Below are 144179 nucleotides of genomic sequence, written 5' to 3'. Positions count from 1 at the left end.
TTCGGGCATTCAAAACATATAGCACGTTGCTGTAAGCAAGCACATTCTCATTCAAAGTTGCAAGTTACTATGTAGGAACAAGTTAGTATAGGTATTTCAAAGATGCCCAGAACTGTGCTAAACTTGGTATGTGTCCAACTCCTAGAAATAACTTCATGCCCCATCTCGCTTACTTGCAGCTAGTAAGGATCACATACTTCCTAACAAAGTTTTGACACAGATTCCCAATTCGGGCATTCACAACATATACCACGTTGCTGTAAGCAAGCACATTCTCATTCAAAGTTGCAAGTTACTATGTAGGAACAAGTTTGTATAGGTATTTCAAAGATGCCCAGAACTGAGCTAAACGTTGTATGTGTCCAACCTCTAGAAAGAACTTCATGCCCCATTTCCCATACTTCCAGCTAGTAAGGATCACATACTTCCTAACAAAGTTTTGACACAGATTCCCAATTCGGGCATTCAGAACATATACCACGTTGCTGTAAGCAAGCACATTCTCATTCAAATTTGCAAGTTACTATGTAGGAACAAGTTTGTATAGGTATTTCAAAGATGCCCAGAACTGAGCTAAACGTTGTATGTGTCCACCTCTAGAAATAACTTCATGCCCCATCTCCCATACTTCCAGCTAGTAAGGATCACATAATTCCTAACAAATTTTGACACAGATTCCCAATTCGGGCATTCAGAACATATAGCACGTTGCTCTAAGCAAGCACATTCTCATTCAAAGTTGCAAGTTACTATGTAGGAACAAGTTTGTATAGGTATTTCAAAGATGCCCAGAACTGAGCTAAACTTGGTATGTGTCCAACTCCTAGAAATAACTTCATGCCCCAACTCCCTTACTTCCAGCTAGTAAGGATCACATAATTCCTAACAAAGATTTGACACAGATTCCCAATTCGGGCATTCAGAACATATAGCACGTTGCTGTAAGCAAGCACATTCTCATTCAAAGATGCAAGTTACTATGTGGGAACAAGTTTGAATAGGACTTTCAAAGATGCCCAGAACTGAGCTAAACTTGGTATGTGTCCAACTCTTAGAAATAACTTCATGCCCCATCTCCCTTACTTCCATCTAGTAAGGATCACATAATTCCTAACAAAGTTTTGACACAGATTCCCAATTCGGGCATTCAGAACATATAGCAAGTTGCTGTAAGCACGCACATTCTCATTCAAAGTTGCAAGTTACTATGTAGGAACAAGTTTGTATAGGTATTTCAAAGATGCCCAGAACTTTGCTAAACTTGGTATGTGTCCAACTCCTAGAAATACCTTCATGCCCCAACTCCCTTACTTCCAGCTAGTAAGGATCACATAATTCCTAACAAATTTTTGACACAGATTCCCAATTCGGGCATTCAGAACATATAGCACGTTGCTGTAAGCAAGCACATTCTCATTCAAAGTTGCAAGTTACTATGTAGGAACAAGTTTGAATAGGACTTTCAAAGATGCCCAGAACTGAGCTAAACGTTGTATGTGTCCAACTCCTAGAAATAACTTCATGCCCCATCTCCCTTACTTCCATCTAGTAAGGATCACATAATTCCTAACAACGTTTTGACACAGATTCCCAATTCGGGCATTCAGAACATTTAGCGCGTTGCTGCAAGCAAGCACATTCTCATTCAAAGTTGCAAGTTACTATGTAGGAACAAGTTTGTATAGGTATTTCAAAGATGCCCAGAACTGAGCTAAACTTGGTATGTGTCCAACTCCTAGAAATAACTTCATGCCCCATCTCCCTTACTTCCAGCTAGTAAGGATCACATAATTCCTGACAAAGTTTTGACACAGATTCCCAAATCGGGCATTCACAACATATAGCACGTTGCTGTAAGCAAGCACATTCTCATTCAAATTTGCAAGTTACTATGCAGGAACAAGTTTGTATAGGTATTTCAAAGATGCCCAGAACTGAGCTAAACGTTGTATGTCTCCAACTCCTAGAAATAACTTCATGCCACATCTCCCTTACTTGCATCTAGTAAGGATCACATAATTCCTAACAAAGTTTTGACACAGATTCCCAATTCGGGCATTCAGAACATATAGCACGTTGCTGTAAGCAAACACATTCTCATTCAAAGTTGCAAGTTACTATTCAGGAACAAGTTTGTATAGGTATTTCAAAGATGCCCAGAACTGAGCTAAACTTGGTATGTCTCCAACTCCTAGAAATAACTTCACGCCCCATCTCCCATACTTCCAGCTAGTAAGGATCACATATTTCCTAAAAAGGTTTTGACACAGATTCCCAATTCGGGCATTCAGAACATATAGCACGTTGCTATAAGCAAACACATTCTCATTCAAAGTTGCAAGTTACTATGTAGGAACAAGTTTGTATAGGTATTTCAAAGATGCCCAGAACTGAGCTAAACTTGGTATGTGTCCAACTCCTAGAAATAACTTCATGCCCCATCTCCCTTACTTCCAGCTAGTAAGGATCACATAATTCCTAACAAAGTTTTGACACAGATTCCCAATTCGGGCATTCAAAACATATAGCACGTTGCTGTAAGCAAGCACATTCTCATTCAAAGTTGCAAGTTACTATGTAGGAACAAGTTAGTATAGGTATTTCAAAGATGCCCAGAACTGTGCTAAACTTGGTATGTGTCCAACTCCTAGAAATAACTTCATGCCCCATCTCGCTTACTTGCAGCTAGTAAGGATCACATACTTCTTAACAAAGTTTTGACACAGATTCCCAATTCGGGCATTCACAACATATACCACGTTGCTGTAAGCAAGCACATTCTCATTCAAAGTTGCAAGTTACTATGTAGGAACAAGTTTGTATAGGTATTACAAAGATGCCCAGAACTGAGCTAAACGTTGTATGTGTCCAACCTCTAGAAAGAACTTCATGCCCCATTTCCCATACTTCCAGCTAGTAAGGATCACATACTTCCTAACAAAGTTTTGACACAGATTCCCAATTCGGGCATTCAGAACATATACCACGTTGCTGTAAGCAAGCACATTCTCATTCAAATTTGCAAGTTACTATGTAGGAACAAGTTTGTATAGGTATTTCAAAGATGCCCAGAACTGAGCTAAACGTTGTATGTGTCCACCTCTAGAAATAACTTCATGCCCCATCTCCCATACTTCCAGCTAGTAAGGATCACATAATTCCTAACAAATTTTGACACAGATTCCCAATTCGGGCATTCAGAACATATAGCACGTTGCTCTAAGCAAGCACATTCTCATTCAAAGTTGCAAGTTACTATGTAGGAACAAGTTTGTATAGGTATTTCAAAGATGCCCAGAACTGAGCTAAACTTGGTATGTGTCCAACTCCTAGAAATAACTTCATGCCCCAACTCCCTTACTTCCAGCTAGTAAGGATCACATAATTCCTAACAAAGATTTGACACAGATTCCCAATTCGGGCATTCAGAACATATAGCACGTTGCTGTAAGCAAGCACATTCTCATTCAAAGATGCAAGTTACTATGTGGGAACAAGTTTGAATAGGACTTTCAAAGATGCCCAGAACTGAGCTAAACTTGGTATGTGTCCAACTCTTAGAAATAACTTCATGCCCCATCTCCCTTACTTCCATCTAGTAAGGATCACATAATTCCTAACAAAGTTTTGACACAGATTCCCAATTCGGGCATTCAGAACATATAGCACGTTGCTGTAAGCACGCACATTCTCATTCAAAGTTGCAAGTTACTATGTAGGAACAAGTTTGTATAGGTATTTCAAAGATGCCCAGAACTTTGCTAAACTTGGTATGTGTCCAACTCCTAGAAATACCTTCATGCCCCAACTCCCTTACTTCCAGCTAGTAAGGATCACATAATTCCTAACAAATTTTTGACACAGATTCCCAATTCGGGCATTCAGAACATATAGCACGTTGCTGTAAGCAAGCACATTCTCATTCAAAGTTGCAAGTTACTATGTAGGAACAAGTTTGAATAGGACTTTCAAAGATGCCCAGAACTGAGCTAAACGTTGTATGTGTCCAACTCCTAGAAATAACTTCATGCCCCATCTCCCTTACTTCCATCTAGTAAGGATCACATAATTCCTAACAACGTTTTGACACAGATTCCCAATTCGGGCATTCAGAACATTTAGCGCGTTGCTGCAAGCAAGCACATTCTCATTCAAAGTTGCAAGTTACTATGTAGGAACAAGTTTGTATAGGTATTTCAAAGATGCCCAGAACTGAGCTAAACTTGGTATGTGTCCAACTCCTAGAAATAACTTCATGCCCCATCTCCCTTACTTCCAGCTAGTAAGGATCACATAATTCCTGACAAAGTTTTGACACAGATTCCCAAATCGGGCATTCACAACATATAGCACGTTGCTGTAAGCAAGCACATTCTCATTCAAATTTGCAAGTTACTATGCAGGAACAAGTTTTTATAGGTATTTCAAAGATGCCCAGAACTGAGCTAAACGTTGTATGTCTCCAACTCCTAGAAATAACTTCATGCCACATCTCCCTTACTTGCATCTAGTAAGGATCACATAATTCCTAACAAAGTTTTGACACAGATTCCCAATTCGGGCATTCAGAACATATAGCACGTTGCTGTAAGCAAACACATTCTCATTCAAAGTTGCAAGTTACTATTCAGGAACAAGTTTGTATAGGTATTTCAAAGATGCCCAGAACTGAGCTAAACTTGGTATGTGTCCAACTCCTAGAAATAACTTCATGCCCCAACTCCCTTACTTCCAGCTAGTAAGGATCACATAATTCCTAACAAAGTTTTGACACAGATTCCCAATTCGGGCATTCAGAACATATAGCACGTTGCTGTAAGCAAGCACATTCTCATTCAAAGTTGCAAGTTACTATGTAGGAACAAGTTTGAATAGGACTTTCAAAGATGCCCAGAACTGAGCTAAACTTGGTATGTGTCCAACTCCTAGAAATATTTTCATGCCCCATCTCCCTTACTTCCATCTAGTAAGGATCACATAATTCCTAACAAAGTTTTGACACAGATTCCCAATTCGGGCATTCAGAACATATAGCACGTTGCTCTAAGCAAGCACATTCTCATTCAAAGTTGCAAGTTAATATGTAGGAACAAGTTTGTATAGGTATTTTAAAGATGCCCAGAACTGAGCTAAACTTGGTATGTGTCCAACTCCTAGAAATAACTTCATGCCCCTTCTCCCATACTTCCAGCTAGTAAGGATCACATAATTCCTAACAAATTTTGACACAGATTCCCAATTCGGGCATTCAGAACATATAGCACGTTGCTCTAAGCAAGCACATTCTCATTCAAAGTTGCAAGATACTATGTAGGAACAAGTTTGTATAGGTATTTCAAAGATGCCCAGAACTGAGCTAAACTTGGTATGTGTCCAACTCCTAGAAATACCTACATGCCCCAACTCCCTTACTTCCAGCTAGTAAGGATCACATAATTCCTAACAAATTTTGACACAGATTCCCAATTCGGGCATTCAGAACATATAGCACGTTGCTCTAAGCAAGCACATTCTCATTCAAAGATGCAAGTTACTATGTAGGAACAAGTTTGTATAGGTATTTCAAAGATGCCCAGAACTGAGCTAATCTTGGTATGTGTCCAACTCCTAGAAATACTTCATGCCTCATCTCCCTTACTTCCAGCTAGTAAGGATCACATAATTCCTAACAAAGATTTGACACAGATTCTCAATTCGGGCATTCAGAACATATAGCACGTTGCTGTAAGCAAGCACATTCTCATTCAAAGATGCAAGTTACTATGTGGGAACAAGTTTGAATAGGACTTTCAAAGATGCCCAGAACTGAGCTAAACTTGGTATGTGTCCAACTCTTAGAAATAACTTCATGCCCCATCTCCCTTACTTCCATCTAGTAAGGATCACATATTTCCTAACAAAGTTTTGACACAGATTCCCAATTCGGGCATTCAGAACATATAGCACGTTGCTGTAAGCACGCACATTCTCATTCAAAGTTGCAAGTTACTATTCAGGAACAAGTTTGTATAGGTATTTCAAAGATGCCCAGAACTGAGCTAAACTTTGTATGTGTCCAACTCCTAGAAATAACTTCATGCCCCAACTCCCTTACTTCCAGCTAGTAAGGATCACATAATTCCTAACAAAGTTTTGACACAGATTCCCAATTCGGGCATTCAGAACATATGGCACGTTGCTGTAAGCAAGCACATTCTCATTCAAAGTTGCAAGTTACTATGTAGGAACAAGTTTGTATAGGTATTTCAAAGATGCCCAGAACTGAGCTAATCTTGGTATGTGTCCAACTCCAAGAAATAACTTCATGCCCCATCTCCCTTACTTCCATCTAGTAAGGATCACATAATTCCTAACAAAGTTTTGACACAGATTCCCAATTCGGGCATTCAGAACATATAGCACGTTGCTCTAAGCAAGCACATTCTCATTCAAAGTTGCAAGTTAATATGTAGGAACAAGTTTGTATAGGTATTTTAAAGATGCCCAGAACTGAGTGAATCTTGGTATGTGTCCAACTCCTAGAAATAACTTCATGCCCCATCTCCCTTACTTCCAGCTAGTAAGGATCACATAATTCCTAACAAAGTTTTGACACAGATTCCCAATTCGGGAATTCACAACATATAGCACGTTGCTGTAAGCAAGCCCATTCTCATTCAAAGTTGCAAGTTACTATGTAGGAACAATTTTGTATAGGTATTTCAACGATGCCCAGAACTGAGCTAAACTTGGTATGTGTCCAACTCCTAGAAATAACTTCATGCCCCAAATCCCTTACCCCCAGCTAGTAAGGATCACATAATTCCTAACAAAGTTTTGACACAGATTCCCAAATCGGGCATTCAGAACATATAGCACTTTGCTGTAAGCAAGCACATTCTCATTCAAAGTTGCAAGTTACTATGTGGGAACAAGTTTGAATAGGACTCTCAAAGATGCCCAGAACTGTGCAAAAATTGGTATGTGTCCAACTCCTAGAAATACCTTCATGCCCCAACTCCCTTACATCCAGCTAGTAAGGATCACATAATTCCTAACAAATTTTGACACAGATTCCCAATTCGGGCATTCAGAACATATAGCACGTTGCTCTAAGCAAGCACATTCTCATTCAAATTTGCAAGTTACTATGTAGGAACAAGTTTGTACAGGTATTTCAAAGATGCCCAGAACTGAGCTAAACTTGGTATGTGTCCAACTCCTAGAAATAACTTCATGCCCCAACTCCCTTACTTCCAGCTAGTAAGGATCACATAATTCCTAACAAAGTTTTGACACAGATTCCCAATTCGGGCATTCAGAACATATAGCACGTTGCTGTAAGCACGCACATTCTCATTCAAAGTTGCAAGTTACTATGTAGGAACAAGTTTGTATAGGTATTTCAAAGATGCCCAGAACTTTGCTAAACTTGGTATGTGTCCAACTCCTAGAAATACCTTCATGCCCCGACTCCCTTACTTCCAGCTAGTAAGGATCACATAATTCCTAACAAATTTTTGACACAGATTCCCAATTCGGGCATTCAGAACATATAGCACGTTGCTGTAAGCAAGCACATTCTCATTCAAAGTTGCAAGTTACTATGTAGGAACAAGTTTGTATAGGTATTTCAAAGATGCCCAGAACTGAGCTAAACGTTGTATGTCTCCAACTCCTAGAAATAACTTCATGCCACATCTCCCTTACTTGCATCTAGTAAGGATCACATAATTCCTAACAAAGTTTTGACACAGATTCCCAATTCGGGCATTCACAACATATAGCACGTTGCTGTAAGCAAACACATTCTCATTCAAAGTTGCAAGTTACTATTCAGGAACAAGTTTGTATAGGTATTTCAAAGATGCCCAGAACTGAGCTAAAGTTGGTATGTGTCCAACTCCTAGAAATAACTTCATGCCCCAACTCCCTTACTTCCAGCTAGTAAGGATCACATAATTCCTAACAAAGTTTTGACACAGATTCCCAATTCGGGCATTCAGAACATATAGCACGTTGCTGTAAGCAAGCACATTCTCATTCAAAGTTGCAAGTTACTATGTAGGAACAAGTTTGAATAGGACTTTCAAAGATGCCCAGAACTGAGCTAAACTTGGTATGTGTCCAACTCCAAGAAATAACTTCATGCCCCATCTCCCTTACTTCCATCTAGTAAGGATCACATAATTCCTAACAAAGTTTTGACACAGATTCCCAATTCGGGCATTCAGAACATATAGCACGTTGCTCTAAGCAAGCACATTCTCATTCAAAGTTGCAAGTTAATATGTAGGAACAAGTTTGTATAGGTATTTTAAAGATGCCCAGGACTGAGCTAAACTTGGTATGTGTCCAACTCCTAGAAATAACTTCATGCCCCAACTCCCTTACCTCCAGCTAGTAAGGATCACATAATTCCTAACAAAGTTTTGACACAGATTCCCAATTCGGGCATTCAGAACATATAGCACGTTGCTCTAAGCAAGCACATTCTCATTCAAAGTTGCAAGTTACTATGTAGGAACAAGTTTGTATAGGTATTTCAAAGATGCCCAGAACTGAGCTAAACTTGGTATGTGTCCAACTCCTAGAAATACCTTCATGCCCCAACTCACTTACTTCCAGCTAGTAAGGATCACATAATTCCTAACAGAGTTTTGACACAGATTCCCAATTCGGGCATTCAGAACATATAGCACTTTGCTGTAAGCAAGCACATTCTCATTCAAAGTTGCAAGTTACTATGTGGGAACAAATTTGAATAGGACTTTCAAAGATGCCCAGAACTGTGCAAAAATTGGTATGTGTCCAACTCCTAGAAATACCTTCATGCCCCAACTCCCTTACATCCAGCTAGTAAGGATCACATAATTCCTAACAAATTTTGACACAGATTCCCAATTAGGGCATTCAGAACATATAGCACGTTGCTCTAAGCAAGCACATTCTCATTCAAATTTGCAAGTTACTATGTAGGAACAAGTTTGTATAGGTATTTCAAAGATGCCCAGAACTGAGCTAAACTTGGTATGTGTCCAACTCCTAGAAATAACTTCATGCCCCAACTCCCTTACTTCCAGCTAGTAAGGATCACATGATTCCTAACAAAGTTTTGACACAGATTCCCAATTCGGGCATTCAGAACATATAGCACGTTGCTGTAAGCAAGCACATTCTCATTCAAAGTTGCAAGTTACTATGTAGGAACAAGTTTGTATAGGTATTTCAAAGATGCCCAGAACTGAGCTAAACTTGGTATGTGTCCAACTCCTAGAAATACCTTCATGCCCCAACTCCCTTACTTCCAGCTAGTAAGGTTCACATAATTCCTAACAAAGTTTTGACACAGATTCCCAATTCGGGCATTCAGAACATATAGCACGTTGCTGTAAGCAAGCACATTCTCATTCAAAGTTGCAAGTTACTATGTAGGAATAAGTTTGATTAGGACATTCAAAGATGCCCAGAACTGAGCTAAACTTGGTATGTGTCCAACTCCTAGAAATAACTACATGCCCCATCTCCCTTACTTCCATCTATTAAGGATCACATAATTCTTAACAAAGTTTTGACACAGATTCCCAATTCGGGAATTCAGAACATATAGCACGTTGCTGCAAGCAAGCACATTCTCATTCAAAGTTGCAAGTTACTATGTAGGAACAAGTTTGTATAGGTATTTCAAAGATGCCCAGAACTGAGCTAAACTTGGTATGTGTCCAACTCCTAGAAATAACATCATGCCCCATCTCCCTTACTTCCAGCTAGTAAGGATCACATAATTCTTAACAAAGTTTTGACACAGATTCCCTATTCGGGCATTCAGAACATATAGCACGTTGCTGTAAGCAAGCACATTCTCATTCAAAGTTGCAAGTTACTACGTAGGAACAAGTTTGTATAGGTATTTCAAAGATGCCCAGAACTGTGCTAAAATTGGTATGTGTCCAACTCCTAGAAATACCTTCATGCCCCAACTCCCTTACTTCCAGCTAGTAAGGATCACATAATTCCTAACAAATTTTGACACAGATTCCCAATTCGGGCATTCAGAACATATAGCACGTTGCTCTAAGCAAGCACATTCTCATTCAAAGTTGCAAGTTACTATGTGGGAACAAGTTTGAATAGGACTTTCAAAGATGCCCAGAACTGAGCTAAACTTGGTATGTGTCCAACTCCTAGAAATACCTTCATGCCCCAACTCCCTTACTTCCAGCTAGTAAGGTTCACATAATTCCTAACAAAGTTTTGACACAGATTCCCAATTCGGGCATTCAGAACATATAGCACGTTGCTGTAAGCAAGCACATTCTCATTCAAAGTTGCAAGTTACTATGTAGGAATAAGTTTGATTAGGACATTCAAAGATGCCCAGAACTGAGCTAAACGTTGTATGTTTCCAACTCCTAGAAATAACTTCATGCCACATCACGCTTACTTCCATCTAGAAAGGATCACATAATTCCTAACAAAGTTTTGACACAGATTCCCAATTCGGGCATTCAGAATATATAGCACGTTGCTGTAAGCAAGCACATTCTCATTCACAGTTGCATGTTACTATTTAGGAACAAGTTTGTATAGGTATTTCAAAGAAGCCCAGAACTGAGCTAAACTTGGTATGTGTCCAACTCCTAGAAATACCTTCATGCCCCAACTCCCTTACTTCCAGCTAGTAAGGATCACATAATTCCTAACAAAGTTTTGACACAGATTCCCAATTCGGGCATTCAGAACATATAGCACGTTGCTGTAAGCAAGCACATTCTCATTCAAAGTTGTAAGTTACTATGTAGGAACAAGTTTGTATAGGTATTTCAAAGATGCCCAGAACTGAGCTAAACTTGGTATGTGTCCAACTCCTAGATATACCTTCATGCCCCAACTCCCTTACTTCCAACTATTAAGGATCACATAATTCCTAACAAAGTTCTGACACAGATTCCCAATTCGGGCATTCAGAACATATAACACGTTGCTGTAAGCAAGCACATTCTCATTCAAAGTTGCAAGTTACTATGTAGGAACAAGTTTGAATAGGACTTTCAAAGATGCCCAGAACTGAGCTAAACTTTGTATGTGTCCAACTGCTAGAAATAACTTCATGCCCCAACTCCCTTACTTCCATCTAGTAAGGATCACATAATTCCTAACAAAGTTTTGACACAGATTCCCAATTCGGGCATTCAGAACATATAGCACGTTGCTGTAAGCAAGCACATTCTCATTCAAAGTTGCAAGTTACTATGTAGGAACAAGTTTGTATAGGTATTTCAAAGATGCCCAGAACTGAGCTAAATTTGGTATGTGTCCAACTCCTAGAAATACCTTCATGCCCCAACTCCCTTACATCCAGCTAGTAAGGATCACATAATTCCTAACAAATTTTGACACAGATTCCCAATTCGGGCATTCAGAACATATAACTCGTTGCTCTAAGCAAGCACATTCTCATTCAAAGTTGCAAGTTAATATGTAGGAACAAGTTTGTATAGGTATTTCAAAGATGCCCAGAACTGAGCTAAACTTGGTATGTGTCCAACTCCTAGAAATAACTTCATGCCCCAACTCCCTTACTTCCAGCTAGTAAGGATCACATGATTCCTAACAATGTTTTGACACAGATTCCCAATTCGAGCATTCAGAACATATAGCACGTTGCTGTAAGCAAGCACATTCTCATTCAAATTTGCAAGTTACTATGTAGGAACAAGTTTGTATAGGTATTTCAAAGATGCCCAGAACTGAGCTAAACTTGGTATGTGTCCAACTCCTAGAAATACCTTCATGCCCCAACTCCCTTACTTCCAGCTATTAAGGTTCACATAATTCCTAACAAAGTTTTGACACAGATTCCCATTTCGGGCATTCAGAACATATAGCACGTTGCTGCAAGCAAGCACATTCTCATTCAAAGTTGCAAGTTACTATGTAGGAACAAGTTTGTATAGGTATTTCAAAGATGCCCAGAACTGAAGTAAACTTGGCATGTGTCCAACTCCTAGAAATAACTTCATGCCCCATCTCCCTTACTTCCAGCTAGTAAGGATCACATAATTCCTAACAATGTTTTGACACAGATTCCGCATTCTGGCATTCAGAACATATAGCACGTTGCTGTAAGCAAGCACATTCTCATTCAAAGTTGCAAGTTACTATGTAGGAACAAGTTTGTATAGGTATTTCAAAGATGCCCAGAACTGAGCTAAACTTGGTATGTGTCCAACTCCTAGAAATACCTTCATGCCCCAACTCCCTTACTTCCAGCTATTAAGGTTCACATAATTCCTAACAAAGTTTTGACACAGATTCCCAATTCGGGCCTTCAGAACATATAGCACGTTGCTGCAAGCAAGCACATTCTCATTCAAAGTTGCAAGTTACTATGTAGGAACAAGTTTGTATAGGTATTTCAAAGATGCCCAGAACTGAGCTAAACTTGGCATGTGTCCAACTCCTAGAAATAACTTCATGCCCCATCTCCCTTACTTCCAGCTAGTAAGGATCACATAATTCCTAACAAAGTTTTGACACAGATTCCGCATTCTGGCATTCAGAACATATAGCACGTTGCTGTAAGCCAGCACATTCTCATTCAAAGTTGCAAGTTACTATGTAGGAACAAGTTTGTATAGGTATTTCAAAGATGCCCAGAACTGAGCTAAACTTGGTATGTGTCCAACTCCTAGAAATAACTTCATTCCGCATCTCCCTTACTTCCAGCTAGTAAGGATCACATAATTCCTAACAAAGTTTTGACACAGATTCCCTATTCGGGCATTCAGAATATATAGCACATTGCTGTAAGCAAGCACATTCTCATTCAAAGTTGCAAGTTACTATGTAGGAACAAGTTTGTATAGGTATTTCAAAGATGCCCAGAATTGTGCTAAAATTGGTATGTCTCCAACTCCTAGAAATAACTTCATGCCCCATCTCCCTTACTTCCATCTAGTAAGGATCACATAATTCCTAACAAATTTTGACACAGATTCCCAATTCGGGCATTCAGAACATATAGCACGTTGCTCTAAGCAAGCACATTCTCATTCAAAGTTGCAAGTTACTATGTAGGAACAAATTTGTATAGGTATTTCAAAGATGCCCAGAACTGAGCTAAACTTGGTATGTGTCCAACTCCTAGAAATAACTTCATGCCCCATCTCCATTACTTCCAGGTAGTAAGGATCACAAAATTCCTAACAATGTTTTGACACAGATTCCCAATTCTGGCATTCAGAACATATAGCACGTTGCTTTAAGCAAGCACATTCTCATTCAAAGTTGCAAGTTACTATGTAGGAACAAGTTTGTATAGGTATTTCAAAGATGCCCAGATCTGAGCTAAACTTGGTATGTGTCCAACTCCTAGAAATACTTTCATGCCCCAACTCCCTTACTTCCAGCTAGTAAGGATCACATAATTCCTAACAAAGTTTTGACACAGATTCCCAATTCGGGCATTCAGAACATATAGCACGTTGCTGTAAGCAAGCACATTCTCATTCAAAGTTGCATGTTACTATGTAGGAACAAGTTTGAATAGGACATTCAAAGATGCCCAGAACTGAGCTAAACTTGGTATGTGTCCAACTCCTAGAAATATCTTCATGCCCCATCTCCCTTATTTCCATCTAGTAAGGATCACATAATTCCTAACAAAGTTTTGACACAGATTCCCAATTCGGGCATTCAGAACATATAGCACGTTGCTGTAAGCAAGCACATTCTCATTCAAAGTTGCAAGTTACTAGGTAGGAACAAGTTTGAATAGGACTTTCAAAGATGCCCAGAACTGAGCTAAACTTGGTATGTGTCCAACTCCTAGAAATAACTTCATGCCCCATCTCCCTTACTTCCAGCTAGTAAGGATCACATAATTCCTAACAAAATTTTGACACACATTCCCTATTCGTGCATTCAGAACATATAGCACGTTGCTGTAAGCAAGCACATTCTCATTCAAAGTTGCAAGTTACTATGTAGGAACAAGTTTGTATAGGTATTTCAAAGATGCCCAGAACTGTGCTAAAATTGGTATGTGTCAAACTCCTAGAAATACCTTCATGCCCCAACTCCCTTACTTCCAGCTAGTAAGGATCACATAATTCCTAACAAATTTTGACACAGATTCCCAATTCGGGCATTCAGAACATATAGCACGTTGTTCTAAGCAAGCACATTCTCATTCAAAGTTGCAAGTTACTATGTCGGAACAAGTTTGTATAGGTATTTCAAAGATGCCCAGAAGTGAGCTAAACTTGGTATGACTCCAACTCCTAGAAATAACTTCATGCCCCATCTCCCTTACTTCCAGCTAGTAAGGATCACATAATTCCTAACAAAGTTTTGACACAGATTCCCAATTCGGGCATTCAGAACATATAGCACGTTGCTGTAAGCAAGCACATTCTCATTTAAGTTGCAAGTTACTAGGTAGGTACAAGTTTGTATAGGTATTTCAAAGATGCCCAGAACTGAGCTAAACTTGGTATGTGTCCAACTCCTAGATATAACTTCATGCCCCATCTCCCTTACTTCCAGCTAGTAAGGATCACATAATTCCTAACAAAGTTTTGACACAGATTCCCAATTCGGGCATTCAGAACCTATAGCACGTTGCTGTAAGCAAGCACATTCTCATTCAAAGATGCAGGTTACTATGTAGGAACAAGTTTGTATAGGTATTTCAAAGATGCCCAGAACTGAGCTAAACTTGGTATGTGTCCAACTCCTAGAAATACCTTAATGCCCCAACTCCCTTACTTCCAGCTAGTAAGGATCACATAATTCCTAACAAATTTTGACACAGATTCCCAATTCGGGCATTCACAACATATAGCACGTTGCTGTAAGCAAGCACATTCTCATTCAATGTTGCAAGTTACTATGTAGGAACAAGTTTGTATAGGTATTTCAAAGATGCCCAGAACTGAGCTAAACGTTGTATGTCTCCAACTCCTAGAAATAACTTCATGCCTCATCTCCCTTACTTCCATCTAGTAAGGATCACATAATTCCTAACAAAATTTTGACACAGATTCCCAATTCGGGCATTCAGAACATATAGCACGTTGCTGTAAGCAAGCACATTCTCATTCAAAGTTGCAAGTTACTATGTAGGAACAAGTTTGTATAGGTATTTCAAAGATGCCCAGAACTGAGCTAAATTTGGTATGTGTCCAACTCCTAGAAATAACTTCATGCCCCATCTCCCTTACTTCCAGCTAGTAAGGATCACATAATTCCTAACAAAATTTTGACACACATTCCCTATTCGTGCATTCAGAACATATAGCACGTTGCTGTAAGCAAGCACATTCTCATTCAAAGTTGCAAGTTACTATGTAGGAACAAGTTTGTATAGGTATTTCAAAGATGCCCAGAACTGTGCTAAAATTGGTATGTGTCAAACTCCTAGAAATACCTTCATGCCCCAACTCCCTTACTTCCAGCTAGTAAGGATCACATAATTCCTAACAAATTTTGACACAGATTCCCAATTCGGGCATTCAGAACATATAGCACGTTGTTCTAAGCAAGCACATTCTCATTCAAAGTTGCAAGTTACTATGTCGGAACAAGTTTGTATAGGTATTTCAATGATGCCCACAACTGAGCTAAACTTGGTATGTGTCCAACTCCTTGAAATAACTTCATGCCCCATCTCCCTTACTTCCAGCTAGTAAGGATCACATAATTCCTAACAAAGTTTTGACACAGATTCCCAATTCGGGCATTCAGAACATATAGCACGTTGCTGTAAGCAAGCACATTCTCATTCAAAGATGCAAGTTGCTATGTAGGAACAAGTTAGTATAGGTATTTCAAAGATGCCCAGAAGTGAGCTAAACTTGGTATGACTCCAACTCCTAGAAATAACTTCATGCCCCATCTCCCTTACTTCCAGCTAGTAAGGATCACATAATTCCTAACAAAGTTTTGACACAGATTCCCAATTCGGGCATTCAGAACATATAGCACGTTGCTGTAAGCAAGCACATTCTCATTTAAGTTGCAAGTTACTAGGTAGGTACAAGTTTGTATAGGTATTTCAAAGATGCCCAGAACTGAGCTAAACTTGGTATGTGTCCAACTCCTAGATATAACTTCATGCCCCATCTCCCTTACTTCCAGCTAGTAAGGATCACATAATTCCTAACAAAGTTTTGACACAGATTCCCAATTCGGGCATTCAGAACCTATAGCACGTTGCTGTAAGCAAGCACATTCTCATTCAAAGATGCAGGTTACTATGTAGGAACAAGTTTGTATAGGTATTTCAAAGATGCCCAGAACTGAGCTAAACTTGGTATGTGTCCAACTCCTAGAAATACCTTAATGCCCCAACTCCCTTACTTCCAGCTAGTAAGGATCACATAATTCCTAACAAATTTTGACACAGATTCCCAATTCGGGCATTCACAACATATAGCACGTTGCTGTAAGCAAGCACATTCTCATTCAATGTTGCAAGTTACTATGTAGGAACAAGTTTGTATAGGTATTTCAAAGATGCCCAGAACTGAGCTAAACGTTGTATGTCTCCAACTCCTAGAAATAACTTCATGCCTCATCTCCCTTACTTCCATCTAGTAAGGATCACATAATTCCTAACAAAATTTTGACACAGATTCCCAATTCGGGCATTCAGAACATATAGCACGTTGCTGTAAGCAAGCACATTCTCATTCAAAGTTGCAAGTTACTATGTAGGAACAAGTTTGTATAGGTATTTCAAAGATGCCCAGAACTGAGCTAAATTTGGTATGTGTCCAACTCCTAGAAATAACTTCATGCCCCATCTCCCTTACTTCCAGCTAGTAAGGATCACATAATTCCTAACAAACTTTTGAAACAGATTCCCAATACGGGCATTCAGAACATATAGCACGTTGCTGTAAGCAAGCACATTCTCATTCAAAGTTGCAAGTTACTATGTATGAACAAGTTTGTATAGGCATTTCAAAGATGCCCAGAACTGAGCTAAACTTGGTATGTCTCCAACTCCTAGAAATACCTTCATGCCCCAACTCCCTTACTTCCAGCTAGTAAGGATCACATAATTCCTAACAAAGTTTTGACACAGATTCCCAATTCGGGCATTCAGAACATATAGCACGTTGCTGTAAGCAAGCACATTCTCATTCAAAGTTGCAAGTTACTATGTAGGAACAAGTTTGAATAGAACTTTCAAAGATGCCCAGAACTGAGCTAAACTTGGTATGTGTCCAACTCCTAGAAATAACTTCATGCCCCATCTCCCTTACTTCCATCTAGTAAGGATCACATAATTCCTAACAAAGTTTTGACACAGATTCCCAATTCGGGCATTCAGAACATATAGCACGTTGCTGTAAGCAAGCACATACTCATTCAAAGTTGCAAGTTACTATGTAGGAACAAGTTTGTATAGGTATTTCAAAGATGCCCAGAACTGAGCTAAAATTGGTATGTGTCAAACTCCTAGAAATACCTTCATGCCCCAACTCCCTTACTTCCAGCTAGTAAGGAGCACATAATTCCTAACAAATTTTGACACAGATTCCAAATTCGGGCATTCAGAACATATAGCACGTTGTTCTAAGCAAGCACATTCTCATTCAAAGTTGCAAGTTACTATGTCGGAACAAGTTTGTATAGGTATTTCAAAGATGCCCAGAACTGAGCTAAACTTGGTATGTGTCCAAGTCCTAGAAATACTTTCATGCCCCAACTCCCTTACTTCCAGCTAGTAAGGATCACATAATTCCTAACAAAGTTTTGACACAGATTCCCATTTCGGGCATTCAGAACATGTAGCACGTTGCTGCAAGCAAGCACATTCTCATTCAAAGTTGCAAGTTACTATGTAGGAACAAGTTTGTATAGGTATTTCAAAGATGCCCAGAACTGAGCTAAACTTGGCATGTGTCCAACTCCTAGAAATAACTTCATGCCCCATCTCCCTTACTTCCAGCTAGTAAGGATCACATAATTCCTAACAATGTTTTGACACAGATTCCGCATTCTGGCATTCAGAACATATAGCACGTTGCTGTAAGCAAGCACATTCTCATTCAAAGTTGCAAGTTACTATGTAGGAACAAGTTTGTATAGGTATTTCAAAGATGCCCAGAACTGAGCTAAACTTGGTATGTGTCCAACTCCTAGAAATACCTTCATGCCCCAACTCCCTTACTTCCAGCTATTAAGGTTCACATAATTCCTAACAAAGTTTTGACACAGATTCCCAATTCGGGCCTTCAGAACATATAGCACGTTGCTGCAAGCAAGCACATTCTCATTCAAAGTTGCAAGTTACTATGTAGGAACAAGTTTGTATAGGTATTTCAAAGATGCCCAGAACTGAGCTAAACTTGGCATGTGTCCAACTCCTAGAAATAACTTCATGCCCCATCTCCCTTACTTCCAGCTAGTAAGGATCACATAATTCCTAACAAAGTTTTGACACAGATTCCGCATTCTGGCATTCAGAACATATAGCACGTTGCTGTAAGCCAGCACATTCTCATTCAAAGTTGCAAGTTACTATGTAGGAACAAGTTTGTATAGGTATTTCAAAGATGCCCAGAACTGAGCTAAACTTGGTATGTGTCCAACTCCTAGAAATAACTTCATTCCGCATCTCCCTTACTTCCAGCTAGTAAGGATCACATAATTCCTAACAAAGTTTTGACACAGATTCCCTATTCGGGCATTCAGAATATATAGCACATTGCTGTAAGCAAGCACATTCTCATTCAAAGTTGCAAGTTACTATGTAGGAACAAGTTTGTATAGGTATTTCAAAGATGCCCAGAATTGTGCTAAAATTGGTATGTCTCCAACTCCTAGAAATAACTTCATGCCCCATCTCCCTTACTTCCATCTAGTAAGGATCACATAATTCCTAACAAATTTTGACACAGATTCCCAATTCGGGCATTCAGAACATATAGCACGTTGCTCTAAGCAAGCACATTCTCATTCAAAGTTGCAAGTTACTATGTAGGAACAAATTTGTATAGGTATTTCAAAGATGCCCAGAACTGAGCTAAACTTGGTATGTGTCCAACTCCTAGAAATAACTTCATGCCCCATCTCCATTACTTCCAGGTAGTAAGGATCACAAAATTCCTAACAAAGTTTTGACACAGATTCCCAATTCTGGCATTCAGAACATATAGCACGTTGCTGTAAGCAAGCACATTCTCATTCAAAGTTGCAAGTTACTATGTAGGAACAAGTTTGTATAGGTATTTCAAAGATGCCCAGATCTGAGCTAAACTTGGTATGTGTCCAACTCCTAGAAATACTTTCATGCCCCAACTCCCTTACTTCCAGCTAGTAAGGATCACATAATTCCTAACAAAGTTTTGACACAGATTCCCAATTCGGGCATTCAGAACATATAGCACGTTGCTGTAAGCAAGCACATTCTCATTCAAAGTTGCATGTTACTATGTAGGAACAAGTTTGAATAGGACATTCAAAGATGCCCAGAACTGAGCTAAACTTGGTATGTGTCCAACTCCTAGAAATATCTTCATGCCCCATCTCCCTTATTTCCATCTAGTAAGGATCACATAATTCCTAACAAAGTTTTGACACAGATTCCCAATTCGGGCATTCAGAACATATAGCACGTTGCTGTAAGCAAGCACATTCTCATTCAAAGTTGCAAGTTACTAGGTAGGAACAAGTTTGAATAGGACTTTCAAAGATGCCCAGAACTGAGCTAAACTTGGTATGTGTCCAACTCCTAGAAATAACTTCATGCCCCATCTCCCTTACTTCCAGCTAGTAAGGATCACATAATTCCTAACAAAATTTTGACACACATTCCCTATTCGTGCATTCAGAACATATAGCACGTTGCTGTAAGCAAGCACATTCTCATTCAAAGTTGCAAGTTACTATGTAGGAACAAGTTTGTATAGGTATTTCAAAGATGCCCAGAACTGTGCTAAAATTGGTATGTGTCAAACTCCTAGAAATACCTTCATGCCCCAACTCCCTTACTTCCAGCTAGTAAGGATCACATAATTCCTAACAAATTTTGACACAGATTCCCAATTCGGGCATTCAGAACATATAGCACGTTGTTCTAAGCAAGCACATTCTCATTCAAAGTTGCAAGTTACTATGTCGGAACAAGTTTGTATAGGTATTTCAAAGATGCCCAGAAGTGAGCTAAACTTGGTATGACTCCAACTCCTAGAAATAACTTCATGCCCCATCTCCCTTACTTCCAGCTAGTAAGGATCACATAATTCCTAACAAAGTTTTGACACAGATTCCCAATTCGGGCATTCAGAACATATAGCACGTTGCTGTAAGCAAGCACATTCTCATTTAAGTTGCAAGTTACTAGGTAGGTACAAGTTTGTATAGGTATTTCAAAGATGCCCAGAACTGAGCTAAACTTGGTATGTGTCCAACTCCTAGATATAACTTCATGCCCCATCTCCCTTACTTCCAGCTAGTAAGGATCACATAATTCCTAACAAAGTTTTGACACAGATTCCCAATTCGGGCATTCAGAACCTATAGCACGTTGCTGTAAGCAAGCACATTCTCATTCAAAGATGCAGGTTACTATGTAGGAACAAGTTTGTATAGGTATTTCAAAGATGCCCAGAACTGAGCTAAACTTGGTATGTGTCCAACTCCTAGAAATACCTTAATGCCCCAACTCCCTTACTTCCAGCTAGTAAGGATCACATAATTCCTAACAAATTTTGACACAGATTCCCAATTCGGGCATTCACAACATATAGCACGTTGCTGTAAGCAAGCACATTCTCATTCAATGTTGCAAGTTACTATGTAGGAACAAGTTTGTATAGGTATTTCAAAGATGCCCAGAACTGAGCTAAACGTTGTATGTCTCCAACTCCTAGAAATAACTTCATGCCTCATCTCCCTTACTTCCATCTAGTAAGGATCACATAATTCCTAACAAAATTTTGACACAGATTCCCAATTCGGGCATTCAGAACATATAGCACGTTGCTGTAAGCAAGCACATTCTCATTCAAAGTTGCAAGTTACTATGTAGGAACAAGTTTGTATAGGTATTTCAAAGATGCCCAGAACTGAGCTAAATTTGGTATGTGTCCAACTCCTAGAAATAACTTCATGCCCCATCTCCCTTACTTCCAGCTAGTAAGGATCACATAATTCCTAACAAACTTTTGAAACAGATTCCCAATTCGGGCATTCAGAACATATAGCACGTTGCTGTAAGCAAGCACATTCTCATTCAAAGTTGCAAGTTACTATGTATGAACAAGTTTGTATAGGCATTTCAAAGATGCCCAGAACTGAGCTAAACTTGGTATGTCTCCAACTCCTAGAAATACCTTCATGCCCCAACTCCCTTACTTCCAGCTAGTAAGGATCACATAATTCCTAACAAAGTTTTGACACAGATTCCCAATTCGGGCATTCAGAACATATAGCACGTTGCTGTAAGCAAGCACATTCTCATTCAAAGTTGCAAGTTACTATGTAGGAACAAGTTTGAATAGAACTTTCAAAGATGCCCAGAACTGAGCTAAACTTGGTATGTGTCCAACTCCTAGAAATAACTTCATGCCCCATCTCCCTTACTTCCATCTAGTAAGGATCACATAATTCCTAACAAAGTTTTGACACAGATTCCCAATTCGGGCATTCAGAACATATAGCACGTTGCTGTAAGCAAGCACATACTCATTCAAAGTTGCAAGTTACTATGTAGGAACAAGTTTGTATAGGTATTTCAAAGATGCCCAGAACTGAGCTAAAATTGGTATGTGTCAAACTCCTAGAAATACCTTCATGCCCCAACTCCCTTACTTCCAGCTAGTAAGGAGCACATAATTCCTAACAAATTTTGACACAGATTCCAAATTCGGGCATTCAGAACATATAGCACGTTGTTCTAAGCAAGCACATTCTCATTCAAAGTTGCAAGTTACTATGTCGGAACAAGTTTGTATAGGTATTTCAATGATGCCCACAACTGAGCTAAACTTGGTATGTGTCCAACTCCTTGAAATAACTTCATGCCCCATCTCCCTTACTTCCAGCTAGTAAGGATCACATAATTCCTAACAAAGTTTTGACACAGATTCCCAATTCGGGCATTCAGAACATATAGCACGTTGCTGTAAGCAAGCACATTCTCATTCAAAGATGCAAGTTGCTATGTAGGAACAAGTTAGTATAGGTATTTCAAAGATGCCCAGAAGTGAGCTAAACTTGGTATGACTCCAACTCCTAGAAATAACTTCATGCCCCATCTCCCTTACTTCCAGCTAGTAAGGATCACATAATTCCTAACAAAGTTTTGACACAGATTCCCAATTCGGGCATTCAGAACATATAGCACGTTGCTGTAAGCAAGCACATTCTCATTTAAGTTGCAAGTTACTATGTACGTACAAGTTTGTATAGGTATTTCAAAGATGCCCAGAACTGAGCTAAACTTGGTATGTGTCCAACTCCTAGATATAACTTCATGCCCCATCTCCCTTACTTCCAGCTAGTAAGGATCACATAATTCCTAACAAAGTTTTGACACAGATTCCCTATTCGGGCATTCAGAACATATAGCACGTTGCTGTAAGCAAGCACATTCTCATTCAAAGTTGCAAGTTACTATGTGGGAACAAGTTTGAATAGGACTTTCAAAGATGCCCAGAACTGAGCTAAACTTGGTATGTGTCCAACTCCTAGAAATAACTTCATGCCCCATCTCCCTTACTTCCAGCTAGTAAGGATCACATAATTCCTAACAAATTTTTGACACAGATTCCCAATTCGGGCATTCACAACATATAGCACGTTGCTGTAAGCAAGCACATTCTCATTCAAAGTTGCAAGTTACTATGTAGGAACAAGTTTGTATAGGTATTTCAAAGATGCCCAGAACTGAGCTAAACTTGGTATGTGTCCAACTCCTAGAAATACCTTCATGCCCCAACTCCCTTACATCCAGCTAGTAAGGATCACATAATTCCTAACAAATTTTGACACAGATTCCCAATTCGGGCATTCAGAACATATAACTCGTTGCTCTAAGCAAGCACATTCTCATTCAAAGTTGCAAGTTAATATGTAGGAACAAGTTTGTATAGGTATTTCAAAGATGCCCAGAATTGAGCTAAACTTGGTATGTGTCCAACTCCTAGAAATAACTTCATGCCCCAACTCCCTTACTTCCAGCTAGTAAGGATCACATGATTCCTAACAAAGTTTTGACACAGATTCCCAATTCGGGCATTCAGAACATATAGCACGTTGCTGTAAGCAAGCACATTCTCATTCAAATTTGCAAGTTACTATGTAGGAACAAGTTTGTATAGGTATTTCAAAGATGCCCAGAACTGAGCTAAACTTGGTATGTGTCCAACTCCTAGAAATACCTTCATGCCCAAACTCCCTTACTTCCAGCTATTAAGGTTCACATAATTCCTAACAAAGTTTTGACACAGATTCCCAATTCGGGCCTTCAGAACATATAGCACGTTGCTGCAAGCAAGCACATTCTCATTCAAAGTTGCAAGTTACTATGTAGGAACAAGTTTGTATAGGTATTTCAAAGATGCCCAGAACTGAGCTAAACTTGGCATGTGTCCAACTCCTAGAAATAACTTCATGCCCCATCTCCCTTACTTCCAGCTAGTAAGGATCACATAATTCCTAACAAAGTTTTGACACAGATTCCGCATTCTGGCATTCAGAACATATAGCACGTTGCTGTAAGCAAGCACATTCTCATTCAAAGTTGCAAGTTACTATGTAGGAACAAGTTTGTATAGGTATTTCAAAGATGCCCAGAATTGTGCTAAAATTGGTATGTCTCCAACTCCTAGAAATAACTTCATGCCCCATCTCCCTTACTTCCATCTAGTAAGGATCACATAATTCCTAACAAATTTTGACACAGATTCCCAATTCGGGCATTCAGAACATATAGCACGTTGCTCTAAGCAAGCACATTCTCATTCAAAGTTGCAAGTTACTATGTAGGAACAAATTTGTATAGGTATTTCAAAGATGCCCAGAACTGAGCTAAACTTGGTATGTGTCCAACTCCTAGAAATAACTTCATGCCCCATCTCCATTACTTCCAGCTAGTAAGGATCACAAAATTCCTAACAAAGTTTTGACACAGATTCCCAATTCTGGCATTCAGAACATATAGCACGTTGCTGTAAGCAAGCACATTCTCATTCAAAGTTGCAAGTTACTATGTAGGAACAAGTTTGTATAGGTATTTCAAAGATGCCCAGATCTGAGCTAAACTTGGTATGTGTCCAACTCCTAGAAATACTTTCATGCCCCAACTCCCTTACTTCCAGCTAGTAAGGATCACATAATTCCTAACAAAGTTTTGACACAGATTCCCAATTCGGGCATTCAGAACATATAGCACGTTGCTGTAAGCAAGCACATTCTCATTCAAAGTTGCATGTTACTATGTAGGAACAAGTTTGAATAGGACTTTCAAAGATGCCCAGAACTGAGCTAAACTTGGTATGTGTCCAACTCCTAGAAATATCTTCATGCCCCATCTCCCTTATTTCCATCTAGTAAGGATCACATAATTCCTAACAAAGTTTTGACACAGATTCCCAATTCGGGCATTCAGAACATATAGCACGTTGCTGTAAGCAAGCACATTCTCATTCAAAGTTGCAAGTTACTAGGTAGGAACAAGTTTGAATAGGACTTTCAAAGATGCCCAGAACTGAGCTAAACTTGGTATGTGTCCAACTCCTAGAAATAACTTCATGCCCCATCTCCCTTACTTCCAGCTAGTAAGGATCACATAATTCCTAACAAAATTTTGACACACATTCCCTATTCGTGCATTCAGAACATATAGCACGTTGCTGTAAGCAAGCACATTCTCATTCAAAGTTGCAAGTTACTATGTAGGAACAAGTTTGTATAGGTATTTCAAAGATGCCCAGAACTGTGCTAAAATTGGTATGTGTCAAACTCCTAGAAATACCTTCATGCCCCAACTCCCTTACTTCCAGCTAGTAAGGATCACATAATTCCTAACAAATTTTGACACAGATTCCCAATTCGGGCATTCAGAACATATAGCACGTTGTTCTAAGCAAGCACATTCTCATTCAAAGTTGCAAGTTACTATGTCGGAACAAGTTTGTATAGGTATTTCAATGATGCCCACAACTGAGCTAAACTTGGTATGTGTCCAACTCCTTGAAATAACTTCATGCCCCATCTCCCTTACTTCCAGCTAGTAAGGATCACATAATTCCTAACAAAGTTTTGACACAGATTCCCAATTCGGGCATTCAGAACATATAGCACGTTGCTGTAAGCAAGCACATTCTCATTCAAAGATGCAAGTTGCTATGTAGGAACAAGTTAGTATAGGTATTTCAAAGATGCCCAGAAGTGAGCTAAACTTGGTATGACTCCAACTCCTAGAAATAACTTCATGCCCCATCTCCCTTACTTCCAGCTAGTAAGGATCACATAATTCCTAACAAAGTTTTGACACAGATTCCCAATTCGGGCATTCAGAACATATAGCACGTTGCTGTAAGCAAGCACATTCTCATTCAAAGTTGCATGTTACTATGTAGGAACAAGTTTGAATAGGACTTTCAAAGATGCCCAGAACTGAGCTAAACTTGGTATGTGTCCAACTCCTAGAAATATCTTCATGCCCCATCTCCCTTATTTCCATCTAGTAAGGATCACATAATTCCTAACAAAGTTTTGACACAGATTCCCAATTCGGGCATTCAGAACATATAGCACGTTGCTGTAAGCAAGCACATTCTCATTCAAAGTTGCAAGTTACTAGGTAGGAACAAGTTTGAATAGGACTTTCAAAGATGCCCAGAACTGAGCTAAACTTGGTATGTGTCCAACTCCTAGAAATAACTTCATGCCCCATCTCCCTTACTTCCAGCTAGTAAGGATCACATAATTCCTAACAAAATTTTGACACACATTCCCTATTCGTGCATTCAGAACATATAGCACGTTGCTGTAAGCAAGCACATTCTCATTCAAAGTTGCAAGTTACTATGTAGGAACAAGTTTGTATAGGTATTTCAAAGATGCCCAGAACTGTGCTAAAATTGGTATGTGTCAAACTCCTAGAAATACCTTCATGCCCCAACTCCCTTACTTCCAGCTAGTAAGGATCACATAATTCCTAACAAATTTTGACACAGATTCCCAATTCGGGCATTCAGAACATATAGCACGTTGTTCTAAGCAAGCACATTCTCATTCAAAGTTGCAAGTTACTATGTCGGAACAAGTTTGTATAGGTATTTCAATGATGCCCACAACTGAGCTAAACTTGGTATGTGTCCAACTCCTTGAAATAACTTCATGCCCCATCTCCCTTACTTCCAGCTAGTAAGGATCACATAATTCCTAACAAAGTTTTGACACAGATTCCCAATTCGGGCATTCAGAACATATAGCACGTTGCTGTAAGCAAGCACATTCTCATTCAAAGATGCAAGTTGCTATGTAGGAACAAGTTAGTATAGGTATTTCAAAGATGCCCAGAAGTGAGCTAAACTTGGTATGACTCCAACTCCTAGAAATAACTTCATGCCCCATCTCCCTTACTTCCAGCTAGTAAGGATCACATAATTCCTAACAAAGTTTTGACACAGATTCCCAATTCGGGCATTCAGAACATATAGCACGTTGCTGTAAGCAAGCACATTCTCATTTAAGTTGCAAGTTACTAGGTAGGTACAAGTTTGTATAGGTATTTCAAAGATGCCCAGAACTGAGCTAAACTTGGTATGTGTCCAACTCCTAGATATAACTTCATGCCCCATCTCCCTTACTTCCAGCTAGTAAGGATCACATAATTCCTAACAAAGTTTTGACACAGATTCCCAATTCGGGCATTCAGAACCTATAGCACGTTGCTGTAAGCAAGCACATTCTCATTCAAAGATGCAGGTTACTATGTAGGAACAAGTTTGTATAGGTATTTCAAAGATGCCCAGAACTGAGCTAAACTTGGTATGTGTCCAACTCCTAGAAATACCTTAATGCCCCAACTCCCTTACTTCCAGCTAGTAAGGATCACATAATTCCTAACAAATTTTGACACAGATTCCCAATTCGGGCATTCACAACATATAGCACGTTGCTGTAAGCAAGCACATTCTCATTCAATGTTGCAAGTTACTATGTAGGAACAAGTTTGTATAGGTATTTCAAAGATGCCCAGAACTGAGCTAAACGTTGTATGTCTCCAACTCCTAGAAATAACTTCATGCCTCATCTCCCTTACTTCCATCTAGTAAGGATCACATAATTCCTAACAAAATTTTGACACAGATTCCCAATTCGGGCATTCAGAACATATAGCACGTTGCTGTAAGCAAGCACATTCTCATTCAAAGTTGCAAGTTACTATGTAGGAACAAGTTTGTATAGGTATTTCAAAGATGCCCAGAACTGAGCTAAATTTGGTATGTGTCCAACTCCTAGAAATAACTTCATGCCCCATCTCCCTTACTTCCAGCTAGTAAGGATCACATAATTCCTAACAAACTTTTGAAACAGATTCCCAATTCGGGCATTCAGAACATATAGCACGTTGCTGTATGCAAGCACATTCTCATTCAAAGTTGCAAGTTACTATGTATGAACAAGTTTGTATAGGCATTTCAAAGATGCCCAGAACTGAGCTAAACTTGGTATGTCTCCAACTCCTAGAAATACCTTCATGCCCCAACTCCCTTACTTCCAGCTAGTAAGGATCACATAATTCCTAACAAAGTTTTGACACAGATTCCCAATTCGGGCATTCAGAACATATAGCACGTTGCTGTAAGCAAGCACATTCTCATTCAAAGTTGCAAGTTACTATGTAGGAACAAGTTTGAATAGAACTTTCAAAGATGCCCAGAACTGAGCTAAACTTGGTATGTGTCCAACTCCTAGAAATAACTTCATGCCCCATCTCCCTTACTTCCATCTAGTAAGGATGACATAATTCCTAACAAAGTTTTGACACAGATTCCGAATTCGGGCATTCAGAACATATAGCACGTTGCTGTAAGCAAGCACATACTCATTCAAAGTTGCAAGTTACTATGTAGGAACAAGTTTGTATAGGTATTTCAAAGATGCCCAGAACTGAGCTAAAATTGGTATGTGTCAAACTCCTAGAAATACCTTCATGCCCCAACTCCCTTACTTCCAGCTAGTAAGGAGCACATAATTCCTAACAAATTTTGACACAGATTCCAAATTCGGGCATTCAGAACATATAGCACGTTGTTCTAAGCAAGCACATTCTCATTCAAAGTTGCAAGTTACTATGTCGGAACAAGTTTGTATAGGTATTTCAATGATGCCCACAACTGAGCTAAACTTGGTATGTGTCCAACTCCTTGAAATAACTTCATGCCCCATCTCCCTTACTTCCAGCTTGTAAGGATCACATAATTCCTAACAAAGTTTTGACACAGATTCCCAATTCGGGCATTCAGAACATATAGCACGTTGCTGTAAGCAAGCACATTCTCATTCAAAGATGCAAGTTGCTATGTAGGAACAAGTTAGTATAGGTATTTCAAAGATGCCCAGAAGTGAGCTAAACTTGGTATGACTCCAACTCCTAGAAATAACTTCATGCCCCATCTCCCTTACTTCCAGCTAGTAAGGATCACATAATTCCTAACAAAGTTTTGACACAGATTCCCAATTCGGGCATTCAGAACATATAGCACGTTGCTGTAAGCAAGCACATTCTCATTTAAGTTGCAAGTTACTATGTACGTACAAGTTTGTATAGGTATTTCAAAGATGCCCAGAACTGAGCTAAACTTGGTATGTGTCCAACTCCTAGATATAACTTCATGCCCCATCTCCCTTACTTCCAGCTAGTAAGGATCACATAATTCCTAACAAAGTTTTGACACAGATTCCCTATTCGGGCATTCAGAACATATAGCACGTTGCTGTAAGCAAGCACATTCTCATTCAAAGTTGCAAGTTACTATGTGGGAACAAGTTTGAATAGGACTTTCAAAGATGCCCAGAACTGAGCTAAACTTGGTATGTGTCCAACTCCTAGAAATAACTTCATGCCCCATCTCCCTTACTTCCAGCTAGTAAGGATCACATAATTCCTAACAAATTTTTGACACAGATTCCCAATTCGGGCATTCACAACATATAGCACGTTGCTGTAAGCAAGCACATTCTCATTCAAAGTTGCAAGTTACTATGTAGGAACAAGTTTGTATAGGTATTTCAAAGATGCCCAGAACTGAGCTAAACTTGGTATGTGTCCAACTCCTAGAAATACCTTCATGCCCCAACTCCCTTACATCCAGCTAGTAAGGATCACATAATTCCTAACAAATTTTGACACAGATTCCCAATTCGGGCATTCAGAACATATAACTCGTTGCTCTAAGCAAGCACATTCTCATTCAAAGTTGCAAGTTAATATGTAGGAACAAGTTTGTATAGGTATTTCAAAGATGCCCAGAACTGAGCTAAACTTGGTATGTGTCCAACTCCTAGAAATAACTTCATGCCCCAACTCCCTTACTTCCAGCTAGTAAGGATCACATGATTCCTAACAATGTTTTGACACAGATTCCCAATTCGGGCATTCAGAACATATAGCACGTTGCTGTAAGCAAGCACATTCTCATTCAAATTTGCAAGTTACTATGTAGGAACAAGTTTGTATAGGTATTTCAAAGATGCCCAGAACTGAGCTAAACTTGGTATGTGTCCAACTCCTAGAAATACCTTCATGCCCCAACTCCCTTACTTCCAGCTATTAAGGTTCACATAATTCCTAACAAAGTTTTGACACAGATTCCCAATTCGGGCATTCAGAACATATAGCACGTTGCTGCAAGCAAGCACATTCTCATTCAAAGTTGCAAGTTACTATGTAGGAACAAGTTTGTATAGGTATTTCAAAGATGCCCAGAACTGAGCTAAACTTGGCATGTGTCCAACTCCTAGAAATAACTTCATGCCCCATCTCCCTTACTACCAGCTAGTAAGGATCACATAATTCCTAACAAAGTTTGGACACAGATTCCGCATTCTGGCATTCAGAACATATAGCACGTTGCTGTAAGCAAGAACATTCTCATTCAAAGTTGCAAGTTACTATGTAGGAACAAGTTTGTATAGGAATTTCAAAGATGCCCAGAACTGAGCTAAACTTGGAATGTGTCCAACTCCTAGAAATAACTTCATGCCCCAACTCCCTTACATCCAGCTAGTAAGGATCACATAATTCCTAAAAAAGTTTTGACACAGATTCCCAATTTGGGCATTCAGAACATATAGCACGTTGCTGTAAGCATGCACATTCTCATTCAAAGATGCAAGTTACTATGTAGAAACAAGTTTGTATAGGTATTTCAAAGATGCCCAGAACTGAGCTAAACTTGGTATTTGTCCAACACCTAGAAATAACTTCATGCCCCATCTCCCTTACTTCCAGCTAGTAAGGATCACATAATTCCTAACAAAGTTTTGACACAGATTCCCAATTCGGGCATTCAGAACATATAGCACGATGCTGTAAGCAAGCACATTCTTATTCAAAGTTGCAAGTTACTATGTAGGAAGAAGTTAGTATAGGTATTTCAAAGATTTCCAGAAGTGAGCTAAACTTGGTATGACTCCAACTCCTAGAAATAACTTCATGCCCCATCTCCCTTACTTCCAGCTAGTAAGGATCACATAATTCCTAACAAAGTTTTGACACAGATTCCCAATTCGGGCATTCAGAACATATAGCACGTTGCTGTAAGCAAGCACATTCTCATTTAAGTTGCAAGTTACTAGGTAGGTACAAGTTTGTATAGGTATTTCAAAGATGCCCAGAACTGAGCTAAACTTGGTATGTGTCCAACTCCTAGATATAACTTCATGCCCCATCTCCCTTACTTCCAGCTAGTAAGGATCACATAATTCCTAACAAAGTTTTGACACAGATTCCCAATTCGGGCATTCAGAACCTATAGCACGTTGCTGTAAGCAAGCACATTCTCATTCAAAGATGCAGGTTACTATGTAGGAACAAGTTTGTATAGGTATTTCAAAGATGCCCAGAACTCAGCTAAACTTGGTATGTGTCCAACTCCTAGAAATACCTTAATGCCCCAACTCCCTTACTTCCAGCTAGTAAGGATCACATAATTCCTAACAAATTTTGACACAGATTCCCAATTCGGGCATTCACAACATATAGCACGTTGCTGTAAGCAAGCACATTCTCATTCAATGTTGCAAGTTACTATGTAGGAACAAGTTTGTATAGGTATTTCAAAGATGCCCAGAACTGAGCTAAACGTTGTATGTCTCCAACTCCTAGAAATAACTTCATGCCTCATCTCCCTTACTTCCATCTAGTAAGGATCACATAATTCCTAACAAAATTTTGACACAGATTCCCAATTCGGGCATTCAGAACATATAGCACGTTGCTGTAAGCAAGCACATTCTCATTCAAAGTTGCAAGTTACTATGTAGGAACAAGTTTGTATAGGTATTTCAAAGATGCCCAGAACTGAGCTAAATTTGGTATGTGTCCAACTCCTAGAAATAACTTCATGCCCCATCTCCCTTACTTCCATCTAGTAAGGATCACATAATTCCTAACAAACTTTTGAAACAGATTCCCAATTCGGGCATTCAGAACATATAGCACGTTGCTGTAAGCAAGCACATTCTCATTCAAAGTTGCAAGTTACTATGTATGAACAAGTTTGTATAGGCATTTCAAAGATGCCCAGAACTGAGCTAAACTTGGTATGTCTCCAACTCCTAGAAATACCTTCATGCCCCAACTCCCTTACTTCCAGCTAGTAAGGATCACATAATTCCTAACAAAGTTTTGACACAGATTCCCAATTCGGGCATTCAGAACATATAGCACGTTGCTGTAAGCAAGCACATTCTCATTCAAAGTTGCAAGTTACTATGTAGGAACAAGTTTGAATAGAACTTTCAAAGATGCCCAGAACTCAGCTAAACTTGGTATGTGTCCAACTCCTAGAAATAACTTCATGCCCCATCTCCCTTACTTCCATCTAGTAAGGATCACATAATTCCTAACAAAGTTTTGACACAGATTCCCAATTCGGGCATTCAGAACATATAGCACGTTGCTGTAAGCAAGCACATACTCATTCAAAGTTGCAAGTTACTATGTAGGAACAAGTTTGTATAGGTATTTCAAAGATGCCCAGAACTGAGCTAAAATTGGTATGTGTCAAACTCCTAGAAATACCTTCATGCCCCAACTCCCTTACTTCCAGCTAGTAAGGATCACATAATTCCTAACAAATTTTGACACAGATTCCAAATTCGGGCATTCAGAACATATAGCACGTTGTTCTAAGCAAGCACATTCTCATTCAAAGTTGCAAGTTACTATGTCGGAACAAGTTTGTATAGGTATTTCAATGATGCCCACAACTGAGCTAAACTTGGTATGTGTCCAACTCCTTGAAATAACTTCATGCCCCATCTCCCTTACTTCCAGCTAGTAAGGATCACATAATTCCTAACAAAGTTTTGACACAGATTCCCAATTCGGGCATTCAGAACATATAGCACGTTGCTGTAAGCAAGCACATTCTCATTCATAGATGCAAGTTGCTATGTAGGAACAAGTTAGTATAGGTATTTCAAAGATGCCCAGAAGTGAGCTAAACTTGGTATGACTCCAACTCCTAGAAATAACTTCATGCCCCATCTCCCTTACTTCCAGCTAGTAAGGATCACATAATTCCTAACAAAGTTTTGACACAGATTCCCAATTCGGGCATTCAGAACATATAGCACGTTGCTGTAAGCAAGCACATTCTCATTTAAGTTGCAAGTTACTATGTACGTACAAGTTTGTATAGGTATTTCAAAGATGCCCAGAACTGAGCTAAACTTGGTATGTGTCCAACTCCTAGATATAACTTCATGCCCCATCTCCCTTACTTCCAGCTAGTAAGGATCACATAATTCCTAACAAAGTTTTGACACAGATTCCCTATTCGGGCATTCAGAACATATAGCACGTTGCTGTAAGCAAGCACATTCTCATTCAAAGTTGCAAGTTACTATGTGGGAACAAGTTTGAATAGGACTTTCAAAGATGCCCAGAACTGAGCTAAACTTGGTATGTGTCCAACTCCTAGAAATAACTTCATGCCCCATCTCCCTTACTTCCAGCTAGTAAGGATCACATAATTCCTAACAAATTTTTGACACAGATTCCCAATTCGGGCATTCACAACATATAGCACGTTGCTGTAAGCAAGCACATTCTCATTCAAAGTTGCAAGTTACTATGTAGGAACAAGTTTGTATAGGTATTTCAAAGATGCCCAGAACTGAGCTAAACTTGGTATGTGTCCAACTCCTAGAAATACCTTCATGCCCCAACTCCCTTACATCCAGCTAGTAAGGATCACATAATTCCTAACAAATTTTGACACAGATTCCCAATTCGGGCATTCAGAACATATAACTCGTTGCTCTAAGCAAGCACATTCTCATTCAAAGTTGCAAGTTAATATGTAGGAACAAGTTTGTATAGGTATTTCAAAGATGCCCAGAACTGAGCTAAACTTGGTATGTGTCCAACTCCTAGAAATAACTTCATGCCCCAACTCCCTTACTTCCAGCTAGTAAGGATCACATGATTCCTAACAATGTTTTGACACAGATTCCCAATTCGGGCATTCAGAACATATAGCACGTTGCTGTAAGCAAGCACATTCTCATTCAAATTTGCAAGTTACTATGTAGGAACAAGTTTGTATAGGTATTTCAAAGATGCCCAGAACTGAGCTAAACTTGGTATGTGTCCAACTCCTAGAAATACCTTCATGCCCCAACTCCCTTACTTCCAGCTATTAAGGTTCACATAATTCCTAACAAAGTTTTGACACAGATTCCCAATTCGGGCATTCAGAACATATAGCACGTTGCTGCAAGCAAGCACATTCTCATTCAAAGTTGCAAGTTACTATGTAGGAACAAGTTTGTATAGGTATTTCAAAGATGCCCAGAACTGAGCTAAACTTGGCATGTGTCCAACTCCTAGAAATAACTTCATGCCCCATCTCCCTTAATACCAGCTAGTAAGGATCACATAATTCCTAACAAAGTTTGGACACAGATTCCGCATTCTGGCATTCAGAACATATAGCACGTTGCTGTAAGCAAGAACATTCTCATTCAAAGTTGCAAGTTACTATGTAGGAACAAGTTTGTATAGGAATTTCAAAGATGCCCAGAACTGAGCTAAACTTGGAATGTGTCCAACTCCTAGAAATAACTTCATGCCCCAACTCCCTTACATCCAGCTAGTAAGGATCACATAATTCCTAAAAAAGTTTTGACACAGATTCCCAATTTGGGCATTCAGAACATATAGCACGTTGCTGTAAGCATGCACATTCTCATTCAAAGATGCAAGTTACTATGTAGAAACAAGTTTGTATAGGTATTTCAAAGATGCCCAGAACTGAGCTAAACTTGGTATTTGTCCAACACCTAGAAATAACTTCATGCCCCATCTCCCTTACTTCCAGCTAGTAAGGATCACATAATTCCTAACAAAGTTTTGACACAGATTCCCAATTCGGGCATTCAGAACATATAGCACGATGCTGTAAGCAAGCACATTCTTATTCAAAGTTGCAAGTTACTATGTAGGAAGAAGTTTGTATAGGTATTTCAAAGATGCCCAGAACTGAGCTAAACTTGGTATGTGTCCAACTCCTAGAAATAACTTCATGCCCCAACTCCATTACTTCCAGCTAGTAAGGATCACATAATTCCTAACAAAGATTTGACACAGATTCCCAATTCGGGCATTCAGAACATATAGCACGTTGCTGTAAGCAAGCACATTCTCATTCAAAGTTGCAAGTTACTATGTAGGAACAAGTTTGTATAGGTATTTCAAAGATGCCCAGAACTGAGCTAAACGTTGTATGTCTCCAACTCCTAGAAATAACTTCATTCCCCATCTCCATCACTTCCATCTAGTAAGGATCACATAATTCCTAACAAATTTTTGACACAGATTCCCAATTCGGGCATTCAGAACATATAGCACGTTGCAATAAGTAAGCACATTCTCATTCAAAGTTGCAAGTTACTATGAAGGAACAAGTTTGTATAGGTATTTCAAAGATGCCCAGAACTGAGCTAAACTTGGTATGTATCCAACTCCTAGAAATACCTTCATGCCCCAACTCCCTTACTTCCAGCTAGTAAGGTTCACATAATTCCTAACAAAGTTTTGACACAGATTCCCATTTCGGGCATTCAGATCATATAGCACGTTGCTGTAAGCAAGCACATTCTCATTAAAAGTTGCAAGTTACTATGTAGGAACAAGTTTGAATAGGACTTTCAAAGATGCCCAGAACTGAGCTAAACTTGGTATGTGTCCAACTCCTAGAAATAACTTCATGCCCCATCTCCCTTACTTCCATCTAGTAAGGATCACATAATTCCTAACAAAGCTTTGACACAGATTCCCAATTCGGGCATTCAGAACATATAGCACGTTGCTGCAAGCAAGCACATTCTCATTCAAAGTTGCAAGTTACTATGTAGGAACAAGTTTGTGTAGGTATTTCAAAGATGCCCAGAACTGAGCTAAACTTGGTATGTGTCCAACTCCTAGAAATAACATCATGCCTCATCTCCCTTACTTCCAGCTAGTAAGGATCACATAATTCCTAACAAAGTTTTGACACAGATTCCCTATTCGGGCATTCAGAACATATAGCACGTTGCTGTAAGCAAGCACATTCTCATTCAAAGTTGCAACTTACTATGTAGGAACAAGTTTGTATAGGTATTTCAAAGATGCCCAGAACTGTGCTAAAATTGGTATGTGTCCAACTCCTAGAAATACCTTCATGCCCCAACTCCCTTACATCCAGCTAGTAAGGATCACATAATTCCTAACAAATTTTGACACAGATTCCCAATTCGGCCATTCAGAACATATAGCACGTTGCTCTAAGCAAGCACATTCTCATTCAAAGTTGCAAGTTACTATGTAGGAACAAGTTTGTATAGGTATTTCAAAGATGCCCAGAACTGAGCTTAACGTTGTATGTGTCCAACTCCTAGAAATAACTTCATGCCCCATCTCCCTTACTTCCAGCTAGTAAGGATCACATAATTCCTAACAAAGTTTTGACACAGATTCCCAATTCGGGCATTCAGAACATATAGCACGTTGCTGTAAGCAAGCACATTCTCATTCAAAGTTGCAAGTTACTATGTAGGAACAAGTTTGAATAGGACTTTCAAAGATGCCCAGAACTGTGCTAAACTTGGTATGTGTCCAACTCCTAGAAATAACTTCATGCCCCAACTCCCTTACTTCCAGCTAGTAAAGATCACATAATTCCTAACAAATTTTGACACAGATTCCCAATTCGGGCATTCAGAACATATAGCACGTTGCTCTAAGCAAGCACATTCTCATTCAAAGATGCAAGTTACTATGTAGGAACAAGTTTGTATAGGTATTTCAAAGATGCCCAGAACTGAGCTTAACGTTGTATGTGTCCAACTCCTAGAAATAACTTCATGCCCCATCTCCCTTACTTCCAGCTAGTAAGGATCACATAATTCCTAACAAAGTTTTGACACAGATTCCCAATTCGGGCATTCACAAAATATAGCACGTTGCTGTAAGCAAGCACATTCTCATTCAAAGATGCAAGTTACTATGTAGGAACAAGTTTGTATAGGTATTTCAAAGATGCCCAGAACTGAGCTAAACGTTGTATGTCTCCAACTCCTAGAAATAACTTCATGCCCCATCTCCCTTACTTCCAGCTAGTAAGGATCACATAATTTCTAACAAAGTTTTGACACAGATTCCCAATTCGGGCATTCACAAGATATAGCACGTTGCTGTAAGCAAGCACATTCTCATTCAAAGTTGCAAGTTACTATGTAGGAACAAGTTTGTATAGGTATTTCAAAGATGCCCAGAACTGAGCTAAACTTGGAATGTGTCCAACTCCTAGAAATACCTTCATGCCCCAACTCCCTTACTTCCAGCTAGTAAGGATCACATAATTCCTAACAAAGTTTTGACACAGATTCCCAATTCGGGCATTCAGAACATATAGCACGTTGCTCTAAGCAAGCACATTCTCATTCAAAGTTGCAAGTTAATATGTAGGAACAAGTTTGTATAGGTATTTTAAAGATGCCCAGAACTTAGCTAAACTTGGTATGTGTCCAACTCCTAGAAATAACTTCATGCCCCATCTCCCTTACTTCCAGCTAGTAAGGATCACATAATTCCTAACAAAGTTTTGACACCGATTCCCAATTTGGGAATTGACAACATATAGCACGTTGCTGTAAGCAAGCACATTCTCATTCAAAGTTGCAGTTAATATGTAGGAACAAGTTTGTATAGGTATTTCAAAGATGCCCAGAACTGTGCTAAACTTGGTATGTGTCCAACTCCTAGAAATACCTTCATGCCCCAACTCCCTTACTTCCAGCTAGTAAGGATCACATAATTCCTAACAAAGTTTTGACACAAATTCACTATTCGGGCATTCAGAACATATTACACGTTGCTGAAAGCAAGCACATTTTCATTCAAAGTTGCAAGTTACTATGTAGGAACAAGTTTGTATAGGTATTTCAAAGATGCCCAGAACTGAGCTAAACGTTGTATGTCTCCAACTCCTAGAAATAGCTTCATGCCCCATCTCCCTTACTTCCATCTAGTAAGGATCACATAATTCCTAACAAAGTTTTGACACAGATTCCCAATTCGGGCATTCAGAACATATAGCACGTTGTTGTAAGCAAGCACATTCTCATTCAAAGTTGCAAGTTACTATGTAGGAACAAGTTTGTGTAGGTATTTCAAAGATGCCCAGAACTGAGCTAAACTTGGTATGTGTCCAACTCCTAGAAATAACTTCATGCCCCATCTCCCTTACTTCCAGCTAGTAAGGATCACATAATTCCTAACAAAGATTTGACACAATTTCCCAATTCGGGCATTCAGAACATATAGCACGTTGCTGTAAGCAAGCACATTCTCATTCAAAGTTGCAAGTTACTATGTAGGAACAAGTTTGTATAGGTATTTCAAAGATGCCCAGAACTGAGCTAAACTTGGTATGTGTCCAACTCCTAGAAATAACTTCATGCCCCATCTCCCTTACTTCCAGCTAGTAAGGATCACATAATTCCTAACAAAGTTTTGACACAGATTCCCTATTCGGGCATTCAGAACATATAGCAAGTTGCTGTAAGCAAGCACATTCTCATTCAAAGTTGCAAGTTACTATGTAGGAACAAGTTTGTATAGGTATTTCAAAGATGCCCAGAACTGTGCTAAAATTGGTATGTGTCCAACTCCTAGAAATACCTTCATGCCCCAACTCCCTTACTTCCATCTAGTAAGGATCACATAATTCCTAACAAATTTTGACACAGATTCCCAATTCGGGCATTCAGAACATATAGCACGTTGCTGTAAGCAAGCACATTCTCATTCAAAGTTGCAAGTTACTATGTAGGAACAAGTTTGTATAGGTATTTCAAAGATGCCCAGAACTGAGCTTAACGTTGTATGTGTCCAACTCCTAGAAATAACTTCATGCCCCATCTCCCTTACTTTCAGCTAGTAAGGATCACATAATTCCTAACAAAGATTTGACACAGATTCCCAATTCGGGCATTCAGAACATATAGCACGTTGCTGTAAGCAAGCACATTCTCATTCAAAGATGCAAGTTACTATGTAGGAACAAGTTTGTATAGGTATTTCAAAGATGCCCAGAACTGAGCTAAACTTGGTATGTTTCCAACTCCTAGAAATACCTTCATGCCCCATCTCCCTTACTTCCATCTAGTAAGGATCACATAATTCCTAACAAAGTTTTGACACAGATTCCCAATTCGGGCATTCAGAACATATAGCACGTTGCTGTAAGCAAGCACATTCTCATTCAAAGTTGCAAGTTACTATGTAGGAACAAGTTTGTATAGGTATTTCAAAGATGCCCAGAACTGAGCTAAACTTGGTATGTCTCCAACTCCTAGAAATAACTTCATGCCCCATCTCCCTTACTTCCAGCTAGTAAGGATCACATAATTTCTAACAAAGTTTTGACACAGATTCCCAATTCGGGCATTCACAAGATATAGCACCTTGCTGTAAGCAAGCACATTCTCATTCAAAGTTGCAAGTTACTATGTAGGAACAAGTTTGTATAGGTATTTCAAAGATGCCCAGAACTGAGCTAAACTTGGAATGTGTCCAACTCCTAGAAATACCTTCATGCCCCAACTCCCTTACTTCCAGCTAGTAAGGATCACATAATTCCTAACAAAGTTTTGACACAGATTCCCAATTCGGGCATTCAGAACATATAGCACGTTGCTGTAAGCAAGCACATTCTCATTCAAAGATGCAATTTACTATGTAGGAACAAGTTTGAATAGGACTTTCAAAGATGCCCAGAACTGAGCTAAACTTGGTATGTGTCCAACTCCTAGAAATAACTTCATGCCCCATCTCCCTTACTTCCATCTAGTAAGGATCACATAATTCCTAACAAAGTTTTGACACAGATTCCCAATTCGGGCATTCAGAACATATAGCACGTTGCTCTAAGCAAGCACATTCTCATTCAAAGTTGCAAGTTAATATGTAGGAACAAGTTTGTATAGGTATTTTAAAGATGCCCAGAACTTAGCTAAACTTGGTATGTGTCCAACTCCTAGAAATAACTTCATGCCCCATCTCCCTTACTTCCAGCTAGTAAGGATCACATAATTCCTAACAAAGTTTTGACACCGATTCCCAATTTGGGAATTGACAACATATAGCACGTTGCTGTAAGCAAGCACATTCTCATTCAAAGTTGCAGTTAATATGTAGGAACAAGTTTGTATAGGTATTTCAAAGATGCCCAGAACTGTGCTAAACTTGGTATGTGTCCAACTCCTAGAAATACCTTCATGCCCCAACTCCCTTAGTTCCAGCTAGTAAGGATCACATAATTCCTAACAAAGTTTTGACACAAATTCACAATTCGGGCATTCAGAACATATTACACGTTGCTGAAAGCAAGCACATTCTCATTCAAAGTTGCAAGTTACTATGTAGGAACAAGTTTGTATAGGTATTTCAAAGATGCCCAGAACTGAGCTAAACGTTGTATGTCTCCAACTCCTAGAAATAGCTTCATGCCCCATCTCCCTTACTTCCAGCTAGTAAGGATCACATAATTCCTAACAAAGTTTTGACACAGATTCCCAATTCGGGCATTCAGAACATATAGCACGTTGTTGTAAGCAAGCACATTCTCATTCAAAGTTGCAAGTTACTATGTAGGAACAAGTTTGTGTAGGTATTTCAAAGATGCCCAGAACTGAGCTAAACTTGGTATGTGTCCAACTCCTAGAAATAACTTCATGCCCCATCTCCCTTACTTCCAGCTAGTAAGGATCACATAATTCCTAACAAAGATTTGACACAATTTCCCAATTCGGGCATTCAGAACATATAGCACGTTGCTGTAAGCAAGCACATTCTCATTCAAAGTTGCAAGTTACTATGTAGGAACAAGTTTGTATAGGTATTTCAAAGATGCCCACACCTGAGCTAAACTTGGTATGTGTCCAACTCCTAGAAATAACTTCATGCCCCATCTCCCTTACTTCCAGCTAGTAAGGATCACATAATTCCTAACAAAGTTTTGACACAGATTCCCTATTCGGGCATTCAGAACATATAGCACGTTGCTGTAAGCAAGCACATTCTCATTCAAAGTTGCAAGTTACTATGTAGGAACAAGTTTGTATAGGTATTTCAAAGATGCCCAGAACTGTGCTAAAATTGGTATGTGTCCAACTCCTAGAAATACCTTCATGCCCCAACTCCCTTACTTCCATCTAGTAAGGATCACATAATTCCTAACAAATTTTGACACAGATTCCCAATTCGGGCATTCAGAACATATAGCACGTTGCTGTAAGCAAGCACATTCTCATTCAAAGTTGCAAGTTACTATGTAGGAACAAGTTTGTATAGGTATTTCAAAGATGCCCAGAACTGAGCTAAACTTTGTTTGTGTCCAACTCCTAGAAATAACTTCATGCCCCATCTCCATTACTTCCAGCTAGTAAGGATCACATGATTCCTAACAAAGTTTTGACACAGATTCCCAATTCGGGCATTCAGAACATATAGCACGTTGCTGTAAGCAAGCACATTCTCATTCAAAGATGCAAGTTACTATGTAGGAACAAGTTTGTATAGGTATTTCAAAGATGCCCAGAACTGAGCTAAACTTGGTATGTTTCCAACTCCTAGAAATACCTTCATGCCCCATCTCCCTTACTTCCATCTAGTAAGGATCACATAATTCCTAACAAAGTTTTGACACAGATTCCCAATTCGGGCATTCAGAACATATAGCACGTTGCTGTAAGCAAGCACATTCTCATTCAAAGTTGCAAGTTACTATGTAGGAACAAGTTTGTATAGGTATTTCAAAGATGCCCAGAACTGAGCTAAACTTGGTATGTCTCCAACTCCTAGAAATAACTTCATGCCCCATCTCCCTTACTTCCAGCTAGTAAGGATCACATAATTTCTAACAAAGTTTTGACACAGATTCCCAATTCGGGCATTCACAAGATATAGCACGTTGCTGTAAGCAAGCACATTCTCATTCAAAGTTGCAAGTTACTATGTAGGAACAAGTTTGTATAGGTATTTCAAAGATGCCCAGAACTGAGCTAAACTTGGTATGTGTCCAACTCCTAGAAATACCTTCATGCCCCAACTCCCTTACTTCCAGCTAGTAAGGATCACATAATTCCTAACAAAGTTTTGACACAGATTCCCAATTCGGGCATTCAGAACATATAGCACGTTGCTGTAAGCAAGCACATTCTCATTCAAAGATGCAAGTTACTATGTAGGAACAAGTTTGTATAGGTATTTTAAAGATGCCCAGAACTTAGCTAAACTTGGTATGTGTCCAACTCCTAGAAATAACTTCATGCCCCATCTCCCTTACTTCCAGCTAGTAAGGATCACATAATTCCTAACAAAGTTTTGACACAGATTCCCAATTCGGGCATTCAGAACATATAGCACGTTGCTGTAAGCAAGCACATTCTCATTCAAAGTTGCAAGTTACTATGTAGGAACAAGTTTGTATAGGTATTTCAAAGATGCCCAGAACTGTGCTAAAATTGGTATGTGTCCAACTCCTAGAAATACCTACATGCCCCAACTCCATTACTTCCAGCTAGTAAGGATCACATAATTCCTAACAAATTTTGACACAGATTCCCAATTCGGGCATTCAGAACATATAGCACGTTGCTCTAAGCAAGCACATTCTCATTCAAAGTTGCAAGTTACTATGTAGGAACAAGTTTGTATAGGTATTTCAAAGATGCCCAGAACTGAGCTTAACGTTGTATGTGTCCAACTCCTAGAAATAACTTCATGCCCCATCTCCCTTACTTCCAGCTAGTAAGGATCACATAATTCCTAACAAAGTTTTGACACAGATTCCCAATTCGGGCATTAAGAACATATAGCACGTTGCTGTAAGCAAGCACATTCTCATTCAAAGATGCAAGTTACTATGTAGGAACAAGTTTGTATAGGTATTTCAAAGATGCCCAGAACTGAGCTAAACTTGGTATGTTTCCAACTCCTAGAAATACCTTCATGCCCCATCTCCCTTACTTCCATCTAGTAAGGATCACATAATTCCTAACAAAGTTTTGACACAGATTCCCAATTCGGGCATTCAGAACATATAGCACGTTGCTGTAAGCAAACACATTCTCATTCAAAGTTGCAAGTTACTATGTAGGAACAAGTTTGTATAGTTATTTCAAAGATGCCCAGAACTGAGCTAAACTTGGTATGTCTCCAACTCCTAGAAATAACTTCATGCCCCATCTCCCTTACTTCCAGCTAGTAAGGATCACATAATTTCTAACAAAGTTTTGACACAGATTCCCAATTCGGGCATTCACAAGATATAGCACCTTGCTGTAAGCAAGCACATTCTCATTCAAAGTTACAAGTTACTATGTAGGAACAAGTTTGTATAGGTATTTCAAAGATGCCCAGAACTGAGCTAAACTTGGTATGTGTCCAACTCCTAGAAATACCTTCATGCCCCAACTCCCTTACTTCCAGCTAGTAAGGATCACATAATTCCTAACAAAGTTTTGACACAGATTCCCAATTCGGGCATTCAGAACATATAGCACGTTGCTGTAAGCAAGCACATTCTCATTCAAAGATGCAAGTTACTATGTAGGAACAAGTTTGAATAGGACTTTCAAAGATGCCCAGAACTGAGCTAAACTTGGTATGTGTCCAACTCCTAGAAATAACTTCATGCCCCATCTCCCTTACTTGCATCTAGTAAGGATCACATAATTCCTAACAAAGTTTTGACACAGATTCCCAATTCGGGCATTCAGAACATATAGCACGTTGCTCTAAGCAAGCACATTCTCATTCAAAGTTGCAAGTTAATATGTAGGAACAAGTTTGTATAGGTATTTTAAAGATGCCCAGAACTTAGCTAAACTTGGTATGTGTCCAACTCCTAGAAATAACTTCATGCCCCATCTCCCTTACTTCCAGCTAGTAAGGATCACATAATTCCTAACAAAGTTTTGACACCGATTCCCAATTTGGGAATTGACAACATATAGCACGTTGCTGTAAGCAAGCACATTCTCATTCAAAGTTGCAGTTAATATGCAGGAACAAGTTTGTATAGGTATTTCAAAGATGCCCAGAACTGTGCTAAACTTGGTATGTGTCCAACTCCTAGAAATAACTTCATGCCCCAACTCCCTTACTTCCAGCTAGTAAGGATCACATAATTCCTAACAAAGTTTTGACACAAATTCACTATTCGGGCATTCAGAACATATTACACGTTGCTGAAAGCAAGCACATTCTCATTCAAAGTTGCAAGTTACTATGTAGGAACAAGTTTGTATAGGTATTTCAAAGATGCCCAGAACTGAGCTAAACGTTGTATGTCTCCAACTCCTAGAAATAGCTTCATGCCCCATCTCCCTTACTTCCATCTAGTAAGGATCACATAATTCCTAACAAAGTTTTGACACAGATTCCCAATTCGGGCATTCAGAACATATAGCACGTTGCTCTAAGCAAGCACATTCTCATTCAAAGTTGCAAGTTACTATGTAGGAACAAGTTTGTGTAGGTATTTCAAAGATGCCCAGAACTGAGCTAAACTTGGTATGTGTCCAACTCCTAGAAATAACTTCATGCCCCATCTCCCTTACTTCCAGCTAGTAAGGATCACATAATTCCTAACAAAGATTTGACACAATTTCCCAATTCGGGCATTCAGAACATATAGCACGTTGCTGTAAGCAAGCACATTCTCATTCAAAGTTGCAAGTTACTATGTAGGAACAAGTTTGTATAGGTATTTCAAAGATGCCCAGAACTGAGCTAAACTTGGTATGTGTCCAACTCCTAGAAATAACTTCATGCCCCATCTCCCTTACTTCCAGCTAGTAAGGATCACATAATTCCTAACAAAGTTTTGACACAGATTCCCAATTCAGGCATTCAGAACATATAGCACGTTGCTGTAAGCAAGCACATTCTCATTCAAAGATGCAAGTTACTATGTAGGAACAAGTTTGTATAGGTATTTCAAAGATGCCCAGAACTGTGCTAAAATTGGTATGTGTCCAACTCCTAGAAATACCTTCATGCCCCAACTCCCTTACTTCCATCTAGTAAGGATCACATAATTCCTAACAAATTTTGACACAGATTCCCAATTCGGGCATTCAGAACATATAGCACGTTGCTGTAAGCAAGCACATTCTCATTCAAAGATGCAAGTTACTATGTAGGAACAAGTTTGTATAGGTATTTCAAAGATGCCCAGAACTGAGCTAATCTTGGTATGTTTCCAGCTCCTAGAAATACCTTCATGCCCCATCTCCCTTACTTCCATCTAGTAAGGATCACATAATTCCTAACAAAGTTTTGACACAGATTCCCAATTCGGGCATTCAGAACATATAGCACGTTGCTGTAAGCAAGCACATTCTCATTGAAAGTTGCAAGTTACTATGTAGGAACAAGTTTGTATAGGTATTTCAAAGATGCCCAGAACTGAGCTAAACTTGGTATGTCTCCAACTCCTAGAAATAACATCATGCCCCATCTCCCTTACTTCCAGCTAATAAGGATCACATAATTTCTAACAAAGTTTTGACACAGATTCCCAATTCGGGCATTCACAAGATATAGCACGTTGCTGTAAGCAAGCACATTCTCATTCAAAGTTGCAAGTTACTATGTAGGAACAAGTTTGTATAGGTATTTCAAAGATGCCCAGAACTGAGCTAAACTTGGTATGTGTCCAACTCCTAGAAATACCTTCATGCCCCAACTCACGTACTTCCAGCTAGTAAGGATCACATAATTCCTAACAAAGTTTTGACACAGATTCCCAATTCGGGCATTCAGAACATATAGCACGTTGCTGTAAGCAAGCACATTCTCATTCAAAGATGAAAGTTACTATGTAGGAACAAGTTTGAATAGGACTTTCAAAGATGCCCAGAACTGAGCTAAACTTGGTATGTGTCCAACTCCTAGAAATAACTTCATTCCCCATCTCCCTTACTTCCATCTAGTAAGGATCACATAATTCCTAACAAAGTTTTGACACAGATTCCCAATTCGGGCATTCAGAACATATAGCACGTTGCTCTAAGCAAGCACATTCTCATTCAAAGTTGTAAGTTAATATGTAGGAACAAGTTTGTATAGGTATTTTAAAGATGCCCAGAACTTAGCTAAACTTGGTATGTGTCCAACTCCTAGAAATAACTTCATGCCCCATCTCCCTTACTTCCAGCTAGTAAGGATCACATAATTCCTAACAAAGTTTTGACACCGTTTCCCAATTTGGGAATTGACAACATATAGCACGTTGCTGTAAGCAAGCACATTCTCATTCAAAGTTGCAAGATACTATGTAGGAACAAGTTTGTATAGGTATTTCAAAGATGCCCAGAACTGAGCTAAACTTGGTATGTGTCCAACTCCTAGAAATACCTTCATGCCCCAACTCACGTACTTCCAGCTAGTAAGGATCACATAATTCCTAACAAAGTTTTGACACAGATTCCCAATTCGGGCATTCAGAACATATAGCACGTTGCTGTAAGCAAGCACATTCTCATTCAAAGATGAAAGTTACTATGTAGGAACAAGTTTGAATAGGACTTTCAAAGATGCCCAGAACTGAGCTAAACTTGGTATGTGTCCAACTCCTAGAAATAACTTCATGCCCCATCTCCCTTACTTCCATCTAGTAAGGATCACATAATTCCTAACAAAATTTTGACACAGATTCCCAATTCGGGCATTCAGAACATATAGCACGTTGCTCTAAGCAAGCACATTCTCATTCAAAGTTGCAAGTTAATATGTAGGAACAAGTTTGTATAGGTATTTTAAAGATGCCCAGAACTTAGCTAAACTTGGTATGTGTCCAACTCCTAGAAATAACTTCATGCCCCATCTCCCTTACTTCCAGCTAGTAAGGATCACATAATTCCTAACAAAGTTTTGACACCGATTCCCAATTTGGGAATTGACAACATATAGCACGTTGCTGTAAGCAAGCACATTCTCATTCAAAGTTGCAGTTAATATGTAGGAACAAGTTTGTATAGGTATTTCAAAGATGCCCAGAACTGTGCTAAACTTGGTATGTGTCCAACTCCTAGAAATACCTTCATGCCCCAACTCCCTTACTTCCAGCTAGTAAGGATCACATAATTCCTAACAAAGTTTTGACACAAATTCACAATTCGGGCATTCAGAACATATTACACGTTGCTGAAAGCAAGCACATTCTCATTCAAAGTTGCAAGTTACTATGTAGGAACAAGTTTGTATAGGTATTTCAAAGATGCCCAGAACTGAGCTAAACGTTGTATGTCTCCAACTCCTAGAAATAGCTTCATGCCCCATCTCCCTTACTTCCATCTAGTAAGGATCACATATCTCCTAACAAAGTTTTGACACAGATTCCCAATTCGGGCATTCAGAACATATAGCACGTTGTTGTAAGCAAGCACATTCTCATTCAAAGTTGCAAGTTACTATGTAGGAACAAGTTTGTGTAGGTATTTCAAAGATGCCCAGAACTGAGCTAAACTTGGTATGTGTCCAACTCCTAGAAATAACTTCATGCCCCATCTCCCTTACTTCCAGCTAGTAAGGATCACATAATTCCTAACAAAGATTTGACACAATTTCCCAATTCGGGCATTCAGAACATATAGCACGTTGCTGTAAGCAAGCACATTCTCATTCAAAGTTGCAAGTTACTATGTAGGAACAAGTTTGTATAGGTATTTCAAAGATGCCCAGAATTGAGCTAAACTTGGTATGTGTCCAACTCCTAGAAATAACTTCATGCCCCATCTCCCTTACTTCCATCTATTAAGGATCACATAATTCCTAACAAAGTTTTGACACAGATTCCCTATTCGGGCATTCAGAACATATAGCACGTTGCTGTAAGCAAGCACATTCTCATTCAAAGTTGCAAGTTACTATGTAGGAACAAGTTTGTATAGGTATTTCAAAGATGCCCAGAACTGTGCTAAAATTGGTATGTGTCCAACTCCTAGAAATACCTTCATGCCCCAACTCCCTTACTTCCAGCTAGTAAGGATCACATAATTCCTAACAAATTTTGACACAGATTCCCAATTCGGGCATTCAGAACATATAGCACGTTGCTGTAAGCAAGCACATTCTCATTCAAAGTTGCAAGTTACTATGTAGGAACAAGTTTGTATAGGTATTTCAAAGATGCCCAGAACTGTGCTAAAATTGGTATGTGTCCAACTCCTAGAAATACCTTCATGCCCCAACTCCCTTACTTCCATCTAGTAAGGATCACATAATTCCTAACAAAGTTTTGACACAGATTACCAATTCGGGCATTCAGAACATATAGCACGTTGCTGTAAGCAAGCACATTCTCATTCAAAGATGCAAGTTACTATGTAGGAACAAGTTTGTATAGGTATTTCAAAGATGCCCAGAACTGAGCTAAACTTGGTATGTTTCCAGCTCCTAGAAATACCTTCATGCCCCATCTCCCTTACTTCCATCTAGTAAGGATCACATAATTCCTAACAAAGTTTTGACACAGATTCCCAATTCGGGCATTCAGAACATATAGCACGTTGCTGTAAGCAAGCACATTCTCATTCAAAGTTGCAAGTTACTATGTAGGAACAAGTTTGTATAGGTATTTCAAAGATGCCCAGAACTGAGCTAAACTTGGTATGTCTCCAACTCCTAGAAATAACTTCATGCCCCATCTCCCTTACTTCCAGCTAGTAAGGATCACATAATTTCTAACAAAGTTTTGACACAGATTCCCAATTCGGGCATTCACAAGATATAGCACGTTGCTGTAAGCAAGCACATTCTCATTCAAAGTTGCAAGTTACTATGTAGGAACAAGTTTGTATAGGTATTTCAAAGATGCCCAGAACTGAGCTAAACTTGGTATGTGTCCAACTCCTAGAAATACCTTCATGCCCCAACTCACGTACTTCCAGCTAGTAAGGATCACATAATTCCTAACAAAGTTTTGACACAGATTCCCAATTCGGGCATTCAGAACATATAGCACGTTGCTGTAAGCAAGCACATTCTCATTCAAAGATGAAAGTTACTATGTAGGAACAAGTTTGAATAGGACTTTCAAAGATGCCCAGAACTGAGCTAAACTTGGTATGTGTCCAACTCCTAGAAATAACTTCATTCCCCATCTCCCTTACTTCCATCTAGTAAGGGTCACATAATTCCTAACAAAGTTTTGACACAGATTCCCAATTCGGGCATTCAGAACATATAGCACGTTGCTCTAAGCAAGCACATTCTCATTCAAAGTTGCAAGTTAATATGTAGGAACAAGTTTGTATAGGTATTTTAAAGATGCCCAGAACTTAGCTAAACTTGGTATGTGTCCAACTCCTAGAAATAACTTCATGCCCCATCTCCCTTACTTCCAGCTAGTAAGGATCACATAATTCCTAACAAAGTTTTGACACCGTTTCCCAATTTGGGAATTGACAACATATAGCACGTTACTGTAAGCAAGCACATTCTCATTCAAAGTTGCAAGTTACTATGTAGGAACAAGTTTGTATAGGTATTTCAAAGATGCCCAGAACTGAGCTAAACTTGGTATGTGTCCAACTCCTAGAAATACCTTCATGCCCCAACTCACGTACTTCCAGCTAGTAAGGATCACATAATTCCTAACAAAGTTTTGACACAGATTCCCAATTCGGGCATTCAGAACATATAGCACGTTGCTGTAAGCAAGCACATTCTCATTCAAAGATGAAAGTTACTATGTAGGAACAAGTTTGAATAGGACTTTCAAAGATGCCCAGAACTGAGCTAAACTTGGTATGTGTCCAACTCCTAGAAATAACTTCATTCCCCATCTCCCTTACTTCCATCTAGTAAGGATCACATAATTCCTAACAAAGTTTTGACACAGATTCCCAATTCGGGCATTCAGAACATATAGCACGTTGCTCTAAGCAAGCACATTCTCATTCAAAGTTGCAAGTTAATATGTAGGAACAAGTTTGTATAGGTATTTTAAAGATGCCCAGAACTTATCTAAACTTGGTATGTGTCCAACTCCTAGAAATAACTTCATGCCCCATCTCCCTTACTTCCAGCTAGTAAGGATCACATAATTCCTAACAAAGTTTTGACACCGTTTCCCAATTTGGGAATTGACAACATATAGCACGTTGCTGTAAGCAAGCACATTCTCATTCAAAGTTGCAGTTAATATGTAGGAACAAGTTTGTATAGGTATTTCAAAGATGCCCAGAACTGTGCTAAACTTGGTATGTGTCCAACTCCTAGAAATACCTTCATGCCCCAACTCCCTTACTTCCAGCTAGTAAGGATCACATAATTCCTAACAAAGTTTTGACACAAATTCACTATTCGGGCATTCAGAACATATTACACGTTGCTGAAAGCAAGCACATTCTCATTCAAAGTTGCAAGTTACTATGTAGGAACAAGTTTGTATAGGTATTTCAAAGATGCCCAGAACTGAGCTAAACTTTGTATGTCTCCAACTCCTAGAAATAGCTTCATGCCCCATCTCCCTTACTTCCATCTAGTAAGGATCACATAATTCCTAACAAAGTTTTGACACAGATTCCCAATTCGGGCATTCAGAACATATAGCACGTTGTTGTAAGCAAGCACATTCTCATTCAAAGTTGCAAGTTACAATGTAGGAACAAGTTTGTGTAGGTATTTCAAAGATGCCCAGAACTGAGCTAAACTTGGTATGTGTCCAACTCCTAGAAATAACTTCATGCCCCATCTCCCTTACTTCCAGCTAGTAAGGATCACATAATTCCTAACAAAGATTTGACACAATTTCCCAATTCGGGCATTCAGAACATATAGCACGTTGCTGTAAGCAAGCACATTCTCATTCAAAGTTGCAAGTTACTATGTAGGAACAAGTTTGTATAGGTATTTCAAAGATGCCCAGAACTGAGCTAAACTTGGTATGTGTCCAACTCCTAGAAATAACTTCATGCCCCATCTCCCTTACTTCCAGCTAGTAAGGATCACATAATTCCTAACAAAGTTTTGACACAGATTCCCTATTCGGGCATTCAGAACATATAGCACGTTGCTGTAAGCAAGCACATTCTCATTCAAAGTTGCAAGTTACTATGTAGGAACAAGTTTGTATAGGTATTTCAAAGATGCCCAGAACTGTGCTAAAATTGGTATGTGTCCAACTCCTAGAAATACCTTCATGCCCCAACTCCCTTACTTCCATCTAGTAAGGATCACATAATTCCTAACAAATTTTGACACAGATTCCCAATTCGGGCATTCAGAACATATAGCACGTTGCTGTAAGCAAGCACATTCTCATTCAAAGTTGCAAGTTACTATGTAGGAACAAGTTTGTATAGGTATTTCAAAGATGCCCAGAACTGAGCTAAACTTTGTATGTGTCCAACTCCTAGAAATAACTTCATGCCCCATCTCCATTACTTCCAGCTAGTAAGGATCACATAATTCCTAACAAAGTTTTGACACAGATTCCCAATTCGGGCATTCAGAACATATAGCACGTTGCTGTAAGCAAGCACATTCTCATTCAAAGTTGCAAGTTACTATGTAGGAACAAGTTTGAATAGGACTTTCAAAGATGCCCAGAACTGAGCTAAACTTGGTATGTGTCCAACTCCTAGAAATAACTTCATGCCCCATCTCCCTTACTTCCATCTAGTAAGGATCACATAATTCCTAACAAAGTTTTGACACAGATTCCCAATTCGGGCATTCAGAACATATAGCACGTTGCTGTAAGCAAGCACATTCTCATTCAAAGTTGCAAGTTACTATGTAGAAACAAGTTTGTATAGGTATTTCAAAGATGCTCAGAACTGAGCTAAACTTCGTATGTGTCCAACTCCTAGAAGTAAATTTATGCCCCATCTCCCTTACTTCCCAGCTAGTAAGGATCACATATTTCCTAACAAAGTTTTGACACAGATTCCCAATTCGGGCATTCAGAACATATAGCACGTTGCTGTAAGCAAGCACATTCTCATTCAAAGTTGCAAGTTACTATGTAGGAACAAGTTTGTATAGGTATTTCAAAGATGCCCAGAACTGTGCTAAACTTGGTATGTGTCAAACTCCTAGAAATACCTTCATGCCCCAACTCCCTTACTTCCAGCTAGTAAGGATCATATAATTCCTAACAAATTTTGACACAGATTCCCAATTCGGGCATTCAGAACATATAGCACGTTGCTCTAAGCAAGCACATTCTCATTCAAAGTTGCAAGTTACTATGTCGGAACAAGTTTGTATAGGTATTTCAAAGATGCCCACAACTGAGCTAAACTTGGTATGTGTCCAACTCCTAGAAATAACTTCATGCCCCATCTCCATTACTTCCAGCTAGTAAGGATCACATAATTCCTAAAAAGGTTTGACACAGATTCCCAATTCGTGCATTCAGAACATATAGCACGTTGCTGTAAGCAAGCACATTCTCATTCAAAGTTACAAGTTACTATGTATGAACAAGTTTGTATAGGCATTTCAAAGATGCCCAGAACTGAGCTAAACTTGGTATGTGTCCAACTCCTAAAAATACCTTCATGCCACAACTCCCTTACTTCCAGCTAGTAAGGATCACATAATTCCTAACAAAGTTTTGACACAGATTCCCAATTCGGGCATTCAGAACATATAGCACGTTGCTGTAAGCAAGCACATTCTCATTCAAAGTTGCAAGTTACTATGTAGGAACAAGTTTGTATAGGTATTTCAAAGATGCCCAGAACTGTGCTAAACTTGGTATGTGTCCAACTCCTAGAAATACCTTCATGCCCCATCTCCCTTACTTCCAGCTAGTAAGGATCACATAATTCCTAACAAAGTTTTGACACAGATTCCCAATTCGGGCATTCAGAACATATAGCACGTTGCTGTAAGCAAGCACATTCTCATTCAAAGTTGCAAGTTACTATGTAGGAACAAGTTTGTATAGGTATTTCAAAATGCCCAGAACTGAGCTAAACGTTGTATGTCTCCAACTCCTGTAAATAACCTCATGTCCCATCTCCCTTACTTCCAGCTAGTAAGGATGACATAATTCCTAACAAAGTTTTGACACAGATTCCGAATTCGGGCATTCAGAACATATAGCACGTTGCTGTAAGCAAGCACATTCTCATTCAAAGTTGCAAGTTAATATGTAGGAACAAGTTTGTATAGGTATTTCAAAGATGCCCAGAACTGAGCTAAACTTGGTATGTGTCCAACTCCTAGAAATAACTTCATGCCCCATCTCCCTTACTTCCAGCTAGTAAGGATCACATAATTCCTAACAAAGTTTTGACACAGATTCCCAATTCGGGCATTCAGAACATATAGCACGTTGCTGTAAGCAAGCACATTCTCATTCAAAGATGCAAGTTACTATGTAGGAACAAGTTTGTATAGGTATTTCAAAGATGCCCAGAACTGAGCTAAACTTGGTATGTGTCCAACTCCTAGAAATAACTTCATGCCCCATCTCCCTTACTTCCAGCTAGTAAGGATCACATAATTCCTAACAAAGTTTTGACACAGATTTCCAATTCGGGCATTCAGAACATATAGCACGTTGCTGTAAGCAAGCACATTCTCATTCAAAGTTGCAAGTTACTATGTAGGAACAAGTTTGTATAGGTATTTCAAAGATGCCCAGAACTGAGCTAAACTTGGTATGTGTCCAACTCCTAGAAATAACTTCATGCCCCATCTCCCTTACTTCCAGCTAGTAAGGATCACATAATTCCTAACAAAGTTTTGACACAGATTCCCAATTCGGGCATTCAGAACATATAGCACGTTGCTGTAAGCAAGCACATTCTCATTCAAAGTTGCAAGTTACTATGTAGGAACAAGTTTGTATAGGTATTTCAAAGATACCCAGAACTGTGCTAAACTTGGTATGTGTCCAACTCCTAGAAATACCTTCATGCCCCATCTCCCTTACTTCCAGCTAGTAAGGATCACATAATTCCTAACAAAGTTTTGACACAGATTCCCAATTCGGGCATTAAGAACATATAGCACGTTGCTGTAAGCAAGCACATTCTCATTCAAAGTTGCAAGTTACTATGTGGGAACAAGTTTGTATAGGTATTTCAAAGATGCCCAGAACTGAGCTAAACGTTGTATGTCTCCAACTCCTGTAAATAACCTCATGTCCCATCTCCCTTACTTCCAGCTAGTAAGGATGACATAATTCCTAACAAAGTTTTGACACAGATTCCGAATTCGGGCATTCAGAACATATAGCACGTTGCTTTAAGCAAGCACATTCTCATTCAAATTTGCAAGTTAATATGTAGGAACAAGTTTGTATAGGTATTTCAAAGATGCCCAGAACTGAGCTAAACTTGGTATGTGTCCAACTCCTAGAAATACCTTCATGCCCCAACTCCCTTACTTCCAGCTAGTAAGGATCACATAATTCCTAACAAATTTTGACACAGATTCCCAATTCGGGCATTCAGAACATAGAGCACGTTGCTCTAAGTAAGCACATTCTCATTAAAGGTGCAAGTTAATATGTAGGAACAAGTTTGTATAAGTATTTCAATGATGCCCAGAACTGAGCTAAACTTGGTATGTGTCCAACTCCTAGAAATAACTTCATGCCCCATCTCCCTTACTTCCAGCTAGTAAGGATCACATAATTCCTAACAAAGTTTTGACACAGATTCCCAATACGGGCATTCAGAACATATAGCACGTTGCTGTAAGCAAGCACATTCTCATTCAAAGATGCAAGTTACTATGTAGGAACAAGTTTGTATAGGTATTTCAAAGATGTCCAGAACTGAGCTAAACTTGGTATGTGTCCAACTCCTAGAAATAACTTCCTGCCCCATCTCCCTTACTTCCAGCTAGTAAGGATCACATAATTCCTAACAAAGTTTTGACACAGATTCCCAATTCGGGCATTCAGAACATATAGCACGTTGCTGTAAGCAAGCACATTCTCATTCAAAGTTGCAAGTTACTATGTAGAAACAAGTTTGTATAGGTATTTCAAAGATGCTCAGAACTGAGCTAAACTTGGTATGTGTCCAACTCCTAGAAGTAAATTCATGCCCCATCTCCCTTACTTCCAGCTAGTAAGGATCACATAATTCCTAACAAAATTTTGACACAGATTCCCAATTCGGGCATTCAGAACATATAGCACGTTGCTGTAAGCAAGCACATTCTCATTCAAAGTTGCAAGTTACTATGTAGGAACAAGTTTGTATAGGTATTTCAAAGATGCCCAGAACTGTGCTAAACTTGGTATGTGTCAAACTCCTAGAAATACCTTCATGCCCCAACTCCCTTACTTCCAGCTAGTAAGGATCACATAATTCCTAACAAATTTTGACACAGATTCCCAATTCGGGCATTCAGAACATATAGCACGTTGATGTAAGCAAGCACATTCTCATTCAAAGATGCAAGTTGCTCTGTAGGAACAAGTTAGTATAGGTTTTTCAAAGATGCCCAGAAGTGAGCTAAACTTGGTATGACTCCAACTCCTAGAAATAACTTCATGCCCCATCTCCCTTACTTCCAGCTAGTAAGGATCACATAATTCCTAACACACTTTTGACACAGATTCCCAATTCGGGCATTCAGAACATATAGCACGTTGCTGTAAGCAAGCACATTCTCATTCAAAGTTGCAAGTTACTATGTAGGAACAAGTTTGTATAGGTATTTCAAAGATGCCCAGAACTGAGCTAAACTTGGTATGTCTCCAACTCCTAGAAATAACTTCATGCCCCATCTCCCTTACTTCCAGCTTGTAAGGATCACATAATTCCTAACAAAGTTTTGACACAGATTCCCAATTCGGGCATTCAGAACATATAGCACGTTGCTGTAAGCAAGCACATTCTCATTCAAAGTTGCAAGTTACTATGTATGAACAAGTTTGTATAGGCATTTCAAAGATGCCCAGAACTGAGCTAAACTTGGTATGTGTCCAACTCCTAGAAATACCTTCATGCTCCAACTCCCTTACTTCCAGCTAGTAAGGATCACATAATTCCTAACAAAGTTTTGACACAGATTCCCAATTCGGGCATTCAGAACATATAGCACGTTGCTGTAAGCAAGCACATTCTCATTCAAAGTTGCAAGTTACTATGTAGGAACAAGTTTGTATAGGTATTTCAAAGATGCCCAGAACTGAGCTAAACTTGGTATGTGTCCAACTCCTAGAAATAACTTCATGCCCCATCTCCCTTACTTCCAGCTAGTAAGGATCACATAATGCCTAACAAAGTTTTGACACAGATTCCCAATTCGGGCATTCAGAACATATAGCACGTTGCTGTAAGCAAGCACATTCTCATTCTAAGATGCAAGTTACTATGTAGGAACAAGTTTGTATAGGTATTTCAAAGATGTCCAGAACTGAGCTAAACTTGGTATGTGTCCAACTCCTAGAAATAACTTCCTGCCCCATCTCCCTTACTTCCAGCTAGTAAGGATCACATAATTCCTAACAAAGTTTTGACACAGATTCCCAATTCGGGCATTCAGAACATATAGCACGTTGCTGTAAGCAAGCACATTCTCATTCAAAGTTGCAAGTTACTATGTATGAACAAGTTTGTATAGGCATTTCAAAGATGCCCAGAACTGAGCTAAACTTGGTATGTGTCCAACACCTAGAAATACCTTCATGCCCCAACTCCCTTACTTCCAGCTAGTAAGGATCACATAATTCCTAACAAAGTTTTGACACAGATTCCCAATTCGGGCATTCAGAACATATAGCACGTTGCTGTAAGCAAGCACATTCTCATTCAAAGTTGCAAGATACTATGTAGGAACAAGTTTCAATAGAACTTTCAAAGATGCCCAGAACTGAGCTAAACTTGGTATGGGTCCAACTCCTACAAATAACTTCATGCCCCATCTCCCATACTTCCAGCTAGTAAGGATCACATAATTCCTAACAAAGTTTTGACACAGATTCCCAATTCGGGCATTCAGAACATATAGCACGTTGCTGTAAGCAAGCACATTCTCATTCAAAGTTGCAAGTTACTATGTAGGAACAAGTTTGTATAGGTATTTCAAAGATGCTCAGAACTGAGTCAAACTTGGTATGTGTCCAACTCCTAGAAGTAACTTCATGCCCCATTTCCCTTACTTCCAGCTAGTAAGGATCACATAATTCCTAACAAAGTTTTGACACAGATTCCCAATTCGGGCATTCAGAACATATAGCACGTTGCTGTAAGCAAGCACATTCTCATTCAAAGATGCAAGTTACTATGTAGAAACAAGTTTGTATAGGTATTTCAAAGATGCTCAGAACTGAGCTAAACTTGGTATGTGTCCAACTCCTAGAAGTAACTTCATGCCCCATCTCCCTTACTTCCAGCTAGTAAGGATCACATAATTCCTAACAAAGTTTTGACACAGATTCCCAATTCGGGCATTCAGAACATATAGCACGTTGCTGTAAGCAAGCACATTCTCATTCAAAGATGCAAGTTACTATGTAGGAACAAGTTTGTATACGTATTTCAAAGATGCCCAGAACTGAGCTAAAGTGGGTATGTCTGCAACTCCTAGAAATAACTTCATGCCCCATCTCCCTTACTTCCAGCTAGTAAGGATCACATAATTCCTAACAAAGTTTTGACACAGATTCCCAATTCGGGCATTCAGAACATATAGCACGTTGCTGTAAGCAAGCACATTCTCATTCAAAGTTGCAAGTTACTATGTAGGAACAAGTTTGTATAGGTATTTCAAAGATGCCCAGAACTGAGCTAAACTTGGTATGTCTACATCTCCTAGAAATATCTTCATGCCCCATCTCCCTTACTTCCAGCTAGTAAGGATCACATAATTCCTAACAAAGTTTTGACAGAGATTCCCAATTCGGGCATTCAGAACATATAGCACGTTGCTGTAAGCAAGCACATTCTCATTCAAAGTTGCAAGTTACTATGTAGGAACAAGTTTGTATAGGTATTTCAAAGATGCCCAGAACTGCGCTAAACTTGGTATGTGTCCAACTCCTAGAAATAACTTCATGCCCCATCTCCCTTACTTCCAGCTAGTAAGGATCACATAATTCCTAACAAAGTTTTGACACAGATTCCCAATTCGGGCATTCAGAACTTATAGCACGTTGCTGTAAGCAAGCACATTCTCATTCAAAGTTGCAAGTTACTATGTAGGAACAAGTTTGTATAGGTATTTCAAAGATGCCCAGAACTGAGCTAAACGTTGTATGTCTCCAACTCCTGGAAATAACTTAATGCCCCATCTCCCTTTCTTCCATCTAGTAAGATCCCATAATTCCTAACAAAGTTTTGACACAGATTCCCAATTCGGGCATTCAGAACATATAGCACGTTGCTTTAAGCAAGCACATTCTCATTCAAATTTGCAAGTTAATATGTAGGAACAAGTTTGTATAGGTATTTCAAAGATGCCCAGAACTGAGCTAAACTTGGTATGTGTCCAACTCCTAGAAATACCTTCATGCCCCAACTCCCTTACTTCCAGCTAGTAAGGATCACATAATTCCTAACAAATTTTGACACAGATTCCCAATTCGGGCATTCAGAACATAGAGCACGTTGCTCTAAGCAAGCACATTCTCATTAAAGGTGCAAGTTAATATGTCGGAACAAGTTTGTATAGGTATTTCAAAGATGCCCAGAACTGAGCTAAACTTGGTATGTGTCCAACTCCTGGAAATAACTTCATGCCCCATCTCCCTTACTTCCAGCTAGTAAGGATCACATAATTCCTAAAAAGGTTTGACACAGATTCCCAATTCGTGCATTCAGAACATATAGCACGTTGCTGTAAGCAAGCACATTCTCATTCAAAGTTACAAGTTACTATGTATGAACAAGTTTGTATAGGCATTTCAAAGATGCCCAGAACTGAGCTAAACTTGGTATGTGTCCAACTCCTAAAAATACCTTCATGCCACAACTCCCTTACTTCCAGCTAGTAAGGATCACATAATTCCTAACAAAGTTTTGACACAGATTCCCAATTCGGGCATTCAGAACATATAGCACGTTGCTGTAAGCAAGCACATTCTCATTCAAAGTTGCAAGTTACTATGTAGGAACAAGTTTGTATAGGTATTTCAAAGATGCCCAGAACTGTGCTAAACTTGGTATGTGTCCAACTCCTAGAAATACCTTCATGCCCCATCTCCCTTACTTCCAGCTAGTAAGGATCACATAATTCCTAACAAAGTTTTGACACAGATTCCCAATTCGGGCATTCAGAACATATAGCACGTTGCTGTAAGCAAGCACATTCTCATTCAAAGTTGCAAGTTACTATGTAGGAACAAGTTTGTATAGGTATTTCAAAATGCCCAGAACTGAGCTAAACGTTGTATGTCTCCAACTCCTGTAAATAACCTCATGTCCCATCTCCCTTACTTCCAGCTAGTAAGGATGACATAATTCCTAACAAAGTTTTGACACAGATTCCCAATTCGGGCATTCAGAACATATAGCACGTTGCTGTAAGCAAGCACATTCTCATTCAAAGATGCAAGTTACTATGTAGGAACAAGTTTGTATACGTATTTCAAAGATGCCCAGAACTGATCTAAACTTGGTATGTCTGCAACTCCTAGAAATAACTTCATGCCCCATCTCCCTTACTTCCAGCTAGTAAGGATCACATAATTCCTAACAAATTTTTGACACTGATTCCCAATTCGGGCATTCAGAACATATAGCACGTTGCTGTAAGCAAGCACATTCTCATTCAAAGTTGCAAGTTACTATGTAGGAACAAGTTTGTATAGGTATTTCAAAGATGCCCAGAACTGAGCTAAGCTTGGTATGTGTCCAACTCCTAGAAATAACTTCATGCCCCATCTCCCTTACTTCCAGCTAGTAAGGATCACATAATTCCTAACAAAGTTTTGACACAGATTCCCAATTCGGGCATTCAGAACATATAGCACGTTGCTGTAAGCAAGCACATTCTCATTCAAAGTTGCAAGTTACTATGTAGGAACAAGTTTGTATAGGTATTTCAAAGATGCCCAGAACTGTGCTAAACTTGGTATGTGTCCAAATCCTAGAAATACCTTCATGCCCCATCTCCCTTACTTCCAGCTATTAAGGATCACATAATTCCTAACAAAGTTTTGACACAGGTCCCAATTCGGGCATTCAGAACCTATAGCACGTTGCTGTAAGCAAGCACATTCTCATTCAAAGTTGCAAGTTAATATGTAGGAACAAGTTTGTATAGGTATTTCAAAGATGCCCAGAACTGAGCTAAACCTTGTTTGTCTCCAACTCCTGTAAATAACCTCATGTCCCATCTCCCTTACTTCCAGCTAGTAAGGATGACATAATTCCTAACAAAGTTTTGACACAGATTCCCAATTCGGGCATTCAGAACATATAGCACGTTGCTGTAAGCAAGCACATTCTCATTCAAAGTTGCAAGTTACTATGTAGGTACAAGTTTGTATAGGTATTTCAAAGATGCTCAGAACTGTGCTAAACTTGGTATGTCTCCAACTCCTAGAAATATCTTCATGCCCCAACTCCCTTACTTCCATCTAGTAAGGATCACATAATTCCTAACAAAGTTTTGACACAGATTCCCAATTCGGGCATTCACAACATATAGCACGTTGCTCTAAGCAAGCACATTCTCATTCAATGTTGCAAGTTAATATGTAGGAAGAAGTTTGTATAGGTATTTCAGAGATGCCCAGAACTGAGCTAAACGTTGTATGTCTCCAACTCCTAGAAATAACTTCATGCCCCATCTCCCTTACTTCCATCTAGTAAGGATCACATAATTCCTAACAAAGTTTTGACACAGATTCCCAATTCGGGCATTCAGAACATATAGCACGTTGCTGTAAGCAAGCACATTCTCATTCAAAGTTGCAAGTTACTATGTAGGAACAAGTTTGAATAGGACTTTCAAAGATGCCCAGAACTGAGCTAAACTTGGTATGTGTCCAACTCCTAGAAATAACTTCATGCCCCAACTCCCTTACTTCCAGCTAGTAAAGATCACATAATTCCTAACAAAGTTTTGACACAGATTCACAATTCGGGCATTCAGAACATAGAGCACGTTGCTCTAAGCAAGCACATTCTCATTAAAGGTGCAAGTTAATATGTAGGAACAAGTTTGTATAAGTATTTCAATGATGCCCAGAACTGAGCTAAACTTGGTATGTGTCCAACTCCTAGAAATAACTTCATGCCCCATCTCCCTTACTTCCAGCTAGTAAGGATCACATAATTCCTAACAAAGTTTTGACACAGATTCCCAATACGGGCATTCAGAACATATAGCACGTTGCTGTAAGCAAGCACATTCTCATTCAAAGATGCAAGTTACTATGTAGGAACAAGTTTGTATAGGTATTTCAAAGATGTCCAGAACTGAGCTAAACTTGGTATGTGTCCAACTCCTAGAAATAACTTCCTGCCCCATCTCCCTTACTTCCAGCTAGTAAGGATCACATAATTCCTAACAAAGTTTTGACACAGATTCCCAATTCGGGCATTCAGAACATATAGCACGTTGCTGTAAGCAAGCACATTCTCATTCAAAGTTGCAAGTTGCTATGTAGGAACAAGTTTGTATAGGTATTTCAATGATGCCCAGAACTGAGCTAAACTTGGTATGTGTCCAACTCCTAGAAATAACTTCATGCCCCATCTCCCTTACTTCCATCTAGTAAGGATCACATAATTCCTAACAAAGATTTGACACAGATTCCCAATTCGGGCATTCAGAACATATAGCACGTTGCTGTAAGCAAGCACATTCTCATTCAAAGATGCAAGTTACTATGTAGGAACAAGTTTGTATAGGTGTTTCAAAGATGCCCAGAACTGAGCTAAACTTGGTATGTGTCCAACTCCTAGAAATAACTTCATGCCCCATCTCCCTTACTTCCAGCTAGTAAGGATCACATAATGCCTAACAAAGTTTTGACACAGATTCCCAATTCGGGCATTCAGAACATATAGCACGTTGCTGTAAGCAAGCACATTCTCATTCAAAGATGCAAGTTACTATGTAGGAACAAGTTTGCATAGGTATTTCAAAGATGCCCAGAACTGAGCTAAACTTGGTATGTGTCCAACTCCTAGAAAAAACTTCCTGCCCCATCTCCCTTACTTCCAGCTAGTAAGGATCACATAATTCCTAACAAAGTTTTGACACAGATTCCCAATTCGGGCATTCAGAACATATAGCACGTTGCTGTAAGCAAGCACATTCTCATTCAAAGTTGCAAGTTACTATGTAGAAACAAGTTTGTATAGGTATTTCAAAGATGCTCAGAACTGAGCTAAACTTGGTATGTGTCCAACTCCTAGAAGTAAATTCATGCCCCATCTCCCTTACTTCCAGCTAGTAAGGATCACATAATTCCTAACAAAGTTTTGACACAGATTCCCAATTCGGGCATTCAGAACATATAGCACGTTGCTGTAAGCAAGCACATTCTCATTCAAAGTTGCAAGATACTATGTCGGAACAAGTTTGTATAGGTATTTCAAAGATGCCCACAACTGAGCTAAACTTGGTATGTGTCCAACTCCTAGAAGTAACTTCATGCCCCATCTCCCTTACTTCCAGCTAGTAAGGATCACATAATTCCTAACAAAGTTTTGACACAAATTCCAAATTCGGGCATTCAGAACATATAGCACGTTGCTGTAAGCAAGCACATTCTCATTCAAAGATGCAAGTTACTATGTAGGAACAAGTTTGTATAGGTATTTCAAAGATGCCCAGAACTGAGCTAAACTTGGTATGTGTCCAACTCCTAGAAATAACTTCATGCCCCATCTCCCTTACTTCCAGCTAGTAAGGATCACATAATGCCTAACAAAGTTTTGACACAGATTCCCAATTCGGGCATTCAGAACATATAGCACGTTGCTGTAAGCAAGCACATTCTCATTCAAAGATGCAAGTTACTATGTAGGAACAAGTTTGTATAGGTATTTCAAAGATGTCCAGAACTGAGCTAAACTTGGTATGTGTCCAACTCCTAGAAATAACTTCCTGCCCCATCTCCCTTACTTCCAGCTAGTAAGGATCACATAATTCCTAACAAAGTTTTGACACAGATTCCCAATTCGGGCATTCAGAACATATAGCACGTTGCTGTAAGCAAGCACATTCTCATTCAAAGTTGCAAGTTACTATGTATGAACAAGTTTGTATAGGCATTTCAAAGATGCCCAGAACTGAGCTAAACTTGGTATGTGTCCAACACCTAGAAATACCTTCATGCCCCAACTCCCTTACTTCCAGCTAGTAAGGATCACATAATTCCTAACAAAGTTTTGACACAGATTCCCAATTCGGGCATTCAGAACATATAGCACGTTGCTGTAAGCAAGCACATTCTCATTCAAAGTTGCAAGATACTATGTAGGAACAAGTTTCAATAGAACTTTCAAAGATGGCCAGAACTGAGCTAAACTTGGTATGGGTCCAACTCCTACAAATAACTTCATGCCCCATCTCCCATACTTCCAGCTAGTAAGGATCACATAATTCCTAACAAAGTTTTGACACAGATTCCCAATTCGGGCATTCAGAACATATAGCACGTTGCTGTAAGCAAGCACATTCTCATTCAAAGTTGCAAGTTACTATGTAGGAACAAGTTTGTATAGGTATTTCAAAGATGCTCAGAACTGAGTTAAACTTGGTATGTGTCCAACTCCTAGAAGTAACTTCATGCCCCATTTCCCTTATTTCCAGCTAGTAAGGATCACATAATTCCTAACAAAGTTTTGACACAGATTCCCAATTCGGGCATTCAGAACATATAGCACGTTGCTGTAAGCAAGCACATTCTCATTCAAAGATGCAAGTTACTATGTAGAAACAAGTTTGTATAGGTATTTCAAAGATGCTCAGAACTGAGCTAAACTTGGTATGTGTCCAACTCCTAGAAGTAACTTCATGCCCCATCTCCCTTACTTCCAGCTAGTAAGGATCACATAATTCCTAACAAAGTTTTGACACAGATTCCCAATTCCGGCATTCAGAACATATAGCACGTTGCTGTAAGCAAGCACATTCTCATTCAAAGATGCAAGTTACTATGTAGGAACAAGTTTGTATACGTATTTCAAAGATGCCCAGAACTGATCTAAACTTGGTATGTCTGCAACTCCTAGAAATAACTTCATGCCCCATCTCCCTTACTTCCAGCTAGTAAGGATCACATAATTCCTAACAAAGTTTTGACACAGATTCCCAATTCGGGCATTCAGAACATATAGCACGTTGCTGTAAGCAAGCACATTCTCATTCAAAGTTGCAAGTTACTATGTAGGAACAAGTTTGTTTAGGTATTTCAAAGATGCCCAGAACTGAGCTAAGCTTGGTATGTGTCCAACTCCTAGAAATAACTTCATGCCCCATCTCCCTTACTTCCAGCTAGTAAGGATCACATAATTCCTAACAAAGTTTTGACACAGATTCCCAATTCGGGCATTCAGAACATATAGCACGTTGCTGTAAGCAAGCACATTCTCATTCAAAGTTGCAAGTTACTATGTAGGAACAAGTTTGTATAGGTATTTCAAAGATGCCCAGAACTGTGCTAAACTTGGTATGTGTCCAAATCCTAGAAATACCTTCATGCCCCATCTCCCTTACTTCCAGCTATTAAGGATCACATAATTCCTAACAAAGTTTTGACACAGGTCCCAATTCGGGCATTCAGAACCTATAGCACGTTGCTGTAAGCAAGCACATTCTCATTCAAAGTTGCAAGTTAATATGTAGGAACAAGTTTGTATAGGTATTTCAAAGATGCCCAGAACTGAGCTAAACCTTGTTTGTCTCCAACTCCTGTAAATAACCTCATGTCCCATCTCCCTTACTTCCAGCTAGTAAGGATGACATAATTCCTAACAAAGTTTTGACACAGATTCCCAATTCGGGCATTCAGAACATATAGCACGTTGCTGTAAGCAAGCACATTCTCATTCAAAGTTGCAAGTTACTATGTAGGTACAAGTTTGTATAGGTATTTCAAAGATGCTCAGAACTGTGCTAAACTTGGTATGTCTCCAACTCCTAGAAATAACTTCATGCCCCAACTCCCTTACTTCCAACTAGTAAGGATCACATAATTCCTAACAAAGTTTTGACACAGATTCCCAATTCGGGCATTCACAACATATAGCACGTTGCTCTAAGCAAGCACATTCTCATTCAATGTTGCAAGTTAATATGTAGGAAGAAGTTTGTATAGGTATTTCAGAGATGCCCAGAACTGAGCTAAACGTTGTATGTCTCCAACTCCTAGAAATAACTTCATGCCCCATCTCCCTTACTTCCATCTAGTAAGGATCACATAATTCCTAACAAAGTTTTGACACAGATTCCCAATTCTGGCATTCAGAACATATAGCACGTTGCTGTAAGCAAGCACATTCTCATACAAAGTTGCAAGTTACTAAGTAGGAACAAGTTTGAATAGGACTTTCAAAGATGCCCAGAACTGAGCTAAACTTGGTATGTGTCCAACTCCTAGAAATAACTTCATGCCCCAACTCCCTTACTTCCAGCTAGTAAAGATCACATAATTCCTAACAAAGTTTTGACACAGATTCCCAATTCGGGCATTCAGAACATATAGCACGTTGCAGTAAGCAAGCACATTCTCATTAAAATATGCAAGTTACTATGTAGGAACATGTTTGTATAGGTATTTCAAAGATGCCCAGAACTGAGCTAAACATGGTTTGTCTCCAACTCCTAGAAATAACTTCATGCCCCAAACTCCCTTACTTCCAGCTAGTAAGGATCACATAATTCCTAACAAAGTTTTGACACAGATTCCCAATTCGGGCATTCAGAACATATAGCACGTTGCTGTAAGCAAGCTCATTCTCATTCAAAGTTGCAAGTTACTATGTAGGAACAAGTTTGAATAGGACTTTCAAAGATGCCCAGAACTGAGCTAAACGTTGTATGTCTCCAACTCCTAGAAATAACTTCATGCCCCAACTCCCTTACTTCCAGCTAGTAAAGATCACATAATTCCTATCAAAGTTTTGACACAGATTCCCAATTCGGGCATTCAGAACATATAGCACGTTGCTGTAAGCAAGCACATTCTCATTCAAAGATGCAAGATACTATGTAGGAACAAGTTTCAATAGAACTTTCAAAGATGGCCAGAACTGAGCTAAACTTGGTATGGGTCCAACTCCTACAAATAACTTCATGCCCCATCTCCCATACTTCCAGCTAGTAAGGATCACATAATTCCTAACAAAGTTTTGACACAGATTCCCAATTCGGGCATTCAGAACATATAGCACGTTGCTGTAAGCAAGCACATTCTCATTCAAAGTTGCAAGTTACTATGTAGGAACAAGTTTGTATAGGTATTTCAAAGATGCTCAGAACTGAGTTAAACTTGGTATGTGTCCAACTCCTAGAAGTAACTTCATGCCCCATTTCCCTTATTTCCAGCTAGTAAGGATCACATAATTCCTAACAAAGTTTTGACACAGATTCCCAATTCGGGCATTCAGAACATATAGCACGTTGCTGTAAGCAAGCACATTCTCATTCAAAGATGCAAGTTACTATGTAGAAACAAGTTTGTATAGGTATTTCAAAGATGCTCAGAACTGAGCTAAACTTGGTATGTGTCCAACTCCTAGAAGTAACTTCATGCCCCATCTCCCTTACTTCCAGCTAGTAAGGATCACATAATTCCTAACAAAGTTTTGACACAGATTCCCAATTCGGGCATTCAGAACATATAGCACGTTGCTGTAAGCAAGCACATTCTCATTCAAAGATGCAAGTTACTATGTAGGAACAAGTTTGTATACGTATTTCAAAGATGCCCAGAACTGATCTAAACTTGGTATGTCTGCAACTCCTAGAAATAACTTCATGCCCCATCTCCCTTACTTCCAGCTAGTAAGGATCACATAATTCCTAACAAAGTTTTGACACAGATTCCCAATTCGGGCATTCAGAACATATAGCACGTTGCTGTAAGCAAGCACATTCTCATTCAAAGTTGCAAGTTACTATGTAGGAACAAGTTTGTATAGGTATTTCAAAGATGCCCAGAACTGAGCTAAGCTTGGTATGTGTCCAACTCCTAGAAATAACTTCATGCCCCATCTCCCTTACTTCCAGCTAGTAAGGATCACATAATTCCTAACAAAGTTTTGACACAGATTCCCAATTCGGGCATTCAGAACATATAGCACGTTGCTGTAAGCAAGCACATTCTCATTCAAAGTTGCAAGTTACTATGTAGGAACAAGTTTGTATAGGTATTTCAAAGATGCCCAGAACTGTGCTAAACTTGGTATGTGTCCAAATCCTAGAAATACCTTCATGCCCCATCTCCCTTACTTCCAGCTATTAAGGATCACATAATTCCTAACAAAGTTTTGACACAGGTCCCAATTCGGGCATTCAGAACCTATAGCACGTTGCTGTAAGCAAGCACATTCTCATTCAAAGTTGCAAGTTAATATGTAGGAACAAGTTTGTATAGGTATTTCAAAGATGCCCAGAACTGAGCTAAACCTTGTTTGTCTCCAACTCCTGTAAATAACCTCATGTCCCATCTCCCTTACTTCCAGCTAGTAAGGATGACATAATTCCTAACAAAGTTTTGACACAGATTCCCAATTCGGGCATTCAGAACATATAGCACGTTGCTGTAAGCAAGCACATTCTCATTCAAAGTTGCAAGTTACTATGTAGGTACAGGTTTTTATAGGTATTTCAAAGATGCTCAGAACTGTGCTAAACTTGGTATGTCTCCAACTCCTAGAAATAACTTCATGCCCCAACTCCCTTACTTCCATCTAGTAAGGATCACATAATTCCTAACAAAGTTTTGACACAGATTCCCAATTCGGGCATTCACAACATATAGCACGTTGCTCTAAGCAAGCACATTCTCATTCAATGTTGCAAGTTAATATGTAGGAAGAAGTTTGTATAGGTATTTCAGAGATGCCCAGAACTGAGCTAAACGTTGTATGTCTCCAACTCCTAGAAATAACTTCATGCCCCATCTCCCTTACTTCCATCTAGTAAGGATCACATAATTCCTAACAAAGTTTTGACACAGATTCCCAATTCGGGCATTCAGAACATATAGCACGTTGCTGTAAGCAAGCACATTCTCATACAAAGTTGCAAGTTACTATGTAGGAACAAGTTTGAATAGGACTTTCAAAGATGCCCAGAACTGAGCTAAACTTGGTATGTGTCCAACTCCTAGAAATAACTTCATGCCCTAACTCCCTTACTTCCAGCTAGTAAAGATCACATAATTCCTAACAAATTTTTGACACAGATTCCCAATTCGGGCATTCAGAACATATAGCACGTTGCAGTAAGCAAGCACATTCTCATTAAAATATGCAAGTTACTATGTAGGAACAAGTTTGTATAGGTATTTCAAAGATGCCCAGAACTGAGCTAAACATGGTTTGTCTCCAACTCCTAGAAATAACTTCATGCCCCAAACTCCCTTACTTCCAGCTAGTAAGGATCACATAATTCCTAACAAAGTTTTGACACAGATTCCCAATTCGGGCATTCAGAACATATAGCACGTTGCTGTAAGCAAGCTCATTCTCATTCAAAGTTGCAAGTTACTATGTAGGAACAAGTTTGAACAGGACTTTCAAAGATGCCCAGAACTGAGCTAAACGTTGTATGTCTCCAACTCCTAGAAATAACTTCATGCCCCAACTCCCTTACTTCCAGCTAGTAAAGATCACATAATTCCTATCAAAGTTTTGACACAGATTCCCAATTCGGGCATTCAGAACATATAGCACGTTGCTGTAAGCAAGCACATTCTCATTCAAAGATGCAAGTTACTATGTAGGAACAAGTTTGTATACGTATTTCAAAGATGCCCAGAACTGATCTAATCTTGGTATGTCTGCAACTCCTAGAAATAACTTCATGCCCCATCTCCCTTACTTCCAGCTAGTAAGGATCACATAATTCCTAACAAAGTTTTGACACAGATTCCCAATTCGGGCATTCAGAACATATAGCACGTTGCTGTAAGCAAGCACATTCTCATTCAAAGATGCAAGTTACTATGTAGAAACAAGTTTGTATAGGTATTTCAAAGATGCTCAGAACTGAGCTAAACTTGGTATGTGTCCAACTCCTAGAAGTAACTTCATGCCCCATCTCCCTTACTTCCAGCTAGTAAGGATCACATAATTCCTAACAAAGTTTTGACACAGATTCCCAATTCCGGCATTCAGAACATATAGCACGTTGCTGTAAGCAAGCACATTCTCATTCAAAGATGCAAGTTACTATGTAGGAACAAGTTTGTATACGTATTTCAAAGATGCCCAGAACTGATCTAAACTTGGTATGTCTGCAACTCCTAGAAATAACTTCATGCCCCATCTCCCTTACTTCCAGCTAGTAAGGATCACATAATTCCTAACAAAGTTTTGACACAGATTCCCAATTCGGGCATTCAGAACATATAGCACGTTGCTGTAAGCAAGCACATTCTCATTCAAAGTTGCAAGTTACTATGTAGGAACAAGTTTGTTTAGGTATTTCAAAGATGCCCAGAACTGAGCTAAGCTTGGTATGTGTCCAACTCCTAGAAATAACTTCATGCCCCATCTCCCTTACTTCCAGCTAGTAAGGATCACATAATTCCTAACAAAGTTTTGACACAGATTCCCAATTCGGGCATTCAGAACATATAGCACGTTGCTGTAAGCAAGCACATTCTCATTCAAAGTTGCAAGTTACTATGTAGGAACAAGTTTGTATAGGTATTTCAAAGATGCCCAGAACTGTGCTAAACTTGGTATGTGTCCAAATCCTAGAAATACCTTCATGCCCCATCTCCCTTACTTCCAGCTATTAAGGATCACATAATTCCTAACAAAGTTTTGACACAGGTCCCAATTCGGGCATTCAGAACCTATAGCACGTTGCTGTAAGCAAGCACATTCTCATTCAAAGTTGCAAGTTAATATGTAGGAACAAGTTTGTATAGGTATTTCAAAGATGCCCAGAACTGAGCTAAACCTTGTTTGTCTCCAACTCCTGTAAATAACCTCATGTCCCATCTCCCTTACTTCCAGCTAGTAAGGATGACATAATTCCTAACAAAGTTTTGACACAGATTCCCAATTCGGGCATTCAGAACATATAGCACGTTGCTGTAAGCAAGCACATTCTCATTCAAAGTTGCAAGTTACTATGTAGGTACAAGTTTGTATAGGTATTTCAAAGATGCTCAGAACTGTGCTAAACTTGGTATGTCTCCAACTCCTAGAAATAACTTCATGCCCCAACTCCCTTACTTCCAACTAGTAAGGATCACATAATTCCTAACAAAGTTTTGACACAGATTCCCAATTCGGGCATTCACAACATATAGCACGTTGCTCTAAGCAAGCACATTCTCATTCAATGTTGCAAGTTAATATGTAGGAAGAAGTTTGTATAGGTATTTCAGAGATGCCCAGAACTGAGCTAAACGTTGTATGTCTCCAACTCCTAGAAATAACTTCATGCCCCATCTCCCTTACTTCCATCTAGTAAGGATCACATAATTCCTAACAAAGTTTTGACACAGATTCCCAATTCTGGCATTCAGAACATATAGCACGTTGCTGTAAGCAAGCACATTCTCATACAAAGTTGCAAGTTACTAAGTAGGAACAAGTTTGAATAGGACTTTCAAAGATGCCCAGAACTGAGCTAAACTTGGTATGTGTCCAACTCCTAGAAATAACTTCATGCCCCAACTCCCTTACTTCCAGCTAGTAAAGATCACATAATTCCTAACAAAGTTTTGACACAGATTCCCAATTCGGGCATTCAGAACATATAGCACGTTGCAGTAAGCAAGCACATTCTCATTAAAATATGCAAGTTACTATGTAGGAACATGTTTGTATAGGTATTTCAAAGATGCCCAGAACTGAGCTAAACATGGTTTGTCTCCAACTCCTAGAAATAACTTCATGCCCCAAACTCCCTTACTTCCAGCTAGTAAGGATCACATAATTCCTAACAAAGTTTTGACACAGATTCCCAATTCGGGCATTCAGAACATATAGCACGTTGCTGTAAGCAAGCTCATTCTCATTCAAAGTTGCAAGTTACTATGTAGGAACAAGTTTGAATAGGACTTTCAAAGATGCCCAGAACTGAGCTAAACGTTGTATGTCTCCAACTCCTAGAAATAACTTCATGCCCCAACTCCCTTACTTCCAGCTAGTAAAGATCACATAATTCCTATCAAAGTTTTGACACAGATTCCCAATTCGGGCATTCAGAACATATAGCACGTTGCTGTAAGCAAGCACATTCTCATTCAAAGATGCAAGATACTATGTAGGAACAAGTTTCAATAGAACTTTCAAAGATGGCCAGAACTGAGCTAAACTTGGTATGGGTCCAACTCCTACAAATAACTTCATGCCCCATCTCCCATACTTCCAGCTAGTAAGGATCACATAATTCCTAACAAAGTTTTGACACAGATTCCCAATTCGGGCATTCAGAACATATAGCACGTTGCTGTAAGCAAGCACATTCTCATTCAAAGTTGCAAGTTACTATGTAGGAACAAGTTTGTATAGGTATTTCAAAGATGCTCAGAACTGAGTTAAACTTGGTATGTGTCCAACTCCTAGAAGTAACTTCATGCCCCATTTCCCTTATTTCCAGCTAGTAAGGATCACATAATTCCTAACAAAGTTTTGACACAGATTCCCAATTCGGGCATTCAGAACATATAGCACGTTGCTGTAAGCAAGCACATTCTCATTCAAAGATGCAAGTTACTATGTAGAAACAAGTTTGTATAGGTATTTCAAAGATGCTCAGAACTGAGCTAAACTTGGTATGTGTCCAACTCCTAGAAGTAACTTCATGCCCCATCTCCCTTACTTCCAGCTAGTAAGGATCACATAATTCCTAACAAAGTTTTGACACAGATTCCCAATTCGGGCATTCAGAACATATAGCACGTTGCTGTAAGCAAGCACATTCTCATTCAAAGATGCAAGTTACTATGTAGGAACAAGTTTGTATACGTATTTCAAAGATGCCCAGAACTGATCTAAACTTGGTATGTCTGCAACTCCTAGAAATAACTTCATGCCCCATCTCCCTTACTTCCAGCTAGTAAGGATCACATAATTCCTAACAAAGTTTTGACACAGATTCCCAATTCGGGCATTCAGAACATATAGCACGTTGCTGTAAGCAAGCACATTCTCATTCAAAGTTGCAAGTTACTATGTAGGAACAAGTTTGTATAGGTATTTCAAAGATGCCCAGAACTGAGCTAAGCTTGGTATGTGTCCAACTCCTAGAAATAACTTCATGCCCCATCTCCCTTACTTCCAGCTAGTAAGGATCACATAATTCCTAACAAAGTTTTGACACAGATTCCCAATTCGGGCATTCAGAACATATAGCACGTTGCTGTAAGCAAGCACATTCTCATTCAAAGTTGCAAGTTACTATGTAGGAACAAGTTTGTATAGGTATTTCAAAGATGCCCAGAACTGTGCTAAACTTGGTATGTGTCCAAATCCTAGAAATACCTTCATGCCCCATCTCCCTTACTTCCAGCTATTAAGGATCACATAATTCCTAACAAAGTTTTGACACAGGTCCCAATTCGGGCATTCAGAACCTATAGCACGTTGCTGTAAGCAAGCACATTCTCATTCAAAGTTGCAAGTTAATATGTAGGAACAAGTTTGTATAGGTATTTCAAAGATGCCCAGAACTGAGCTAAACCTTGTTTGTCTCCAACTCCTGTAAATAACCTCATGTCCCATCTCCCTTACTTCCAGCTAGTAAGGATGACATAATTCCTAACAAAGTTTTGACACAGATTCCCAATTCGGGCATTCAGAACATATAGCACGTTGCTGTAAGCAAGCACATTCTCATTCAAAGTTGCAAGTTACTATGTAGGTACAGGTTTTTATAGGTATTTCAAAGATGCTCAGAACTGTGCTAAACTTGGTATGTCTCCAACTCCTAGAAATAACTTCATGCCCCAACTCCCTTACTTCCATCTAGTAAGGATCACATAATTCCTAACAAAGTTTTGACACAGATTCCCAATTCGGGCATTCACAACATATAGCACGTTGCTCTAAGCAAGCACATTCTCATTCAATGTTGCAAGTTAATATGTAGGAAGAAGTTTGTATAGGTATTTCAGAGATGCCCAGAACTGAGCTAAACGTTGTATGTCTCCAACTCCTAGAAATAACTTCATGCCCCATCTCCCTTACTTCCATCTAGTAAGGATCACATAATTCCTAACAAAGTTTTGACACAGATTCCCAATTCGGGCATTCAGAACATATAGCACGTTGCTGTAAGCAAGCACATTCTCATACAAAGTTGCAAGTTACTATGTAGGAACAAGTTTGAATAGGACTTTCAAAGATGCCCAGAACTGAGCTAAACTTGGTATGTGTCCAACTCCTAGAAATAACTTCATGCCCTAACTCCCTTACTTCCAGCTAGTAAAGATCACATAATTCCTAACAAAGTTTTGACACAGATTCCCAATTCGGGCATTCAGAACATATAGCACGTTGCAGTAAGCAAGCACATTCTCATTAAAATATGCAAGTTACTATGTAGGAACAAGTTTGTATAGGTATTTCAAAGATGCCCAGAACTGAGCTAAACATGGTTTGTCTCCAACTCCTAGAAATAACTTCATGCCCCAAACTCCCTTACTTCCAGCTAGTAAGGATCACATAATTCCTAACAAAGTTTTGACACAGATTCCCAATTCGGGCATTCAGAACATATAGCACGTTGCTGTAAGCAAGCTCATTCTCATTCAAAGTTGCAAGTTACTATGTAGGAACAAGTTTGAACAGGACTTTCAAAGATGCCCAGAACTGAGCTAAACGTTGTATGTCTCCAACTCCTAGAAATAACTTCATGCCCCAACTCCCTTACTTCCAGCTAGTAAAGATCACATAATTCCTATCAAAGTTTTGACACAGATTCCCAATTCGGGCATTCAGAACATATAGCACGTTGCTGTAAGCAAGCACATTCTCATTCAAAGATGCAAGTTACTATGTAGGAACAAGTTTGTATACGTATTTCAAAGATGCCCAGAACTGATCTAATCTTGGTATGTCTGCAACTCCTAGAAATAACTTCATGCCCCATCTCCCTTACTTCCAGCTAGTAAGGATCACATAATTCCTAACAAAGTTTTGACACAGATTCCCAATTCGGGCATTCAGAACATATAGCACGTTGCTGTAAGCAAGCACATTCTCATTCAAAGTTGCAAGTTACTATGTAGGAACAAGTTTGTATAGGTATTTCAAAGATGCCCAGAACTGAGCTAAGCTTGGTATGTGTCCAACTCCTAGAAATAACTTCATGCCCCATCTCCCTTACTTCCAGCTAGTAAGGATCACATAATTCCTAACAAAGTTTTGACACAGATTCCCAATTCGGGCATTCAGAACATATAGCACGTTGCTGTAAGCAAGCACATTCTCATTCAAAGTTGCAAGTTACTATGTAGGAACAAGTTTGTATAGGTATTTCAAAGATGCCCAGAACTGTGCTAAACTTGGTATGTGTCCAAATCCTAGAAATACCTTCATGCCCCATCTCCCTTACTTCCAGCTATTAAGGATCACATAATTCCTAACAAAGTTTTGACACAGGTCCCAATTCGGGCATTCAGAACATATAGCACGTTGCTGTAAGCAAGCACATTCTCATTCAAAGTTGCAAGTTAATATGTAGGAACAAGTTTGTATAGGTATTTCAAAGATGCCCAGAACTGAGCTAAACCTTGTTTGTCTCCAACTCCTGTAAATAACCTCATGTCCCATCTCCCTTACTTCCAGCTAGTAAGGATGACATAATTCCTAACAAAGTTTTGACACAGATTCCCAATTCGGGCATTCAGAACATATAGCACGTTGCTGTAAGCAAGCACATTCTCATTCAAAGTTGCAAGTTACTATGTAGGTACAAGTTTGTATAGGTATTTCAAAGATGCTCAGAACTGTGCTAAACTTGGTATGTCTCCAACTCCTAGAAATAACTTCATGCCCCAACTCCCTTACTTCCATCTAGTAAGGATCACATAATTCCTAACAAAGTTTTGACACAGATTCCCAATTCGGGCATTCACAACATATAGCACGTTGCTGTAAGCAAGCTCATTCTCATTCAAAGTTGCAAGTTACTATGTAGGAACAAGTTTGAATAGGACTTTCAAAGATGCCCAGAACTGAGCTAAACGTTGTATGTCTCCAACTCCTAGAAATAACTTCATGCCCCAACTCCCTTACTTCCAGCTAGTAAAGATCACATAATTCCTATCAAAGTTTTGACACAGATTCCCAATTCGGGCATTCAGAACATATAGCACGTTGCAGTAAGCAAGCACATTCTCATTCAAAGTTGCAAGTTACTATGTAGGAACAAGTTTCTATAGGTATTTCAAAGATGCCCAGAACTGAGCTAAACTTGGTGTGTGTCCAACTCCTAGAAATAACTTCATGCCCCAACTCCCTTTCTTCCATCTAGTAAGGATCACATAATTCCTAACAAAGTATTGACACAGATTCCCAATTCGGGCATTCAGAACATATAGCACGTTGCTGTAAGCAAGCACATTCTCATTCAAAGTTGCAAGTTACTATGTAGGAACAAGTTTGAATAGGACTTTCTCAGATGCCCAGAACTGAGCTAAACTTGGTATGTGTCCAACTCCTAGAAATAACTTCATGCCCCAACTCCCTTACTTCCAGCTAGTAAGGATCACATAATTCCTAACAAAGTTTTGACACAGATTCCCAATTCGGGCATTCAGAACATATAGCACGTTGCTGTAAGCAAGCACATTCTCATTCAAAGATGCAAGTTACTATGTAGGAACAAGTTTGTATACGTATTTCAAAGATGCCCAGAACTGAGCTAAACTTGGTATGTCTCAAACTCCTAGAAATAACTTCATGCCCCATCTCACTTACTTCCATCTAGTAAGGATCACATAATTCCTAACAAAGTTTTGACACAGATTCCCAATTCGGGCATTCAGAACATATAGCACGTTGCTGTAAGCAAGCACATTCTCATTCAAAGTTGCAAGTTACTATGAAGGAACAAGTTTGTATAGGTATTTCAAAGATGCCCAGAACAGAGCTAAACATGGTATGTGTCCAACTCCTGGAAATAACTTCATGCCCCAACTCGCTAACTTCCAGCTAGTAAGGATCACATAATTCCTAACAAAGTTTTGACACAGATTCCCAATTCGGGCATTCACAACATATAGCACGTTGCTGTAAGCAAGCACATTCTCATTCAAAGTTGCAAGTTACTATGTAGGAACAAGTTTGTATAGGTATTTCAAAGATGCCCAGAACTGAGCTAAACTTGGTATGTGTCCAACTCCTAGAAATATCTTCATGCCCCAACTCACTTACTTCCAGCTAGTAAGGATCACATAATTCCTAACAAAGTTTTGACACAGATTCCCAATTCGGGAATTCAGAACATATAGCACGTTGCTCTAAGCAAGCACATTCTCATTCAAAGTTGCAAGTTACTATGTAGGAACAAGTTTGTATAGGTATTTCAAAGATGCCCAGAACTGAGCTAAACTTGGTATGTGTCCAACTCCTAGAAATAACTTCATGCCCCATCTCCCTTACTTCCAGCTAGTAAGGATCACATAATTCCTAACAAAGTTTTGACACAGATTCCCAATTCGGGCATTCACAATTATAGCACGTTGCAGTTAGCAAGCACATTCTCATTCCAAGTTGCAAGTTACTATGTAGGAACAAGTTTGTATAGGTATTTCAAAGATGCTCAGAACTGTGCTAAACTTGGTATGTCTTCAACTCCTAGAAATAACTTCATGCCCCAACTCCCTTACTTCCATCTACTAAGGATCACATAATTCCTAACAAAGTTTTGACACAGATTCCCAATTCGGGCATTCAGAACATATAGCACGTTGCTCTATGCAAGCACATTCTCATTCAAAGTTGCAAGTTAATATGTAGGAACAAGTTAGTATAGGTATTTCAAAGATGCCCAGAACTGAGCTAAACGTTGTATGTCTCCAACTCCTAGAAATAACTTCATGTCCCATCTCCCTTACTTCCATCTAGTAAGGATCACATAATTCCTAACAAAGTTTTGACACAGATTCCCAATTCGGGCATTCAGAACATATAGCACGTTGCTGTAAGCAAGCACATTCTCATTCAAAGTTGCAAGTTACTATGTAGGAACTAGTTTGAATAGGACTTTCAAAGATGCCCAGAACTGAGCTAAACTTGGTATGTGTCCAACTCCGAGAAATAACTTCATGCCCCAACTCCCTTACTTCCAGCTAGTAAAGATCACATAATTCCTAACAAAGTTTTGACACAGATTCCCAATTCGGGCATTCAGAACATATAGCACGTTGCAGTAAGCAAGCACATTCTCATTAAAAGATGCAAGTTACTATGTAGGAACAAGTTTGTATAGGTATTTCAAAGATGCCCAGAACTGAGCTAAGCATGGTTTGTCTCCAACTCCTAGAAATAACTTCATGCCCCAAACTCCCTTACTTCCAGCTAGTAAGGATCACATAATTCCTAACAAAGTTTTGACACAGATTCCCAATTCGGGCATTCAGAACATATAGCACGTTGCTGTAAGCAAGCTCATTCTCATTCAAAGTTGCAAGTTACTATGTAGGAACAAGTTTGAATAGGCCTTTCAAAGATGCCCAGAACTGAGCTAAACGTGGTATGTGTCCAACTCCTAGAAATAACTTCATGCCACATCTCCCTTACTTCCAGCTAGTAAGGATCACATAATTCTTAACAAATTTTTGACACAGATTCCCAATTCGGGCATTCACAACATATAGCACGTTGCTGTAAGCAAGCTCATTCTCATTCAAAGTTGCAAGTTACTATGTAGGAACAAGTTTGTATAGGTTTTTCAAAGATGCCCAGAACTGAGCTAAACTTGGTATGTGTCCAACTCCTAGATATAACTTCATGCCCCAACTCCCTTACTTCCAGCTAGTAAGGATCACATAATTCCTAACAAAGTTTTGACACAGATTCCCAATTCGGGCATTCAGAAAATATAGCACGTTGCTGTAAGAAAGCACATTCTCATTCAAAGTTGCAAGTAACTATGTAGGAACAAGTTTGAATACGACTTTCAAAGATGCCCAGAACTGAGCTAAACTTGGTATGTCTCCAACTCCTAGAAATAACTTCATGCCCCAACTCACTTACTTCCAGCTAGTAAGGATCACATAATTCCTAACAAAGTTTTGACACAGATTCCCTATTCGGGCATTCAGAACATATAGCACTTTGCTGTAAGCAAGCACATTCTCATTCAAAGTTGCAAGTTACTATGTAGGAACAAGTTTGTATAGGTATTTCAAAGATGCCCAGAACTGAGCTAAACTTGGTATGTGTCCAACTCCTAGAAATAACTTCATGCCCCAATCCCCTTACTTCCAGCTAGTAAGGATCACATAATTCCTAACAAAGTTTTGACACAGATTCCCAATTCGGGCATTCAGAACATATAGCACGTTGCTGTAAGCAAGCACATTCTCATTCAAAGTTGCAAGTTACTATGTAGGAACAAGTTTGTATAGGTATTTCAAAGATGCCCAGAACTGAGCTAAACTTGGTATGTCTCCAACTCCTAGAAATAACTTCATGCCCCATCTCCCTTACTTCCAGCTAGTAAGGATCACATAATTCCTAACAAAGTATTGACACAGATTCCCAATTCGGGCATTCAGAACATATAGCACGTTGCTGTAAGCAAGCACATTCTCATTCAAAGTTGCAAGTTACTATGTAGGAACAAGATTGTATAGGTATTTCAAAGATGCCCAGAACTAAGCTAAACATGGTTTGTGTCCAACTCCAGTAATAACTTCATGCCCCAACTCCCTTACTTCCAGCTAGTAAGGATCACATAATTCCTAACAAAGTTTTGACACAGATTCCCAATTCGGGCATTCACAACATATAGCACGTTGCTGTAAGCAAGCACATTCTCATTCAAATTTGCAAGTTACTATGTAGGAACAAGTTTGTATAGGTATTTCAAAGATGCCCAGAACTGAGCTAAACTTGGTATGTGTCCAACTCCTAGAAATAACTTCATGCCCCATCTCCCTTACTTCCAGCTAGTAAGGATCACATAATTCCTAACAAAGTTTTGACACAGATTCCCAATTCGGGCATTCAGAACATATAGCACGTTGCTGTAAGCAAGCACATTCTCATTCAAAGATGCAAGTTACTATGTAGGAACAAGTTTGTATAGGTATTTCAAAGATGCCCAGAACTGAGCTAAACTTGGTATGTCTCCAACTCCTAGAAATAACTTCATGCCCCAACTCCCTTACTTCCATCGAGTAAGGATCACATAATTCCTAACAAAGTTTTGACACAGATTCCCAATTCGGGCATTCAGAACATATAGCACGTTGCTATAAGCAAGCACATTCTCATTCAAAGTTGCAAGTTACTATGTAGGAACAAGTTTGTATAGGTATTTCAAAGACGCCCAGAACTGAGCTAAACTTGGTATGTGTCCAACTCCTAGAAATAACTTCATGCCCCATCTCCCTTACTTCCAGCTAGTAAGGATCACATAATTCCTAACAAATTTTGACACAGATTGCCAATTCGGGCATTCACAACATATACCACGTTGCTGTAAGCAAGCACATTCTCATTCAAAGTTGCAAGTTACTATGTAGGAACAAGTTTGTATAGGTATTTCAAAGATGCCCAGAACTGAGCTATACGTTGTATGTCTCCAACTCCTAGAAATAACTTCATGCCCCATCTCCCTTACTTCCATCTAGTAAGGATCACATAATTCCTAACAAAGTTTTGACACAGATTCCCAATTCGGGCATTCAGAACATATAGCACGTTGCTGTAAGCAAGCACATTCTCATTCAAAGTTGCAAGTTACTATGTAGGAACAAGTTTGTATAGGTATTTCAAAGATGCCCAGAACTGAGCTAAACTTGGTATGTTCCAACTCCTAGAAATAACTTCATGCCCCATCTCCCTTACTTCCAGCTAGTAAGGATCACATAATTCCTAACAAAGTTTTGACACAGATTCCCAATTCGGGCATTCAGAACATATAGCACGTTGCTGTAAGCAAGCACATTCTCATTCAAATTTGCAAGTTACTATGTAGGAACAAGTTTGTATAGGACTTTCAAAGATGCCCAGAACTGTGCTAAACTTGGTATGTGTCCAACTCCTAGAAATAACTTCATTCCCCAACTCCCTTACTTCCAGCTAGTAAGGATCACATAATTCCTAACAAAGTTTTGACACAGATTCCCAATTCGGGCATTCAGAACATATAGCACGTTGCTGTAAGCAAGCACATTCTCATTCAAAGATGCAAGTTACTATGTAGGAACAAGTTTGTATAGGTATTTCAAAGATGCCCAGAACTGAGCTAAACTTGGTATGCCTCCAACTCCTAGAAATAACTTCATGCCCCATCTCACTTACTTCCAGCTTGTAAGGATCACATAATTCCTAACAAAGTTTTGACACAGATTCCCAATTCGGGCATTCAGAACATATAGCACGTTGCTGTAAGCAAGCACATTCTCATTCAAAATTGCAAGTTACTATGTAGGAACAAGTTTGTATAGGTATTTCAAAGATGCCCAGAACTGATCTAAACTTTGAATGTGTCCACCTCCTAGAAATACCTTCATGCCCCAACTCCCTTACTTCCATCTAGTAAGGATCACATAATTCCTAACAAATTTTGACACAGATTCCCAATTCGGGCATTCACAACATATAGCACGTTGCTCTAAGCAAGCACATTCTCATTCAAAGTTGCAAGTTAACATGTAGGAACAAGTTTGTATAGGTATTTCAAAGATACCCAGAACTGAGCTAAAGGTTGTATGTCTCCAACTCCTAGAAATAACTTCATGCCCCCTCTCCCTTACTACCATCTAGTAAGCATCACATAATTCCTAACAAAGTTTTGACACAGAATCCCAATTCGGGCATTCAGAACATATAGCACGTTGCTGTAAGCAAGCACATTCTCATTCAAAGTTGCAAGTTACTATGTAGGAACAAGTTTGTATAGGTATTTCAAAGATGCCCAGAACTGTGCTAAACTTGGTATGTGTCCACCTCCTAGAAATACCTTCATGTCCCATCTCCCTTAGTTCCAGCTAGTAAGGATCACATAATTCCTAACAAAGTTTTGACACAGATTCCCAATTCGGGCATTCAGAACATATAGCACGTTGCTGTAAGCAAGCACATTCTCATTCAAAGATGCAAGTTACTATGTAGGAACAAGTTTGTATAGGTATTTCAAAGATGCCCAGAACTGTGCTAAACTTGGTATGTGTCCACCTCCTAGAAATACCTTCAAGCCCCAACTCCCTTACTTCCATCTAGTAAGGATCACATAATTCCTAACAAATTTTGACACAGATTCCCAATTCGGGCATTCAGAACATATAGCACGTTGCTCTAAGCAAGCACATTCTCATTCAAAGTTGCAAGTTACTATGTAGGAACAAGTTTGTATAGGTATTTCAAAGATGCCCAGAACTGAGCTAAACTTGGTATGTGTCCAACTCCTAGAAATAACTTCATGCCCCATCTCCCTTACTTCCAGCTAGTAAGGATCACATAATTCCTAACAAAGTTTTGACACAGATTCCCAATTCGGGCATTCAGAACATATAGCACGTTGCTGTAAGCAAGCACATTCTCATTCAAAGATGCAAGTTACTATGTAGGAACAAGTTTGTATAGGTATTTCAAAGATGCCCAGAACTGAGCTAAACTTGGTATGTGTCCAACTCCTAGAAATAACTTCATGCCCCATCTCCCTTACTTCCAGCTAGTAAGGATCACATAATTCCTAACAAAGTTTTGACACAGATTCCCAATTCGGGCATTCAGAACATATAGCACGTTGCTGTAAGCAATCACATTCTCATTCAAAGTTGCAAGTTACTATGTAGGAACAAGTTTGTATAGGACTTTCAAAGATGCCCAGAACTGTGCTAAACTTGGTATGTGTCCAACTCCTAGAAATAACTTCATGCCCCAACTAGCTTACTTCCAGCTAGTAAGGATCACATAATTCCTAACAAAGTTTTGACACAGATTCCCAATTCGGGCATTCAGAACATATAGCACGTTGCTGTAAGCAAGCACATTCTCATTCAAAGATGCAAGTTACTATGTAGGAACAAGTTTGTATAGGTATTTCAAAGATGCCCAGAACTGAGGTAAACTTGGTATGTCTCCAACTCCTAGAAATAACTTCATGCCCCATCTCCCTTACTTCCAGCTAGTAAGGATCACATAATTCCTAACAAAGTTTTGACACAGATTCCCAATTCGGGCATTCAGAACATATAGCACGTTGCTGCAAGCAAGCACATTCTCATTCAAAGTTGCAAGTTACTATGTAGGAACAAGTTTGTATAGGACTTTCAAAGATGCCCAGAACTGTGCTAAACTTGGTATGTGTCCAACTCCTAGAAATAACTTCATGCCCCTACTCCCTTACTTCCAGCTAGTAAGGATCACATAATTCCTAACAAAGTTTTGACACAGATTCCCAATTCGGGCATTCAGAACATATAGCACGTTGCTGTAAGCAAGCATATTCTCATTCAAAGATGCAAGTTACTATGTAGGAACAAGTTTGTATAGGTATTTCAAAGATGCCCAGAACCGAGCTAAACTTGGTATGTGTCCAACTCCCAGAAATAACTTCATGCCCCATCTCCCTTACTTCCAGCTAGTAAGGATCACATAATTCCTAACAAAGTTTTGACACAGATTCCCAATTCGGGCATTCAGAACATATAGCACGTTGCTGTAAGCAAGCACATTCTCATTCAAAGTTGCAAGTTACTATGTAGGAACAAGTTTGTATAGGACTTTCAAAGATGCCCAGAACTGTGCTAAACTTGGTATGTGTCCAACTCCTAGAAATAACTTCATGCCCCAACTAGCTTACTTCCAGCTAGTAAGGATCACATAATTCCTAACAAAGTTTTGACACAGATTCCCAATTCGGGCATTCAGAACATATAGCACGTTGCTGTAAGCAAGCACATTCTCATTCAAAGATGCAAGTTACTATGTAGGAACAAGTTTGTATAGGTATTTCAAAGATGCCCAGAACTGAGGTAAACTTGGTATGTCTCCAACTCCTAGAAATAACTTCATGCCCCATCTCCCTTACTTCCAGCTAGTAAGGATCACATAATTCCTAACAAAGTTTTGACACAGATTCCCAATTCGGGCATTCAGAACATATAGCACGTTGCTGCAAGCAAGCACATTCTCATTCAAAGTTGCAAGTTACTATGTAGGAACAAGTTTGTATAGGACTTTCAAAGATGCCCAGAACTGTGCTAAACTTGGTATGTGTCCAACTCCTAGAAATAACTTCATGCCCCTACTCCCTTACTTCCAGCTAGTAAGGATCACATAATTCCTAACAAAGTTTTGACACAGATTCCCAATTCGGGCATTCAGAACATATAGCACGTTGCTGTAAGCAAGCATATTCTCATTCAAAGATGCAAGTTACTATGTAGGAACAAGTTTGTATAGGTATTTCAAAGATGCCCAGAACCGAGCTAAACTTGGTATGTGTCCAACTCCTAGAAATAACTTCATGCCTCATCTCCCTTACTTCCAGCTAGTAAGGATCACATAATTCCTAACAAAGTTTTGACACAGATTCCCAATTCGGGCATTCAGAACATATAGCACGTTGCTGTAAGCAAGCACATTCTCATTCAAAGTTGCAAGTTACTAAGTAGGAACAAGTTTGTATAGGACTTTCAAAGATGCCCAGAACTGTGCTAAACTTGGTATGTGTCCAACTCCTAGAAATACCTTCATGCCCCAACTCCCTTACTTCCAGCTAGTAAGGATCACATAATTCCTAACAAAGTTTTGACACAGATTCCCAATTCGGGCATTCAGAACATATAGCACGTTGCTGTAAGCAAGCACATTCTCATTCAAAGATGCAAGTTACTATGTAGGAACAAGTTTGTATAGGTATTTCAAAGATGCCCAGAACTGAGCTAAACTTGGTATGTCTCCAACTCCTAGAAATAACTTCATGCCCCAACTCCCTTACTTCCATCGAGTAAGGATCACATAATTCCTAACAAAGTTTTGACACAGATTCCCAATTCGGGCATTCAGACCATATAGCACGTTGCTGTAAGCAAGCACATTCTCATTCAAAGTTGCAAGTTACTATGTAGGAACAAGTTTGTATAGGTATTTCAAAGATGCCCGGAACTGAGCTAAACTTGGTATGTGTCCAACTCCTAGAAATAACTTCATGCCCCATCTCGCTTACTTCCAGCTAGTAAGGATCACATAATTCCTAACAAATTTTGACACAGATTCCCAATTCGGGCATTCACAACATATACCACGTTGCTCTAAGCAAGCACATTCTCATTCAAAGTTGCAAGTTAATATGTAGGAACAAGTTTGTATAGGTATTTCAAAGATGCCCAGAACTGAGCTAAACGTTGTATGTCTCCAACTCCTAGAAATAACTTCATGCCCCATCTCCCTTACTTCCATCTAGTAAGGATCACATAATTCCTAACAAAGTTTTGACACAGATTCCCAATTCGGTCATTCAGAACATATAGCACGTTGCTGTAAGCAAGCACATTCTCATTCAAAGTTGCAAGTTACTATGTAGGAACAAGTTTGTATAAGTATTTCAAAGATGCCCAGAACTGAGCTAAACTTGGTATGTGTCCAACTCCTAGAAATAACTTCATGCCCCATCTCCCTTACTTCCAGCTTGTAAGGATCACATAATTCCTAACAAAGTTTTGACACAGATTCCCAATTCGGGCATTCAGAACATATAGCACGTTGCTGTAAGCAAGCACATTCTCATTCAAAGTTGCAAGTTACTATGTAGGAACAAGTTTGTATAGGACTTTCAAAGATGCCCAGAACTGTGCTAAACTTGGTATGTGTCCAACTCCTAGAAATAACTTCATGCCCCAACTCCCTTACTTCCAGCTAGTAAGGATCACATAATTCCTAACAAAGTTTTGACACAGATTCCCAATTCGGGCATTCAGAACATATAGCACGTTGCTGTAAGCAAGCACATTCTCATTCAAAGATACAAGTTACTATGTAGGAACAAGTTTGTATAGGTATTTCAAAGATGCCCAGAACTGAGCTAAACTTGGTATGTCTCCAACTCCTAGAAATAACTTCATGCCCCATCTCCCTTACTTCCAGCTAGTAAGGATCACATAATTCCTAACAAAGTTTTGACACAGATTCCCAATTCGGGCATTCAGAACATATAGCACGTTGCTGCAAGCAAGCACATTCTCATTCAAAGTTGCAAGTTACTATGTAGGAACAAGTTTGTATAGGACTTTCAAAGATGCCCAGAACTGTGCTAAACTTGGTATGTGTCCAACTCCTAGAAATAACTTCATGCCCCTACTCCCTTACTTCCAGCTAGTAAGGATCACATAATTCCTAACAAAGTTTTGACACAGATTCCCAATTCGGGCATTCAGAACATATAGCACGTTGCTGTAAGCAAGCACATTCTCATTCAAAGATGCAAGTTACTATGTAGGAACAAGTTTGTATAGGTATTTCAAAGATGCCCAGAACTGAGCTAAACTTGGTATGTGTCCAACTCCTAGAAATAACTTCATGCCCCATCTCCCTTACTTCCAGCTAGTAAGGATCACATAATTCCTAACAAAGTTTTGACACAGATTCCCAATTCGGGCATTCAGAACATATAGCACGTTGCTGTAAGCAAGCACATTCTCATTCAAAGTTGCAAGTTACTATGTAGGAACAAGTTTGTATAGGTATTTCAAAGATGCCCAGAACTGATCTAAACTTAGAATGTGTCCAACTCCTAGAAATAACTTCATGCCCCAACTCCCTTACTTCCAGCTAGTAAGGATCACATAATTCCTAACAAAGTTTTGACACAGAATCCCAATTCGGGCATTCAGAACATATAGCACCTGCTGTAAGCAAGCACATTCTCATTCAAAGATGCAAGTTACTATGTAGGAACAAGTTTGTATAGGTATTTCAAAGATGCCCAGAACTGAGCTAACCTTGGTATGTCTCCAACTCCTAGAAATAACTTCATGCCCCATCTCGCTTACTTCCAGCTAGTAAGGATCACATAATTCCTAACAAATTTTGACACAGATTCCCAATTCGGGCATTCACAACATATACCACGTTGCTCTAAGCAAGCACATTCTCATTCAAAGTTGCAAGTTACTATGTAGGAACAAGTTTGTATAGGTATTTCAAAGATGCCCAGAACTGAGCTAAACGTTGTATGTCTCCAACTCCTAGAAATAACTTCATGCCCCATCTCCCTTACTTCCATCTAGTAAGGATCACATAATTCCTAACAAAGTTTTGACACAGATTCCCAATTCGGGCATTCAGAACATATAGCACGTTGCTGTAAGCAAGCACATTCTCATTCAAAGTTGCAAGTTACTATGTAGGAACAAGTTTGTATAGGTATTTCAAAGATGCCCAGAACTGAGCTAAACTTGGTATGTGTCCAACTCCTAGAAATAACTTCATGCCCCATCTCCCTTACTTCCAGCTAGTAAGGATCACATAATTCCTAACAAAGTTTTGACACAGATTCCCAATTCGGGCATTCAGAACATATAGCACGTTGCTGTAAGCAAGCACATTCTCATTCAAAGTTGCAAGTTACTATGTAGGAACAAGTTTGTATAGGACTTTCAAAGATGCCCAGAACTGTGCTAAACTTGGTATGTGTCCAACTCCTAGAAATAACTTCATGCCCCAACTCCCTTACTTCCAGCTAGTAAGGATCACATAATTCCTAACAAAGTTTTGACACAGATTCCCAATTCGGGCATTCAGAACATATAGCACGTTGCTGTAAGCAAGCACATTCTCATTCAAAGATGCAAGTTACTATGTAGGAACAAGTTTGTATAGGTATTTCAAAGATGCCCAGAACTGAGCTAAACTTGGTATGTCTCCAACTCCTAGAAATAACTTCATGCCCCATCTCCCTGACTTCCAGCTAGTAAGGATCACATAATTCCTAACAAAGTTTTGACACAGATTCCCAATTCGGGCATTCAGAACATATAGCACGTTGCTGCAAGCAAGCACATTCTCATTCAAAGTTGCAAGTTACTCTGTAGGAACAAGTTTGTATAGGTATTTCAAAGATGCCCAGAACTGAGCTAAACTTGGTATGTCTCCAACTCCTAGAAATAACTTCATGCCCCAACTCCCTTACTTCCAGCTAGTAAGGATCACATAATTCCTAACAAAATTTTGACACAGATTCCCAATTCGGGCATTCAGAACATATAGCACGTTGCTGTAAGCAAGCACATTCTCATTCAAAGTTGCAAGTTACTATGTAGGAACAAGTTTGTATAGGTATTTCAAAGATGCCCAGAACTGATCTAAACTTAGAATGTGTCCAACTCCTAGAAATATCTTCATGCCCCAACTCCCTTACTTCCAGCTAGTAAGGATCACATAATTCCTAACAAAGTTTTGACACAGAATCCCAATTCGGGCATTCAGAACGTATAGCACCTTGCTGTAAGCAAGCACATTCTCATTCAAAGATGCAAGTTACTATGTAGGAACAAGTTTGTATAGGTATTTCAAAGATGCCCAGAACTGAGTTAAACTTGGTATGTCTCCAACTCCTAGAAATAACTTCATGCCCCAACTCCCTTACTTCCATCGAGTAAGGATCACATAATTCCTAACAAAGTTTTGACACAGATTCCCAATTCGGGCATTCAGACCATATAGCACGTTGCTGTAAGCAAGCACATTCTCATTCCAAGTTGCAAGTTACTATGTAGGAACAAGTTTGTATAGGTATTTCAAAGATGCCCGGAACTGAGCTAAACTTGGTATGTGTCCAACTCCTAGAAATAACTTCATGCCCCATCTCGCTTACTTCCAGCTAGTAAGGATCACATAATTCCTAACAAATTTTGACACAGATTCTCAATTCGGGCATTCACAACATATACCACGTTGCTCTAAGCAAGCACATTCTCATTCAAAGTTGCAAGTTAATATGTAGGAACAAGTTTGTATAGGTATTTCAAAGATGCCCAGAACTGAGCTAAACGTTGTATGTCTCCAACTCCTAGAAATAACTTCATGCCCCATCTCCCTTACTTCCATCTAGTAAGGATCACATAATTCCTAACAAAGATTTGACACAGATTCCCAATTCGGTCATTCAGAACATATAGCACGTTGCTGTAAGCAAGCACATTCTCATTCAAAGTTGCAAGTTACTATGTAGGAACAAGTTTGTATAGGTATTTCAAAGATGCCCAGAACTGAGCTAAACTTGGTATGTGTCCAACTCCTAGAAATAACTTCATGCTCCATCTCCCTTACTTCCAGCTAGTAAGGATCACATAATTCCTAACAAAGTTTTGACACAGATTCCCAATTCGGGCATTCAGAACATATAGCACGTTGCTGTAAGCAAGCACATTCTCATTCAAAGTTGCAAGTTACTATGTAGGAACAAGTTTGTATAGGACTTTCAAAGATGCCCAGAACTGTGCTAAACTTGCTATGTGTCCAACTCCTAGAAATAACTTCATGCCCCAACTCCCTTACTTCCAGCTAGTAAGGATCACATAATTCCTAACAAAGTTTTGACACAGATTCCCAATTCGTGCATTCAGAACATACAGCACGTTGCTGTAAGCAAGCACATTCTCATTCAAAGATGCAAGTTACTATGTAGGAACAAGTTTGTATAGGTATTTCAAAGATGCCCAGAACTGAGCTAAACTTGGTATGTCTCCAACTCCTAGAAATAACTTCATGCCCCATCTCCCTTACTTCCAGCTAGTAAGGATCACATAATTCCTAACAAAGTTTTGACACAGATTCCCAATTCGGGCATTCAGAACATATAGCACGTTGCTGCAAGCAAGCACATTCTCATTCAAAGTTGCAAGTTACTATGTAGGAACAAGTTTGTATAGGACTTTCAAAGATGCCCAGAACTGTGCTAAACTTCTTATGTGTCCAACTCCTAGAAATAACTTCATGCCCCTACTCCCTTACTTCCAGCTAGTAAGGATCACATAATTCCTAACAAAGTTTTGACACAGATTCCCAATTCGGGCATTCAGAACATATAGCACGTTGCTGTAAGCAAGCACATTCTCATTCAAAGATGCAAGTTACTATGTAGGAATAAGTTTGTATAGGTATTTCAAAGATGCCCAGAACTGAGCTAAACTTGGTATGTCTCCAACTCCTAGAAATAACTTCATGCCCCATCTCCCTTACTTCCAGCTAGTAAGGATCACATAATTCCTAACAAAGTTTTGACACAGATTCCCTATTCGGGCATTCAGAACATATAGCACGTTACTGTAAGCAAGCACATTCTCATTCAAAGTTGCAAGTTACTATGTAGGAACAAGTTTGTATAGGTATTTCAAAGATGCCCAGAACTGTGCTAAAATTGGTATGTGTCCAACTCCTAGAAATACCTTCATGCCCCAACTCCCTTACTTCCATCTAGTAAGGATCATATCATTCCTAACAAATTTTGACACAGATTCCCAATTCGGGCATTCAGAACATATAGCACGTTGCTCTAAGCAAGCACATTCTCATTCAAAGTTGCAAGTTACTATGTAGGAACAAGTTTGTATAGGTATTTCAAAGATGCCCAGAACTGAGCTAAACTTGGTATGTGTCCAACTCCTAGAAATAACTTCATGCCCCATCTCCATTACTTCTAGCTAGTAAGGATCACATAATTCCGAACAAAGTTTTGACACAGATTCCCAATTCGGGCATTCAGAACATATAGCACGTTGATGTAAGCAAGCACATTCTCATTCAAAGTTGCAAGTTACTATGTAGGAACAAGTTTGTATAGGTATTTCAAAGATGCCCAGAACTGAGCTAAACTTGGTATGTCTCCAACTCCTAGAAATAACTTCATGCCCCATCTCCCTTACTTCCAGCAAGTAAGGATCACATAATTCCTAACAAAGTTTTGACACAGATTCCCAATTCGGGCATTCAGAACATATAGCACGTTGCTGTAAGCAAGCACATTCTCATTCAAAGTTGCAAGTTACTATGTAGGAACAAGTTTGTATAGGTATTTCAAAGATGCCCAGAACTGAGCTAAACTTGGTATGTGTCCAACTCCTAGAAATACTTTCATGCCACAACTCCCTTACTTCCAGCTAGTAAGGATCACATAATTCCTAACAAAGGTTTGACACAGATTCCCAATTCGGGCATTCAGAACATATAGCACGTTGCTGTAAGCAAGCACATTCTCATTCAATGTTGCAGGTTACTATGTAGGAACAAGCTTGAATAGGACTTTCAAAGATGCCCAGATCTGACCTAAACTTGGTATGTGTCCAACTCCTAGAAATAACTTCATGCCCCATCTCCCTTACTTCCATCTAGTAAGGATCACATAATTCCTAACAAAGTTTTGACACAGATTCCCAATACGGGCATTCAGAACATATAGCACGTTGCTGTAAGCAAGCACATTCTCATTCAAAGATGCAAGTTACTATGTAGGAACAAGTTTGTATAGGTATTTCAAAGATGCCCAGAACTGAGTTAAACTTGGTATGTGTCCAACTCCTAGAAATAACTTCATGCCCCATCTCCCTTACTTCCAGCTAGTAAGGATCACATAATTCCTAACAAAGATTTGACACAGATTCCCTATTCGTGCATTCAGAACATATAGCACGTTGCTGTAAGCAAGCACATTCTCATTCAAAGTTGCAAGTTACTATGTAGGAACAAGTTTGTATAGGTATTTCAAAGATGCCCAGAACTGTGCTAAACTTGGTATGTGTCCAACTCCTAGAAATTCCTTCATGCCCCATCTCCCTTACTTCCAGCTAGTAAGGATCACATAATTCCTAACAAATTTTGACACACATTCCCAATTCGGGCATTCAGAACATATAGCACGTTGCTCTAAGCAAGCACATTCTCATTCAAAGTTGCAAGTTAATATGTAGGAACAAGTTTGTATAGGTATTTCAAAGATGCTCAGAACTGAGCTAAACTTGGTATGTGTCTAACTCCTAGAAATAACTACATGCCCCAACTCCCTTACTTCCAGCTAGTAAGGATCACATAATTCCTAACAAAGTTTTCACACAGATTCCCTATTCGGGCATTCAGAACATATAGCACGTTGCTGTAAGCAAGCACATTCTCATTCAAAGTTGCAAGTTACTATGTGGGAACAAGTTTGTATAGGTATTTCAAAGATGCCCAGAACTGAGCTAATCTTGGTATGTGTCCAAGTCCTAGAAATACCTTCATGCCGCAACTCCCTTACTTCCAGCTAGTAAGGATCACATAATTCCTAACAAAGTTTTGACACAGATTCCCAATTCGGGCATTCAGAACATATAGCACGTTGCTGTAAGCAAGCACATTCTCATTCAAAGTTGCAAGTTACTATGTAGGAACAAGTTTGAATAGGAATTTCAAAGATGCCCAGAACTGAGCTAAACTTGGTATGTGTCCAACTCCTAGAAATAACTTCATGCCCCATCTCCCTTACTTCCATCTAGTAAGGATCACATAATTCCTAACAAAGTTTTGACACAGATTCCCAATTCGGGCATTCAGAACATATAGCACGTTGCTGTAAGCAAGCACATTCTCATTCAAAGTTGCAAGTTACTATGTAGAAACAAGTTTGTATAGGTATTTCAAAGATGCTCAGAACTGAGCTAAACTTGGTATGTGTCCATCTCCTAGAAGTAAATTCATGCCCCATCTCCCTTACTTCCAGCTAGTAAGGATCACATAATTCCTAACAAAGTTTTGACACAGATTCCCAATTCGGGCATTCAGAACATATAGCACGTTGCTGTAAGCAAGCACATTCTCATTCAAAGTGGCAAGTTACTATGTAGGAACAAGTTTGTATAGGTATTTCAAAGATGCCCAGAACTGTGCTAAAATTGGTATGTGTCAAACTCCTAGAAATACCTTCATGCACCAACTCCCTTACTTCCAGCTAGTAAGGATCACATAATTCCTAACAAATTTTGACACAGATTCCCAATTCGGGCATTCAGAACATATAGCACGTTGCTGTAAGCAAGCACATTCTCATTCAAAGTTGCAAGTTACTATGTCGGAACAAGTTTGTATAGGTATTTCAGCGATGCCCACAACTGAGCTAAACTTGGTATGTGTCCAACTCCTAGAAATAACTTCATGCCCCATCTCCCTTACTTCCAGCTAGTAAGGATCACATAATTCCTAACAAAGTTTTGACACAGATTCCCAATTCGGGCATTCAGAACAGATAGCACGTTGCTGTAAGCAAGCACATTCTCATTCAAAGATGCAAGTTGCTATGTAGGAACATGTTAGTATAGGTATTTCAAAGATGCCCAGAAGTGAGCTAAACTTGGTATGACTCCAACTCCTAGAAATAACTTCATGCCCCATCTCCCTTACTTCCAGCTAGTAAGGATCACATAATTCCTAACAAAGTTTTGACACAGATTCCCAATTCGGGCATTCAGAACATATAGCACGTTGCTGTAAGCAAGCACATTCTCATTCAAAGTTGTAAGTTACTATGTAGGAACAAGTTTGTATAGGTATTTCAAAGATGCCCAGAACTGAGCTAAACTTGGTATGTGTCCAACTCCTAGAAATAACTTCATGCCCCATCTCCCTTACTTCCAGCTAGTAAGGATCACATAATTCCTAACAAAGTTTTGACACAGATTCCCAATTCGGGCATTCAGAACATATAGCACGTTGCTGTAAGCAAGCACATTCTCATTCAAAGATGCAGGTTACTTTGTAGGAACAAGTTTGTATAGGTATTTCAAAGATGCCCAGAACTGAGCTAAACTTTGTATGTGTCCAACTCCTAGAAATACCTTCATGTCCCAACTCCCTTACTTCCAGCTAGTAAGGATCACATAATTCCTAACAAATTTTGACACAGATTCCCAATTCGGGCATTCACAATTATAGCACGTTGCTGTAAGCAAGCACATTCTCATTCAAAGTTGCAAGTTACTATGTAGGAACAAGTTTGTATAGGTATTTCAAAGATGCCCAGAACTGAGCTAAACTTGGTATGTGTCCAACTCCTAGAAATAACTTCATGCCCCATCTCCCTTACTTCCAGCTAGTAACGATCACATAATTCCTAACAAATTTTTGACACAGATTCCCAATTCGGGCATTCAGAACATATAGCACGTTGCTGTAAGCAAGCACATTCTCATTCAAAGATGCAAGTTACTATGTAGGAACAAGTTTGTATAGGTATTTCAAAGATGCCCAGAACTGAGCTAAACTTGGTATGTCTCCAACTCCTAGAAATAACTTCATGCCCCATCTCCCTTACTTCCAGCTAGTAAGGATCACATAATTCCTAACAAGGTTTTGACACAGATTCCCAATTCGGGCATTCAGAACATAGAGCACGTTGCTGTAAGCAAGCACATTCTCATTCAAAGTTGCAAGTTAATATGTAGGAACAAGTTTGTATAGGTATTTCAAAGATGCCCAGAACTGAGCTAAACTTGGTATGTGTCCAACTCCTAGAAATAACTTCATGCCCCATCTCCCTTACTTCCAGCTAGTAAGGATCACATAATTCCTAACAAAGTTTTGACACAGATTCCCAATTCGGGCATTCAGAACATATAGCACGTTGCTGTAAGCAAGCACATTCTCATTCAAAGTTGCAAGTTACTATGTAGGAACAAGTTTGTATAGGTATTTCAAAGATGCCCAGAACTGTGCTAAACTTGGTATGTGTCCAAGTCCTAGAAATACCTTCATGCCCCATCTCCCTTACTTCCAGCTAGTAAGGATCACATAATTCCTAACAAAGTTTTGACACAGATTCCCAATTCGGGCATTCAGAACATATAGCACGTTGCTGTAAGAAAGCACATTCTCATTCAAATTTGCAAGTTAATATGTAGGAACAAGTTTGTATAGGTATTTCAAAGATGCCCAGAACTGAGCTAAACTTGGTATGTGTCCAACTCCTAGAAATAACTTCATGCCCCATCTCCCTTACTTCCAGCTAGTAAGGATCACATAATTCCTAACAAAGTTTTGACACAGATTCCCAAATCGGGCATTCAGAACGTATAGCACGTTGCTGTAAGCAAGCACATTCTCATTCAAATTTGCAAGTTAATATGGAGGAACAAGTTTGTATAGGTATTTCAAAGATGCCCAGAACTGGGCTAAACTTGGTATGTGTCCAACTCCTAGAAATACCTTCATGCCCCAACTCCCTTACTTCCAGCTAGTAAGGATCACATAATTCCTAACAAAGTTTTGACACAGATTCCCAATTCGGGCATTCAGAACATATAGCACGTTGCTGTAAGCAAGCACATTCTCATTCAAAGTTGCAAGTTACTATGTAGGAACAAGTTTGTATAGGTATTTCAAAGATGCCCAGAACTGAGCTAAACTTGGTATGTGTCCAACTCCTAGAAATACTTTCATGCCACAACTCCCTTACTTCCAGCTAGTAAGGATCACATAATTCCTAACAAAGGTTTGACACAGATTCCCAATTCGGGCATTCAGAACATATAGCACGTTGCTGTAAGCAAGCACATTCTCATTCAATGTTGCAGGTTACTATGTAGGAACAAGCTTGAATAGGACTTTCAAAGATGCCCAGATCTGACCTAAACTTGGTATGTGTCCAACTCCTAGAAATAACTTCATGCCCCATCTCCCTTACTTCCATCTAGTAAGGATCACATAATTCCTAACAAAGTTTTGACACAGATTCCCAATACGGGCATTCAGAACATATAGCACGTTGCTGTAAGCAAGCACATTCTCATTCAAAGATGCAAGTTACTATGTAGGAACAAGTTTGTATAGGTATTTCAAAGATGCCCAGAACTGAGTTAAACTTGGTATGTGTCCAACTCCTAGAAATAACTTCATGCCCCATCTCCCTTACTTCCAGCTAGTAAGGATCACATAATTCCTAACAAAGATTTGACACAGATTCCCTATTCGTGCATTCAGAACATATAGCACGTTGCTGTAAGCAAGCACATTCTCATTCAAAGTTGCAAGTTACTATGTAGGAACAAGTTTGTATAGGTATTTCAAAGATGCCCAGAACTGTGCTAAACTTGGTATGTGTCCAACTCCTAGAAATTCCTTCATGCCCCATCTCCCTTACTTCCAGCTAGTAAGGATCACATAATTCCTAACAAATTTTGACACACATTCCCAATTCGGGCATTCAGAACATATAGCACGTTGCTCTAAGCAAGCACATTCTCATTCAAAGTTGCAAGTTAATATGTAGGAACAAGTTTGTATAGGTATTTCAAAGATGCTCAGAACTGAGCTAAACTTGGTATGTGTCTAACTCCTAGAAATAACTACATGCCCCAACTCCCTTACTTCCAGCTAGTAAGGATCACATAATTCCTAACAAAGTTTTCACACAGATTCCCTATTCGGGCATTCAGAACATATAGCACGTTGCTGTAAGCAAGCACATTCTCATTCAAAGTTGCAAGTTACTATGTGGGAACAAGTTTGTATAGGTATTTCAAAGATGCCCAGAACTGAGCTAATCTTGGTATGTGTCCAAGTCCTAGAAATACCTTCATGCCGCAACTCCCTTACTTCCAGCTAGTAAGGATCACATAATTCCTAACAAAGTTTTGACACAGATTCCCAATTCGGGCATTCAGAACATATAGCACGTTGCTGTAAGCAAGCACATTCTCATTCAAAGTTGCAAGTTACTATGTAGGAACAAGTTTGAATAGGAATTTCAAAGATGCCCAGAACTGAGCTAAACTTGGTATGTGTCCAACTCCTAGAAATAACTTCATGCCCCATCTCCCTTACTTCCATCTAGTAAGGATCACATAATTCCTAACAAAGTTTTGACACAGATTCCCAATTCGGGCATTCAGAACATATAGCACGTTGCTGTAAGCAAGCACATTCTCATTCAAAGTTGCAAGTTACTATGTAGAAACAAGTTTGTATAGGTATTTCAAAGATGCTCAGAACTGAGCTAAACTTGGTATGTGTCCATCTCCTAGAAGTAAATTCATGCCCCATCTCCCTTACTTCCAGCTAGTAAGGATCACATAATTCCTAACAAAATTTTGACACAGATTCCCAATTCGGGCATTCAGAACATATAGCACGTTGCTGTAAGCAAGCACATTCTCATTCAAAGTGGCAAGTTACTATGTAGGAACAAGTTTGTATAGGTATTTCAAAGATGCCCAGAACTGTGCTAAAATTGGTATGTGTCAAACTCCTAGAAATACCTTCATGCACCAACTCCCTTACTTCCAGCTAGTAAGGATCACATAATTCCTAACAAATTTTGACACAGATTCCCAATTCGGGCATTCAGAACATATAGCACGTTGCTGTAAGCAAGCACATTCTCATTCAAAGTTGCAAGTTACTATGTCGGAACAAGTTTGTATAGGTATTTCAGCGATGCCCACAACTGAGCTAAACTTGGTATGTGTCCAACTCCTAGAAATAACTTCATGCCCCATCTCCCTTACTTCCAGCTAGTAAGGATCACATAATTCCTAACAAAGTTTTGACACAGATTCCCAATTCGGGCATTCAGAACAGATAGCACGTTGCTGTAAGCAAGCACATTCTCATTCAAAGATGCAAGTTGCTATGTAGGAACATGTTAGTATAGGTATTTCAAAGATGCCCAGAAGTGAGCTAAACTTGGTATGACTCCAACTCCTAGAAATAACTTCATGCCCCATCTCCCTTACTTCCAGCTAGTAAGGATCACATAATTCCTAACAAAGTTTTGACACAGATTCCCAATTCGGGCATTCAGAACATATAGCACGTTGCTGTAAGCAAGCACATTCTCATTCAAAGTTGTAAGTTACTATGTAGGAACAAGTTTGTATAGGTATTTCAAAGATGCCCAGAACTGAGCTAAACTTGGTATGTGTCCAACTCCTAGAAATAACTTCATGCCCCATCTCCCTTACTTCCAGCTAGTAAGGATCACATAATTCCTAACAAAGTTTTGACACAGATTCCCAATTCGGGCATTCAGAACATATAGCACGTTGCTGTAAGCAAGCACATTCTCATTCAAAGATGCAGGTTACTTTGTAGGAACAAGTTTGTATAGGTATTTCAAAGATGCCCAGAACTGAGCTAAACTTTGTATGTGTCCAACTCCTAGAAATACCTTCATGTCCCAACTCCCTTACTTCCAGCTAGTAAGGATCACATAATTCCTAACAAATTTTGACACAGATTCCCAATTCGGGCATTCACAATTATAGCACGTTGCTGTAAGCAAGCACATTCTCATTCAAAGTTGCAAGTTACTATGTAGGAACAAGTTTGTATAGGTATTTCAAAGATGCCCAGAACTGAGCTAAACTTGGTATGTGTCCAACTCCTAGAAATAACTTCATGCCCCATCTCCCTTACTTCCAGCTAGTAACGATCACATAATTCCTAACAAATTTTTGACACAGATTCCCAATTCGGGCATTCAGAACATATAGCACGTTGCTGTAAGCAAGCACATTCTCATTCAAAGATGCAAGTTACTATGTAGGAACAAGTTTGTATAGGTATTTCAAAGATGCCCAGAACTGAGCTAAACTTGGTATGTCTCCAACTCCTAGAAATAACTTCATGCCCCATCTCCCTTACTTCCAGCTAGTAAGGATCACATAATTCCTAACAAGGTTTTGACACAGATTCCCAATTCGGGCATTCAGAACATAGAGCACGTTGCTGTAAGCAAGCACATTCTCATTCAAAGTTGCAAGTTAATATGTAGGAACAAGTTTGTATAGGTATTTCAAAGATGCCCAGAACTGAGCTAAACTTGGTATGTGTCCAACTCCTAGAAATAACTTCATGCCCCATCTCCCTTACTTCCAGCTAGTAAGGATCACATAATTCCTAACAAAGTTTTGACACAGATTCCCAATTCGGGCATTCAGAACATATAGCACGTTGCTGTAAGCAAGCACATTCTCATTCAAAGTTGCAAGTTACTATGTAGGAACAAGTTTGTATAGGTATTTCAAAGATGCCCAGAACTGTGCTAAACTTGGTATGTGTCCAAGTCCTAGAAATACCTTCATGCCCCATCTCCCTTACTTCCAGCTAGTAAGGATCACATAATTCCTAACAAAGTTTTGACACAGATTCCCAATTCGGGCATTCAGAACATATAGCACGTTGCTGTAAGAAAGCACATTCTCATTCAAATTTGCAAGTTAATATGTAGGAACAAGTTTGTATAGGTATTTCAAAGATGCCCAGAACTGAGCTAAACTTGGTATGTCTCCAACTCCTAGAAATAACTTCATGCCCCATCTCCCTTACTTCCAGCTAGTAAGGATCACATAATTCCTAACAAAGTTTTGACACAGATTCCCAAATCGGGCATTCAGAACGTATAGCACGTTGCTGTAAGCAAGCACATTCTCATTCAAATTTGCAAGTTAATATGGAGGAACAAGTTTGTATAGGTATTTCAAAGATGCCCAGAACTGGGCTAAACTTGGTATGTGTCCAACTCCTAGAAATACCTTCATGCCCCAACTCCCTTACTTCCAGCTAGTAAGGATCACATAATTCCTAACAAAGTTTTGACACAGATTCCCAATTCGGGCATTCAGAACATATAGCACGTTGCTGTAAGAAAGCACATTCTCAATCAAAGTTGCAAGTTACTATGTAGGAACAAGTTTGAATAGGACTTTCAAAGATGCCCAGAACTGAGCTAAACTTGGTATTTCTCCAACGCCTAGAAATAACTTCATGTCCCAACTCCCTTACTTCCAGCTAGTAAGGATCACATAATTCCTAACAAAGTTTTGACACAGATTCCCAATTCGGGCATTCAGAACATATAGCACGTTGCTGCAAGCAAGCACATTCTCATTCAAAGTTGCAAGTTACTATGTAGGAACAAGTTTGTATAGGTATTTCAAAGATGCCCAGAACTGAGCTAAACGTTGTATGTCTCCAACCTCTAGAAATAAATTCATGCGCCATCTCCCTTACTTCCAGCTAGTGAGGATCACATAATTCCTAACAAAGTTTTGACACAGATTCCCAATTCGGGCATTCAGAACATATAGCACGTTGCTGTAAGCAAGCACATTCTCATTCAAAGATGCAAGTTACTATGTAGGAACAAGTTTGTATAGGTATTTCAAAGATGCCCAGAACTGAGCTAAACTTGGTATGTGTCCAACTCCTAGAAATAACTACATGCCCCATCTCCCTTACTTCCAGCTAGTAAGGATCACATAATTCCTAACAAAGTTTTGACACAGGTTCCCTATTCGGGCATTCAGAATATAGCGCGTTGCTGTAAGTAAGCACATTCTCATTCAAAGTTGCAAGTTACTCTGTAGGAACAAGTTTGTATAGGTATTTCAAAGATGCCCAGAACTGAGCTAAACGTTGTATGTCTCCAACTCCTAGAAAAAACTGCATGCCCCATCTCCCTTACTTCCATCTAGTAAGGATCACATAATTCCTAACAAAGTTTTGACACAGATTCCCAATTCGGGCATTCAGAACATATAGCACGTTGCTGTAAGCAAGCACATTCTCATTCAAAGTTGCAAGTTGCTATGTAGGAACAAGTTTGTATAGGTATTTCAAAGATGCCCAGAACTGAGATAAACGTTGTATGTCTCCAACTCCTAGAAATAACTTCATGCCCCATCTCCCTTACTTCCATCTAGTAAGGATCACATAATTTCTAACAAAGTTTTGACACAGACTCCCAATTCGGGCATTCAGAACATATAGCACGTTGCTGTAAGCAAGCACATTCTCATTCAAAGTTGCAAGTTACTATGTAGGAACAAGTTTGTAAAGGTATTTCAAAGATGCCCAGAACTGAGCTAAACGTTGTATGTGTCCAACCTCTAGAAATAACTTCATGCCCCATCTCCCTTACTTCCAGCTAGTAAGGATCACATAATACCTAACAAAGTTTTGACACAGATTCCCAATTCGGGCATTCAGAACATATAGCACGTTGCTGTAAGCAAGCACATTCTCATTCAAAGATGCAAGTTACTATGTAGGAACAAGTTTGTATAGGTATTTCAAAGATGCCCAGAACTCAGCTAAACTTGGTATGTCTCCAACTCCTAGAAATAACTTCATGCCCCATCTCCCTTAATTCCAGCTAGTAAGGATCACATAATTCCTAACAAAGATTTGACACAGATTCCCAATTCGGGCATTCAGAACATATAGCACGTTGCTGCAAGCAAGCACATTCTCATTCAAAGTTGCAAGTTACTATGTAGGAACAAGTTTGTATAGGTATTTCAAAGATGCCCAGAACTGAGCTAAACTTGGTATGTGTCCAACTCCTAGAAATAACTTCATGCCCCATCTCCCTTACTTCTAGCTAGTAAGGATCACATAATTCCTAACAAAGTTTTGACACAGATTACCAATTCGGGCATTCAGAACATATAGCACGTTGCTGTAAGCAAGCACATTCTCATTCAAAGTTGCAAGTTACTATGTAGGAACAAGTTTGTATAGGTATTTCAAAGATGGCCAGAACAGAGCTAAACTTGGTATGTGTCCAACTCCTAGAAATAACTTCATGCCCCAACTCCCTTACTTCCAGCTAGTAAGGATCACATAATTCCTAACAAAGTTTTGACACAGATTCCCTATTCGGGCATTCAGAACATATAGCACGTTGCTGTAAGCAAGCACATTCTCATTCAAAGTTGCAAGTTACTATGTAGGAACAAGTTTGTATAGGTATTTCAAAGATGCCCAGAACTGAGCTAAACTTGGTATGTGTCCTACCTCTAATAACTTCATGCCCCAACTCCCTTACTTCCATCTAGTAAGGATCACATAATTCCTAACAAAGTTTTGACACAGATTCCCAATTCGGGCATTCAGAACATATAGCACGTTGCTGTAAGCAAGCACATTCTCATTCAAAGTTGCAAGTTGCTATGTAGGAACAAGTTTGTATAGGTATTTCAAAGATGCCCAGAACTGAGCTAAACGTTGTATGTCTCCAACTCCTAGAAATAACGTCATGCCCCATCTCCCTTACTTCCATCTAGTAAGGATCACATAATTTCTAACAAAGTTTTGACACAGATTCCCAATTCGGGCATTCAGAACATATAGCACGTTGCTGTAAGCAAGCACATTCTCATTCAAAGTTGCAAGTTACTATGTAGGAACAAGTTTGTAAAGGTATTTCAAAGATGCCCAGAACTGAGCTAAACGTTGTATGTGTCCAACATCTCGAAATAACTTCATGCCCCATCTCCCTTACTTCCAGCTTGTAAGGATCACATAATTCCTAACAAAGATTTGACACAGATTCCCAATTCGGGCATTCAGAACATATAGCACGTTGCTGTAAGCAAGCACATTCTCATTCAAAGATGCAAGTTACTATGTAGGAACAAGTTTGTATAGGTATTTCAAAGATGCCCAGAACTGAGCTAAACGTTGTATGTCTCCAACTCCTAGAAAAAACTTCATGCCCCATCTCCCTTACTTCCATCTAGTAAGGATCACATAATTCCTAACAAAGTTTTGACACAGATTCCCTATTCGGACATTCAGAACATAGCGCGTTGCTGTAAGTAAGCACATTCTCATTCAAAGATGCAAGTTACTATGTAGGAACAGGTTTGTATAGGTATTTCAAAGATGCCCAGAACTTAGCTAAACTTGGTATGTCTCCAACTCCTAGAAATACTGCATGCCCCATCTCCCTTACTTCCATCTAGTAAGGGTCACATAATTCCTAACAAAGTTTTGACACAGATTCCCAATTCGGGCATTCAGAACATATAGCACGTTGCTGTAAGCAAGCACATTCTCATTCAAAGTTGCAAGTTACTATGTAGGAACAAGTTTGTAAAGTTTTTTCAAAGATGACAAGAACTGAGCTAAACGTTGTATGTGTCCAACCTCTAGAAATAACTTCATGCCCCATCTCCCTTACTTCCAGCTAGTAAGGATCACATAATTCCTAACAAAGTTTTGACACAGATTCCCAATTCGGGCATTCAGAACATATAGCACGTTGCTGCAAGCAAGCACATTATCATTCAAAGTTGCATGTTACTATGTAGGAACAAGTTTGTATAGGTATTTCAAAGATGCCCAGAACTGATCTAAAAGTTGTATGTGTCCAACGTCTAGAAATAACTTCATGCGCCATCTCCCTTACTTCCAGCTAGTAAGGATCACATAATTCCTAACAAAGTTTTGACACAGATTCCCAATTCGGGCATTCAGAACATATAGCACGTTGCTGTAAGCAAGCACATTCTCATTCAAAGATGCAAGTTACTATGTAGGAACAAGTTTGTATAGGTATTTCAAAGATGCCCAGAACTGAGCTAAACGTTGTATGTCTCCAAATCCTAGAAAAAACTTCATGACCCATCTCCCTTACTTCAATCAAGTAAGGATCACATAATTCCTAACAAAGTTTTGACACAGAATCCCAATTCGGGCATTCAGAACATATAGCACGTTGCAGCAAGCAAGCACATTCTCATTCAAAGTTGCAAGTTACTATGTAGGAACAAGTTTGTATAGGTATTTCAAAGATGCCAAGAACAGAGCTAAACTTGGTATGTGTCCAACTCCTAGAAATAACTTCATGCCCCATCTCCCTTACTTCCAGCTAGTAAGGATCACATAATTCCTAACAAAGTTTTGACACAGATTCCCTATTCGGGCATTCAGAACATAGCGCGTTGCTGTAAGTAAGCACATTCTCATTCAAAGTTGCAAGTTACTATGTAGGAACAAGTTTGTATAGGTATTTCAAAGATGCCCAGAACTGAGCTAAACTTGGTATGTCTCCAACTCCTAGAAAAAACTGCATGCCCCATCTCCCTTACTTCCATCTAGTAAGGATCACATAATTCCTAACAAAGTTTTGACACAGATTCCCAATTCGGGCATTCAGAACATATAGCACGTTGCTGCAAGCAAGCACATTCTCATTCAAAGTTGCAAGTTACTATGTAGGAACAAGTTTGTATAGGTATTTCAAAGATGCCAAGAACAGAGCTAAACTTGGTATGTGTCCAACTCCTAGAAATAACTTCATGCCCCATCTCCCTTACTTCCAGCTAGTAAGGATCACATAATTCCTAACAAAGTTTTGACACAGATTCCCTATTCGGGCATTCAGAACATAGCGCGTTGCTGTAAGTAAGCACATTCTCATTCAAAGTTGCAAGTTACTCTGTAGGAACAAGTTTGTATAGGTATTTCAAAGATGCCCAGAACTGAGCTAAACTTGGTATGTCTCCAACTCCTAGAAAAAACTGCATGCCCCATCTCCCTTACTTCCATCTAGTAAGGATCACATAATTCCTAACAAAGTTTTGACACAGATTCCCAATTCGGGCATTCAGAACATATAGCACGTTGCTGTAAGCAAGCACATTCTCATTCAAAGTTGCAAGTTGCTATGTAGGAACAAGTTTGTATAGGTATTTCAAAGATGCCCAGAACTGAGGTAAACGTTGTATGTCTCCAACTCCTAGAAATAACTTCATGCCCCATCTCCCTTACTTCCATCTATTAAGGATCACATAATTTCTAACAAAGTTTTGACACAGATTCCCAATTCGGGCATTCAGAACATATAGCACGTTGCTGTAAGCAAGCACATTCTCATTCAAAGTTGCAAGTTACTATGTAGGAACAAGTTTGTAAAGGTATTTCAAAGATGCCCAGAACTGAGCTAAACGTTGTATGTGTCCAACCTCTAGAAATAACTTCATGCCCCATCTCCCTTACTTCCAGCTAGTAAGGATCACATAATTCCTAACAAAGTTTTGACACAGATTACCAATTCGGGCATTCATGACATATAGCACGTTGCTGTAAGCAAGCACATTCTCATTCAAAGTTGCAAGTTACTATGTAGGAACAAGTTTGTATAGGTATTTCAAAGATGCCCAGAACTGAGCTAAACTTGGTATGTGTCCTACCTCTAGAAATAACTTCATGCCCCAACTCCCTTACTTCCATCTAGTAAGGATCACATAATTCCTAACAAAGATTTGACACAGATTCCCAATTCGGGCATTCAGAACATATAGCACGTTGCTGTAAGCAAGCACATTCTCATTCAAAGTTGCAAGTTGCTATGTAGGAACAAGTTTGTATAGGTATTTCAAAGATGCCCAGAACTGAGCTAAACGTTGTATGTCTCCAACTCCTAGAAATAACGTCATGCCCCATCTCCCTTACTTCCATCTAGTAAGGATCACATAATTTCTAACAAAGTTTTGACACAGATTCCCAATTCGGGCATTCAGAACATATAGCACGTTGCTGTAAGCAAGCACATTCTCATTCAAAGTTGCAAGTTACTATGTAGGAACAAGTTTGTAAAGGTATTTCAAAGATGCCCAGAACTGAGCTAAACGTTGTATGTGTCCAACATCTCGAAATAACTTCATGCCCCATCTCCCTTACTTCCAGCTAGTAAGGATCACATAATTCCTAACAAAGATTTGACACAGATTCCCAATTCGGGCATTCAGAACATATAGCACGTTGCTGTAAGCAAGCACATTCTCATTCAAAGATGCAAGTTACTATGTAGGAACAAGTTTGTATAGGTATTTCAAAGATGCCCAGAACTGAGCTAAACGTTGTATGTCTCCAACTCCTAGAAAAAACTTCATGCCCCATCTCCCTTTCTTCCATCTAGTAAGGATCACATAATTCCTAACAAAGTTTTGACACAGATTCCCTATTCGGACATTCAGAACATAGCGCGTTGCTGTAAGTAAGCACATTCTCATTCAAAGATGCAAGTTACTATGTAGGAACAGGTTTGTATAGGTATTTCAAAGATGCCCAGAACTTAGCTAAACTTGGTATGTCTCCAACTCCTAGAAATACTGCATGCCCCATCTCCCTTACTTCCATCTAGTAAGGGTCACATAATTCCTAACAAAGTTTTGACACAGATTCCCAATTCGGGCATTCAGAACATATAGCACGTTGCTGTAAGCAAGCACATTCTCATTCAAAGTTGCAAGTTACTATGTAGGAACAAGTTTGTAAAGTTTTTTCAAAGATGACAAGAACTGAGCTAAACGTTGTATGTGTCCAACCTCTAGAAATAACTTCATGCCCCATCTCCCTTACTTCCAGCTAGTAAGGATCACATAATTCCTAACAAAGTTTTGACACAGATTCCCAATTCGGGCATTCAGAACATATAGCACGTTGCTGCAAGCAAGCACATTCTCATTCAAAGTTGCAAGTTACTATGTAGGAACAAGTTTGTATAGGTATTTCAAAGATGCCCAGAACAGTTCTAAAAGTTGTATGTGTCCAACGTCTAGAAATAACTTCATGCGCCATCTCCCTTACTTCCAGCTAGTAAGGATCACATAATTCCTAACAAAGTTTTGACACAGATTCCCAATTCAGGCATTCAGAACATATAGCACGTTGCTGTAAGCAAGCACATTCTCATTCAAAGATGCAAGTTACTATGTAGGAACAAGTTTGTATAGGTATTTCAAAGATGCCCAGAACTGAGCTAAACGATGTATGTCTCCAACTCCTAGAAAAAACTTCATGACCCATCTCCCTTACTTCAATCTAGTAAGGATCACATAATTCCTAACAAAGTTTTGACACAGATTCCCAATTCGGGCATTCAGAACATATAGCACGTTGCTGCAAGCAAGCACATTCTCATTCAAAGTTGCAAGTTACTATGTAGGAACAAGTTTGTATAGGTATTTCAAAGATGCCAAGAACAGAGCTAAACTTGGTATGTGTCCAACTCCTAGAAATAACTTCATGCCCCATCTCCCTTACTTCCAGCTAGTAAGGATCACATAATTCCTAACAAAGTTTTGACACAGATTCCCTATTCGGGCATTCAGAACATAGCGCGTTGCTGTAAGTAAGCACATTCTCATTCAAAGATGCAAGTTACTATGTAGGAACAAGTTTGTATAGGTATTTCAAAGATGCCCAGAACTGAGCTAAACTTGGTATGTCTCCAACTCCTAGAAAAAACTGCATGCCCCATCTCCCTTACTTCCATCTAGTAAGGATCACATAATTCCTAACAAAGTTTTGACACAGATTCCCAATTCGGGCATTCAGAACATATAGCACGTTGCTGTAAGCAAGCACATTCTCATTCAAAGTTGCAAGTTACTATGTAGGAACAAGTTTGTATAGGTATTTCAAAGATGCCTAGAACTGAGCTAAACTTGGTATGTGTCCTACCTCTAGAAATAACTTCATGCCCCAACTCCCTTACTTCCATCTAGTAAGGATCACATAATTCCTAACAAAGTTTTGACACAGATTCCCAATTCGGGCATTCAGAACATATAGCACGTGGCTGTAAGCAAGCACATTCTCATTCAAAGTTGCATGTTGCTATGTAGGAACAAGTTTGTATAGGTATTTCAAAGATGTCCAGAACTGAGCTAAACGTTGTATGTCTCCAACTCCTAGAAATAACGTCATGCCCCATCTCCCTTACTTCCATCTAGTAAGGATCACATAATTTCTAACAAAGATTTGACACAGATTCCCAATTCGGGCATTCAGAACATATAGCACGTTGCTATAAGCAAGCACATTCTCATTCAAAGTTGCAAGTTACTATGTAGGAACAAGTTTGTAAAGGTATTTCAAAGATGCCCAGAACTGAGCTAAACTTTGTATGTGTCCAACATCTCGAAATAACTTCATGCCCCATCTCCCTTACTTCCAGCTAGTAAGGATCACATAATTCCTAACAAAGATTTGACACAGATTCCCAATTCGGGCATTCAGAACATATAGCACGTTGCTGTAAGCAAGCACATTCTCATTCAAAGATGCAAGTTACTATGTAGGAACAAGTTTGTATAGGTATTTCAAAGATGCCCAGAACTGAGCTAAACGTTGTATGTCTCCAACTCCTAGAAAAAACTTCATGCCCCATCTCCCTTACTTCCATCTAGTAAGGATCACATAATTCCTAACAAAGTTTTGACACAGATTCCCTATTCGGACATTCAGAACATAGCGCGTTGCTGTAAGTAAGCACATTCTCATTCAATGATGCAAGTTACTATGTAGGAACAGGTTTGTATAGGTATTTCAAAGATGCCCAGAACTTAGCTAAACTTGGTATGTCTCCAACTCCTAGAAATACTGCATGCCCCGTCTCCCTTACTTCCATCTAGTAAGGGTCACATAATTCCTAACAAAGTTTTGACACAGATTCCCAATTCGGGCATTCAGAACATATAGCACGTTGCTGTAAGCAAGCACATTCTCATTCAAAGTTGCAAGTTACTATGTAGGAACAAGTTTGTAAAGTTTTTTCAAAGATGACAAGAACTGAGCTAAACGTTGTATGTGTCCAACCTCTAGAAATAACTTCATGCCCCATCTCCCTTACTTCCAGCTAGTAAGGATCACATAATTCCTAACAAAGTTTTGACACAGATTCCCAATTCGGGCATTCAGAACATATAGCACGTTGCTGCAAGAAAGCACATTCTCATTCAAAGTTGCAAGTTACTATGTAGGAACAAGTTTGTATAGGTATTTCAAAGATGCCCAGAACTGTGCTAAAATTGGTATGTGTCAAACTCCTAGAAATACCTTCATGCACCAACTCCCTTACTTCCAGCTAGTAAGGATCACATAATTCCTAACAAATTTTGACACAGATTCCCAATTCGGGCATTCAGAACATATAGCACGTTGCTGTAAGCAAGCACATTCTCATTCAAAGTTGCAAGTTACTATGTCGGAACAAGTTTGTATAGGTATTTCAGCGATGCCCAGAACTGAGCTAAACTTGGTATGTGTCCAACTCCTAGAAATAACTTCATGCCCCATCTCCCTTACTTCCAGCTAGTAAGGATCACATAATTCCTAACAAAGTTTTGACACAGATTCCCAATTCGGGCATTCAGAACATATAGCACGTTGCTGTAAGCAAGCACATTCTCATTCAAAGATGCAAGTTGCTATGTAGGAACAAGTTAGTATAGGTATTTCAAAGATGCCCAGAAGTGAGCTAAACTTGGTATGACTCCAACTCCTAGAAATAACTTCATGCCCCATCACCCTTACTTCCAGCTAGTAAGGATCACATAATTCCTAACAAAGTTTTGACACAGATTCCCAATTCGGGCATTCAGAACATATAGCACGTTGCTGTAAGCAAGCACATTCTCATTCAAAGTTGCAAGTTACTATGTAGGAACAAGTTTGTATAGGTATTTCAAAGATGCCCAGAACTGAGCTAAACTTGGTATGTGTCCAACTCCTAGAAATAACTTCATGCCCCATCTCCCTTACTTCCAGCTAGTAAGGATCACATAATTCCTAACAAAGTTTTGACACAGATTCCCAATTCGGGCATTCAGAACGTATAGCACGTTGCTGTAAGCAAGCACATTCTCATTCAAATTTGCAAGTTAATATGGAGGAACAAGTTTGTATAGGTATTTCAAAGATGCCCAGAACTCGGCTAAACTTGGTATGTGTCCAACTCCTAGAAATACCTTCATGCCCCAACTCCCTTACTTCCAGCAAGTAAGGATCACATAATTCCTAACAAAGTTTTGACACAGATTCCCTATTCGGGCATTCAGAACATATCGCACGTTGCTGCAAGCAAGCACATTCTCATTCAAAGTTGCAAGTTACTATGTAGGAACAAGTTTGTATAGGTATTTCAAAGATGCCCAGAACTGAGCTAAACTGGGTATGTGTCCAACTCCTAGAAATAACTTCATGCCCCAACTCCCTTTCTTCCAGCTAGTAAGGATCACATAATTCCTAACAAAGTTTTGACACAGATTCCCAATTCGGGCATTCAGAACATATAGCACGTTGCTGTAAGAAAGCACATTCTCATTCAAAGTTGCAAGTTACTATGCAGGAACAAGTTTGAATAGGACTTTCAAAGATGCCCAGAACTGAGCTAAACTTGGTATTTCTCCAACTCCTAGAAATAACTTCATGTCCCAACTCCCTTACTTCCAGCTAGTAAGGATCACATAATTCCTAACAAAGTTTTGACACAGATTCCCAATTCGGGCATTCAGAACATATAGCACGTTGCTGCAAGCAAGCACATTCTCATTCAAAGTTGCAAGTTACTATGTAGGAACAAGTTTGTATAGGTAATTCAAAGATGCCCAGAACTGAGCTAAACGTTGTATGTCTCCAACCTCTAGAAATAAATTCATGCGCCATCTCCCTTACTTCCAGCTAGTAAGGATCACATAATTCCTAACAAAGTTTTGACACAGATTCCCAATTCGGGCATTCAGAACATATAGCACGTTGCTGTAAGCAAGCACATTCTCATTCAAAGATGCAAGTTACTATGTAGGAACAAGTTTGTATAGGTATTTCAAAGATGCCCAGAACTGAGCTAAACTTGGTATGTGTCCAACTCCTAGAAATAACTTCATGCCCCATCTCCCTTACTTCCAGCTAGTAAGGATCACATAATTCCTAACAAAGTTTTGACACAGGTTCCCTATTCGGGCATTCAGAATATAGCGCGTTGCTGTAAGTAAGCACATTCTCATTCAAAGTTGCAAGTTACTCTGTAGGAACAAGTTTGTATAGGTATTTCAAAGATGCCCAGAACTGAGCTAAACGTTGTATGTCTCCAACTCCTAGAAAAAACTGCATGCCCCATCTCCCTTACTTCCATCTAGTAAGGATCACATAATTCCTAACAAAGTTTTGACACAGATTCCCTATTCGGACATTCAGAACATAGCGCGTTGCTGTAAGTAAGCACATTCTCATTCAAAGATGCAAGTTACTATGTAGGAACAGGTTTGTATAGGTATTTCAAAGATGCCCAGAACTTAGCTAAACTTGGTATGTCTCCAACTCCTAGAAATACTGCATGCCCCATCTCCCTTACTTCCATCTAGTAAGGGTCACATAATTCCTAACAAAGTTTTGACACAGATTCCCAATTCGGGCATTCAGAACATATAGCACGTTGCTGTAAGCAAGCACATTCTCATTCAAAGTTGCAAGTTACTATGTAGGAACAAGTTTGTAAAGTTTTTTCAAAGATGACAAGAACTGAGCTAAACGTTGTATGTGTCCAACCTCTAGAAATAACTTCATGCCCCATCTCCCTTACTTCCAGCTAGTAAGGATCACATAATTCCTAACAAAGTTTTGACACAGATTCCCAATTCGGGCATTCAGAACATATAGCACGTTGCTGCAAGCAAGCACATTCTCATTCAAAGTTGCAAGTTACTATGTAGGAACAAGTTTGTATAGGTATTTCAAAGATGCCCAGAACAGATCTAAAAGTTGTATGTGTCCAACGTCTAGAAATAACTTCATGCGCCATCTCCCTTACTTCCAGCTAGTAAGGATCACATAATTCCTAACAAAGTTTTGACACAGATTCCCAATTCAGGCATTCAGAACATATAGCACGTTGCTGTAAGCAAGCACATTCTCATTCAAAGATGCAAGTTACTATGTAGGAACAAGTTTGTATAGGTATTTCAAAGATGCCCAGAACTGAGCTAAACGATGTATGTCTCCAACTCCTAGAAAAAACTTCATGACCCATCTCCCTTACTTCAATCTAGTAAGGATCACATAATTCCTAACAAAGTTTTGACACAGATTCCCAATTCGGGCATTCAGAACATATAGCACGTTGCTGCAAGCAAGCACATTCTCATTCAAAGTTGCAAGTTACTATGTAGGAACAAGTTTGTATAGGTATTTCAAAGATGCCAAGAACAGAGCTAAACTTGGTATGTGTCCAACTCCTAGAAATAACTTCATGCCCCATCTCCCTTACTTCCAGCTAGTAAGGATCACATAATTCCTAACAAAGTTTTGACACAGATTCCCTATTCGGGCATTCAGAACATAGCGCGTTGCTGTAAGTAAGCACATTCTCATTCAAAGTTGCAAGTTACTATGTAGGAACAAGTTTGTATAGGTATTTCAAAGATGCCCAGAACTGAGCTAAACTTGGTATGTCTCCAACTCCTAGAAAAAACTGCATGCCCCATCTCCCTTACTTCCATCTAGTAAGGATCACATAATTCCTAACAAAGTTTTGACACAGATTCCCAATTCGGGCATTCAGAACATATAGCACGTTGCTGTAAGCAAACACATTCTCATTCAAAGTTGCAAGTTACTATGTAGGAACAAGTTTGTATAGGTATTTCAAAGATGCCTAGAACTGAGCTAAACTTGGTATGTGTCCTACCTCTAGAAATAACTTCATGCCCCAACTCCCTTACTGCCATCTAGTAAGGATCACATAATTCCTAACAAAGTTTTGACACAGATTCCCAATTCGGGCATTCAGAACATATAGCACGTTGCTGTAAGCAAGCACATTCTCATTCAAAGTTGCATGTTGCTATGTAGGAACAAGTTTGTATAGGTATTTCAAAGATGTCCAGAACTGAGCTAAACGTTGTATGTCTCCAACTCCTAGAAATAACGTCATGCCCCATCTCCCTTACTTCCATCTAGTAAGGATCACATAATTTCTAACAAAGATTTGACACAGATTCCCAATTCGGGCATTCAGAACATATAGCACGTTGCTGTAAGCAAGCACATTCTCATTCAAAGTTGCAAGTTACTATGTAGGAACAAGTTTGTAAAGGTATTTCAAAGATGCCCAGAACTGAGCTAAACTTTGTATGTGTCCAACTTCTCGAAATAACTTCATGCCCCATCTCCCTTACTTCCAGCTAGTAAGGATCACATAATTCCTAACAAAGATTTGACACAGATTCCCAATTCGGGCATTCAGAACATATAGCACGTTGCTGTAAGCAAGCACATTCTCATTCAAAGATGCAAGTTACTATGTAGGAACAAGTTTGTATAGGTATTTCAAAGATGCCCAGAACTGAGCTAAACGTTGTATGTCTCCAACTCCTAGAAAAAACTTCATGCCCCATCTCCCTTACTTCCATCTAGTAAGGATCACATAATTCCTAACAAAGTTTTGACACAGATTCCCTATTCGGACATTCAGAACATAGCGCGTTGCTGTAAGTAAGCACATTCTCATTCAAAGATGCAAGTTACTATGTAGGAACAGGTTTGTATAGGTATTTCAAAGATGCCCAGAACTTAGCTAAACTTGGTATGTCTCCAACTCCTAGAAATACTGCATGCCCCATCTCCCTTACTTCCATCTAGTAAGGGTCACATAATTCCTAACAAGTTTTTGACACAGATTCCCAATTCGGGCATTCAGAACATATAGCACGTTGCTGTAAGCAAGCACATTCTCATTCAAAGTTGCAAGTTACTATGTAGGAACAAGTTTGTAAAGTTTTTTCAAAGATGACAAGAACTGAGCTAAACGTTGTATGTGTCCAACCTCTAGAAATAACTTCATGCCCCATCTCCCTTACTTCCAGCTAGTAAGGATCACATAATTCCTAACAAAGTTTTGACACTGATTCCCAATTCGGGCATTCAGAACATATAGCACGTTGCTGCAAGCAAGCACATTCTCATTCAAAGTTGCAAGTTACTATGTAGGAACAAGTTTGTATAGGTATTTCAAAGATGCCCGGAACAGAGCTAAAGTTGGTATGTGTCCAATTCCTAGAAATAACTTCATGCCCCATCTCCCTTACTTCCAGCTAGTAAGGATCACATAATTCCTAACAATATTTTGACACAGATTCCCAATTCGGGCATTCAGAACATATGGAACGTTGCTATAAGCAAGCACATTCTCATTCAAAGTTGCAAGTTACTATGTAGGAACAAGTATGCATAGGTATTTCAAAGATGCCCAGAACTGAGCTAAACTTGGTATGTGTCCAACTCCTAGAAATAACTTCATGCCCAAACTTCCTTACTTCCAGCTAGTAAGGATCACATAATTCCTAACAAAGTTTTGACACAGATTCCCAATTCGGGCATTCAGAACATATAGCACGTTGCTGTAAGCAAGCACATTCTCATTCAAAGTTGTAAGTTACTATGTAGGAACAAGTTTGCATAGGTATTTCAAAGATGCCCAGAACTGAGCTAAACTTGGTATGTGTCCAACTCCTAGAAATAACTTCATGCCCCATCTCCCTTACTTCCAGCTAGTAAGGATCACATAATTCCTAACAAAGTTTTGACACAGATTCCCAATTCGGGCATTCAGAACTTATAGCACGTTGCTGTAAGCAAGCACATTCTCATTCAAAGTTGCAAGTTACTATGTAGGAACAAGTTTGCATAGGTATTTCAAAGATGCCCAGAACTGAGGTAAACTTGGTATGTGTCCAACTCCTAGAAATAACTTCATGCCCCATCTCCCTTACTTCCAGCTAGTAAGGATCACTTAATTCCTAACAAAGTTTTGACACAGATTCCCAATTCGGGCATTCAGAACATATAGCACGTTGCTGTAAGCAAGCACATTCTCATTCAAAGTTGCAAGTTACTATGTAGGAACAAGTTTGTATAGGTATTTCAAAGATGCCCAGAACTGAGCTAATCTTGGAATGTCTCCAACTCCTAGAAATAACTTCAAGCCCCAACTCCCTTACTTCCAGCTAGTAAGGATCACATAATTCCTAACAAAGTTTTGACACAGATTCCCAATTCGGGCATTCAGAACATATAGCACGTTGCTGTAAGCAAGCACATTCTCAGTCAAAGTTGCAAGTTACTATGTAGGACCAAGTTCGTATAGGTATTTCAAAGACGCCCAGAACTGAGCTAAACTTGGTATGTCTCCAAATCCTAGAAATAACTTCATGCCCCATCTCCCTTACTTCCAGCTGGTAAGGATCACATAATTCCTAACAAAGTTTTGACACAGATTCCCAATTCGGGCATTCAGAACATATAGCACGTTGCTGTAAGCAAGCACATTCTCATTCAAAGTTGTAAGTTACTATGTAGGAACAAGTTTGCATAGGTATTTCAAAGATGCCCAGAACTGAGGTAAACTTGTTATGTGTCCAACTCCTAGAAATAACTACATGCCCCATCTCCCTTACTTCCAGCTAGTAAGGATCACTTAATTCCTAAAAAAGTTTTGACACAGATTCCCAATTCGGGCATTCAGAACATATAGCACGTTGCTGTAAGCAAGCACATTCTCATTCAAAGTTGCAAGTTACTATGTAGGAACAAGTGTGTATAGGTATTTCAAAGATGCCCAGATCTGAGCTAAACTTGGTATGTGTCCAACTCCTAGAAATAACTTCGTGCCCCATCTCCCTTACTTCCAGCTAGTAAGGATCACATAATTCCTATCAAAGTTTTGACACAGATTCCCAATTCGGGCATTCAGAACATATAGCACGTTGCTGTAAGCAAGCACATTCTCATTCAAAGTTGTAAGTTACTATGTAGGAACAAGTTTGCATAGGTATTTCAAAGATGCCCAGAACTGAGCTAAACTTGGTATGTGTCCAACTCCTAGAAATAACTTCGTGCCCCATCTCCCTTACTTCCAGCTAGTAAGGATCACATAATTCCTAACAAAGTTTTGACACAGATTCCCAATTCGGGCATTCAGAACTTATAGCACGTTGCTGTAAGCAAGCACATTCTCATTCAAAGTTGCAAGTTACTATGTAGGAACAAGTTTGCATAGGTATTTCAAAGATGCCCAGAACTGAGGTAAACTTGGTATGTGTCCAACTCCTAGAAATAACTTCATGCCCCATCTCCCTTACTTCCAGCTAGTAAGGATCACTTAATTCCTAACAAAGTTTTGACACAGATTCCCAATTCGGGCATTCAGAACATATAGCACGTTGCTGTAAGCAAGCACATTCTCATTCAAAGTTGCAAGTTACTATGTAGGAACAAGTTTGTATAGGTATTTCAAAGATGCCCAGAACTGAGCTAAACTTGGTATGAGTCCAACTCCTAGAAATAACATCATGCCCCATCTCCCTTACTTCCATCTAGTAAGAATCACATAATTCCTTACAAAGTTTTGACACAGATTTCCAATTCGGGCATTCAGAACACATAGCACGTTGCTGTAAGCAAGCACATTCTCATTCAATGTTGCAAGTTACTATGTAGGAACAAGTTTCTATAGGTATTTCAAAGATGCCGAGAACTGAGCTAATCTTGGTACGTGTCCTACCTCTAGAAATAACTTCATGCCCCAACTCCCTTACTTCCAGCTAGTAAGGATCACATAACTCCTAACATAGTTTTGACACAGATTCCCAATTCGGGCATTCAGAACATAGAGCACGTTGCTGTAAGCAAGCACATTCTCATTCAAAGTTGCAAGTTGCTATGTAGGAACAAGTTTGTATAGGTATTTCAAAGATGCCCAGAACTGAGCTAAACGTTGTATGTCTCCAGCTCCTGGAAATAACTTCATGCTCCATCTCCCTTACTTCCATCTAGCAAGGATCACATAATTCCTAACAAAGTTTTGACACAGATTCCCAATTCTGGCATTCAGAACATATAGCACGTTGCTGTAAGCAAGCACATTCTCATTCAAAGATGCAAGTTACTATGTAGGAACAAGTTTGTATAGGTATTTCAAAGATGCCCAGAACTGAGCTAAACTTGTATGTGTCCAACTCCTAGAAATACCTTCATGCCCCAACTACCTTACTTCCAGCTAGTAAGGATCACATAATTCCTAACAAAGTTTTGACACAGATTCCCAATTCGGGCATTCAGAACATATAGCACGTTGCTGTAAGCAAGCACATTCTCATTCAAAGTTGCAAGTTACTATGTAGGAACAAGTTTGTATAGGTATTTCAAAGATGCCCAGAACTGAGCTAAACGTTGTATGTCTCCAACTCCTAGAAATAACTTCATGCCCCATCTCCCTTACTTCCAGCTACTAAGGATCACATAATTCCTATCAAAGTTTTGACACAGATTCCCAATTCGGGCATTCGGAACATATAGTACGTTGCTGTAAGCAAGCACATTCTCATTCAAAGCTGCAAGTTACTATGTAGGAACAAGTTTGTATAGGTATTTCAAAGATGCCCAGAACTGATGTAAACTTGGTATGTGTTCTACCTCTAGAAATAACATCATTCCCCAACTCCCTTACTTCCAGCTAGTAAGGATCACATAATTCCTAACAAAGTTTTGACACAGATTCCCAATTCGGGCATTCAGAACATATAGCACGTTGCTGCAAGCAAGCACATTCTCATTCAAAGTTGCAAGTTACTATGTAGGAACAAGTTTGTATAGGTATTTCATAGATGCCCAGAACTGTGCTAAACTTGGCATGTGTCCAACTCCTAGAAATACCTTCATGCCCCAACACCCTTACTTTCAGCTAGAAAGGTTCACATAATTCCTAACAAAGTTTTGACACAGATTCCCTATTCGGGCATTCAGAACATATAGCACGTTGCTGTAAGCAAGCACATTCTCATTCAAAGATGCAAGTTACTATGTAGGAACAAGTTTGTATAGGTATTTCAAAGATGCCCAGAACTGAGCTAAACTTGTATGTGTCCAACTCCTAGAAATACCTTCATGCCCCAACTACCTTACTTCCAGCTAGTAAGGATCACATAATTCCTAACAAAGTTTTGACACAGATTCCCAATTCGGGCATTCAGAACATATAGCACGTTGCTGTAAGCAAGCACATTCTCATTCAAAGTTGCAAGTTACTATGTAGGAACAAGTTTGTATAGGTATTTCAAAGATGCCCAGAACTGAGCTAAACTTTGTATGTCTCCAACTCCTAGCAATAACTTCATGCCCCATCTCCCTTACATCCAGCTAGTAAGGATCACAAAATTCCTATCAAAGTTTTGACACAGATACCCAATTCGGGCATTCAGAACATATAGCACGTTGCTGTAAGCAAGCACATTCTCATTCAAAGCTGCAAGTTACTATGTAGGAACAAGTTTGTATAGGTATTTCAAAGATGCCCAGAACTGAGGTAAACTTGGTATGTGTTCTACCTCTAGAAATAACATCATTCTCCAACTCCCTTACTTCCAGCTAGTAAGGATCACATAATTCCTAACAAAGTTTTGACACAGATTCCCAATTCGGGCATTCAGAACATATAGCACGTTGCTGCAAGCAAGCACATTCTCATTAAAAGTTGCAAGTTACTATGTAGGAACAAGTTTGTATAGGTATTTCAAAGATGCCCAGAACTGAGCTAAACTTGGTATGTCTCCAACTCCTAGAAATAACTTCATGCCACATCTCCCTTACTTCCATCTAGTAAGGATCACATAATTCCTAACAAAGTTTTGACACAGATTCCCAATTCGGGCATTCAGAACATATAGCACGTTGCTGTAAGCAAGCACATTCTCATTCAAAGTTGCAAGTTACTATGTAGGAACAAGTTTGTATAGGTATTTCAAAGATGCCCAGAACTGAGCTAAACTTGGTATGTGTCCAACACCTAGAAATAACTTCATGCCCCATCTCACTTACTTCCAGCTATTAAGGATCACATAATTCCTAACAAAGTTGTGACACAGATTCCCAATTCGGGCATTCAGAACATATAGCACTTTGCTGTAAGCAAGCACATTCTCATTCAAAGTTACAAGTTACTATGTAGGAACAAGTTTGTATAGGTATTTCAAAGATGCCCAGAACTGTGCTAAACTTGGTATGTGTCCAACTCCTAGAAATACCTTCATGCCCCAACTCCGTTAGTTCCAGCTAGTAAGGATCTCATAATTCCTAACAAATTTTGACACAGATTCCCAATTCGGGCATTCAGAACATATAGCACGATGCTCTAAGCAAGCACATTCTAATTCAAAGTTGCAAGTTACTATGTAGGAACAAGTTTGTATAGGTGTTTCAAAGATGCCCAGAACTGAGCTAAACTTGGTATGTGTCCAACTCCTAGAAATAACTTCATGCCCCATCTCCCTTACTTCCATTTGGTAGGGTCACATAATTCCTAACAAAGTTTTGACACAGATTCCCAATTCGGGCATTCAGAACATATAGCACGTTGCTGCAAGCAAGCACATTCTCATTCAAAGTTGCAAGTTACTATGTAGGAACAAGTTTGTATAGGTATTTCAAAGATGCCCAGAACTGTGCTAAACTTGGCATGTGTCCAACTCCTAGAAATACCTTCATGCCCCAACTCCCTTACTTCCAGCTAGTAAGGTTCACATAATTCCTAACAAAGTTTTGACACAGATTCCATATTCGGGCATTCAGAACATATAGCACGTTGCTGTAAGCAAGCACATTCTCATTCAAAGTTGCAAGTTACTATGTAGGAACAAGTTTGTATAGGTATTTCAAAGATGCCCAGAACTGAGCTAAACGTTGTATGTCTCAAACTCCTAGTAATAACTTCATGCCCCATCTCCCTTACTTCCAGCTAGTAAGGATCACATAATTCCTAACAAAGTTTTGACACAGATTCCTAATTCGGGCATTCAGAACATATAGCACGTTGCTGCAAGCAAGCACATTCTCATGCAAAGTTGCAAGTTACTATGTAGGAACAAGTTTGCATAGGTATTTCAAAGATGCCCAGAACTGAGCTAAACTTGGTATGTGTCCAACTCCTAGAAATAACTTCGTGCCCCATCTCCCTTACTTCCAGCTAGTAAGGATCACATAATTCCTAACAAAGTTTTGACACAGATTCCCAATTCGGGCATTCAGAACTTATAGCACGTTGCTGTAAGCAAGCACATTCTCATTCAAAGTTGCAAGTTACTATGTAGGAACAAGTTTGCATAGGTATTTCAAAGATGCCCAGAACTGAGGTAAACTTGGTATGTGTCCAACTCCTAGAAATAACTTCATGCCCCATCTCCCTTACTTCCAGCTAGTAAGGATCACTTAATTCCTAACAAAGTTTTGACACAGATTCCCAATTCGGGCATTCAGAACATATAGCACGTTGCTGTAAGCAAGCACATTCTCATTCAATGTTGCAAGTTACTATGGAGGAACAAGTTTCTATAGGTATTTCAAAGATGCCGAGAACTGAGCTAATCTTGGTACGTGTCCTACCTCTAGAAATGACTTCATGCCCCAACTCCCTTACTTCCAGCTAGTAAGGATCACATAATTCCTAACATAGTTTTGACACAGATTCCCAATTGGGGCATTCAGAACATAGAGCACGTTGCTGTAAGCAAGCACATTCTCATTCAAAGTTGCAAGTTGCTATGTAGGAACAAGTTTGTATAGGTATTTCAAAGATGCCCAGAACTGAGCTAAACGTTGTATGTCTCCAGCTCCTAGAAATAACTTCATGCCCCATCTCCCTTTCTTCCATCTAGTAAGGATCACATAATTCCTAACAAAGTTTTGACACAGATTCCCAATTCGGGCATTCAGAACATATAGCACGTTGCTGTAAGCAAGCAGATTCTCATTCAAAGATGCAAGTTACTATGTAGGAACAAGTTTGTATAGGTATTTCAAAGATGCCCAGAACTGAGCTAAACTTGGTATGTGTCCAACTCCTAGAAATAACTTCATGCCCCATCTCCCTTACTTCCAGCTAGTAAGGATCACTTAATTCCTAACAAATTTTTGACACAGATTCCCAATTCGGGCATTCAGAACATATAGCACGCTGCTGTAAGCAAGCACATTCTCATTCAAAGTTGCAAGTTACTATGTAGGAACAAGTTTGTATAGGTATTTCAAAGATGCCCAGAACTGAGCTAATCTTGGAATGTCTCCAACTCCTAGAAATAACTTCATGCCCCAACTCCCTTACTTCCAGCTAGTAAGGATCACATAATTCCTAACAAAGTTTTGACACAGATTCCCAATTCGGGCATTCAGAACATATAGCACGTTGCTGTAAGCAAGCACATTCTCATTCAAAGTTGCAAGCTACTATGTAGGAACAAGTTCGTATAGGTATTTCAAAGACGCCCAGAACTGAGCTAAACTTGGTATGTCTCCAACTCCTAGAAATAACTTCATGCCCCATCTCCCTTACTTCCAGCTAGTAAGGATCACATAATTCTTAACAAGGTTTTGACTCAGATTCCCAATTCGGGCATTCAGAATATATAGCACGTTGCTGTAAGCAAGCACATTCTCATTCAAAGTTGCAAGTTACTATGTAGGAACAAGTTTGTATAGGTATTTCAAAGATGCCCAGAACTGAGCTAAACTTGGTATGTGTCGTACCTCTAGAAATAACTTCATGCCCCAACTCCCTTACTTCCATCTAGTAAGGATGACATAATTCCTAACAAAGTTTCGACACAGATTCCCAATTCGGGCATTCAGAACATATAGCACGTTGCTGTAAGCAAGCACATTCTCATTCAAAGTTGCAAGTTGCTATGTAGGAACAAGTTTGTATAGGTATTTCAAGGATGCCCAGAACTGAGCTAAACGTTGTATTTCTCCAACTCCTAGAAATAACTTCATGCCCCATCTCCCTTACTTCCAGCTAGTAAGGATCACATAATTTCTAACAAAGTTTTGACACAGATTCCCAATTCGGGCATTCAGAACATATAGCACGTTGCTGTAAGCAAGCACATTCTCATTCAAAGTTGCAAGTTACTATGTAGGAACAAGTTTGTAAAGGTATTTCAAAGATGCCCAGAACTGAGCTAAACGTTGTATGTGTCCAACCTCTAGAAATAACTTCATGCCCCATCTCCCTTACTTCCAGCTAGTAAGGATCACATAATTCCTAACAAAGTTTTGACACAGAGTCCCAATTCGGGCATTCATAACATATAGCACGTTGCTGTAAGCAAGCACATTCTCATTCAAAGTTGCAAGTTACTATGTAGGAACAAGTTTGTAAAGGTATTTCAAAGATGCCCAGAACTGAGCTAAACGTTGTATGTCTCCAACTCCTAGAAATAACTTTATGCCCCATCTCCCTTACTTCCAGCTAGTAAGGATCACATAATTCCTAACAAAGTTTTGACACAGATTCCTAATTCGGGCATTCAGAACATATAGCACGTTGCTGCCAGCCAGCACATTCTCATGCAAAGTTGCAAGTTACTATGTAGGAACAAGTTTGCATAGGTATTTCAAAGATGCCCAGAACTGAGGTAAACTTGGTATGTGTCCAACTCCTAGAAATAACTTCATGCCCCATCTCCCTTACTTCCAGCTAGTAAGGATCACTTAATTCCTAACAAAGTTTTGACACAGATTCCCAATTTGGGCATTCAGAACATATAGCACATTGCTGTAAGCAAGCACATTCTCATTCAAAGTTGCAAGTTACTATGTAGGAACAAGTTTGTATAGGTATTTCAAAGATGCCCAGAACTGAGCTAAACTAGGTATGTGTCCAACTCCTAGAAATAACTTCGTGCCCCATCTCCCTTACTTCCAGCTAGTAAGGATCACATAATTCCTAACAAAGTTTGACACAGATTCCCAATTCGGGCATTCAGAACATATAGCACGTTGCTGTAAGCAAGCACATTGTCATTCAAAAATGCAAGTTACTATGTAGGAACAAGTTTGCATAGGTATTTCAAAGATGCCCAGAACTGAGGTAAACTTGGTATGTGTCCAACTCCTAGAAATAACTTCATGCCCCATCTCCCTTACTTCCAGCTAGTAAGGATCACTTAATTCCTAACAAAGTTTTGACACAGATTCCCAATTCGGGCATTCAGAACATATAGCACGTTGCTGTAAGCAAGCACATTCTCATTCAAAGTTGCAAGTTACTATGTAGGAACAAGTTTGTATAGGTATTTCAAAGATGCCCAGAACTGAGCTAATCTTGGAATGTCTCCAACTCCTAGAAATAACTTCATGCCCCAACTCCCTTACTTCCAGCTAGTAAGGATCACATAATTCCTAACAAAGTTTTGACACAGATTCCCAATTCGGGCATTCAGAACATATAGCACGTTGCTGAAAGAAAGCACATTCTCAGTCAAAGTTGCAAGTTACTTTGTAGGACCAAGTTCGTATAGGTATTTCAAAGACACCCAGAACTGAGCTAAACTTGGTATTTCTCCAAATCCTAGAAATAACTTCATGCCCCATCTCCCTTACTTTCAGCTAGTAAGGATCACATAATTCCTAACAAAGTTTTGACACAGATTCCCAATTCGGGCATTCAGAACATATAGCACGTTGCTGTAAGCAAGCACATTCTCATTCAAAGTTGTAAGTTACTATGTAGGAACAAGTTTGCATAGGTATTTCAAAGATGCCCAGAACTGAGCTAAACTTGGTATGTGTCCAACTCCTAGTAATAACTTCATGCCCCATCTCCCTTACTTCCAGCTAGTAAGGATCACATAATTCCTAACACAGTTTTGACACAGATTCCCAATTCGGGCATTCAGAACATATAGCACGTTGCTGTAAGCAAGCACATTCTCATTCAAAGTTGCAAGTTACTATGTAGGAACAAGTTTGCATAGGTATGTCAAAGATGCCCAGAACTGAGGTAAACTTGTTATGTGTCCAACTCCTAGAAATAACTTCATGCCCCATCTCCCTTACTTCCAGCTAGTAAGGATCACTTAATTCCTAAAAAAGTTTTGACACAGATTCCCAATTCGGGCATTCAGAACATATAGCACGTTGCTGTAAGCAAGCACATTCTCATTCAAAGTTGCAAGTTACTAGGTAGGAACAAGTGTGTATAGGTATTTCAAAGATGCCCAGAACTGAGCTAAACTTGGTATGTGTCCAACTCCTAGAAATAACTTCGTGCCCCATCTCCCTTACTTCCAGCTAGTAAGGATCACATAATTCCTATCAAAGTTTTGACACAGATTCCCAATTCGGGCATTCAGAACATATAGCACGTTGCTGTAAGCAAGCACATTCTCATTCAAAGTTGTAACTTACTATGTAGGAACAAGTTTGCATAGGTATTTCAAAGATGCCCAGAACTGAGCTAAACTTGGTATGTGTCCAACTCCTAGAAATAACTTCGTGCCCCATCTCCCTTACCTCCAGCTAGTAAGGATCACATAATTCCTAACAAAGTTTTGACACAAATTCCCAATTCGGGCATTCAGAACTTATAGCACGTTGCTGTAAGCAAGCACATTCTCATTCAAAGTTGCAAGTTACTATGTAGGAACAAGTTTGCATAGGTATTTCAAAGATGCCCAGAACTGAGGTAAACTTGGTATGTGTCCAACTCCTAGAAATAACTTCATGCCCCATCTCCCTTACTTCCAGCTAGTAAGGATCACTTAATTCCTAACAAAGTTTTGACACAGATTCCCAATTCGGGCATTCAGAACATATAGCACGTTGCTGTAAGCAAGCACATTCTCATTCAAAGTTGCAAGTTACTATGTAGGAACAAGTTTGTAAAGGTATTTCAAAGATGCCCAGAACTGAGCTAAACGTTGTATGTCTCCAACTCCTAGAAATAACTTCATGCCCCATCTCCCTTACTTCCAGCTAGTAAGGATCACATAATTCCTAACAAAGTTTTGACACAGATTCCTAATTCGGGCATTCAGAACATATAGCACGTTGCTGCAAGCAAGCACATTCTCATGCAAAGTTGCAAGTTACTATGTAGGAACAAGTTTGCATAGGTATTTCTAAGATGCCCAGAACTGAGGTAAACTTGGTATGTGTCCAACTCCTAGAAATAACTTCATGCCCCATCTCCCTTACTTCCAGCTAGCAAGGATCACTTAATTCCTAACAAAGTTTTGACACAGATTCCCAATTTGGGCATTCAGAACATATAGCACATTGCTGTAAGCAAGCACATTCTCATTCAAAGTTGCAAGTTACTATGTAGGAACAAGTTTGTATAGGTATTTCAAAGATGCCCAGAACTGAGCTAAACTAGGTATGTGTCCAACTCCTAGAAATAACTTCGTGCCCCATCTCCCTTACTTCCAGCTAGTCAGGATCACATAATTCCTAACAAAGTTTGACACAGATTCCCAATTCGGGCATTCAGAACATATAGCACGTTGCTGTAAGCAAGCACATTGTCATTCAAAGATGCAAGTTACTATGTAGGAACAAGTTTGCATAGGTATTTCAAAGATGCCCAGAACTGAGGTAAACTTGGTATGTGTCCAACTCCTAGAAATAACTTCATGCCCCATCTCCCTTACTTCCAGCTAGTAAGGATCACATAATTCCTAACACAGTTTTGACACAGATTCCCAATTCGGGCATTCAGAACATATAGCACGTTGCTGTAAGCAAGCACATTCTCATTCAAAGTTGTAAGTTACTATGTAGGAACAAGTTTGCATAGGTATTTCAAAGATGCCCAGAACTGAGCTAAACTTGGTATGTGTCCAACTCCTAGTAATAACTTCATGCCCCATCTCCCTTACTTCCAGCTAGTAAGGATCACATAATTCCTAACACAGTTTTGACACAGATTCCCAATTCGGGCATTCAGAACATATAGCACGTTGCTGTAAGCAAGCACATTCTCATTCAAAGTTGCAAGTTACTATGTAGGAACAAGTTTGCATAGGTATTTCAAAGATGCCCAGAACTGAGGTAAACTTGTTATGTGTCCAACTCCTAGAAATAACTTCATGCCCCATCTCCCTTACTTCCAGCTAGTAAGGATCACTTAATTCCTAAAAAAGTTTTGACACAGATTCCCAATTCGGGCATTCAGAACATATAGCACGTTGCTGTAAGCAAGCACATTCTCATTCAAAGTTGCAAGTTACTATGTAGGAACAAGTGTGTATAGGTATTTCAAAGATGCCCAGAACTGAGCTAAACTTGGTATGTGTCCAACTCCTAGAAATAACTTCGTGCCCCATCTCCCTTACTTCCAGCTAGTAAGGATCACATAATTCCTATCAAAGTTTTGACACAGATTCCCAATTCGGGCATTCAGAACATATAGCACGTTGCTGTAAGCAAGCACATTCTCATTCAAAGTTGTAACTTACTATGTAGGAACAAGTTTGCATAGGTATTTCAAAGATGCCCAGAACTGAGCTAAACTTGGTATGTGTCCAACTCCTAGAAATAACTTCGTGCCCCATCTCCCTTACTTCCAGCTAGTAAGGATCACATAATTCCTAACAAAGTTTTGACACAGATTCCCAATTCGGGCATTCAGAACTTATAGCACGTTGCTGTAAGCAAGCACATTCTCATTCAAAGTTGCAAGTTACTATGTAGGAACAAGTTTGCATAGGTATTTCAAAGATGCCCAGAACTGAGGTAAACTTGGTATGTGTCCAACTCCTAGAAATAACTTCATGCCCCATCTCCCTTACTTCAAGCTAGTAAGGATCACTTAATTCCTAACAAAGTTTTGACACAGATTCCCAATTCGGACATTCAGAACATATAGCACGTTGCTGTAAGCAAGCACATTCTCATTCAAAGTTGCAAGTTACTATGTAGGAACAAGTTTGTACAGGTATTTCAAAGATGCCCAGAACTGAGCTAAACTTGGTGTGTGTCCAACTCCTAGAAATAACATCATGCCCCATCTCCCTTACTTCCATCTAGTAAGAATCACATAATTCCTTACAAATTTTTGACACAGATTCCCAATTCGGGCATTCAGAACATACAGCACGTTGCTGTAAGCAAGCACATTCTCATTCAATGTTGCAAGTTACTATGTAGGAACAAGTTTCTATAGGTATTTCAAAGATGCCGAGAACTGAGCTAATCTTGGTACGTGTCCTACCTCTAGAAATAACTTCATGCCCCAACTCCCTTACTTCCAGCTAGTAAGGATCACATAATTCCTAACATAGTTTTGACACAGATTCCCAATTCGGGCATTCAGAACATAGAGCACGTTGCTGTAAGCAAGCACATTCTCATTCAAAGTTGCAAGTTGCTATGTAGGAACAAGTTTGTATAGGTATTTCAAAGATGCCCAGAACTGAGCTAAACGTTGTATGTCTCCAGCTCCTAGAAATAACTTCATGCCCCATCTCCCTTACTTCCATCTAGTAAGGATCACATAATTCCTAACAAAGTTTTGACACAGATTCCCAATTCGGGCATTCAGAACATATAGCACGTTGCTGTAAGCAAGCACATTCTCATTCAAAGATGCAAGTTACTATGTAGGAACAAGTTTTTATAGGTATTTCAAAGATGCCCAGAACTGAGCTAAACTTGTATGTGTCCAACTCCTAGAAATACCTTCATGCCCCAACTACCTTACTTCCAGCTAGTGAGGATCACATAATTCCTAACAAAGTTTTGACACAGATTCCCAATTCGGGCATTCAGAACATATAGCACGTTGCTGTAAGCAAGCACATTCTCATTCAAAGTTGCAAGTTACTATGTAGGAACAAGGTTGTATAGGTATTTCAAAGATGCCCAGAACTGAGCTAAACTAGGTATGTGTCCAACTCCTAGAAATAACTTCGTGCCCCATCTCCCTTACTTCCAGCTAGTAAGGATCACATAAATCCTAACAAAGTTTGACACAGATTCCCAATTCGGGCATTCAGAACATATAGCACGTTGCTGTAAGCAAGCACATTGTCATTCAAAGATGCAAGTTACTATGTAGGAACAAGTTTGCATAGGTATTTCAAAGATGCCCAGAACAGAGGTAAACTTGGTATGTGTCCAACTCCTAGAAATAACTTCATGCCCCATCTCCCTTACTTCCAGCTAGTAAGGATCACTTAATTCCTAACAAAGTTTTGACACAGATTCCCAATTCGGGCATTCAGAACATATAGCACGTTGCTGTAAGCAAGCACATTCTCATTCAAAGTTGCAAGTTACTATGTAGGAACAAGTTTGTATAGGTATTTCAAAGATGCCCAGAACTGAGCTAATATTGGAATGTCTCCAACTCCTAGAAATAACTTCATGCCCCAACTCCCTTACTTCCAGCTAGTAAGGATCACATAATTCCTAACAAAGTTTTGACACAGATTCCCAATTCGGGCATTCAGAACATATAGCACGTTGCTGTAAGCAAGCACATTCTCAGTCAAAGTTGCAAGTTACTATGTAGGACCAAGTTCGTATAGGTATTTCAAAGACGCTCAGAACTGAGCTAAACTTGGTATGTCTCCAAATCCTAGAAATAACTTCATGCCCCATCTCCCTTACTTCCAGCTAGTAAGGATCACATAATTCCTAACAAAGTTTTGACACAGATTCCCAATTCGGGCATTCAGAACATATAGCACGTTGCTGTAAGCAAGCACATTCCTATTCAAAGTTGTAAGTTACTATGTAGGAACAAGTTTGCATAGGTATTTCAAAGATGCCCACAACTGAGCTAAACTTGGTATGTGTCCAACTCCTAGTAATAACTTCATGCCCCATCTCCCTTACTTCCAGCTAGTAAGGATCACATAATTCCTAACACAGTTTTGACACAGATTCCCAATTCGGGCATTCAGAACATATAGCACGTTGCTGTAAGCAAGCACATTCTCATTCAAAGTTGCAAGTTACTATGTAGGAACAAGTTTGCATAGGTATTTCAAAGATGCCCAGAACTGAGGTAAACTTGTTATGTGTCCAACTCCTAGAAATAACTTCATGCCCCATCTCCCTTACTTCCAGCTAGTAAGGATCACTTAATTCCTAAAAAAGTTTTGACACAGATTCCCAATTCGGGCATTCAGAACATATAGCACGTTGCTGTAAGCAAGCACATTCTCATTCAAAGTTGCAAGTTACTATGTAGGAACAAGTGTGTATAGGTATTTCAAAGATGCCCAGAACTGAGCTAAACTTGGTATGTGTCCAACTCCTAGAAATAACTTCGTGCCCCATCTCCCTTACTTCCAGCTAGTAAGGATCACATAATTCCTATCAAAGTTTTGACACAGATTCCCAATTCTTGCATTCAGAACATACAGCACGTTGCTGTAAGCAAGCACATTCTCATTCAAAGTTGCAAGTTACTATGTAGGAACAAGTTTGTATAGGTATTTCAAAGATGCCCAGAACTGAGCTAAACTTGGTATGTGTCCAACTCCTAGAAATAACATCATGCCCCATCTCCCTTACTTCCATCTAGTAAGAATCACATAATTCCTTACAAAGTTTTGACACAGATTCCCAATTCGGGCATTCAGAACATATAGCACGTTGCTGTAAGCAAGCACATTCTCATTCAATGTTGCAAGTTACTATGTAGGAACAAGTTTCTATAGGTATTTCAAAGATGCCGAGAACTGAGCTAATCTTGGTACGTGTCCTACCTCTAGAAATAACTTCATGCCCCAACTCCCTTACTTCCAGCTAGTAAGGATCACATAATTCCTAACATAGTTTTGACACAGATTCCCAATTCGGGCATTCAGAACATAGAGCACGTTGCTGTAAGCAAGCACATTCTCATTCAAAGTTGCAAGTTGCTATGTAGGAACAAGTTTGTATAGGTATTTCAAAGATGCCCAGAACTGAGCTAAACGTTGTATGTCTCCAGCTCCTAGAAATAACTTCATGCCCCATCTCCCTTACTTCCATCTAGTAAGGATCACATAATTCCTAACAAAGTTTTGACACAGATTCCCAATTCGGGCATTCAGAACATATAGCACGTTGCTGTAAGCAAGCACATTCTCATTCAAAGATGCAAGTTACTATGTAGGAACAAGTTTTTATAGGTATTTCAAAGATGCCCAGAACTGAGCTAAACTTGTATGTGTCCAACTCCTAGAAATACCTTCATGCCCCAACTACCTTACTTCCAGCTAGTAAGGATCACATAATTCCTAACAAAGTTTTGACACAGATTCCCAATTCGGGCATTCAGAACATATAGCACGTTGCTGTAAGCAAGCACATTCTCATTCAAAGTTGCAAGTTACTATGTAGGAACAAGTTTGTATAGGTATTTCAAAGATGCCCAGAACTGAGCTAAACGTTGTATGTCTCCAACTCCTAGAAATAACTTCATGCCCCATCTCCCTTACTTCCAGCTACTAAGGATCACATAATTCCTATCAAAGTTTTGACACAGATTCCCAATTCGGGCATTCAGAACATATAGCACGTTGCTGTAAGCAAGCACATTCTCATTCAAAGCTGCAAGTTACTATGTAGGAACAAGTTTGTATAGGTATTTCAAAGATGCCCAGAACTGATGTAAACTTGGTATGTGTTCTACCTCTAGAAATAACATCATTCCCCAACTCCCTTACTTCCAGCTAGTAAGGATCACATAATTCCTAACAAAGTTTTGACACAGATTCCCAATTCGGGCATTCAGAACATATAGCACGTTGCTGTAAGCAAGCACATTCTCATTCAAAGTTGCAAGTTACTATGTAGGAACAAGTTTGTATAGGTATTTCAAAGATGCCGAGAACTGAGCTAAACTTGGTATGTCTCCAACTCCTAGAAATAACTTCATGCCACATCTCCCTTACTTCCATCTAGTAAGGATCACATAATTCCTAACAAAGTTTTGACACAGATTCCCAATTCGGGCATTCAGAACATATAGCACGTTGCTGTAAGCAAGCACATTCTCATTCAAAGTTGCAAGTTACTATGTAGGAACAAGTTTGTATAGGTATTTCAAAGATGCCCAGAACTGAGCTAAACTTGGTATGTGTCCAACACCTAGAAATAACTTCATGCCCCATCTCACTTACTTCCAGCTATTAAGGATCACATAATTCCTAACAAAGTTTTGACACAGATTCCCAATTCGGGCATTCAGAACATATAGCACGTTGCTGTAAGCAAGCACATTCTCATTCAAAGTTGCAAGTTACTATGTAGGAACAAGTTTGTATAGGTATTTCAAAGATGCCCAGAACTGTGCTAAAATTGGTATGTGTCAAACTCCTAGAAATACCTTCATGCCCCAACTCCCTTAGTTCCAGCTAGTAAGGATCTCATAATTCCTAACAAATTTTGACACAGATTCCCAATTCGGGCATTCAGCACATATAGCACGATGCTCTAAGCAAGCACATTCTAATTCAAAGTTGCAAGTTACTATGTAGGAACAAGTTTGTATAGGTGTTTCAAAGATGCCCAGAACTGAGCTAAACTTGGTATGTGTCCAACTCCTAGAAATAACTTCATGCCCCATCTCCCTTACTTCCATCTAGTAAGGATCACATAATTCCTAACAATGTTTTGACACAGATTCCCAATTCGGGCATTCAGAACATATAGCACGTTGCTGCAAGCAAGCACATTCTCATTCAAAGTTGCAAGTTACTATGTAGGAACAAGTTTGTATAGGTATTTCAAAGATGCCCAGAACTGTGCTAAACTTGGCATGTGTCCAACTCCTAGAAATACCTTCATGCCCCAACTCCCTTACTTCCAGCTAGTAAGGTTCACATAATTCCTAACAAAGTTTTGACACAGATTCCCTATTCGGGCATTCAGAACATATAGCACGTTGCTGTAAGCAAGCACATTCTCATTCAAAGTTGCAAGTTACTATGTAGGAACAAGTTTGTATAGGTATTTCAAAGATGCCCAGAACTGAGCTAAACGTTGTATGTCTCCAACTCCTAGAAACAACTTCATGCCCCATCTCCCTTACTTCCAGCTAGTAAGGATCACATAATTCCTAACAAAGTTTTGACACAGATTCCCAATTCGGGCATTCAGAACATATAGCACGTTGCTGCAAGCAAGCACATTCTCATGCAAAGTTGCAAGTTACTATGTAGGAACAAGTTTGTATAGGTATTTCAAAGATGCCCAGAACTGAGCGAAACTTGGTATGTGTCCAACTCCTAGAAATAACTTCATCCCCCATCTCCCTTACTTCCAGCTAGTAAGGATCACATAATTCCTAACAAAGTTTTGACACAGATTCCCAATTCGGGCATTCAGAACATATAGCACGTTGCTGTAAGCAAGCACATTCTCATTCAAAGTTGTAAGTTACTATGTAGGAACAAGTTTGTATAGGTATTTCAAAGATGCCCAGAACTGAGCTAAACTTGGTATGTGTCCAACTCCTAGAAATAACTTCATGCCCCATCTCCCTTACTTCCAGCTAGTAATGATCACATAATTCCTAACAAAGTTTTGACACAGATTCCCAATTCGGGCATTCAGAACATATAGCACGTTGCTGTAAGCAAGCACATTGTCATTCAAAGATGCAAGTTACTATGTAGGAACAAGTTTGCATAGGTATTTCAAAGATGCCCAGAACTGAGGTAAACTTGGTATGTGTCCAACTCCTAGAAATAACTTCATGCCCGATCTCCCTTACTTCCAGCTAGTAAGGATCACTTAATTCCTAACAAAGTTTTGACACAGATTCCCAATTCGGGCATTCAGAACATATAGCACGTTGCTGTAAGCAAGCACATTCTCATTCAAAGTTGCAAGTTACTATGTAGGAACAAGTTTGTATAGGTATTTCAAAGATGCCCAGAACTGAGCTAAACTTGGTATGTGTCGTACCTCTAGAAATAACTTCATGCCCCAACTCCCTTACTTCCATCTAGTAAGGATCACATAATTCCTAACAAAGTTTCGACACAGATTCCCAATTCGGGCATTCAGAACATATAGCACGTTGCTGTAAGCAAGCACATTCTCATTCAAAGTTGCAAGTTGCTATGTAGGAACAAGTTTGTATAGGTATTTCAAAGATGCCCAGAACTGAGCTAAACGTTGTATTTCTCCAACTCCTAGAAATAACTTCATGCCCCATCTCCCTTACTTCCATCTAGTAAGGATCACATAATTTCTAACAAAGATTTGACACAGATTCCCAATTCGGGCATTCAGAACATATAGCACGTTGCTGTAAGCAAGCACATTCTCATTCAAAGTTGCAAGTTACTAGGTAGGAACAAGTTTGTAAAGGTATTTCAAAGATGCCCAGAACTGAGCTAAACGTTGTATGTGTCCAACCTCTAGAAATAACTTCATGCCCCATCTCCCTTACTTCCAGCTAGTAAGGATCACATAATTCCTAACAAAGTTTTGACACAGATTCCCAATTCGGGCATTCATAACATATAGCACGTTGCTGTAAGCAAGCACATTCTCATTCAAAGATGCTAGTTACTATGTAGGGACAAGTTTGTATAGGTATTTCAAAGATGCCCAGAACTGAGCTAAACTTGATATGTCTCCAACTCCTAGAAATAACTTCATGCCCCATCTCCCTTACTTCCAGTTAGTAAGGATCACATAATTCCTAACAAAGTTTTGACACAGATTCCCAATTCGGGCATTCAGAACATATAGCACGTTGCTGCAAGCAAGCACATTCTCATGCAAAGTTGCAAGTTACTATGTAGGAACAAGTTTGTATAGGTATTTCAAAGATGCCCAGAACTGAGCTAAACTTGGTATGTGTCCAACTCCTAGAAATATCTTCATGCCCCATCTCCCTTACTTCCAGCTAGTAAGGATCACATAATTCCTAACAAAGTTTTGACACAGATTCCCAATTCGGGCATTCAGAACATATAGCACGTTGCTGTAAGCAAGCACATTCTCATTCAAAGTTGTAAGTTACTATGTAGGAACAAGTTTGCAAAGGTATTTCAAAGATGCCCAGAACTGAGCTAAACTTGGTATGTGTCCAACTCCTAGTAATAACTTCATGCCCCATCTCCCTTACTTCCAGCTAGTAAGGATCACATAATTCCTAACACAATTTTGACACAAAATCCCAATTCGGGCATTCAGAACATATAGCACGTTGCTGTAAGCAAGCACATTCTCATTCACAGTTGCAAGTTACTATGTAGGAACAAGTTTGCATAGGTATTTCAAAGATGCCCAGAACTGACCTAAACGTTGTATTTCTCCAACTCCTAGAAATATCTTTATGCCCCATTTCCCTTACTTCCAGCTAGAAAGGATCACTTAATTCCTAAAATTTTTGACACAGATTCCCAATTCGGGCATTCAGAACATATAGCACGTTGCTGTAAGCAAGCACATTCTCATTCAAAGTTGCAAGTTACTATGTAGGAACAAGTGTGTATAGGTATTTCAAAGATGCCCAGAACTGAGCTAAACTTGGTATATGTCCAACTCCTAGAAATAACTTCGTGCCCCATCTCCCTTACTTCCAGCTAGTAAGGATCACATAATTCCTAACAAAGTTTTGACACAGATTCCCAATTCGGGCATTCAGAACTTATAGCACGTTGCTGTAAGCAAGCACATTCTCATTCAAAGTTGCAAGTTACTATGTAGGAACAAGTTTGCATAGGTATTTCAAAGATGCCCAGAACTGAGGTAAACTTGGTATGAGTCCAACTCCTAGAAATAACTTCATGCCCCATCTCCCTTACTTCCAGCTAGTAAGGATCACTTAATTCCTAACAAAGTTTTGACACAGATTCCCAATTCGGGCATTCAGAACATATAGCACGTTGCTGTAAGCAAGCACATTCTCATTCAAAGTTGCAAGTTACTATGTAGGAACAAGTTTGTATAGGTAATTCAAAGATGCCCAGAACTGAGCTAAACTTGGTATGTGTCCAACTCCTAGAAATAACATCATGCCCCATCTCCCTTACTTCCATCTAGTAAGAATCACATAATTCCTTACAAAGTTTTGACACAGATTCCCAATTCGGGCATTCAGAACATATAGCACGTTGCTGTAAGCAAGCACATTCTCATTCAATGTTGCAAGTTACTATGTAGGAACAAGTTTGTATAGGTATTTCAAAGATGCCCAGAACTGAGCTAAACGTTGTATGTCTCCAACTCCTAGAAATATCTTGATGCCCCATCTGCCTTACTTCCATCTCGTAAGGATCACAGAATTCCTAACAAAGTTTTGACACAGATTCCCAATTCGGGCATTCAGAACATATAGCACGTTGCTGCAAGCAAGCACATTCTCATTCAAAGTTGCAAGTTACTATGTAGGAACAAGTTTGTATAGGTATTTCAAAGATGCCCAGAACTGTGCTAAACTTGGTATGTGTCCAACTCCTAGAAATACCTTCATGCCCCAACTCCCTTACTTCCAGCTAGTAAGGATCACATAATTCCTAACAAAGTTTTGACACAGATTCCCAATTCGGGCATTCAGAACATGTAGCACGTTGCTGTAAGCAAGCACATTCTGATTCAAAGATGCAAGTTACTATGTAGGAACAAGTTTGTATAGGTATTTCAAAGATGCCCAGAACAGAGCTAAACATGGTATGTCTCCAACTCCTAGAAATACCTTCATGCCCCAACTCCCTTACTTCCAGCTAGTAAGGATCACATAAATCCTAACAAAGTTTTGACACAGATTCCCCATTCGAGCATTCAGAACATATAGCACGTTGCTGTAAGCAAGCACATTCTCATTCAAAGATGCAAGTTACTATGTAGGAACAAGTTTGTATAGGTATTTCAAAGATGCCCAGAACTGAGCTAAACTTGGTATGTCTCCAACTCCTAGAAATAACTTCATGTCCCATCTCACTTACTTTCATCCAGTAAGGATCACATAATTACTAACAAAGCTTTGACACAGATTCCCAATTCGGGCATTCAGAACATATAGCACGTTGCTTCAAGCAAGCACATTGTCATTCAAAGTTGCATGTTACTATGTAGGAACAAGTTTGTATAGGTATTTCAAAGATGCCCAGAACTGTGCTAAACTTGGCATGTGTCCAACTCCTAGAAATACCTTCATGCCCCAACTCCCTTACTTCCAGCTAGTAAGGTTCACATAATTCCTAACAAAGTTTTGAAACAGATTCCCTATTCGGGCATTCAGAACATATAGCACGTTGCTGTAAGCAAGCACATTCTCATTCAAAGTTGCAAGTTACTATGTAGGAACAAGTTTGTATAGGTATTTAAAGGAGGCCCAGAACTGAGCTAAACGTTGTATGTCTCCAACTCCTAGAAACAACTTCATGCCCCATCTCCCTTACTTCCAGCTAGTAAGGATCACATAATTCCTAACAAAGTTTTGACACAGATTCCCAATTCGGGCATTCAGAACATATAGCACGTTGCTGCAAGCAAGCACATTCTCATGCAAAGTTGCAAGTTACTATGTAGGAACAAGTTTGTATAGGTATTTCAAAGATGCCCAGAACTGAGCGAAACTTGGTATGTGTCCAACTCCTAGAAATAACTTCATCCCCCATCTCCCTTACTTCCAGCTAGTAAGGATCACATAATTCCTAACAAAGTTTTGACACAGATTCCCAATTCGGGCATTCAGAACATATAGCACGTTGCTGTAAGCAAGCACATTCTCATTCAAAGTTGTAAGTTACTATGTAGGAACAAGTTTGTATAGGTATTTCAAAGATGCCCAGAACTGAGCTAAACTTGGTATGTGTCCAACTCCTAGAAATAACTTCATGCCCCATCTCCCTTACTTCCAGCTAGTAATGATCACATAATTCCTAACAAAGTTTTGACACAGATTCCCAATTCGGGCATTCAGAACATATAGCACGTTGCTGTAAGCAAGCACATTGTCATTCAAAGATGCAAGTTACTATGTAGGAACAAGTTTGCATAGGTATTTCAAAGATGCCCAGAACTGAGGTAAACTTGGTATGTGTCCAACTCCTAGAAATAACTTCATGCCCGATCTCCCTTACTTCCAGCTAGTAAGGATCACTTAATTCCTAACAAAGTTTTGACACAGATTCCCAATTCGGGCATTCAGAACATATAGCACGTTGCTGTAAGCAAGCACATTCTCATTCAAAGTTGCAAGTTACTATGTAGGAACAAGTTTGTATAGGTATTTCAAAGATGCCCAGAACTGAGCTAAACTTGGTATGTGTCGTACCTCTAGAAATAACTTCATGCCCCAACTCCCTTACTTCCATCTAGTAAGGATCACATAATTCCTAACAAAGTTTCGACACAGATTCCCAATTCGGGCATTCAGAACATATAGCACGTTGCTGTAAGCAAGCACATTCTCATTCAAAGTTGCAAGTTGCTATGTAGGAACAAGTTTGTATAGGTATTTCAAAGATGCCCAGAACTGAGCTAAACGTTGTATTTCTCCAACTCCTAGAAATAACTTCATGCCCCATCTCCCTTACTTCCATCTAGTAAGGATCACATAATTTCTAACAAAGATTTGACACAGATTCCCAATTCGGGCATTCAGAACATATAGCACGTTGCTGTAAGCAAGCACATTCTCATTCAAAGTTGCAAGTTACTAGGTAGGAACAAGTTTGTAAAGGTATTTCAAAGATGCCCAGAACTGAGCTAAACGTTGTATGTGTCCAACCTCTAGAAATAACTTCATGCCCCATCTCCCTTACTTCCAGCTAGTAAGGATCACATAATTCCTAACAAAGTTTTGACACAGATTCCCAATTCGGGCATTCATAACATATAGCACGTTGCTGTAAGCAAGCACATTCTCATTCAAAGATGCTAGTTACTATGTAGGGACAAGTTTGTATAGGTATTTCAAAGATGCCCAGAACTGAGCTAAACTTGATATGTCTCCAACTCCTAGAAATAACTTCATGCCCCATCTCCCTTACTTCCAGTTAGTAAGGATCACATAATTCCTAACAAAGTTTTGACACAGATTCCCAATTCGGGCATTCAGAACATATAGCACGTTGCTGCAAGCAAGCACATTCTCATGCAAAGTTGCAAGTTACTATGTAGGAACAAGTTTGTATAGGTATTTCAAAGATGCCCAGAACTGAGCTAAACTTGGTATGTGTCCAACTCCTAGAAATATCTTCATGCCCCATCTCCCTTACTTCCAGCTAGTAAGGATCACATAATTCCTAACAAAGTTTTGACACAGATTCCCAATTCGGGCATTCAGAACATATAGCACGTTGCTGTAAGCAAGCACATTCTCATTCAAAGTTGTAAGTTACTATGTAGGAACAAGTTTGCAAAGGTATTTCAAAGATGCCCAGAACTGAGCTAAACTTGGTATGTGTCCAACTCCTAGTAATAACTTCATGCCCCATCTCCCTTACTTCCAGCTATTAAGGATCACATAATTCATAACACAATTTTGACACAAAATCCCAATTCGGGCATTCAGAACATATAGCACGTTGCTGTAAGCAAGCACATTCTCATTCAAAGTTGCAAGTTACTATGTAGGAACAAGTTTGCATAGGTATTTCAAAGATGCCCAGAACTGACCTAAACGTTGTATTTCTCCAACTCCTAGAAATATCTTTATGCCCCATTTCCCTTACTTCCAGCTAGAAAGGATCACTTAATTCCTAAAATTTTTGACACAGATTCCCAATTCGGGCATTCAGAACATATAGCACGTTGCTGTAAGCAAGCACATTCTCATTCAAAGTTGCAAGTTACTATGTAGGAACAAGTGTGTATAGGTATTTCAAAGATGCCCAGAACTGAGCTAAACTTGGTATATGTCCAACTCCTAGAAATAACTTCGTGCCCCATCTCCCTTACTTCCAGCTAGTAAGGATCACATAATTCCTAACAAAGTTTTGACACAGATTCCCAATTCGGGCATTCAGAACTTATAGCACGTTGCTGTAAGCAAGCACATTCTCATTCAAAGTTGCAAGTTACTATGTAGGAACAAGTTTGCATAGGTATTTCAAAGATGCCCAGAACTGAGGTAAACTTGGTATGAGTCCAACTCCTAGAAATAACTTCATGCCCCATCTCCCTTACTTCCAGCTAGTAAGGATCACTTAATTCCTAACAAAGTTTTGACACAGATTCCCAATTCGGGCATTCAGAACATATAGCACGTTGCTGTAAGCAAGCACATTCTCATTCAAAGTTGCAAGTTACTATGTAGGAACAAGTTTGTATAGGTAATTCAAAGATGCCCAGAACTGAGCTAAACTTGGTATGTGTCCAACTCCTAGAAATAACATCATGCCCCATCTCCCTTACTTCCATCTAGTAAGAATCACATAATTCCTTACAAAGTTTTGACACAGATTCCCAATTCGGGCATTCAGAACATATAGCACGTTGCTGTAAGCAAGCACATTCTCATTCAATGTTGCAAGTTACTATGTAGGAACAAGTTTGTATAGGTATTTCAAAGATGCCCAGAACTGAGCTAAACGTTGTATGTCTCCAACTCCTAGAAATATCTTGATGCCCCATCTGCCTTACTTCCATCTCGTAAGGATCACAGAATTCCTAACAAAGTTTTGACACAGATTCCCAATTCGGGCATTCAGAACATATAGCACGTTGCTGCAAGCAAGCACATTCTCATTCAAAGTTGCAAGTTACTATGTAGGAACAAGTTTGTATAGGTATTTCAAAGATGCCCAGAACTGTGCTAAACTTGGTATGTGTCCAACTCCTAGAAATACCTTCATGCCCCAACTCCCTTACTTCCAGCTAGTAAGGATCACATAATTCCTAACAAAGTTTTGACACAGATTCCCAATTCGGGCATTCAGAACATGTAGCACGTTGCTGTAAGCAAGCACATTCTGATTCAAAGATGCAAGTTACTATGTAGGAACAAGTTTGTATAGGTATTTCAAAGATGCCCAGAACAGAGCTAAACATGGTATGTCTCCAACTCCTAGAAATACCTTCATGCCCCAACTCCCTTACTTCCAGCTAGTAAGGATCACATAAATCCTAACAAAGTTTTGACACAGATTCCCAATTCGAGCATTCAGAACATATAGCACGTTGCTGTAAGCAAGCACATTCTCATTCAAAGATGCAAGTTACTATGTAGGAACAAGTTTGTATAGGTATTTCAAAGATGCCCAGAACTGAGCTAAACTTGGTATGTCTCCAACTCCTAGAAATAACTTCATGTCCCATCTCACTTACTTTCATCCAGTAAGGATCACATAATTACTAACAAAGCTTTGACACAGATTCCCAATTCGGGCATTCAGAACATATAGCACGTTGCTTCAAGCAAGCACATTGTCATTCAAAGTTGCATGTTACTATGTAGGAACAAGTTTGTATAGGTATTTCAAAGATGCCCAGAACTGTGCTAAACTTGGCATGTGTCCAACTCCTAGAAATACCTTCATGCCCCAACTCCCTTACTTCCAGCTAGTAAGGTTCACATAATTCCTAACAAAGTTTTGACACAGATTCCCTATTCGGGCATTCAGAACATATAGCACGTTGCTGTAAGCAAGCACATTCTCATTCAAAGTTGCAAGTTACTATGTAGGAACAAGTTTGTATAGGTATTTCAAAGATGCCCAGAACTGAGCTAAACGTTGTATGTCTCCAACTCCTAGAAACAACTTCATGCCCCATCTCCCTTACTTCCAGCTAGTAAGGATCACATAATTCCTAACAAAGTTTTGACACAGATTCCCAATTCGGGCATTCAGAACATATAGCACGTTGCTGCAAGCAAGCACATTCTCATGCAAAGTTGCAAGTTACTATGTAGGAACAAGTTTGTATAGGTATTTCAAAGATGCCCAGAACTGAGCGAAACTTGGTATGTGTCCAACTCCTAGAAATAACTTCATCCCCCATCTCCCTTACTTCCAGCTAGTAAGGATCACATAATTCCTAACAAAGTTTTGACACAGATTCCCAATTCGGGCATTCAGAACATATAGCACGTTGCTGTAAGCAAGCACATTCTCATTCAAAGTTGTAAGTTACTATGTAGGAACAAGTTTGTATAGGTATTTCAAAGATGCCCAGAACTGAGCTAAACTTGGTATGTGTCCAACTCCTAGAAATAACTTCATGCCCCATCTCCCTTACTTCCAGCTAGTAATGATCACATAATTCCTAACAAAGTTTTGACACAGATTCCCAATTCGGGCATTCAGAACATATAGCACGTTGCTGTAAGCAAGCACATTGTCATTCAAAGATGCAAGTTACTATGTAGGAACAAGTTTGCATAGGTATTTCAAAGATGCCCAGAACTGAGGTAAACTTGGTATGTGTCCAACTCCTAGAAATAACTTCATGCCCGATCTCCCTTACTTCCAGCTAGTAAGGATCACTTAATTCCTAACAAAGTTTTGACACAGATTCCCAATTCGGGCATTCAGAACATATAGCACGTTGCTGTAAGCAAGCACATTCTCATTCAAAGTTGCAAGTTACTATGTAGGAACAAGTTTGTATAGGTATTTCAAAGAGGCCCAGAACTGAGCTAAACTTGGTATGTGTCGTACCTCTAGAAATAACTTCATGCCCCAACTCCCTTACTTCCATCTAGTAAGGATCACATAATTCCTAACAAAGTTTCGACACAGATTCCCAATTCGGGCATTCAGAACATATAGCACGTTGCTGTAAGCAAGCACATTCTCATTCAAAGTTGCAAGTTGCTATGTAGGAACAAGTTTGTATAGGTATTTCAAAGATGCCCAGAACTGAGCTAAACGTTGTATTTCTCCAACTCCTAGAAATAACTTCATGCCCCATCTCCCTTACTTCCATCTAGTAAGGATCACATAATTTCTAACAAAGATTTGACACAGATTCCCAATTCGGGCATTCAGAACATATAGCACGTTGCTGTAAGCAAGCACATTCTCATTCAAAGTTGCAAGTTACTAGGTAGGAACAAGTTTGTAAAGGTATTTCAAAGATGCCCAGAACTGAGCTAAACGTTGTATGTGTCCAACCTCTAGAAATAACTTCATGCCCCATCTCCCTTACTTCCAGCTAGTAAGGATCACATAATTCCTAACAAAGTTTTGACACAGATTCCCAATTCGGGCATTCATAACATATAGCACGTTGCTGTAAGCAAGCACATTCTCATTCAAAGATGCTAGTTACTATGTAGGGACAAGTTTGTATAGGTATTTCAAAGATGCCCAGAACTGAGCTAAACTTGATATGTCTCCAACTCCTAGAAATAACTTCATGCCCCATCTCCCTTACTTCCAGTTAGTAAGGATCACATAATTCCTAACAAAGTTTTGACACAGATTCCCAATTCGGGCATTCAGAACATATAGCACGTTGCTGCAAGCAAGCACATTCTCATGCAAAGTTGCAAGTTACTATGTAGGAACAAGTTTGTATAGGTATTTCAAAGATGCCCAGAACTGAGCTAAACTTGGTATGTGTCCAACTCCTAGAAATATCTTCATGCCCCATCTCCCTTACTTCCAGCTAGTAAGGATCACATAATTCCTAACAAAGTTTTGACACAGATTCCCAATTCGGGCATTCAGAACATATAGCACGTTGCTGTAAGCAAGCACATTCTCATTCAAAGTTGTAAGTTACTATGTAGGAACAAGTTTGCAAAGGTATTTCAAAGATGCCCAGAACTGAGCTAAACTTGGTATGTGTCCAACTCCTAGTAATAACTTCATGCCCCATCTCCCTTACTTCCAGCTAGTAAGGATCACATAATTCCTAACACAATTTTGACACAAAATCCCAATTCGGGCATTCAGAACATATAGCACGTTGCTGTAAGCAAGCACATTCTCATTCAAAGTTGCAAGTTACTATGTAGGAACAAGTTTGCATAGGTATTTCAAAGATGCCCAGAACTGACCTAAACGTTGTATTTCTCCAACTCCTAGAAATATCTTTATGCCCCATTTCCCTTACTTCCAGCTAGAAAGGATCACTTAATTCCTAAAATTTTTGACACAGATTCCCAATTCGGGCATTCAGAACATATAGCACGTTGCTGTAAGCAAGCACATTCTCATTCAAAGTTGCAAGTTACTATGTAGGAACAAGTGTGTATAGGTATTTCAAAGATGCCCAGAACTGAGCTAAACTTGGTATATGTCCAACTCCTAGAAATAACTTCGTGCCCCATCTCCCTTACTTCCAGCTAGTAAGGATCACATAATTCCTAACAAAGTTTTGACACAGATTCCCAATTCGGGCATTCAGAACTTATAGCACGTTGCTGTAAGCAAGCACATTCTCATTCAAAGTTGCAAGTTACTATGTAGGAACAAGTTTGCATAGGTATTTCAAAGATGCCCAGAACTGAGGTAAACTTGGTATGAGTCCAACTCCTAGAAATAACTTCATGCCCCATCTCCCTTACTTCCAGCTAGTAAGGATCACTTAATTCCTAACAAAGTTTTGACACAGATTCCCAATTCGGGCATTCAGAACATATAGCACGTTGCTGTAAGCAAGCACATTCTCATTCAAAGTTGCAAGTTACTATGTAGGAACAAGTTTGTATAGGTAATTCAAAGATGCCCAGAACTGAGCTAAACTTGGTATGTGTCCAACTCCTAGAAATAACATCATGCCCCATCTCCCTTACTTCCATCTAGTAAGAATCACATAATTCCTTACAAAGTTTTGACACAGATTCCCAATTCGGGCATTCAGAACATATAGCACGTTGCTGTAAGCAAGCACATTCTCATTCAATGTTGCAAGTTACTATGTAGGAACAAGTTTGTATAGGTATTTCAAAGATGCCCAGAACTGAGCTAAACGTTGTATGTCTCCAACTCCTAGAAATATCTTGATGCCCCATCTGCCTTACTTCCATCTCGTAAGGATCACAGAATTCCTAACAAAGTTTTGACACAGATTCCCAATTCGGGCATTCAGAACATATAGCACGTTGCTGCAAGCAAGCACATTCTCATTCAAAGTTGCAAGTTACTATGTAGGAACAAGTTTGTATAGGTATTTCAAAGATGCCCAGAACTGTGCTAAACTTGGTATGTGTCCAACTCCTAGAAATACCTTCATGCCCCAACTCCCTTACTTCCAGCTAGTAAGGATCACATAATTCCTAACAAAGTTTTGACACAGATTCCCAATTCGGGCATTCAGAACATGTAGCACGTTGCTGTAAGCAAGCACATTCTGATTCAAAGATGCAAGTTACTATGTAGGAACAAGTTTGTATAGGTATTTCAAAGATGCCCAGAACAGAGCTAAACATGGTATGTCTCCAACTCCTAGAAATACCTTCATGCCCCAACTCCCTTACTTCCAGCTAGTAAGGATCACATAAATCCTAACAAAGTTTTGACACAGATTCCCAATTCGAGCATTCAGAACATATAGCACGTTGCTGTAAGCAAGCACATTCTCATTCAAAGATGCAAGTTACTATGTAGGAACAAGTTTGTATAGGTATTTCAAAGATGCCCAGAACTGAGCTAAACTTGGTATGTCTCCAACTCCTAGAAATAACTTCATGTCCCATCTCACTTACTTTCATCCAGTAAGGATCACATAATTACTAACAAAGCTTTGACACAGATTCCCAATTCGGGCATTCAGAACATATAGCACGTTGCTTCAAGCAAGCACATTGTCATTCAAAGTTGCATGTTACTATGTAGGAACAAGTTTGTATAGGTATTTCAAAGATGCCCAGAACTGAGCTAAACTTTGTATGTCTCCAACTCCTAGAAATAACTTCATGCCCCATCTCCCTTACTTCCAGCTAGTAAGGATCACATAATTCCTAACAAAGTTTTGACACAGATGCCCAATTCGGGCATTCAGAACATATAGCACGTTGCTGTAAGCAAGCACATTCTCATTCAAAGTTGCAAGTTACTATGTAGGAACAAGTTTGTATAGGTATTTCAAAGATGCCCAGAACTGAGCTAAACTTGGTATGTCTCCAACTCCTAGAAATAACTTCATGCCGCATCTCCCTTACTTCCAGCTAGTAAGGATCACATAATTTCTAACAAAGTTTTGACACAGAATCCCAATTCGGGCATTCAGAACATATAGCACGTTGCTGTAAGCAAGCACATTCTTATTCAAAGTTGCAAGTTACTATGTAGGAACAAGTTTGTATAGGTATTTCAAAGATGCCCAGAACTGTGCTAAACTTGGTATGTGTCCAACTCCTAGAAATAACTTCATGCCCCATCTCCCTTACTTCCAGCTAGTAAGGATCACATAATTCCTAACAAAGTTTTGACACAGATTCCCAATTCGGGCATTCAGAACATATAGCACGTTGCTGCAAGCAAGCACATTCTCATTCAAAGTTGCAAGTTACTATGTAGGAACAAGTTTGTATAGGTATTTCAAAGATGCCCAGAACTGTGCTAAACTTGGTATGTCTCCAACTCCTAGAAATAACTTCATGCCCCATCTCCCTTACTTCCAGCTAGTAAGGATCACATAATTTCTAACAAAGTTTTGACACAGATTCCCAATTCGGGCATTCAGAACATATAGCACGTTGCTGCTAGCAAGCACATTCTCATTCAAATTTGCAAGTTACTATGTAGGAACAAGTTTGTATAGGTATTTCAAAGATGCCCAGAACTCAGCTAAACTTGGTATGTGTCCAACTCCTAGAAATAATTTCATACCCCATCTCCCTTACTTCCAGCTAGTAAGGATCACATAATTCCTAACAAATTTTG

This window comes from Diceros bicornis, chromosome 31 (assembly GCF_020826845.1).
Source record: "Diceros bicornis minor isolate mBicDic1 chromosome 31, mDicBic1.mat.cur, whole genome shotgun sequence".
Lineage (NCBI taxonomy): Eukaryota > Metazoa > Chordata > Mammalia > Perissodactyla > Rhinocerotidae > Diceros > Diceros bicornis.
The sequence above is the reverse complement of the archived record's forward strand: the minus strand, read 5'-3'. Positions refer to the sequence as shown.